General features: G+C 35.3%; 9 protein-coding genes across 9 annotated transcripts in view; 6 read left to right on the top strand and 3 right to left on the bottom strand.

Moving 5' to 3' along the window:
• The first annotated feature begins 5,123 nt into the window (after positions 1–5,123).
• LOC123659049 (probable tRNA (guanine(26)-N(2))-dimethyltransferase) lies at positions 5,124–22,063 on the top strand. Its single transcript, XM_045594321.1, has 10 exons — positions 5,124–5,315; positions 5,400–5,657; positions 6,217–6,404; positions 6,784–7,012; positions 8,543–8,691; positions 9,270–9,438; positions 10,446–10,666; positions 13,931–14,068; positions 15,332–15,499; positions 21,841–22,063. Exons 1-10 carry the CDS (start codon positions 5,280–5,282, stop codon positions 21,983–21,985), a joined length of 1,701 nt encoding a protein of 566 aa, XP_045450277.1. The 5' UTR covers positions 5,124–5,279; the 3' UTR covers positions 21,986–22,063.
• A 1,144-nt stretch (positions 22,064–23,207) lies between these two features.
• LOC123659050 (glycosylated lysosomal membrane protein B-like) lies at positions 23,208–33,368 on the top strand. The gene is made up of 7 exons (XM_045594322.1): positions 23,208–23,531; positions 23,892–24,137; positions 27,565–27,750; positions 29,966–30,196; positions 31,246–31,379; positions 32,198–32,332; positions 32,810–33,368. Exons 1-7 carry the CDS (start codon positions 23,469–23,471, stop codon positions 32,985–32,987), a joined length of 1,173 nt encoding a protein of 390 aa, XP_045450278.1. The 5' UTR covers positions 23,208–23,468; the 3' UTR covers positions 32,988–33,368.
• A 5,091-nt stretch (positions 33,369–38,459) lies between these two features.
• On the bottom strand, positions 38,460–42,624 carry LOC123659316 (m7GpppN-mRNA hydrolase). Its single transcript, XM_045594562.1, has 4 exons — positions 42,538–42,624; positions 41,527–41,692; positions 39,720–39,938; positions 38,460–39,235 (listed from the first exon to the last, which is right to left on the bottom strand). Exons 1-4 carry the CDS (start codon positions 42,606–42,608, stop codon positions 38,564–38,566), a joined length of 1,128 nt encoding a protein of 375 aa, XP_045450518.1. The 5' UTR covers positions 42,609–42,624; the 3' UTR covers positions 38,460–38,563.
• A 4,148-nt stretch (positions 42,625–46,772) lies between these two features.
• LOC123658848 (syntaxin-18) lies at positions 46,773–48,263 on the top strand. Its single transcript, XM_045594141.1, has 2 exons — positions 46,773–47,639; positions 47,726–48,263. The coding sequence occupies exons 1-2, from the start codon at positions 46,854–46,856 to the stop codon at positions 47,912–47,914; spliced, it is 975 nt and encodes a 324-aa protein (XP_045450097.1). The 5' UTR covers positions 46,773–46,853; the 3' UTR covers positions 47,915–48,263.
• A 1,997-nt stretch (positions 48,264–50,260) lies between these two features.
• On the top strand, positions 50,261–50,773 carry LOC123658935 (uncharacterized protein K02A2.6-like). The gene has a single exon (XM_045594226.1). The coding sequence runs from the start codon at positions 50,261–50,263 to the stop codon at positions 50,771–50,773; it is 513 nt and encodes a 170-aa protein (XP_045450182.1).
• A 1,253-nt stretch (positions 50,774–52,026) lies between these two features.
• Positions 52,027–57,192, top strand: LOC123659068 (FAM172 family protein homolog CG10038). The gene is made up of 5 exons (XM_045594337.1): positions 52,027–52,238; positions 52,920–53,220; positions 53,473–53,824; positions 56,289–56,373; positions 56,950–57,192. Exons 1-5 carry the CDS (start codon positions 52,103–52,105, stop codon positions 57,036–57,038), a joined length of 963 nt encoding a protein of 320 aa, XP_045450293.1. The 5' UTR covers positions 52,027–52,102; the 3' UTR covers positions 57,039–57,192.
• LOC123659067 (RNA-binding protein NOB1) lies at positions 57,078–58,635 on the bottom strand. The gene has a single exon (XM_045594336.1). The coding sequence runs from the start codon at positions 58,507–58,509 to the stop codon at positions 57,205–57,207; it is 1,305 nt and encodes a 434-aa protein (XP_045450292.1). The 5' UTR covers positions 58,510–58,635; the 3' UTR covers positions 57,078–57,204.
• A 5,440-nt stretch (positions 58,636–64,075) lies between these two features.
• Positions 64,076–83,235, top strand: LOC123658847 (3'-5' RNA helicase YTHDC2-like). Its single transcript, XM_045594140.1, has 12 exons — positions 64,076–64,319; positions 64,766–64,992; positions 71,493–71,594; positions 72,239–72,385; positions 73,283–73,430; positions 74,358–74,505; positions 75,424–75,599; positions 76,652–76,764; positions 77,931–78,072; positions 79,026–81,283; positions 81,836–81,963; positions 82,861–83,235. The coding sequence occupies exons 1-12, from the start codon at positions 64,106–64,108 to the stop codon at positions 83,129–83,131; spliced, it is 4,074 nt and encodes a 1,357-aa protein (XP_045450096.1). The 5' UTR covers positions 64,076–64,105; the 3' UTR covers positions 83,132–83,235.
• Positions 83,236–119,018: 35,783 nt separating this feature from the next.
• Positions 119,019–130,957, bottom strand: part of LOC123659010 (general transcription and DNA repair factor IIH helicase subunit XPD) — a 17,840-nt gene continuing 5,901 nt past the window's right edge. The window contains exons 9-19 of the mRNA XM_045594292.1: positions 129,921–130,037; positions 128,567–128,661; positions 125,768–125,913; positions 125,260–125,327; positions 124,827–124,930; positions 124,585–124,683; positions 123,931–124,018; positions 123,722–123,813; positions 120,656–120,903; positions 120,163–120,301; positions 119,019–119,330 (exon numbers count right to left, since the gene is read on the bottom strand). Of these exons, the coding sequence (XP_045450248.1) occupies positions 119,193–119,330; positions 120,163–120,301; positions 120,656–120,903; positions 123,722–123,813; positions 123,931–124,018; positions 124,585–124,683; positions 124,827–124,930; positions 125,260–125,327; positions 125,768–125,913; positions 128,567–128,661; positions 129,921–130,037 (1,334 nt within the window). The 3' untranslated portion in view covers positions 119,019–119,192. The remainder of the gene's footprint in view (positions 119,331–120,162; positions 120,302–120,655; positions 120,904–123,721; positions 123,814–123,930; positions 124,019–124,584; positions 124,684–124,826; positions 124,931–125,259; positions 125,328–125,767; positions 125,914–128,566; positions 128,662–129,920; positions 130,038–130,957) is intronic.

Raw genomic sequence — 130,957 nt, 5'->3', positions numbered from 1 at the left:
ACGTACACCCATCTTTCTCTGAAGGTCCTAAAAAATACTCAGGTGATGATAAAGGCCCCTTCATCGTTCAGGTGTCGCGGGAAGTAACTGAGCCCTCCTCAGGTACTACTCTCCGTGCGATACAGTTTGGGCAATTTTTACATAAACATAAAATCAGCTCCGTCGTAAAAGACGGAGTGAAAAATCTAGGCAGAAATAAAATCTCTGTTCAATTTGATTCCGCTGATGCAGCTAATTCATTTTTAAATAACCCCATTCTAAGCCTCTGCAAATATAATGCCTTTATCCCGACATATAATATATCTCGAATGGGTTTAGTTAAAGGAGTTCCCGTGGACTGGTCGATGGAGGAATTCGTCGACTCATTAGAACTTCCGGCTGGATGCGGTGAAGTTGTGAAAGCGAGACGTATGAATCGCAAAGTTCTCAATGAGGGTGTCATCACCTGGGTTCCTACCCAATCCATAGTTTTGACCTTTAGGGGACAAATATTGCCCACTAAAATTTTCTCCTATCACACTGCACTTCCTGTAGAAACCTACAACCTTCCTACTATCATGTGTCTCAGTTGTTGCCGCTACGGGCATGTTAAAAATCAATGCAGATCGAAACCGAGGTGCTACAAATGTTCACAGCAACATGGTGGAGATTCATGTGATGTCACTAAGGACAATGCTTCTTGTGTTCATTGCTCAGGAACGCATTTCGCTACAGACAAAGGTTGCCCTGAGTATTCGCGACAACACTCGATTAAATTAGAAATGGCCGCTAGTAATAGTTCATATTTCGAAGCATCCACTAAATTTCCTCCTGTTCGTAGATCCTACGCGGAGATTACTAAAGAAGTATCCTCCCCGTCCTTACATATTTCTCTAAGCCCCCACAATGCCAGCCCTTCCTCAAACAATTCCATCTCCTCCTACCGCAAAACCGTAGTCCGTTCTGCTCGCCCCTCTTCCGCTCTTGGGAAAGGGTACGATAGACAAGCCCACCAAGCCATTATTGGCAGCTGTCTTTCCACCACTGCTAACGGTTGCGCTATTAATGAAAACAATAAGACTCCTTCCTTTAGAAACTCCTCAAACCTTTTAGAAATGCTTACTGAACTCATCCTTAGTATGGTTGTTTCATGCAGTGATGTTCCCCTACCGTCCAACGTTGCCCTTAACCTTTCCAAACTAGCTAATCTTGCTAATAATGTTTCCGACCAGCTTCCTTCAGTGGAACTGCCAGAGCATTCGTCCTAAAAAACATGAACTCATTTCCCTCATCAATCAGCATAGTCCGTCCATTATTGCCATCTCTGAAACATGGTTAGTTCCTGGTTCTCGGTTTCGGGTCCCAGGTTTCTCCTGTTTGAGGGATGACAGAAGTGATGGATATGCAGGTTGTGCCCTTTTTATCCGCCATTTTATCCCATTTTCTCAAATCCCCCTCCCTCCCAGCCAGCACTTTAGTGCTGTTGCCGTGAGATCCTTAAACATTTCTATCCTTTCTATATATATACCTCATCCTTCTTCTTCCCTTTTTCCAGATCTTCACTCTGTCTTTTCTATACTACCTCCTCCTGTCCTTATAATGGGTGACTTTAACGCTCATCACACTGCATGGGGCTGTCATTCCTGTGATAGATATGCTCACTTATTGGTGGACATTGTTGATAATGTCAATCTTTGCATCCTTAATGATGGTTCGCCTACTCGTAGGGTTTTCCCTTCGCAAAACCCCGGGTCTGCAGTAGATTTGTCCTTATCGTCTCCCTCTCTTGCTTCACAACTTTCATGGAATATCCTTTCTTCCACTTTTGGCAGTGACCACTTTCCTATCGTCTTATCTCTTAATCAAAGTTCCACTTCTTCTATTATCTCAAATCCTAATCCCCTATTAAAATATTCTCTCAAAAATGTAAATTGGTCTGACTTTGCCAGTTCTGTTGATGACATATTGGACGCTATCCCGGGTTTTATAGATGGTGAAAATATCATTCTCTGTTACGAATCATTTGTCAATGCTCTTACAACTGCCGCCGATTTTCATTTTCCTAAAAAATATTTTCCCAAAAAACAGGTGCTTTCCACTCCCTGGTGGGATGAGGAATGCACTCGTGTATCTAAACAAAGAACAGAGGCAGAGTCTATGTATTCTGTGTCTATGTCCCCTTCTAATTTTTTACATTATAAACGGTTAGACGCTAAATTGAAAAGATTAGTATCGAAAAAGAAAAAATGCTGCTGGGTTGATTTTTGTGAATCACTTTCTCCGCGATCTCCTTCTTCAGTAGTTTGGACAAAACTTAAAAAATTTCGTCGTTCCCTCATTTCAAGTAATAATTCTTCTAATGATCCATCAGAATGGCTTAACAATTTTGCTGACAAACTTGCTCCTCCCTTTGTTCCTCACCAGAACAACTTTCTTCCTTCTCTTCCAAAACCTATCTCAGACGAAATGGATGCTCCATTTTCCTTCTCTGAGCTCCAGTGTGCTTTGTCTGGGCTTACAGACTCCTCTCCTGGAGAAGATGGCATTCCCTACTCTTTTATAAAAAACTTAAATCATAAATCTCAAGTTATATTTTTAAACATAATTAATGGATTTTATACAACAGGCGTTCTTCCAGACTCTTGGAAAACACAAATAGTTTTACCAATTTTAAAACCAGGCAAAAATCCGTCAGATTCAAATTCCTACAGACCCATCGCCCTTTCATCTACTTTAGCGAAAATTACAGAGCATCTGTTGAAGAACCGTTTGGAATGGGTAATGGAAAGTAGAAATATTCTCTCTCCCTCTCAATTTGGCTTTCGAAAGGGAATGAGCACAATGGATAGTCTCAGCATTCTCACCACAGATATTCGAATAGCCTTTGCAAAAGAAGAGTACCTTGTGGGTGTATTCCTAGACATAAATTCTGCATATGACAATGTTCTTCTCGCGGTACTCAGGCAAAAACTACATCAGCTGGGTATCCCACCGAGGATGATACATTTCATATGTAATTTACTTTTCTGCAGATCAATATCTGTAAGATTCCAAAACGTCTCTCTTCCCCCCAGACTTGTCTGGAAAGGTCTCCCTCAAGGCTCCGTCCTTAGTCCTTTACTTTATAGCATCTACACCTCTGATCTCGAATTATCTGTCAATAATTTTTGCAACATTTTACAATACGCTGATGACATTGCCATATATTATCGATCAAATTCAGTCGATGATATCACATTTAGGGTTAACTCTGCTTTGCATTATCTAGGCCAGTGGCTGTCTGACCATGGCTTATCTTTATCGATAACCAAAAGCCAGGCAGTTGCTTTCTCTAGAAAAAGAATCGTCCCTGTCTTCGATTTTCATTATGGAGGTCAGCGCATTGACCTCGTAGATAAGGCTAAATTTCTGGGAGTTATTCTCGATAACCGACTTAATGGACTTTCTCATACAGAGCACATTCTTAAAAAATGTGAAAAAGGTATCAATGCCCTTCGGGCAGTTTCAGGCGTTTGGTGGGGAGCTCACCCATATTCTCAAAAACTCCTCTACAATGCCATAGTTCGTAGCCATATGGACTATGGTTTATTCGTTTTAGACCCTATTATTAAATCAGCTTCAGAAAAACTAAATAAAATACAATACAAATGCCTTAGAATCATTCTGGGTGCTATGAAATCTACACCCACGAATGCTCTGCAGGTTGAATGCGTTGACCCTCCGTTGCAAATAAGGAGACAATTCCTTTGTGATCGGTTTGTCAGCAAAATGTTACAGCTATCTTCACATCCTCTTTGGAGTCGTTTAAGCGAACTATCACAAATTCACAATCCCAACAAACCCGAATCATGTCTTTTGAATAGCTTCCTGTACTTTACTAAACTTCCAAATCCATATATTCAACTGCCTATAAATCCTCTTTTTTCTATTCCCTATAAAGCCCTTGTATATCGTCCTGTCATTGTTACAAACCTTGGTCTTATCAAAGGTTCCCCGAACACTAAGTCTCTCTTTAAATATGTAGTTCATCAAAATTGGTCCGATCATCTACTTATTTATACCGATGCGTCTAAACTGTCAGCAGATAGCTGCGTTGGCGCAGCTTGCTGGATCCCAAAATTCAAAATTATTTTACAGTTTAAGTGCCCGCCTGAATCATCGGTCTTCACCGGTGAAGCCGTCGCTATTTTGGAAGCTATTTTATATGCCCACTCCCACGATTTAAGACAAACCGTAATTTTGACTGACTCCTTAAGTTGCCTATTAGCAATTAAGGAAAACCCGTTTCGTAGCAGAAAAAGATTTGTCATTATTTTAAAAATCAGGGAAGTTTTGTTTTTATGTCATCAGAAAGGTTTGCAGATCACTCTTGTTTGGATTCCCAGTCACTCTGATATTCCCGGCAACGAGACTGCGGATTCATGTGCCAAATCTGCCATCCAAATCGGCTCCCATGCTCACTATAAAAATTTCTGTTATGATCTTGGTGTTGCAGCGAATACTCGGTTGGCCAATTCGTGGACATCATCTTGGATATCATCCAAAATGGTAAAAGGTAAATACTATGCGAGCCTGCAACCAGAAATCCCTAGACGACCATGGTTTTTCCGTTTTAGACACGCCGATCGCTGGGTCACTTCGACCATTTGCAGGTTGCGTTTAGGTCACGCGTGCACACCTAGACATCTCGCAAAAATTAGAGTACGGGACCATTCACTCTGTGAATGCGGTTTAGATGAAGGATCCCCATCCCATATCCTGTTTAATTGCCCCAAACTCCTTCATCCGTTGTATGACGTACTCCCTCCTGAAGTTCCCCGCCCTATAAATGTTGAATCTTTATTAATGTTTGTGTTTAGTCCTCTGTGTTCCTTTTTATGTAAATATATTAAATATAATAAAATTAAATTGTAAATATTACAATGTATATATATATATATATATATATATATATATATATATATATATATATATATATATATATATATATATATATATATTTAGTACAATGTTATATACTTATAAATATTTTTATATTTTTGTACATTTTGAGAGTATTGTGAATAAATACATACTATTTTCGTGTATTTTCAAAATTTAACTAAATTGTATTCTCAAATCCACCGAAATAATAACAATCTCCGTCGTGTGTTCTCCATCCCATGTGACACTGGCGAAATGATATGTGTCAAACTGACACAACTAAAAGCCATTAAGCAAAGAACTGAACTGTGTTTGTTTTGTATTTCTTAATTTTTATATATGTAAAATAATAAAATAAAATAAGTCTCTCAATATTTATGAAGTATTTGCCCATATTCAGAAGATACTTTTTGGTTAATATAAATAAACCTTGACGTAATGTTTTAAATTTAATACAGTAATTTTAATGTTTAACATATAACCTTTATTATTGTTAGAAAATTATGAAAATGGAAGCTTCAACAGTGGATGTGAGTACAAAAAGTATAAAAGAAGGACAAGCTGAAATACGTCTGACAACAGAAAAGGTTTTCTATAACCCTGTTCAAGAATTTAACAGAGATTTGAGTATAGCGGTACTGAGTGTGTTCACTCAAGATTATAAGGCTGAAAAGATTACCAGGTTACAAAAAAACATTAAAAATTTAAACGAACAGATTACTGGAGACTCAGCTAAAACTGAAGATAATTTAGAGGTTCGTTTTCTGTATGCTTTGTACACTTTTTAATTATTATGCTTAATATTATAAAAGTGTTTCTCAAAAAATGTTTTTTTTTTTCTAATATGTATGTACTAAAATGTACAAATATTTTTTTAATATTATATACCTATGCTATAAATAAAATTAACTAAATTTATGTCAAAACCAGGGGTGGATACCATCCAACATATAAATTTGATTTTTTTTACCACTCATTTTAGGTATGGAAATAACTATTTGAGGAAGTTGGACCTGATTTAGGCTTGTGGGTAGACCCAGGCCATTTTGATTTGCCGCTCCTTTAATAAGAGAAAATGGGATGAAATTTTATATGATAATTTCAGCTAACTTTTTTTTGAAAAATAATGAGAAAATATTTTGACTGAAGGTTGTGGACATGCACACAATGATGGTTCTGCCCTTAGTTAAAATGTTATAAGAATATTTATTTAAGATAGGAAATGTTGGTTATAAAAAATAAATATTTCTTAATAAATAATCTAATAATTTAAAAATCTTAAAAATTATTTAGCCTATTTTTTCTTGCTTTTAGGTACCAGTTACAATCCTAGAAGCCTTATCAGCAACAGGGCTAAGAAGTATACGCTATGCAAAAGAGATCCCTAATGTCACTAAAATTGTAGCTAATGATCTGTCAGAGCAGGCCGTGGAGACGATAAAGGAAAATGTGGTACACAACGGTGTGGAATCTTTGATAGATACTAGCCATGATGACGCCTGGTATGCTTATGTAGTACCTACTTTAAATTAAAAAATTATATACAAAATAAAATTTATAAAAGTAATGTTCATGTGTAATATTTATTTAAAAAAATTTAGTTAATTTATTGAGTAATTTCTTTTCTATTTTTTTGTTGTTTTTGGTCCATAAGTAACACCAACAAACAAAAAAAAAATATTGGCATGTGTCTCACTTAGAGCCTGTAATTGTGATATTCTTTGTTACACTATAAACATAATTAATATAGTAGGCCAATAAATAAAATTTGAGATATTCAAGAAAAAATCACATTAAAAAAAAGTCAAAATGCAAATATTGAATTAATTGCTTAACAAAATATTTATTCTTATAATTAATAATTTTCAATTAATTTTTCAGTATGCTCATGTACAAACACAAACATCCGACAAAAAGGTTTGCAGCCATTGATTTAGATCCATACGGCTGTCCGTCTATATTCCTTGACTCTGCTGTACAAAGTGTTCAAGATGGCGGTCTTTTATTAGTGACAGCAACAGACATGGCCGTTTTAGCGGGAAACTCGCCTGAGACATGTTATAGCAAATATGGTGCTATTAGTCTTAAAACGAAATGTTGTCATGAAATGGTATGATATATAGTTACACATATTAAAAATGTTTAATTATCCACATGGGCATACAAACGGTGAGGAATGACTCGAAACTAATTGATATTTTATACGAGGCAATCACAGGACTGTCGATCTGTAGTTTTTATCAATTAATCATCTGTAAATTTAAATGACAAAAAATAATATTCCAGAGAATGGTAGACTTAGCTAAAACTTACGCAAGCTTTAATTTAAATAATGTAGGTAGTGCAAGTAAATGAATTCTCCTTATTGAGTTTAACATATTTTTTTTATGCCCCTCCCTTACGAAAATATGGTTATACATATTAATAAAGTGGGTGTGTCAGTTCCAACACGTGACCAGAGTTTACTCCTTAAAAACGTGATAATTAAGAATATATTTATCTCTTTCACACAACGATGTGCGTGGTAAAAAGACACACACAGGGCAGGTTGTGTCACTGTTTCACATGATTTCACCATATTTCTTAATATTATGAGCCTTATATAGTTTCTAAAGAATGAAACTGAATATTTTTGATCGTACTTGATATTAGTCTAGAAAACACTCATCTATTTATTAATATGTGAAACAAAAATTTAGTACCCCTTTTTCAAAAAAATGCGCAGACGGAGGCACGCAGACTTATAGTTTATTTATTTATTAAACTTTATTGCATACACGAAAAAAAATAGTTTTAAAGTTTATATTAAGGAGGAGTGCAGAACGCTAATATTTTTTAAATTATTTTACTAGTATTTACTTACATTAAATCAATAAAAAAAACATTACACACACTACCATATATTTGAAATATTATATACTCTTTTGTTTATTATTATAGAATAGAAGTATTGTCTTTGACAATAGAACCTTAATAATGTTCAAACTTATAATTTTGATTCAATTATGGTCGAATTTCGACCACTTGGCGAAAATTAGTTTTTTTTTAAATTATCTACCTACTTGTTAGCAGTTCTCATATTGGGCAGAAGTATCCATTATCTCTTGTATAAAGAAAAGGATCAGATTTAAAACAATCCCTAATCTCTATCTCTTTCTCTCTATTGACTTGAAATAAAACTGCAGTCACACATTCTCTATACACTAGACCATATAAATAGAATAAAGTGATTTATCATCAAATCTCATATTTTTAAGTACTTGCTTTTTGGACTTTTTTTCTCTTGTTTCTCATACTAATTATTATTATTTTTAATATACTAGTTCTACATCCAATCTTCTATATATATATATATAAAAATTTCGCGTCATGATGTATGTTAGCGATAAACTCCGAAACTACTGAACCAATTTTTATAAAATTTTGTAACCATCTGTAATTTGGTCCAACTTGGGACATAGGGTAGTTTTCATCTCAATTGGACCCGGTATGTAAACTATCTTTGGTAGCTGTTTTCCGGGCAGGACAACGTCTGCCGGGTCCGCTAGTAAATATAAAAGAAATTTATATTTTCATTCTACTAAAAAAAAATGCCCAAATAAAAATTATTTTTCATAAAGTTTTTTTAACTTTTTTACAGGCATTAAGGATACTGCTCCAGTGTATAGAGTCACACGCAAACCGATACAGCCGTTACATAGTACCGCTGCTGAGTATATCCGCAGACTTCTACATTCGCGTATTTGTCAAGATTTACTCAGGGGCTATACATTGCAAGACAACTACTAGGTAATAAGGGTTAATACTAAATTTTTATCTATAATAGCCTGCGGTCACCAACTCACCTGCCCAGCGTGGTGACTATGGGCAAAATACGTAAGTTCACGCCATTTTTGGCGCGAACTTGTGGAGGCTATGTCCAGCAGTAGACTGCGATAGGCTAAAGTGTGAAGTGAGCCTGGGGCAATTACTAAAAAACTGTCTTCATGTTCAATTTTTAGCTATAATAGCCAAAAGCAATTACTGGGTAAGTGTCTTCATATAAAATTTATATTATTTAGATTGGGGTTTGGGAAGTCCCTACATTCTCTAAGTTCCTGGTCACAACACAAGTAAAGATTAGAGTATCGAATTATGAGACTATGTTAAAGTTGTGGAGTGAATAAATTTTTTAACTGTGTTACACTCACCCTGTAGCAGTGTTTAAATACCATCCATCAAAGCTTCCTATCAGGTGAGCCGTACGCTTGTTTCTCGACATAATTTTCAAAAAAAAACAAATGAGAACTTGATTTCATTATGTTTTTCAAAATCTAGTATTACCCTGTATATTATGAGTTTCTTATACTTAAACCTTTAATCTCCAGCAAACTGTCTATGGTGTACCATTGCGTGGGATGCGACAATATAGCCTTACAGCAACTTGGAGGATTCAAACCGAATCCCACTGAGAAAAATCCAGAACAAATGAAAGCCTTCCTACCAGCGGTCCCTCCTGTTGGGGAGTATTGTGAACATTGTAACCAACGGCATCATGTAAGAAAATAGTTTTAATTGTAGTCTAATAGAAATTATCTGCTATATTTTTGCCATGAATAAATACTTTTGATGGCCCAAGTCTTATCTCTGAAATATTTTCGCTGTCATTTACTAAGCTTGCTATATTATTTTATTATTTAAATATTTATACATTATAATAATACATTTAAGTTAAATACTATACACTCCTAAAAACTTAACCATGTTTATTTTAAGAGTGTAACACTCAAGACACAAAATGGCTGTGTATGTAAAGAATACTCCACATCCAATTATTTTGATGTGTTTGTTTTCTTTAATTATTAAAAAAAAAAACAGTTTCCAACGATTTATTAATATGAAATAAAGTACGAGGCATCAATTAAATTAAAATACATAAATATAAATTATTCCTACAGATCAAACTTTAAACAGAGATAAAGAGTGATAGAAATGGCAAATTTAGAAATGTTTCAACAAAAAATAATCTTGTAATATTTTGAATAAATTAAATTCTTTAATTTATTCCTTAACGTGGATTTTGGATGCTATTTATAACATTGAGTATCATGAATTCAAATATTCTTTTGCCATAATAGTTTTTTTACACACGACTTCACGCCATTTTTAGCGCGAACTTGTGGAGGTTCGTGTCCAGCAGTGGACTGCGATAGGCCGAAGTGATGAAGATGATGATGATGATAGTTTTTTAAGTAAAAATAAAAATTAAAAAGATAGATTTATTCGAAGGAGAGAACAGAATACTTAGAGCAAAATCGGTAACATCCCGACTAAGGAAGTTGATTTTTCAACCATAATGATCTTATGGTTGCAAACCAATACATTAAGGTTGGCAGAACTCGTGTGAGTGTTTTGAAAGCGAGAGTAGGGTTCTAATTTCGCAAACGTCCACAGACTATCGTAACTGCTAACCATCATCCAGACTGTACGCTTATTTCCCACATTTATATAAAAAAATGGATCTAGATCCTTGAAATAAATAAAACGAATACTTTTTTTTCTAGTTAGGAGGTCCAATCTGGTCAGCACCGATCCACGATGAAGCATTCGTCACCCGAGTCCTCACTCATGTTGAAGATAAGCCACACTTATTTGCAACCGCTAAGAGAATACAGGGCGTTCTCTCCATGGTCAGGGAGGAACTACAGGATGTTCCTTTGTACTATACATTGGATAAATTGTTCGGAAGAGTGCACTTGGAGACTATGCCCATGCTGGTCATGAGGTTAGTAGTAGCTTATATAGTGTAGGACACTTTTATTTAGGTAATTCACAGCAGGATGTGTCCTGGTCGATACCTAGAGTAGTTCGACTGCGGAAGTGCCTCGACCTTACAGAAGATGCTGATATTACTCTAGTGTTGTGGTCCTGTGGCAAGTAAGATGGTCTGAGCTCCTGAGTAGGGCCGAGAGGGGTGTTGCAGGCGTCTATAGATTATGGTAACCACTTACGGTTAAATGTACTTAAGGTTTGCTGTGCACTTCTTGGCCTAGTCGTAAAAAATACCTATATGAAAACAAAAATATATTGACAATGTTATTATAGACATCAGTAAAGATATATTTGTGTTCGTAAATGAATTATCTGTTAAATTACAATATAATTAACCTAATAATGTGTGCAAACCCTTTGTTTGGTGTGCAATTATGTTTATTTTGGTTATCTGTGACACACATAGTTATGAACAAAAATGTATTGCTGTTAGATTATAGATGTAAACAAAGCATTCCAAATTTAAAAGATAACATTGTTCTAGGATATTATCAAAGACACAAAAATGACCATTGTTACAAAACTGTAGTAATATCAAACACCTGTACATATCACACTGATAGGGAGCAATCTCAAATAGATTTGTTTGCAAGAAGGATTGTGTTTTATTTGTTTTACTAAATATAGTTTTTAATTAGAATAAATGGGGTTAGGCTGTAGATTAAGAACCGTCAAATTATCTAAGCTCAAAATTTGACAGTTTATCGGCATAATTTCGTTACAAAAAAAAAACATAATAATAACCCTAACCTATCTAATTTCCAAATTAGACGTTTATCGACATAATTTCGTTACAAAAAAAACGCTAACATATCTAACTTCAAAATGACGGTTCTTAATCTAAAGCCTAGCCATAAATGGTATCTACTGGTAATAAGATTAAATAACTAAGTATTGAGGTGGGGCATAGCAGTAGTCAGTATACAAGTTGTCCCAGAACTTAACGTCAATCCGAAACGGGGTGACAGGATTGATTGTAACCACCGTGAGAAAAATAAAAAAAAACCTATCCCATGCAGTTTGAAAATTATGGGTATTTAAGAAAAACCTAGGAATTTGATCAAACTGTAATCATTTTTCGGTTATTATGGTTAATTTTTATTATTTTTGTTCATTTAAACTTTGAAACCGTAATCTTGAATAACATTTCTAGAACCACAGTTAAAAATAATGACACAATTGCCCCAAGTTTTCTAGAATTAAGACTATTTGTTGAACTATGAATTTAAAGTTTTAAAAATTTGTCGACTTTGAAAGGCCCAAAATCCTTTAAAAAAAATGTACTAAAGTGCTTTGGCGAGTGCCATTAAAAGTTTGCGCATTTAATCTGCATTGTAAAATGGTACAATACTTGTTAGTTTCGTACAAAAAAAAAAACAACGAGTAAAAAATAAAAACCTCAACTAACCCGATTTTTGCTAACCCATTTTACTCAGTTCAAATGTTTTTTATTCGCACAAGCTCTTGGTAGGTTCTTAATTTTACGGCAAAATGATGAGAGAGATGGATAGTGGACATGTATAGTGGACATGTTTGCTATGAGCGAGCGAGACAGATAGTGAGGCCACGCAGTGAGACGGAGATGCGTCGTTTACACGCGTGCAAATGAAACAGATACAGTCGCTATACCAAGCAAATGAGTCTGCTACAAGTCTGACACCAGTTAGTACGTTTCGCTCATTCGTCTACTGCGCACCTTTCCGTATTCGCTTGTGTTGATTTAGTTCTGATAACTTTGGCTTCTCTTTTTGGACTTGGATTTTTGTGTTTATATATTATTTTCAAAAGAGTAACTGCGGAGTTTCTTGCCGATTCTTCTCTGCAGAATCTACATTCCGAATCGGTGGTAGCTTCACTTTTACAAAAATAATAATTAATTTCTAAAGTTTTAATTTGTAAAATGACGATTCGAAAGTGCTCTTGGAGCCTATTTGAATAAAGCTATTTTTGATTTTGATTTGATTTTGATTTTGTGAATTGGGCTTGTTGATTAAATACCGGCAACTTGGGCTTCTCTCTTTTGGAATTGGACTTTTGTATTTGCATCCTTGTTATTTACCATGCCTACGCGCTACACTTCACAAGAATATGCGAACAAGCACCTCATTTATGGGGAATGCAGCTGCAATGCAAGTGCCGTCGCTATACTTTATCGTGAAAGATATCCAAATTTAGAGCGCTATCCGGATCACGGCGTGTTTGTTAATGTGCACCGTTCACTCACGGAGGGTGGCCATTTCCCGAATCAAATAGAGCTTGCTTTCCTTACGAGGAAGAAGTGTTGCAAGAGGTCGCAGATGACCCAAGTATTTCCGTTCGTGGAATTGAAGATAGAAAACTTGGGGCAATTATGTCATTATTTTTAACTGTGTTTAGAAATGTTATTTAAGGTTACGGTTCCAAAGTTTAAATGAACAAAAATAATAAAAATTAACCACAATAACCGAAAAATTGTTACAGTTTGACCAAATTTCTAAGTTTTTCTTAAATGCCCATAATTTTAAACTGCTGGGTAGATTTTTCTTTTGATTTTTCTTATGATGGTTACAATCAATCCTGTCACTCGTTTCGGCTTGACGTCGAGTTCTGGGACACTCTGTATATCCTGTTCAAAATCTGGAGTAGCCGGACTGGGGAAGCACCTTGACCTTACAGAAGATCACAGCTAAATAATATTGCTCTCAAGTACTTTTTTTTATCACTAGGTCGGCAAACAAGCGTACGGCTCACCTGATAGTAAGAGATTACCGTAGCTTATAGACGCCTGCAACATCAGAAGCATCACAAGCGCGTTGCGGACCTAATCCCCGATCCCCCCCCCCGAACTCTGGTTACCTTACCCACCAACAGGAACACAATACTGCTGGAACACAATACTGCTAGAAAACAGTACTGCTGTGTTCCTGTTGTGAGTAAGATAGAGAGCTCTTGGGGAGGGTCATCGGAAGGGTCGGTAACGTACTTGCGCTGCTTCTGGTGTTGTAGGTATAGTCTACGGTAATCGGTCACTATCACGGTACTCTTGTTTGCTGATCTACTTTAGACCACACGACTGAAGTAAAACTTCTTTAGCTCTATCTAACTTATATCTCCCTCTGAACTTGTGCCTCGCCCGATCGCACTTATCGTAACGCTCTCGTCGCGCATTCATCGGTTCACTCCTCAAGTCGAACGTGCATAAAGAAGTTCAAGAGTGTTCACTACCGTGGCCCCCCAGGTCGGCGCTGCTGCACGCGGGCCACCGTGTGTCGTACTCGCACGCGTGCCGCCTGTCGCTGAAGACGAGCGCGCCGGCGCGCGCCGTGTGGGACGTGGTGCGCGCCTGGCACGCCGCGCGCCCCGCCCGCCCCCACAAGTGAGCTTGTTGTTCGGTACCATGTCCCGCCACCGCGTGTCGTACTCGCACGCGTGCCGCCTGTCGCTGAAGACGAGCGCGCCGGCGCGCGCCGTGTGGGACGTGGTGCGCGCCTGGCACGCCGCGCGCCCCGCCCGCCCCCACAAGTGAGCTTGTTGTTCGGTACCATGTCCCGCCACCGCGTGTCGTACTCGCACGCGTGCCGCCTGTCGCTGAAGACGAGCGCGCCGGCGCGCGCCGTGTGGGACGTGGTGCGCGCCTGGCACGCCGCGCGCCCCGCCCGCCCCCACAAGTGAGCTTGTTGTTCGGTACCATGTCCCGCCACCGCGTGTCGTACTCGCACGCGTGCCGCCTGTCGCTGAAGACGAGCGCGCCGGCGCGCGCCGTGTGGGACGTGGTGCGCGCCTGGCACGCCGCGCGCCCCGCCCGCCCCCACAAGTGAGCTTGTTGTTCGGTACCATGTCCCGCCACCGCGTGTCGTACTCGCACGCGTGCCGCCTGTCGCTGAAGACGAGCGCGCCGGCGCGCGCCGTGTGGGACGTGGTGCGCGCCTGGCACGCCGCGCGCCCCGCCCGCCCCCACAAGTGAGCTTGTTGTTCGGTACCATGTCCCGCCACCGCGTGTCGTACTCGCACGCGTGCCGCCTGTCGCTGAAGACGAGCGCGCCGGCGCGCGCCGTGTGGGACGTGGTGCGCGCCTGGCACGCCGCGCGCCCCGCCCGCCCCCACAAGTGAGCTTGTTGTTCGGTACCATGTCCCGCCACCGCGTGTCGTACTCGCACGCGTGCCGCCTGTCGCTGAAGACGAGCGCGCCGGCGCGCGCCGTGTGGGACGTGGTGCGCGCCTGGCACGCCGCGCGCCCCGCCCGCCCCCACAAGTGAGCTTGTTGTTCGGTACCATGTCCCGCCACCGCGTGTCGTACTCGCACGCGTGCCGCCTGTCGCTGAAGACGAGCGCGCCGCGCGCCCCGCCCGCCCCGCCCGCCCCCACAAGTGAGCTTGTTGATTTTTTTTTCAGAGTGCTGTGGGCCTTATCGACCTTGACAGCGTCACCGCTTGGGCTGGCCCGGTACTGAGAAGAAACTACGTTGTAAATGCCATAATCCTTATTTTTAATGATTTTCACAAATATCTTCTTGTCATCTCGACCGCTTCTGTGCATACACACAGTGCTTCCAACCTCAAGACGCCATGCCTAACTTCCATTATTGTTCTGAATTAATGACTGTCTCCGACATATGTATTTTTCATTTGTTCCTTAACAGATTACAGTCTGACCCAGTAGCCGCATATATCCTGAAGCAGCCAGTGTCTAACACAGTGGATCTAAGTCCCCGCCCGGACGCGAACCCCATCAGTCGACGTGATGGCCGCCTTCGCTTCCAGTTCAACCCCACGCCCCACTGGGGACCCGGCTCTCGCGCCGCTGTCAAGTATGATAGACACACACCTTAATCTACTGCTTTTGTAAAATTTAAATTTCATTATATTTATTTTGCGATTGCAATCATGCGTCATTTTCATAATCATCAATATATATTTTATGAAACCTTTTTTTTTTAATTCTAAAAAAAAATTGGAGGTTTTGTCACACAGCGACCACATCACCTCCATCGTTTTTTTTTTTTTTTTTTTTTTAATCTTTATTTTAAAGAGCTTGGTCACAAAAAGCGACTATGACACTCTATACGTCTTCTTAAACTAGAAACTGGTCTTGAGAGAAGATGATCGCTCATCTCACTCTCAAACCCAATCTAACCAGTTTATACAGAGCCCTGGCCTCCTTGGATAAAGGGAATGCCAAGACGCAGTTTATTCCACCGACTTCTCTTATAATATTATGAGACATAAATATTTCATTTCGTAATGGTTCATTCCGGATACATTCCATAACAATATGATAAACGTCTTCAATTTTTTCACATTCCTCACAATTCGGAGTATTAGTTTTATTCATCAAATAAGCAAACTTGTTCAATGGGATGTGTCCGGAGCGCATTCTTAAGGCTATTACTATATCTAATCTGCTTAAACTATTGCTGATCCAAGGAGAACTCATCGGTTCAGGCTGTATGGTTTTGTACCAAATACCCTTTTTGGTAGACCTTTCATCAAAATATTCCTTCCACAATTCCAAACAACGATTTTTAGAGGTAAATAAACACTCGCTATAAAAAGGTTTAGTATTGACTACAACGCCTTCTGTACATGCTTGTTTTGCAAGCTCATCAACAATTTCATTTTCAACAATACCACAATGCGAAGGGATCCATTGAAGATATACAGATTTAGTGGAGGTGTTTAGTTCCGAAATTAATTTTATTATATCGTAAGCTACAGGGATTCCTCGAAAAGTCGAGGTACACCGAGCTAAGTGTTGCAATGCGCTTTTAGCATCTGTAAATATGACGAAATTATTCCCATTGATAGATTTGATATAAGACAAGGCCTCTGCTATAGCTATTAATTCTATGTGCATTATAGACAGATCATGGGTAATTTGGAATTTGGCTTTAAAATTAATTTGAGAATCGTAAAACGCCGCCCCACCTCCGTAACTATCTTTGGACCCATCCGTAAAAACCTTATAGAACCCATTGTAACTCTCTGAAGACATCTTACGGTAAAATGAATTTAATTGTAAATTAGAGAAAGTACGTTTAGGATTATGTATATCTTTAATATTTGATTTTATAAAATTCTGTAAATTAATTCCGGTTATCCATATGTTTAAAGAAAACATTTCCAACTGTGAACTGATATTAATAGAGGTATTTTTGAGATAATTATGGATGGAGACCAGTAAGGGTTTTTTCTTCCTGTTCCAACGAATAGATGCCATTGAATCGTTTAAATGACTTAGTAATGTAACAATTGAATTTATTTTAAAAGATTTATTTTTAAGATAAAACTTATGGCCCAAATACTCTCTACGGAGACATAATGGCTGTAATGAAAGCTCACTTTCCATGACATGGATAGGAGTGCTTTTGATAAATCCACCTATTATACGCATAGCTTGATTTTGAATGCAGTCAAGTTTTCTTACGTGTAACTGGGCACTATCATTATATAAAAAGCTAGCATAATCCATACGACTGCGGATGATTGAAATATATATTCTACGAAGGTGCTTAGGATGTATTCCCCAACCTGAACCAGCCAAAACTTTACATATATTTAAAAATTTTATGCATTTATCTTTAGTCTCGCTCACATGTTTACCCCATCTAAGAGAACGGTCAAGCCACAACCCTAAATACTTAACGCTCTCCACTGTATCTAGAATTATATTGCTTACTTTAAGTTCAACCGTACCCCTAAATGGTCGTTTTTTAAAAATACAAACCTTGCTCTTGGATGGAGACAGATTCAAACCGATATCGGACAAAAGAATACATAATAAGTCCAAGTCAGACTGTAAGTTGGTCGAAGCTTGTAAAATATCGTTTCCTGAGCTAAATAAAACAAAGTCATCCGCGTATTGCATAATCATTGCTGACTTGATTCGTTTGCATATATCAATAGTGGCTATATTAAACAAAAGCGGTGACAGTGGGTCGCCTTGTGCAAGGCCACGACTGCAAGTCCTAACAAAGTTTGTATTATCAGCAATAATCTGAATACGTCTTTCAATGAGAAAGTTCCAAATGTACAAACATATTTGTGTACCGATCTGAAGACGATCCATTGTATCCACCAAAAACAAGAGGTCAACATTATTGTAGGCATTGTCTATATCCACAAAACATCCTATAGTCGAATAACCTGTTGCAAACCCAATTTGAATTATAGAGACTAAACGGACCAGACTATCCAAGCATGACCTAGACTTTCTGAATCCAAAAGTATTGTCTGAAAGTAAATGATTTTTTTCTAAAAACCACTCAATTCTATTCTTTAATAAAATATGAAATATTTTGCAAATACATGATATTAATGAAATTGGACGAAAAGCCGAGTCGGATTGGGGATCACGTCCCGGTTTTGAGATTGGAATAACACGTATTTGTCTCCATTGAGAAGGTACAATACCAGAATCTAAGATGCTATTGAATAATTTTAACATGAATAATTTTGCATTTTCAGGAAGATGTTTTAACATAGAAAATGAAATTTCGTCTTCTCCGGGAGCTGTATCTTTTGATTTCATGCAATTGCTTAATTCAAAAATCGTAATGGGAATTTCTAAAGAAGGATTAGTAGACCGGAAGACAGGTTTCGACGGAGAAACAAAATCAGGACATAGCTTGCATAGGAGACTATTGGCTTTGACTTTATCAATGGTTAGGGAAGATTGTTTCCGCCCTTTCATCCACTTCATCTTACTCCACATCTGATTAGCAGAAGTATTTTCACTAACCGAATTGCAGAAGCTTGACCATCCGTTCCTCTCTGCGTGCCTTATGAGTCTTTGTGATTCCCTAACAGCGTCTAAGAACTTATTTAGGTTATCTGGAGTGGGATTACGCCTGAAAATACTAAGATAAAGTCTACGAATAGCAACAGCTTTAGATAATTTTGCATTCCAGTAAGGTTTTGGAGTAAACTTGCTTTCAGGTTTTTGACAAATTTTTATAAAAGGAATAAACAAATCTGCTGCTTCATTGATTAAATTAATAAAAACATCGTAAGCAGTCTGAATATCATTTGGTAAAATGAGGTCAGTGAATGCTTTTTCTAAATATAAAGAATAGAACTGCCAATTTGCTGATTTAAAGTTTCTTTTTTTACGATGATTAGTAATTACAAATATACTAGTAGTAATTTTAATAAATAAATGGTCACTTCCTAGTGATTCACTTAAAACCTGCCAGTCAAAGTGTAGCGAAATATCCGAAGACACGAAAGTTATGTCTGGAGACGACTCTCTTAAAATACCTTCAACCAGTTGAAACCTTGTGGGAGAACCATCATTTAAAACAACGAAATTAGAATCTAAAAATGAATTAACGATTTGAAGACCACGATTGTCAGTCCTGTGAGACCAAGTTGTATGATGACCGTTGAAGTCGCCTAAAATAATTGTTTTCGTTGTTGAAAGATTGAATAAGAAATCCCAGTCAGCCTGCGCCGTACTGATTTCATGGGGACAATAAATTCCTATAATATTTTCCAACTGGTCGCAATTAGACACTTTAATCCAAATAATTTCCATGCCTATATGGTTATTTTGAAAATTAACAATTTGTGAAGAGATAGATTTATGTACTATTAGAGCCACACCTCCGTATGCAACATTTCTATCTAGTCTATATATATTATAATCCCTAATATTAAATCTGTATTCTGAGTCCAACCATGTCTCTGTAACAGCTGCAATATGAATCCTCTCTTGGATCAGCAAATTCTTAAAAGACAGTAACTTAGGTCTAATACTACGTGCATTCCACTGAAACATATTTAAATTTAATTGTTTTACAGAACTACTATCCATTTATAAATAAAGATATATTTTTGAAAAAGTCTGATAAATTTGACACACTTTTTGAAACAAATGTCATAACCCAGTCCACTATAACTTGTAAAGACTTTTTAATTTTAGAAAAAACACTCAATTTCTTTAAAATAAAAATCTTACGAATTTTCTGGATGAGCTCAACCAAAGACACTGGGCGCTCTTCAGTTTCAGGTTCGTGATGAGTTTCTTCGTCTGATTCTGAAGAGTGAGAACCTTCTACCTCTTCTTCTGTGTTCGTATCCTGAGAAACTTCCATAAGCGTGACTTCTTCTATTAAATCTTGTCCAGTATGCTTCTTAGTATTTATTTTTGCCGCCCTTTTTTTGGGAATCTCTTTTTTTTTTCGTAAGAGGGCCCGATATCACTGCTTCAGCAAAAGTAGGTCGCGAAGAAATCGAAGGTTCACTTACATTAACTATTTCTAAATTAGCACTAGGGTTATCATTCGTTGAGATTCGTTGAGGAGTAGGAGGCACATATAGTAACAACGCCTTTCTATACGTAACATTAAATTCAGACATGAGCTCTCTGATTCTTTTTTCTTTTTTATATTTTTGACACGATTTTGACAGGGCCAAATGATTCTCACCACAGTTGACGCATTTGAATGTAGTAACTTCGCAATTTTCATGGTGGCCACTGCACTTTGGGCATATAGTTTTATTAGATGGGCATAAGGTTTTTGTATGTCCATATCTCCAACAGTTGGAGCATTGAGTGACCGGAAATATGAAAGGTTCAACTTTAATTCTCAAATCCAATATAAATATGTGTGAAGGTAAAGAAGAGCCTTTAAACCCAACCCTGATAGATTCACTGGGCGTCCACTCGTTACCACTTCTACGACTAAGCCTCTTAACTGATACAATTTCGATATCACTTCGTAAATATTCCATCAGATGTTCCTCCGATAAATCTAAGTCGATGTCTTTAACTATCCCATAAGACGTCCCCACCTCCCATGTTTTTTGACTCTTCCAACCCATACTTCTAAGTCCGTCGCAATTCAAAAACTTATTTGCTGAATCTTCCGAGTTAAAAGTTACTAGAATTTTATATGCGTTGATATATTTAATTTTCATAATGCCAGAAATACTTTGCGCTTTTAATAGTTTGGCCAAAGCAAATTGTTTCGGTAACTTGTCTTTGCATGTAACACTTAATTGTATATCTTCGATCAATCTTCTTTTCGCCCTACTATTTGAAACTTGTATCCATTCTTCATCATTATTTTCCATCTCCTCTAATCGTACACGTTTATTCGTATTACTTTCAATATTACTATTTAAATTCACCCGTTGTGTATATTCTTCATTTATTGCTAATACGTCTACATTCTCAACTTCGTCAACATAGTCACATAGTTGCATTACACTGCTATCCGAAAATGAGTTATCCTCCATTGAACATAAGCTTCATAATGTAAATAGCAACTCCCGGACTCGACACACAGGTGTTGTTTACTTTTAAATAACCGGTATTATGTTATTTAATTATTATTTTCTATTCAACGACACGCTCACTCACTATGCAGCTTGCGATGCGACTGTTGACCTCCATCGTTCTTAACTAAATCAACAATGTCTCTTTAAATATATTAGGACTAATTTATACACACTTCTAGCCTCTTCAGAAGTTGGAGAAGCCAAGATACTGTTGAATTTATGAAACCTTTATTTAGTTCAATTTCTTAAAAATTCTTAAAATTTTAGTAGTTTTTACCCCCCTCCTGTCCCTTGTCAGCGAAAGTCAGAAAAACTATCCCCCCCCCCCCCCTCCAATGATTATGTAAATCTTTGGTGTATATATTTTTTTAATCTATTCAGAAATAATAAATAAATATTGCTGACGGAACCATCATCGAGACCCGCCCATGTCATCAAAAATAAGCAAAATATAGACACCCACCCCCCTTCGGTGTTTAAGTAATACTTGAATTTCCCCTCATACTATCTTTTACCTAAACATGGCAGTATAGGTTTAGGATGTTGTCTATAGTACAAGACTTTAAAAGAAAATAAAATATAACAATAATTTTAATCCATGTTCATTAATAAAAAATGGGGGTTAGGATTAGTAAAACTTCTTTGAGTTATGTTCATATCTTTGCATCACAGTAATGTTAAGTTGCCATATAAAAAATTTAAATGCGAAAAGTAACATTGTGTTTTTACATGTGCTGACAAAATTATGTGTAAAATTGTATAGATATCTTTTTTTATTATTAAAAAAAAGTTGTAATAACGAATGTCCCTTTTGAATAATTTTAAACTCTGATTATATAATTATAACTAATAAATTGTCTATTTTCAGTGTCGGCGAAGAAAAAATATCAAAAGCAATAAGAAATCAAAATAAACACAGTAAAGAGAAAGGCAATGAAAAACGAGGTCACTCGCCCGACGACAAAGAACCGCGAAAGAAATCAAACTTCGAAGATCTTGATACGTCTGTTTAATTTTAAATATAATGTTAATATTATATATCTATACATATTATGTATAATTATATATTAAATGTTTGACTTATAAAATAAAAAAAAACTCTTTGTTTGTTTATTTTTTTACTTGGTTATTTATATAAACATGAGAGAAAGGGCAAATTTTATTTCCTTTTAATCTCTATTCTGAATTACCTTCACCCTATTACAAAATGAACATATAATAATTCTAAGTTTGAAGTAATTGCTATATTATCTTGACATAAGGCTTAATATCTTTAAAATGTAACATTTATTTTCTGAAGCAATACCCTTTTTTTGTTCTTTCATTGAAAACGTTTCATACTATAGCTTGATCCGTATGAAAGAAAATTTTCCAGTCGAAGTAAGTGCTTCAGACAATTTATTTTTTTCGACTGTAGTTTTTTTTTAATAAATAAATTTTAATTTGAAAATAAATAAACAAATTACTCGCATCTAATATCAATTACTTTCGTCGGCTTCTAAAAATCTCACGATGAACCTCACGTGATAACATTTTAAATAAGAATTACTAGTTGACCCCGGAAACGTTGTTTTGTTATATATGTTATTAGTCCCCCTCTTATAATTTCGGGGTATGAAAATAGATGTTGGCCGATTCTTAGACCTATCCGATATTCACACAAAATTTCATAAAAATCGGTCCAGCCGTTTCGGAGGAGTATGATAACTAACATTGTGACATGAGAATTTTATATTTAAGAATTAGAAGCATAAATTTAAATTATAATAGTATTTATATAGTGTGTAACTACCCCGCAAAACAGATAACAAAGATCCATCTTTATACTGTTCCGGTACTAAGCGAATAAACAATAAGAGTGATACTGACACAAAATCCAATATTTTAATAATTTTCAGAATTAAAAATTTAAATGATTACACTACAACGTACGATATTATTGTTAAGGGCATGTTCTACCAGTAATCGATCAGACTTTGACAGCGGGAGGTAAAAATAGACTAATTACCACAAATCCACAATACCACAACTTTAAATTTTAATTTATGTGAATAGAAATATCTTATATATACAGTAGAATTCGATGGTAAAAAGAATAATTAATTAAAATCTTTTAACTGACGGATACTGTCATTCATCATATAACATTATCCACATCTGGTGAAACAGGCCCTAAATCATCAGCAGTATCTTTCAGCTATATGACGCAATTGTCAAATGTCACTTACGCACACACAGGAAGATTGGTGAGGTGAGGTGTATAGGTACCGAGTTTGTATATTTGAATAATATGCAGATTGCAGAAGACGAACTAATTATAGTATAGATATTTCTTGGTAGGCCGTAGGCGTTATCGTATACATGTATATTCACTCGATGCGTTCGCACGTGCTGAGGTGTTTATCGTGTAATTTGTAATGTTTATTGTCGCGTGAACTCGACCCCTATAATCGAAGTGTTTTTTTTAATAATTTTAAATATCCTATATCGATAAATATGAATATCCAGACAGTATTAATTTTTATTGGACTCTCGTTTGCATATGGACAAGATAGGAAGGTGAGTGTTTGTAAATAGTGTTTGATAACACCCCCTAATTTTGTCAATGTCTTTGTTCGTTGTAAAAACAAACGTTACCGATCGATGTAGTAATTTTTTTTTTTACGTAATATATTTGCGAATTATTTTTCATGTTTTGTTATAATTATTTTTTTATTTGAAATAAATTTGTTGAACATGCATATTGCTAATTTCGTTATAGATTAGTAATGTTGCCTTTCTATATTGTTTGATGTTGAAATAGTTATAATAACAAAGTGTTGAATTGGTAATTTTTATAAATTTGATTTGAAATCTTCCATTCGTGGTGCAAAGTTTTATCAATCTACTAATTACTAGTATATTTTATGCATTTTTTAGATAACGGCAAAACTAAATCCAGGATACAATACACTTTCATCAGACGTAACGTTAGTATATGTCAAATGTGAGGGGGTCTCGGACACGATACACCAGATATGGGACTTTACACGACATATGCCTACTGTGATATTTGCAGTAACGAGTGTTAACTCCACTTTAAATGTTACATGGACGGATAATGTACCGAAAAACTTAATTTTGTCAGAGGAACCAACGTACAGTTTTGCTACAGCAATTGACAAGGTAAGGACTGAATATATTCAATATTTTTTGAATTTGGACAAATTCTGTTCATAAAATTCTTTTATAAATTAATACCTCACACTCAGCGGGACCCACTAGGTATTTGTCTCTGTCCAGATGCACATACTAAATTCAACCACAAATGCCCATGAAGAACGATGATAAGCGTCTGTATGACTTATACAATTTTTATGTGTTTGTCATGAACGAGGATTGTTGCTAGATTCTCAATCCAGAGCAATCATCAAACTAATAATGATAGAAGAAATTTATAAACTTATTTCCTTCTCAACATATTTTAATGATGATTTCTCGTTTGCACGCATAGTAATTAAAATTAGGATATTTAACTGTTCATTTTTCCTTAAACTTAAAAAAATTAATAAAAATATAAGTTTTATTTTAAATAGAGACTAAATCTTAATAATTAAAATTCTTAATAATACATATTTAATCTACATCATATGTAATTTATAAAACAAAATTTACAAGAGAGTAAGAGGCGACTAAAGGATAACACAGCTCCACAACCACCTTGGATAAGTTTCAAGGCCTATGTCCAGCAGTGGACTGCGATAGGGTGAAGTGATGAAAACAACAAAAAGAATAGTTTCCTGTATATAACCTTTCGATTATTTCTACGAAATTAAAATAAAGAACTTTAATTGAAAAGTAGGAAGTAACATATTATATCCATATTATTATGACTCACATATCTGCCCCAGATTGTTCACTAAACATAAACTGATCTCTCATGATGCATATTCATAGAACAAACGGAATTATGCATTCATGAAAGAGTGATCTGTGATGTCACAATGATTGTAATTCTATTCAAATTAAAATTAGGTATTTGTACGTACTTCCATCTGGGTTTAATTAAAAAATTAGTATATAATTTTATGTTGTTACCACAATACTTATCTACTTTAAATATTTTAATTGTTTTTATTTGAATTTACAAGTAAAACCTTAATATATAAAACAGAAAATTTAATAATCGGTTTTTAAAGTGAAAGTTTCATTTATGAAATCACTGTGTCTGTGTTATGTTTTGTTTTATAATCAAGTTTGTTTTTATGTTTGACATAGAAACACAGTCAACTTAATGCCTTTGTTTTAGTTATGAGATGACTAATATACAAATTTAGAATTCTTAAATAAATATATTATAAAATAAAATTCTCGTGTCGCGGTGTTTGTAGTTAAACTCCCCCGAAACAGCTGGACCGATTCTCATGAAATTTTGTGTGCATATTGAGTAGGTCTGAGAATCGAACAACATCTATTTTTCATCCCCGTAAATGTTAAGGGTAGCCCACACCAATTTTTTTTTTTTAATTTTTGGATAAGTTATTTATTATTTATTTTATTATGATTTGGCGTTGAAAAATACATACAATCCTAAATTTTCACCCTTCTACCACCAACCCCTATTTTTTAGCGTTTAGCGGCAAGACAACGTTTGCTGAGTCAGCTAGTATATTATAAAATAAATAAATAACGCCTCACACTCAACGGCTCGCACTAGGACTTACTCCTGTGTGGAAGCTGCCAAAAAACACACAATACAGAAGCACAAATTCCCAGACCACAGCAAACATCTGTATGGTCAATACAAATGAATGTCATGTGCGGGGATCGAATTCGCAAGAGTAACAGCCACTACTCAGTGCTGTGAACGCTGTGCTAATGCGTTGTCAAATAACCATGCTACGTACATGAGAAACTATTATTAATATATAGGGTGTCCCAAAAGTCGACGTCAAGCCGGGATCGGGTAACAGGCTAAGTCATAATAGTTGTCAGAAAAATATAAAAAAAAATCTAATCTTCTTCTTCTTCTTCTTCTTCTTCTTATTTATTGTTTTTTAAAAGAATACCTCTCAGAAGGCAAAATGAATATATCCAATGACAAAATAGTTTAAAAAAATGTGTTAGTGTAAGGTTAAAAAAATAGTTTAAAAAATTGTGTTAGTGGTGTCTATTCCAGTAAGCTATGTTTATTTTTGAAGAGTGTTTAGTTTACTGAACATTCTATGGATTTAATAAAAACAGAAATTACATGTGGAAAGCTATAAAATATTTATTATATTATATTATTATGATTTACTCTTTTTTTTGTTAGTGTTTATTTATATAGACATTTGTATCGGCAGCGGACGATGTAATAATAACGTTAAACGTTGTTGTTTTAAAAATATATGTATTGACTTTAATTTATTTTGTTTTTCTCCCGGCCACAGACCCAATATCCCGAAAAATTGTTTTTTTCTCCCGATAATAGGGTCTTTCGATCTGGCAACCTTAGTCCTGCCCGTCGTTGTGGCGGGCGTGATGTCAACTATCGTTTCAAGGCCACGCACCGACACTAATTGAGTGAATACATAAATATCGGTATCCGTATCCGCGGATCTTGACACTAAATGTCCGTATCCGTATCCGCGGATATTTATTTCTGACGATCCGGCACATCACTAATTTTTCTTCAACGTACTTTTTAAAGAGTGCATTTAAGTTTTAATTAAATAGTATAATCTCAAGTGTAAGTTAACTGTATCAGTCCTCTGTTACCTAAAACACGGGTATTAAGTTGCCTACCTGAGGAATAAAAGACCGTGTGTGTATTTTAACCCTCCAGTGCGCGCGCAACTTTTTGTGACAACTTATTGTTATGTAAAAACTTTAAATTTATTGCTCTATTTAAGGTAATGTAGATTACTTTTTATAAAACTAAAGTTTTTTTTTACTATTACTGTAACAAAAAAAAAGTTTCTCTATGATAATTGTTAGTACATGTTAAAACTCATGTATTTTTCCGAAATATTTCAACTTTTGTAAAAAATGTTGAAATTATTTATATGAGAAATAAAGATTTATATCTCAACATTGTATTATTACATTCTTTATTTGTTAATAAAAAAAAGAAACGAAAAGTCCTTTAATACATAGTAAAAAATATTTTGGAAGTATGGGTCTTTTTGACCCACGCGCGCCAACTCGCGGGTTAATCATTTTTATCTATACTAATATTAGCTGACCCCGCAATCGTTGTTTTGCCATATATGTTACTAACCCCCTTAACTTAGGGGTATGAAAAATAGATGTTGGCCGATTCTCAGGCCTACCCGATATGCACATAAAATTTCATAAAAAAGCAATCTGTCCAGCCGTTTCGTAGGAGTATGGTAAATGATATTGTGACACGAGAATTTTATATATAAGAGATTATAGAGCTGAAAAGTTTGTTTGTTTGAACGAATTACTGGTTCCAATTGAAAAATCGTTTTTATTTTTTATTTTATTGAATAGTCTATTTACCGAGTAAGGCTATGGGGCTATTTACTATTTTAGTACGTTTTTTTTTTCAGATGAAACCGGGAGGCACAGCTAGTTTTATAATATATTTATAAATATTTTGTTGCAGGTCTATGAATACGATGACTTAGACGATAATGGTCACATCGACCCAAAGTTCCCCCAGAAGCCGTACCCGCTCGACAGAATTGTATGGAATCTCAATGAGAGTCTCCTGACCGATAAAGAAGCCATGGTGCACGTCTATGGTACGTTGAATGACAGACACGGGCGTCAGGAAACTATTCACATAAAGGTTTGTAACATAAGGTTTTTTGTACGTCACATAAATACGCGCGCACACACACACACACACACAGACACACACACACACACACACACACACACACACACACACACACACACACACACACACACACACACACACACACACACACACACACACACACACACGCACACACACACACACACAACGCACTGTCCTTGAATGTTTCAGTTTACTGGAGTTACGCGTTTACGCGAAATTTCTTGAACTTTTTCAATTGACTACTCAATGACGTCAATATAATAAAATAAAATTAAAAAAAAAACGAAACACCGGCAATAGACAAAAACACAAATTGCTCTAAATATTCTTATAATGGACGATAATACATAATATATTCATGCATACACAAATATTTTGATCATATATGATGCAAAAACATGATTTTAAATGGGAAGTAGGAAAAAACCAACTCGGAACAAAAGTGAAAGTTTAATTAACTACATACAGCAGTATAAAATTTTTATATAATACTTATTAGTAATGCTTAACTAAGTACATGTTAATTCTCCATTATATGGATAATGTAATTTACATTGAGATAATAAAACAGTACAAAATTAAACTTGTGTACTCAATTTTGATTATATAATTTATTGTATTATAAATAACTCGCTGACCTGGCAAACTTCGTAGGGCTTTATTTTTTTTTCTTAAATATAATAATTACATATATAAAATAAAATATATCCTATCTTTCAATTTGGATCAAACTGCACACGGTGTGCAATTTTGGTTAAAATCGATTAAATAGTTTAGGAGTCCATCGCGGACAAACAACGTGACGCGTAATTTATATAATATATTAAGATAATAAAACTTTCAATATTATGGTGTCCTAATTTATTGTGTTACATTTATAATACTTGATGGCGAGTAGAAGCCGATATACAGCTTGGCGTTTAGACGTGAAATTTTAAAATATTCCTTTTTTTTGCGTATTTACTTGAAAATTTTTTCGTCTGCCTATGTTGTTGTATATGTCAATGTAATAGACGTCAGTTTTTTTTTTTCGGTTCCTAGCAATCACAATTATCGTTTTAGAATAAAAATTATTAGATTTAGTAATAATAATTAATTAAATTAAATTGTGTTCTATATTCTTAACAATAAACCTTATTTGAGATTAATTTCTAATATTCGTCGTTGTTTTAATTATGTAATAATATTTTTTGTGTCAAAGTGAGGTAATTATGATAAATGAAATGCAACGACTCTTGTTAAAATAGGTCTGTTGATGAGTCATACTTTTATGCTAATGCGATTACATTTACATTATGTAATAAAGTTTATTTTAATTATTCTATATACTCCTATTTTCATTACATGTACTACTGAATGTATCCAAAGGTAGATAGGTATGTAAGTATAAGGGTAGGTAGGAAGGTATATTTTTTTTTTTTTTTTTTTTATAACAATATATATCCACGGGCTTATAATGCCCGTGCTCTTGTTATTCCAATTATTTGTTTATTACTCTCGATACCTTGGCACCTACATATGCAACTTAGAGACTAATTAAACTAAGCTTAGTACCACTAATCCTACGTGAGTCCACCGACCAAAATTTAAAGTTATGCTAACTTAATTTACTTATATATAAAATTACTACTATTTATTATTACTTTTTCCTTTTCTTCACTTTTATCTTACAATTGTTCATTTTTGTATTTATACTGTTATTTTTATAACAGGTAGGAAGGTATATTTATAGAAGAAGGTATATATCGCCCCGGCGCCCCAGGGCCGGGGCGATATATACCTGGGCGGAGTGTGATAACCTGAGTCGGCAAAAGCCAGGGTGGCCACGGCCCTTTATTCCGGAGGACCGCGACCTCGGCGCTTTTCGACATTTTATTATTTAACGAAACTACTCAAGTCCACTTTTTCACGACAAATTTGAAAGTCTATAATAGACTATTTTTTTTGTTTTTTTAAAACAGATTTTACATTATTTTAGACTTGGTTTCAAAGGAATTAAATAAGTTTGAATTCTTATTTCTAACATTTTTTTTTAATTTACATTATCTAGGACCACTTTTAAACATAACCTCCTTATTTAATCTTCTCTACTATACGTCAAATTCCGCGTCAAAAACAACCTTAACAGTGTTGCCATTAAAAACAAACCAAAACGGATTTTTTATCTCAACTATTTTCACTAAAAACACTAAATTACTTTCAGCTGGACCTAATCCCGTTCAAAGACTACGCAGTGGATCTCCCCCATCTCATCCACACAGCTAACTCGACGCTGTTTGATATCAGCCTAGTCAACTTGACCACCAGTAAAGAGTACAACGCGTCTCGTTATGCGATACACTTGCTCCTGGTCAGCACTGACCCTGAGACTGATACCATGCACTATACCATGAGGAAAAGCTTGGATGATGAGCATACGCCTGGAGTTTTTGAGGTGAGTTATTTTATTTGAATAACATACAGCTTATAATTTTTATTTATTTATTTACTCTTTATTGTACACCACAATATGCAAATACAAAATAATAATAATAATAATACAGACAACTTAAGAATGCGTAGTACAAAAGGCGGTGTTATGGCTAGTTAGCCATTTCTTCCAGACAACCCGAAATAGGATTGAGTATTATTTATTTGAGAGATAGATAGACTAGGATATAATAACTAAACAGTGTTACTTATTAGATAGTAAATAGCAAACTAAAAAACTAATAGCTACCACATATGTTTTGTGTTATATTACAGTGTGAAACAAAATATGACTTTCTATGTAAAAAAAACATTGATTGTTAAAAAAGTAGTATTTTTGCTTTTTATGTTAAAAAGAATATTAAATTTAAGTAATTTTTATATTTTTAACAATTTTTGTAAGTTTAAGTAATTATATTTTCAACAATTTGTGTAAGTTACCTGATGTCATAGGAAATCTGTATTGTATTTATATTTAATAAAATCTGAATGAAAAAATGAAAAAAGATTTGCTCAGATGAAGATAGAGAAAAATATTGAAATATTATATCAGTAATGTTCAGTATATTATAGTATTATATATAAGTACATATAAATATTATAAATATTTGAATTATAGGACTTATTATCTGTTCTCATATCGTTTAAGTACACTTAATGACCCTGTGTCCCATTTTGTTTAACTGAGCATGCAATATTATCCTAATTTCAAAAATATGGATATTATTCAAGATAATTTGAAGCTTAAAAAAATCTATAGGTATTAAATATTTCGCCTCGACGTAGTTAGCGAAATAAAATACGATTTCGTTTTTGTTTACGAACCGATAATTTTTTTAACGAGTTCAATGTACATATATGATAAATTATAATGTAATGATGATAGTAAAAATAAAAAACTATGGTAGGGATGGACAAAACGTGTTATAAATTGTGCAAACGAACGTGCAAAACGAACCGTTTCTTTCTAAACATAGGGAATGGCCAATAAGCGAAGTTTCGTTCGGTCACTAGATAATAGAGATCAAGAGCCCTTCGCTGTTCGAGGAGGGCGAGGGGGGCTACCTTCAGTTCCGCCCCGTCGCCTACCTCCAAAGCACGCGCGGCGTTGCCAGCTCGGCTATCGCTCGAGTGTCTGCCTTCAACAGGTGAGTGCTTATATGTACATGATTTCACCCGTTGTAAAGAGTTGGGCAGGATAATAAAAAAAGGCCGAGATACCATTCAATCCACTTTACTTTTGTCGCAGTCCACTGCTGGACATTGGCCTCCCAAAGCTCGCGCCAGACGTCCCGATTTTCCGCAATCCTCAGGCCACCACTGGCAATCTTACGTAGATCGTCGGTCCAGTGGGCTGAACGGCGACCCACACTGCGTTTGTTGAGATATCATTATTTATTTTGAAAACTTTAGAAATTACATGAATGAAAAATACATATTGAATATGTGGTCTTATTTCCGATTGTGAATTCTTACAGACAACCCTGTCCATAATTAAGGAAATATTGGTAACATAACACGATAGGCACTCGTGGCAAGTAGCTTCAGAATGTTAACCTTATACTATTAGGTATATAAACAAGTTTTTAGGATAATTATGATTTTTGTGTATAAACAACAATCTTAACGTTTTCTCAATTATCCTATCATAAATATGCATTTAACTGATCGGATCAGAAGGGACACTCTTTATCTTCCGGATCTGGAGTTCTATTATAACACAAAATAAAATATTATTCATACACCCGCAGTAATTTAAAACGACATGCGCCACAATATAACAATGAAACCTATAACAAATTACGATTTTTTGACACTATGAGCCGCTAAGTGGCAAATCTATTGTTGTTCTTTATTACCTATAATAATAATAATAATAATAAGCGTTTATTTCAGACGTGTACATCCATAGTACCTACCTATGAGATCCTTCAAGTAACAAAAACCAAACAATCTTTATTTCTAGAACGTACTTACCTAGACACAGTACGCTGAAGCTGTTCTACTCCAGACTGAACACCGACCTGCTGGTTCAGGATATGTTCGTGTCGTTCGGAGAGGCCGGCGATGGGTACTACAAGCAACATAACTACACTGCTTGGTGAGTTTCTTTATACATCTAAATTGGCAAACATGTGTACGGCTCATTTGATGGGAATCGGTTACCATATCTTATAGACGCCTGCAACATTAGAAGCATCGCAAACACATTGCTGACTTTATCCCCAATCCCCCCAGGAGCTCTAGTCAGGAACACAACACTGCTTGAAAGCAGTATTATTTAGCTGTGATCTTCTATAAGATCAAGGTAACTAACCCAGTCGGGCTTCTCTAGATTTTGAGCAGGGTATTTTCTGCTGTGCCGTACTTCAGTGAAATGTTAATATAAACATTAAACCCGGGCATAGCCAATATGAAGCCAGTACGTTGATAATAGAATAAATGAAAATTTTGTTCATAATTTAATTTAAGGTACTTAAGGTTAATTTGACACCATAAATAATCCTTGCATAACCATTCATTAGTTTGTTATTCTTTTTTAGAAAATTAAAACTATTACAATCAAATAATTTTCCAGGTCCTTCACAATCGGCTACGGAACACCTCCAGTAGAGAGTTTCTCGTTCTTCGTCATCATGATTATATCTATAGGTCTCGGAGTGCCTGTAGTATTAGCTCTATCTGGCATTACCTATGTGCTACTAAGGCGATACAGGCAACGTAACAATAGGACTAGGTTCACTAATGAGGACTAAATATTTTCGACATATTTTTGCAACCAATCAAAACCGGGTTCCTATATTTAGAAACGATTCGTTTTGTTAACGGACGGTCATGCTTAAAACGTGTCGTGGACGAAATTTAATGGTTCGTAAACAAAATGAATCTTTGATTTTTATGGACCTGGTATTTAGTAAATTGTTTTTAAATCGATATTTCTGTGAGATCCCTAGAGCGGGATACACTTGTATAAATACAGGTAAGTATAATAAATAAATAAATGTATTATTTATTTAATATTATGTGAATTCGACTTTAGGTTGCTGGCTATGGAATGTCCCAAATAGATCTGTCAGAGTTACCAGTAAAATAAACGTTGATCAGTAAAAGTAAAAAAAAATGTATTGTTCATTTAATTCAATGTTTTTAAACTTATTGTTGTTACTGGCGATTTAAGAGCCATTTCACAAAAATCGGTAACAATCCGCGAAATTGTAATATTTTGACATCGTTAATCTCAGTGTTGGATGCAATAATGTAATTTATATTCTTGAAATATAATAGAGCAACCTTTGTTGTAGTCCATAGTCATATCAGAATTTTGATTTATATTATGTGTATAAAATTATTAACCTTTTCATCAGCCTCCTCCCTGGGTAAACGGTCGCAATGTATACTTTGAAGTCCTACTTTTCAATAACCTCTACGTTGAAACCATTTTAAAAAAATATCATAATATGTGGAATATAATTTTGTTGTCCACTATCATAGATTTTTATTCCACTTGTAACTCTATTAAACGATAAAAAAAATTTAAAGTTACGAATATTTTCCAAATAAGTACAATTTTAAAAGCGATATTTCTCTTAGAAAACTAAGAAATTTTAACGAACTATCTTCATCAAAGTAAACTTACATCATTAAGGAATACAAAAAAAATAATTAAAAGATGTAATTATTTTTAATACATTTTATATTAAATAATAAAAAGATAGTATATATTGCCACGCATCAAGCCCGGTAAATCAGTCGAGCGCTAGCGCTCTTAGAGGTAAGGTCCACGCCAAATTCTGCGCAGCCGTCTCTTTCGCTCACACGCGCCAAGCGCCTGTTGTTATAGCGGATAAAACGCATTTGATACTTTCATAATAAAATATAAATAAAATAAACATATTACGAAAATGACTGTAAAATAATATAATGATAATTTTTGTAAACAAATGTATAATTTAATTTTCTTTTCTCACACTATCAATACAAATAGGCATTTCAATCTGTTTGTCTTGTTATTTGTTAATTAATATGTTTGTCGGTGTCGATGTCATTAAATTCTTTTTTATTCATATCGTAAATATTAGATTCATTCGTAAACTGAAAAAACTAAATATATTTAAAAAAATTGTTTCATAAAATTGATTTTTTTAATTTTATTTTAAATTTATTGACTGTTGTTATATAACATACTTGAAATTTTTAACAAATTAATTATGTAAAAAACATTTTATACCATAGTTATAATTTTTATTATACATCAGAAAATGATCACGATGGTCTTTTGGTTGTCACACTATACGTACTAGCACAAAAATCGCGCGGCTCGTACGACTCGCGCGATGCGACCAAATTTACCTAAACTTGCAGAGCGTAAAATTGTGAAATGGCTCTTAAGTAATAAAAAGGCAAAAAAAAAAATATCTATTTTGACTTGTGATTTTTAAACATTTTTGTCAATGTATAAATGTAGGTTTTTTTTTGACAATCAATAATGATAATTTTTATTTTATTTTAATAGACGAAAACATTCAAGAAGTAGACCACTTTTATGTCGGGTTCCTATATTAAAGAACTATTCGTTTTGCTGTACATGTCGTGTTCAAATAAATCTCTCGATGGTTTTAAAAATTAAACAATGCGGAAAACGAATCGTTGTTTATTTTCAATATAGGCATCTCGGTTTAAACTGCACGTTCAATGTTTGTGTACGTAGCCAATGACATTAGAGTAGGTACGCATATTTTTCATACAGTTATGTTCTTAAAAGCATTAAATATGTGTACTAAATAAAATTTAAAAAAAGAATCAAATCTGAAAAATAATTTCTTTTATGGTAAATGTAGTTCATATTTTTGTTGCTTATATTATTTTACTTTTCAATTGTCAAGATGGGTGACATTTGACTTAAAAATTATGGCGCGAATTGCGCTGTAAATTTTTATTAGTTTTCACTAAAGCCTTTAATTTTAAATCTAGATTAATTTGTAAAAAAAAATGTTTTGTAAATATTTTTTAATGTTATTTAACAATAACCGTTAAATCTGATGAATTATTATTCCTTCTCCTTAGTTCCTTTATTCGTATCCAAATTATGTGATATTTTCTTAAATTAATGTCCTGAAGTGAATTAAATCTTGGTTCTCACTCTGTTTAAATTCATTATTGTACTGTTTTACTAAACTTGACGTTTGATATTATTTGAGTGCATGTTTTTAGTATAATGAAAATAGCGTAAATGTGACATTACACATTGTGATATTTGGATTTTTTAAGATAAAAAGACAGTATTGTGAAGATGCTATTTATGAAAGATATGAATTTAAGTTTTTGGCGCCGTTTTTCATGACGTAAATAATCGCAAAATCTTAAAAAGTCTTGCTGGGCTCGATATTATAATTATAACATTAAAATTAAATAATGAAAAATCGTTCGTTATGAATAAATCTGTAATATTTATAGACAATTTTGTATATTTATTGTAGTAACTTGCGAACCTTGTATTTTGATGTGATATTTTGTTAACCTGTCTGTATAGATGTAAAATAAAAATTGGTATTATTAATTTGTTCTTATTATTTTGTGATTCATTATTTTAAACAAAATTCCGCCAGAGGGCTCATTTCATTCGCTCAACACATGATTCATTTGATGAGACCTTGGTAATCCCTATGGTATTTGAATTAATAATATTTGTACAGTTTAGAGCGAAGGACTTGTATCCAGCTTTCAATAAATTTAAAAAATGAATTAATAATAATATCTTTATTCATAATTGTATTTGAGTGTATGCCTTCAACAGGTGAGTGCTTATATGTACATGATTTCACCCGTTGTAAAGAGTTGGGCAGGATAATAAAAAAAGGCCGAGATACCATTCAATCCACTTCACTTTTGTCGTAGTCCACTGCTGGACATAGGCCTCCCAAAGCTCGCGCCAGACATCCCGATTTTCCGCAATCCTTATCAGGCCACCACTGGCAATCTTACGTAGATCGTCGGCCCAGTGGGCTGGACGGCGACCCACACTGCGTTTGTTGAGATACCATTATTTATTTAGTAGTCCGTTGAAAACTTTAGAAATACATGAAAGAATAATTGTGTTTGCAGGCAAACAAAGAAAAACCGACTTCAATTACATCGACAAGTAATACAACGTAGATCGACGAAAAAATAGTCAAGTAACTACGCGTTATCAAAGATTACTCAAAAAGTAGTTATCAGATCTCGATAAAATTTAAATGTGACCACATGACAAACATCAGCTTTCGATTTAATTAAAAATTATCAAAATCGGTACACCCAGTAAAAAGTTATGCAGATTTTCGAGTTTCACTCAATTTCTCTGGGATCCCATCATCAAAACCTGGTTGCCTTATCATGGTACCAAACTAGGGATATCTCCTTTCCAACAAAAAAAGACAAAATCGGCAGTAAAAAGTTATGTGGTATAAATACAACGTAGGTTGACGAAAAAAGCGTCAAGTAAAAATGCATTATTAGATATAACTCGAAAAGTAGTTGTTAGATCTCAAATAAATTTAAATGGGACCAATTGACACACACCACCTTTCGATTTAAAAAAAAGTCGAAATCGGTCCACCCAGTCAAAAGTTCTGAAATCACATACATAAAAAAAATACAGTCGAATTGAGAATCTCCTCCTTTTTTGGAAGTCGATTAGAAATAAACTGAAGAACAAAGGAGATTGGAAATTTTTGTGATTGAGATAACAATTTCAATATAATTTTTAAAACATGGTCAGACTTATCATTACACATCTATAATGCTATTTAATAGCTATAGATTTTAGACACTGAATGTATATATAAACATTAAATCTCTATTAAGAGATTTGGATATTAGAGATTGTTAAAAGGTCGCACAATTCTCAAATAAATCTACAACTTCGATATAAGTAGGTATGCAATAATTTCATAGTATATTTTATCATAACTATCAAGGCAATTGCGCAGTGGTACACAATAATAATAATTAACCTCGTGAACCTAGATAGCTTGAATGATGAACGCGTCTGCGCTTTAAGCTTTGCTCTACAACCATAAATTAATTAAAGTGTTGTTAATGCGCATTTATTGTAAGAAATTTACGTTACGTTGGCTTTAAAATACTGAGGGCCTGTTTCACCTATTGCCGTGCTTTCTGTATCGCCGGTTGCGGGTTCGATTCCCGCCGAGTCTACGTGTAATATTTGTATTTATATATGTATTATTTCCATGTTCTTTTATCAAAAAATATTTAGCTATATGAGCAGGCTGTCACCTATAACAAGCATTAAATTGCTTACAATAAAGATTATAATTGATAAAAGTGTTTCTAATTGTTCATTTTTACCATCAAATTCGACTATATTTATGAGATACAGACAGTTCTCGACTTACGTCGTTTCGAGTTACGTCGAATAATGTTTTGACATAATTCCTCAAGCATACATCATTTGTTTCGATTTCCGGTATAGGAAAATTCACTTGTTAACAGAGAAGTTTTAATGTTAATACATTGTTAATAACAAAATTTGTGCAGCCTTCTATCTATCTACCTATTGTGTTACCAATACATGTATGATAGCAAGAAGAAAGAAGCGAAGTAATCTAGAATTGATAGTTTCTTTAAGCCCAAAAGTTTATTTATTATTTCTCATTACATATTTTGATTATTAAAGTTTTATCATTATTATTAAAATTAATAACACACAAATACCGAAAAAACTAGCAATTTCATAAATACATATTTTTATAATTATTTTAAGAACTTACTTTCGATAATAAAGTATGTATATCCTTTGTTATAAATGTAGTTTTTTTATTTATTTTGAGTCTGTGTGGATCCTAGCCCTTGAGTTTTACATGTAAACGTATGAAAAAATTTGTCTCGACTTTCGTCGTTTCGATTTACGTCGCGTATTTCGAGAATCTAACATGCTGTAAGTACGAGAACTGCCTGTATTTGCCAATTCAAAAATATGAATCTAAAAGTTGTAGTTTATTAATTGATGAAAAACAGATCCAAATGGCCTATTCCTATCTTCTACTATTAATGTCTATCAGTAATTTATTTGCTAGATAAACTTTATTTACAACCGGTGAAACCGGCTCTATTATGTATATTACTTATTACAGTTATAATTACTTATTACAGTTTTAAGCCTGTGTTGCATCGCGTTCCATCGCGTAGCTTTAAGAGATTTAAATTAGGAACAATAATACACTATTATATATACGTCAAAAAATTATATTTTCAATAATGTTAAGATTAAGTTTATAAAAGAATCAACAGGGCGTTAGAAAAAATGAGATCAGCCCGTGTTGATATTTAATTTTCAAGTCATAGAATCAAAGATGGCGCGTCTATCAAATTTGAAATTAGCCCAAGATGGCGCCACAAAGTTCAAATACGAACTCTCTTCCACCTCTTGAGGCGGAGTGTTCTCTTTTTGGACGGGAGAAAAATCATTAGTATGAGTATTTTGTGGCGTAAACAATTGACGTTTAGACGTTTTTCCGCCTTTTCTATTACTATTTCCGTTGTTAATTGCCTTCGGGTTCGAATGGTTGCCGTGATTATTTTTATACTTGTGCCCGGTCGTCTGAAACTCCTGTATCTCGTTTTGTAATCCTTGGGAAATTGTCTTGTTCTTTCTGCATGAATCGATGTCACCTAGAGATTTGTGCCTGGTTCTTCGAAATACTTTGTGATTCCTCTCTGCGACCCACCGTCTCAGCCTCTTAACAAATGGCTGCACCATGAAAAAGGAGTTAGGGCTGACACCCATTTTGAGTTTGGGAGTCATGTCTTTTCTACTAGCTGGTAGATCAGATATAGGGAACCATTCGCAAGCCTTTATTTCGCATCTAGTTTGCGGCTGAAACTTTGTGTCGCGCGGTATGTTACAGATAATATACAAACGTGCGGTCTGATCATGGAACGTAACTTCAATATACTCTTGTTTGTTGATAAGATTGGTTATGTCGAATCCGGTTTCCTCTAGTACCTAAAACAAAAAATATTTCTTGTTTATTCATTATAATTATAATTGAGTTTGCAGACAAATGAAGAAAAACCGACTTTACTTAGATCGACAAGTAATACAACGTAGGTAGACGAAAACATAGTCAAGTAAATACGCATTATCAAAGATTACTACAAAAGTTGTAATCAGATCTCGATGTATTTAAATGTGACCACACAATAAACATCGGCTTTTGATTAAATTAAAAATCAACAAAATCGGTACACCCAGTAAAAAGTTATGCAGATTTTCGAGAGATTCCCTCGATTTCTCTAGGATCCCATCATCAGATCCAGGTTTCCTTATCATGGTACCAAACTAGGGATATCTCCTTTCCAAAAAAAAAAGAATTATTAAAATTGGTTCATAAAAGATGGAGTTTAGCTCGAACATACATAAAAAAATATATACATATATATGGTCAAATATCTCTTACAAAACATTGTGCATCAGCCTAGTCACAAACCTCTCTAGCAGCACACTTCCAGGGCTCCTCATCTTCATTGACCTTGCCTTTAGGGAAGCCCCAGGAGGCCTTAGCCCAGTAGGACTGCACTAACAGTACATGAGACAACTCGGTGTCAAGGAGTATAGCTCCGTAGGTCGGTACCATTAGTTTGTACTCACGCCAGTTGTCAAGGACCTCATCGAGGTTGCTTATGTGTTCTCGTAGTTGTGGGACATGCTGGAATTATAAAATAAACAATACATCAATAAAGCACATATAAGAAAAATATTTATATCAAAAACTAGCTGCTGCCCGCGACGTCGTCTGAGTGAACGCTATACAGCACCAAAAATACCTACGATTATACTTTTTAAAATAACATTCATTTACCTGTTCTTCTTTATACATATCATATCTACAGAAAGTCCAGTTATATGGTAAAAAATTATAACACATTTAAGTTATAGACTTTACACGATTTTAACATAAAATAAATGGCTGTATGTGAGTAAAAAAAAACCAAGCTAGTTCCACATCTCACTTAAGTTTATATGAGACATGAAAATATATAAAATAAGAAGCAATAATAAAACCAATAAATACCGAACAAAAATATTAACAGTCAATGTATATTTTGTACTAACTCTATTACTATTTATTCTGTACTGTAAAAAAATATAAGCATGTCTTATCTTTATGATATATATGTATAGCATGCTTAATTTTCCTCTTTCTTCGATATGTAGCTCAAATTGCTTACAGCAATAGCGTGCTGTTTTCGAGTTTAAATTTTGTTATAAATTTATGCAGTTCTTTTTGAGTTCTGTTTGTTATTCTTATTAGATACAGACAAACTCAATGAATTTTTTAAGACATAGATGAAGCAGCTTAAAACTTATATAGGTATACACATTTTTTTTAAATTGTGTTGTTCATCTCTGAAACGAATTAATGATACAATTTTAAGAAGAAAATGCACATCTTCATCTATGACTTTTAAAAACAACAAATAATTTAAATCAAATTTAAATTATTTATATCCAAAAAGGGATTGATGAATAGCCCGTGAAGAACGAAAAGGATTGATGATGATGTTTTTGTAATCTCATAGATGGCGCTGCTTTAAAATTGACTTGATACTACTTATATTCATTTAATTATGTTTATCGGCCTAAGTTACATATATTGCGTGATATTTATAGTGTGAAGGTAGCTTATAGTATGGTTATTATTAACATAATAACAACAACATTCAAATATGTGTCGTTAGATTACGTGTTGTTACAGAATACGTTGAAAAAATAAAGGTTCACTGCTCGTTCCCCGTAGGTTATAGCGTGATAATATGTAGCCTATATGTTGACCCGACTTCTTAATAAATTTCGTGCCATATTTGAAGTAAATCCATGCAGTACTTTTTGAGTTTATCCCGGACATACATACAGACAAACAGATAAACAAACAAACAGACAAAAATTCTAAAAACCATATTTTTGGCTTCGGTATCCATAGTAGATCACACCCCAAGTATTCTTTAAAAAAAATATTCAATGTACAGTTTTGACTTTCCTACCATTTTATTATATGTATAGACTATATAACTGAAATAAACTACAGTTCATCACTCATCATCACTTCAGCCTATCGCAGTCCACTACTGGACATAGGCCTCAACAAGTTCGTGCCAAAAATGGCGTGAACTCATGTGTTATTGACCATAGTCAACACGCCGGGCAGGCAGGTTGGTGACCGCAGTGCTGGCTTTGTCGCACCAAAGACGCTGCTGCTTGCTTATTATTATTCACATTTTAAATGTCCAATTTACCTGAAAAATATGTGCTGCAAATTCCCGTATACCACATGGATTCAGTCTTGTGCTCTCATCCGTACCACAATAGTAATCCAAATAGAACCAGTGCGCAAGCTCTATTTGAAAGCATATTCGAACCAGGTTACTTCTATCTTCTGGAGGCAGGTTGATAATAAATCGGCTGTGAATAGATTTCAACTTATTATTACGGTAGGTACTTTATGATAGACAAGGTTAGCTAATAATGTTAAGGATAATTATGTGAAATTGTTTTGGTTTTTCTTGTGTCGTTGAAACATGTTACTTAAATTTTACAATTTTTGGCTATGATGTACAATATAGGTAGATTTTTTTATCGGAGGTTAAAATTTTGTTATTTCTGACTCTACCTTAATTCCGGTGCTGCGGTAAGTGTACTCATGCTCTGTACTGCGACTATCACGCGCTATTTTCGAACAAATTTACGTAAAAACGATCTTTACTGCAAGATCAAAATACGATACGAACTGACCTTTAACGACTGACAAATAGACACTTTTAAACAAAATAATGCGTCATTCATAATATTCTAATAAAAGTAGTAACATTGCGTGCTAGAATATAGGTTTAGAAATTCGAAAAATATCCAAAACCGAATCGGAGCACCCCACTGTCCACGTGGTCTTGGTCTGCCCTACCCCTAGTGTTTTTTTTTAAGCCGGAGCCAAGCGTTCCTCTAACCTTAAAGGTGGTAGGTTAATTTTAACCTCAAAACTTCAACCACGATATCTCTGTAACAGCGGGGTTTACACGAAAATAGTTGTCCGGGGGGATGAAAAGCCCACACTCCCTACCACTATTTAAAAAAGTGATGTTATTTTAATATTTAGAAGTGTATCTTTTAAGCAATTTCTTTAGTTTGACATTACCTAAAAATTCTACGCATTTTGTTTCGTACTTTTGAAACAAGTTCAATGAAATAATCATACTCCTTTTCCAGCACATGTCGTTAGTATTTGTGTTAATTCTTATAATTTATTTATTTACCTGCATAGGTCATCCAATATATCAATGGGAATTGAGTGTTTACTTTGACGACAATTATCTGCTGCAGCCATTTTAATCTCTTTTATTATTTATCAATAATAATAGAACTTTACACAATGTAATTTACAAATTCAAAACTTAGCCCAAAAAAGTAACGGCTAATAGAAATTCTTATTTTATAGATATACCAACAATATTTTTACAATTATACTCTTCGTACAATATATCAACAATATAGGTAATAATAATGCGCTTCATTGCTATCAAAGAGTATATAAGTAATTGCTATTTGCTTTGTTTGTCAAATGTCAATTTTTTTTTTTTTTTTAATTTATTGAGAGCTAGCAGGCTGTGCTGCCAACCCCAAGAAACTAAAGAACAGCAGCTCACCAATTAAAAAAAAAAAAAACAGTAGGTAAAGTAAAAAGGGCAGATTTGTAGCAATCAGTTATTTCGGATTTTTTTTTACAAGTGATATACATCCACGGGCTTATGAACCCATGTCCTTTTTTATTCTAAAAACATGCAATTTTTATTTTTATTTTTATTTTTTATTTCAAGGTAGGCGTTACTGTTATTTCGGATTTAACCGATTGCTACTCATTGGAAGATTTAATGAGGAAAGTCGATATTTTTCTATTCTATTTCTGTTCTATTTCTATTCTATTTCCATTCTATTTCTATTTCAATGCTATTTCTATTCTATTTCTATTCTATTTCTATTCTATTCTATTTCTATTCTATTTCTATTCTATTCTATTTCTATTCTATTCTATTTCGATTCTATTTCTATCTTATTTCTATTTTATTCTGGCGTACAAGATGCCTCGATCGATGGAGAAGCGGCAACGATTGTTCAGACAAACCGCGGTTTTAAAATATCCGAAAAATATGTTTTGGAGAATTTTTACGTGGTTTCTCTCTCTCTTGTCGGTCTCTCATGTCTGAGGATCGTGGTCAGCATCAGGGTTACATCTGGAGCGGATGATTTGCCTCCACCGGTCTCTGTCCATGGCGTCTCTTACGACCGTGTATAACTTAGTGGCAGATGAGTTTTTTACATGGTTAATTTTGTACAAATTTTGTATATGATTTCTCCGTGTATAAAATATGAATGTCAATCATATAAGACTGTTCGCAGAATTTCCTCCGAATCCCAACAAGAGTAGATCCTGCCATCTAGTATCATTGCGTATTATTATTTAGTGATCATTAAAACATATCGATACCTCGGGGCTCAAAGGGCGTAAGCACCAAAACTCGATTTTACAGGAGAGCCAAAAAACTAAAAAAAAAAAAAATATTTTCGACATAACTTTTTCGATTATTGTCCTAAATAAACCATTCTAGGACCAAAAGTTTTTTTTTTTTTTTGATGCAGTTCTTTGTATAATTATATTTCAAATAAATTTAAAAGTAACAAAAATAGCTTGTCTATACGCCTCGGAAAATCGAATGATTGGGGCGTTTACGCCCGAAAAATCAATGGATATGTGATTAGTGATGGTTGTAACCGTATATAATCCTGCAAGCCCTACAGAGCGACACTATGACATCGGGGCTAATATACGAGTGCCATCGAGCTCTGACGAAGGTAAGTGAAACAAACACCATTATCCTCCAATGGATAAAGGGCCACAGTGGATCGCGAGGCAACGACGCGGCTGACCGACTAGCGAGGAATGGATCGGAGATGAGGGTCCACGGACCCGAACCCATTCTACCTCTGCCTTTCGGGTGGCTGCGCAGCCAGCTGCGACACAACACCAAGGTAATGCACCAAGAATATTGGACAAACCTAACCACCTGCAGACAGACCAAGGAAGCTCTTCCGACGATCAACCCAGGATTGTCCCGCAAACTTCGCGGCTATGGGAGAGCCCAGCTCCGACTACTGGTCAGGGCTTTTACCGGACATGCCTTGCTCAACAAACACTTACACAACTTAGGTGTTACAGACAGCCCCCTATGCAGAGCGTGCATGGAGGCAGAAGAAACGGCCACACACATCCTTCTGGAATGCGGTAGTGTGGCGAACTACAGGGCGATACACCTCGGGACACCGAGGTCACTCCGGGAAGTCGTCGGCAACGCAAGGGGTCTGCTAGGCTTCCTCAAGGAGCTAGGCTGGCATGAATGAAGCCCCCAGCCTACCACGCAAAATAGGCGCACTAAGTCGTCGAGTTGCGGAGAATAGCCCGTGGAAAATCAAAATCAACCGTATATAAGTGTATAATCTATGGTTGTAACGGTCAATTTTCTCACTATTTCTATCAGTTTGTAGACAGCTGCTTTGTTTTCTTCATTTAGGTAATCGATTTAAGTGCAATTTTTATAAACTTTATTAACTTTTGTATATAATTATGTACTTTATTAACCTTTTTATAGATTTTATTACCTATTTATCGACTCAGATAACTAATTAATTATACAAATACCTAATTATTGATTTTATCTATACTTAATAGCCTAACCTATCTAAAACCTATTCCAAAACTCATTTATTATAAAAAAAAAATGATAAATAAAATTCACTTGTTATTGAAAATATTGTTTATTAAACAAACTAAGAAAAAGACTCTTATTTTTATATAATTTCAGTTGTAACGAAACATCTTATTAACGTAAAGCAGAATGAACGATTAAAACTAAATTGTACTGAAATGGCAAGTACTTATGTATCGCTACAAAATTTTGCGCTAATGTCTAATCTTCTGTTTAAAACGTATAGAAAATGCAAGGAACTTGAGATCAATTATATATTATTTATGAAGTCTTTTGGTAAAAGTTATTAGGTAATCTTAAGTATTCCTACCTACTAAAACAGCAGTCTCATTAAAATTTGACCATCCTTGAATAACGAATGTTTGACAAACATATTTATTATAAACAAATAATCTGTGAGGCTAATAAAACAACTGCTACTATTAAAAATCTATCTTACAATGAGAAAAATAAGTGCATAAACAAAATAAATTTCTGAATAGGATTCAGGGACAATGATAAATTCAATAATTTTTGCGTCACCTGCGTTACATATTATTTAAACAATTTTAGTCAATAATAGACTGTGGAACTATTAACATTACACATACATTTAATAAAATGACAAAAACTTAGGTACTTGCACTTACAAAACTAGAAATATTAAATTTGGTTAAAAATATTATCACACTATAACGTTTAACTTAAACATTAATGACCCTTAATCAAGAAATCACAATCACAAGCAAAGCTCTCGCAATCAAATAATATATATGTAGATATGGTTGACCAATTAAGGGATAATTGTTAGACGTATGTGTCATTTTATTTTAGAGTACATAAATGTTTAAGGGTGTATCTGGTAAGTTGATTCTTTAGAAATGGTTATGTTCGGGCTTAAGCACCACGTAAGAATATTCGTATCATCTACGGTGTCGTTTACTCCCATCACGTTTATGATTATTAACAAAGATTGCTGTTACGACACAAAAACTAAAAAAATATGTTTTATTTTCTACAAAAAATAGGGTCGTAAACGTCACTTTTTGGCAAATAGGAAGACTTTAAATATACAGATTGATAGAGGAGAAAAAAATAAGTAAGGCTGCATTAAAAAGTCAATTTCGCCAAAATGGCGGTTACGCCCTTTGAGCCCCGAGGTATCGATATTACATAGCTGAACGCTAATTGAAAAACAGTAAAAATTAGAATGAAACAGAAAAAAGGACTCACTATAGACGCCGCCACGGTCGCTTAGACCGAATATCAAAAATCATTATATCAAAAATTTCGATCTAGCGGTTACATCGTTCCATAGCTTAATTGGCTAAAGCACCGACACGGTAAGTCGGTGATGCAGATTCGATACCCGCTGGAACGGTTGATTTTTGATATGATATTAAAAAAAATTTATAATTTCCTAATGTGTGGGTAACACAAAAATAAATCATACAAAGAAAAAAGGGTCATCAATGTAAAAGCAACAAATCTACTGTTAAAACAGTAGGGTTGGTAGCATTGATAGCAAGATTTAAGTAGAGTTGCCACAAGTAGTACTGCTACATATTTGTCGCTAAGTGTCCTAGCAATTTATTAGTAGCAAACTTATCGATAATCTGAAATATAAAATCTGGCTTTGGATTATGTTTTAGAAACACGTGAAGTTATTTTTACTCTTATAGTTGCAGCTAATAGAAAATTGGTTCCTATTATTTTTTCGACACAAAAATTGTTGCACTTGTAATATTGTCTAGTGTCAGTGTCAAATGTTAAACAACGTCACTTGAGAAATACGAATTGTTAAACAAATCGCAAATTTTTTTTTATTCAAAATGGATATAACACCATTATTCAAAGCATGTATAAAAACAGTAAAAACTCGAAACAAATTCGGAATTCAAAGCCCAACAAGCGATGACAGGCAGCGTATACTTAGAAGTAGACCGAAAACGGGTTTCATGATATCAGCGAAAGATATTACAATGCAAATAACAATACTCAGAGATTTCCTGCTGGAGCACAGAGAGAGGTACTTAAGTTTCTTTAACAGTGTAACGGGAGATACAATGTCTGAAGAAGAACGAGATCAGATTGACACAGGGGCGCAGAGAATAATCAATACTTGCTCACATCTGCTCAAAGAGTTTAGAAATGATAATCGTAGGCTCCCAGTTTCACAACAGAGACGGGAATATATGGAAGCGGTAGCAGATCTAATAGATTCATACCTTAAATCTGTTTGTAAAATATATAGTGAATTAAAAGCTCTTAGAGTAAAGAGAGCCCTAGATATTCGAAAGTTATCAAGATTGGAAATGCCACAAACAAAGTCTAACATACTGAATCCGTTTGTAGAAAGTAATAAAATTATAGAAAAAGAAAAGAAAAATATTAGTGAAACGGAAGAGACTGACAGTCCTAAGACTAAAATGGATTTGTCTGAAAATGAAATAGCGGTTATATCCGATGAGGGTAAACTCAGTGAAGAGGAACTACAGATGTTTGAATCTGAGAATATTCAGCTTTTAAATGAATTAAATAGTATGACAGAGGAAGTAAGGCAAATCGAAAGCAAAGTACTTCATATTGCAGAGTTACAGGAAATATTTACAGAAAAGGCAAGTCCAGACACAATGTCCGCTAACTTATTATTTGTAATTTCTCAAAAAAATATTTTCATTTTATGTTACTTTTTATTGTTTAGGTGTTGCAACAAGAACAAGATATCGACAGAATAGCAAACACGGTTGTCGGAACTACAGAAACTATGAAAGACGCAAATGAACAAATAAAGCAAGCTATTCAAAGGAATGCTGGTCTTAGAGTTTACATATTGTTCTTTTTACTTGTAATGTCATTCACACTTCTGTTCCTTGACTGGTATAATGACTAATTAATAATATGTGTAGAGGTAAATTAATTGTGCTTGAAATCATTTTTGCAACCTCTTTTTTTATTTAGTGTATATTTTATGAATAAATGATGTTTGTGAAAAAAAATCTGTTTATTAAAAAAATAAATCATTTTTTCTACAGTATTAAAAACTATTAATATCACATTTTATCAATGTATAACCATTTCTTAAAATGATAAGGATAAAGAATGAAGCTGATCGAAACAGCAAATGACATAAAAAATTATTCAAAGAGTGTATGTTGAGTGTTTCAAATTTTTGATGTATATCATCCATTGCTAATACGGACCATCACTATAAATTATTAAATAAATAATTTTTGTTTTAATGATTTTTTAGTACCAATTAGGTATTCCTATTTCCTAACAATAATAAATCTACAAAAAGTTGTTATCGATAATATCGATTATTTTTGCATTGCTTAAAGTTTAAAGTCAATAATATCAATAGCATCATTATTAAATTTTATACGATTACTGTATATCGATTGTCATGGATGATCGATTGTACTGCTACTGATAGCATATTTGTGTATCGATAGTTATTTATATTATTGTTGTGTATTAATATTATAGTGTTGGGACCTACTGAATGATACTATCGATTATAGTTTCCCCGTTTTATTCATAGTTTTATCACAGCTCACGCCCATTATGTTTCGTACCTTGGTTTTGTATTGTTAAAGTTAAAATCTGTTAAAATATTAAATTACTTATTGGTGCGTTCCACCTACGGCCCAACGCCATCTATCACGACCGCTGAAATTGCCGTTCTACTAACGTAAAAACGCCGCGAGCGTTGTGGCCTTGTTGGGGAATTTTATAAGTGGAACGCATATTTGGACGCTGTCAAGTACCAAGTGTCAGCTCTCAGTTGTGTGCTTGTAATATGGCATGGCGGCATGGCGGAAACATGCAGCTGTGGGGGTTGTGAGTGAATACATATTTCACACGGATTGGAGTAAGACTTAATCCAACATGGATTCCCGTGAATTTATCGTTGCGTTTTTGCAGAATCGAATGGGATATAACATTCTCAATTCGACAATGACAGTTGTTTTTTCTTTAATTTCCGCTTCGGTTTGATGAAAGCCAACTATATTTCTAGACCCACCTATATTTTGTGGGCGATATGGTCGTGAAAAGTGACGTCATCTATGACTTCAAACGACCGCTCGCAACGACCACGAGCCTTAGGTGGAACGATAGAATGGGTGCCACTAGCGTTGCGGACGCTTAGTGGAACACGGCCTATATCATTAATAATCTCATACAAATAATATTGTACATAATGGACGCCTGGACGGGTACCGCCCCCTACAGGGACTACACTTAAACAGAAAGAAATGTCAGTTTTTCCAGAAATCAGTTACCTAGGACATACAATAAATGAAAAAGGTCTACAGCCTACAATATACTATATGAAGAATAGTTCACGTCCAACAGATGTTTCTTCACTACGTACATTTTTGGGAATGATAAATTACTATCAACAATTTATAACCAATCTAGCATCAAAACTAAATTCCTTATACAAATTATTACAAAAAGATACAAAATTTATTTGGTCAACATCATGTGAACAAGCATTTCAGAACTGAAAAAGGAAATCTGCGGAGAGAAAGTACTTATACCATTTCATGAAAACTTACCTGTCACATTAGCCACGGATGCATCATCAACTGGATACGGAGCTGTGTTGTCACATATGCCGGATAAATCAGAACGTCCAATAGCTTTCGCTTCAAGATCTCTGACAAGGGCAGAGAAAGATTACAGCCAGTGAGATAAAGAAGCCGCAACGTTAGTTTGGGGACTAAAGAAATTCTTTCAGTATTGTTATGGCAGAAAAATAATTCTCATAGTAGACAACCAACCATTAACTAGAATTTTACACCCAGAAAAGGCTACACCTGTTACAACAGGCATACGACTTTTACAGTATGCTAACTTTTTAGCTGGATTTGATTATCAGATAAAACTAAGGAAGACTGCAGAACATGCTAATGCCGACTATTTTTCAAGACTACAACATACAAATAAAAATGAAAAGAATGATACACTTACAGATGATGAAACTTTCTACTTAAATCAGATTTCAGAAATATCAGTTTCATTTCAAGAGATAAGGGTAGCTACAGCTACTGACACGGAACTACAAAAGTTATATATTGATATACAATCAGGACGAGAAAATAAAACTAGACTACATGAAGTTTCATTGCAGAATGATTGTATATTTTATGGCATATGAATCGTCACACCTAGGAAACTATAACCTAAAATATTAATAGAATTACATACAGTGCACACGGGTATAGTTAAGATGAAGGCTTTAGCAAGAAGCTATGTGTGGTGGAAGAACATTGACATAGATATTGAAAATATGGTGAAACAATACAAGAGATGCTGTTTGATGCGTAAAAACCTGACTAAGGTACCTGTACACAGCTGGGGATATCCAAAGGAACCGTGGAGTCGTATTCATATTGACTATTCCGGACCATTCATGAACCAATATTTCCTTATGATGGTAGATGCCTATACTAAATGGTTAGAAGTTATACCTACTAATTCTATGTCAGCTGCAACAACTATAAATATTCTAAAGAAGTTATACACTACATTCGGGTTACCAATAACGCAAGTCTCTGATAATGGAAGACAATTTAGATCAGAAGAAATGCAAACATTCTTAAAAGAATATGGAATTCAAGCTAAATTTACAGCACCATTTCATCCTTCTACCAATGGTCAAGTAGAAAGATACGTTCAATCTGTTAAAAATAAGCTTAAAGCAATGATCAATGACGAGGGATCTATACAAGAAAAATTATAAAGATTTTTAATAATGTATAGAAAAACACCTAAGAGTACTAGATGCTTAAAAGAATATACAGAACAAGAATCGACTTAGTAAAAAGAACACAGGAATTAAGAAACAACAGTAATGAAGAATAACAGTAACCAAGGGATTTCAAAGAGGAGAGAAAGTTCAAATTCGAATGTATGACAGTAACAAATGGAAATTTGGTAACATAGTAAATAGAAAAGGAAAATTACATTATGAAGTGAAAGTAGATGGAAGAATACACCAAAGACGTGTAGATCAAATCATAAAGACATCATGCTTAGATAATAACTTTAGGATACTAGATACTTACCGGATTAAACCAAGAGAATCGGTGGCAAATTTATATACACTAAATTACCTGAAAAAGACCTATTTCCTGGAAAGAATATACTACCTGGAAAATACTCACTACCTGAAAAAGACTTTACAACTACTCATGCTAACGCTACAAGAAGAGAATATATACCTCACACTGAAACCTCGGAAGTGGACAAGTCAGAAACATTACAAGCAACGCCAGGTATACCTCCTACTACACAGGCTAAAATTAAACACCGTCGTAGTACCCGGATTCGAAGACCATCAAACCTGTTGAACTTTTAATTTAATAACAAGGGAGAGTGTTAGTAGACATCACTATTCGGTGTGACGTTCCGAGTTTGAAAAGCGGAAATAAACTAACTTACTTTATGTCAAATAATTTAATATGTCGGTTGATCTTGTTCATGTTCTGTGTCAATTCCTGTTGCCTTACAAAATTATATTAAATATTAGTACATTATTTACATGTTAGATACATAACAGTGACATTTCATTTGATTATTTATGTACATAAGTGCTAATCATTAATATTACTGAAAACTCCCCATCGGATGAATTTACCATAAATGATGATATAATGACGACTCGTGTTAATAGAAGGAATTAACCTATTTTAGCTGTTTTATTTGTATGCCTTATACTAAGCAGAAAGTAAAACGTCAAAATCTGTTTAAGCAAGTTATTTTACTCTTTGGTCAAAATTCTGTTATCTTCCTGATTAAATAATATATTACACCTTATTTTATTATCATTTATTTCTACCGATTATTTGTAATGTGTGGCACAATCACTAAGTACTAATCGTCATGTGTGGCACATCACTAAGCGGGCGGTACCCGTCCATGAAGTACATTATTATTTATAAACAATACCAATCTTCATGGGTGTGAGCTGTCAAAAAACTATGAATAAAATGGACAATAACTATAACTAAAACAAGTGATAAACACGATAAACACTTGATTATTAGGGGCTTTTTATATATTAAAACTCATGAACAAATTACGTGAAGGACTTAGGTCACTTTTATTGGTTAAAAGAAAGTTTACAAACGGCACAAAGAATAGTTTATCTACAGTAATGATGTCTTCTAAAAGTGTAGAAGACTTGGGTTATGGATTTAATGCCAGTACGAACTTTCTTTTTAATTTTTCCGCTTTATTATTTATTTATTATTTATTTATTTTATACTTTATTGTACACCACAAATATATTACAAACAAAGCATAAAGATAGTTACAGACAGTGAAGTACAATGGACGGACTTATGGCTAATTAGCCATTTCTTCCAGACAACCGCAGACTTTATTATTAAAGATGTAAACTTATATAATACTTTAAATGATCTTAATTGCATGCAATTATTTTTTAATTTTCTAAAGGTAACATTCTGAACATTGATTTTATTATTTTTCCTACTTGGGTTTTAAAAACTTAAAATTTTTTGGTTAATACGACATTGCGTCTATATGTTTCAAAATATAGCTTTATTAAATTTAGAGATTTTTATTAATTTATGCTGCCTGCTGTATGGTTACGGTAGTAAAGAATATAGCCACCCCCGCTCTTCCCATGGGTGTCGTAAGAGGCGATTAAGGGATAACACTGTTCAACTATCATCTTGGAACTTATAAAGTTGACCAATGGCGGGATAACCATCTAACTGCTGGGTTCGAAATACATAGGCTGAGACAAAGCCAACCCTGCGGTCATCAACCCGCTTGCCCAGCATGGTTACTGTGGAGGCCTATGTCCAGCAGTGGACTATGATAGGCTGAAGTGATGTGAATTAATTTATACTCTGTCATAGATGGACAACTAAGAAAAATCAATGAGAATGGCCAGCCAGGTGATGAACCCTTTCAGTTTAACATAAGTGATGATCATCAAGAGTGTCAAGCTCATTATGAAATAATCGGTGCAGCCATCACTGATCACATATACCATCTGCTTCAAACACAGGAGAACTTAGTAAAGCTGCCAGTACCAAAAGGAAGTACAGGCGATAATGGTACATTTATTTTTGTATCAAAGGATTATGACAAGAAAGACATTTTAATGGTATTAATACATGGGTCAGGTGCAGTCAGGGCAGGGCAATGGGCTCGATCGTAAGTATTTATTGACAAAAATTCATTTTATATTAAAAAAATTTATGTTTACAATAATTTAATTTAAATTGGGATATTTTTTCAGACAAGTATATCTTATCAAAACTAACAATTCAGTTTTTGGAGACATTTTTAAAAACGTTTCTTTTGAGACATTTTTTATATTCTTCACCATACTGCTAATTGATTTTAAAATGATATTCTTTTTTAATTAAAATACATAATATTATATAGAAAAACATGATGTTACAGATTAATTATCAATGATTGTTTAGACACTGGCACTCAATTTCAATACATCAGACAGGGACTGGCCAGAGGGTATGGTATAATGGTTCTTAATTCAAATGACAACTACAGGCGAGACAAAAAGATACCACACAGTGGTAGCTCAGAAGAACATGCTAAATATGTATGGGAGGAATACATACAAAATACAAAAGCCACCTCTATTTTGATAGTGGCACATAGTTATGGCGGTATTTTAACTGTTATGTTATCAGAAAAACAGAAAAAGCAGTTTGAAAAAAGGGTGAAAGCTGTGGCGTTCACTGATTCTGTCCACAGTTTTTCGGGTGTTAAAGTATCTGAACATTTGAAAAAAGTAAGTTATAGATTTAATTTTTACACTAGCAACCCCCCCAGGCTTCTTAAGGTTGCAAAACTATTACTATTCTTCTACTATATTATGCATGTAAACCTTCCTCTGGAATTACTCTTTGTACTTAAAATAAACTACATCAAAATCCATTGCATACTTTTAAAGATGTAACCATACACACAGCAGGAAGTGACTTTGTTTTATACTATGTAATGATCATAATAAGTTGCAACCATCATATAAAATTTACACCAAATATAAGCACAAAAATGGTCTTGTATCTTATATATAAAAGTCTCATGTCACAAAGTTAGTTAAAAGACTCCTCCGAAACAGCTGGACCGATTTTTATGAAATTTTGTGTCCATATCAGGTAGATCTGAGAATCATTCAACAACTAATTTTCATGCCCCTAAGATATAAGGGGGGGATTAAGGGGGTTACTAACATATATGACAAAACAACATTTGCGGAGTCAGCTAGTTACTATATAAAGATAAACGCTTCAGATTCAATGCCAAAAGTAGGATTTTCTCCTATGTTGCTGTCCGGATACACATACAGTATACAAGCACAAACGCCCCGACAACAACAAACATGTATATGGCCAATATAAATGTTAATCATGTTCAGGGATCGAACAATCAATGGTCTGACAATCTGAATTTAAATAATAAATAAATCAATATCTTATAACACACACACACACAGTCGTCTGTTCCTATGATTATTAGCAACTTAATGCTTGTTTTACAGAACTATTTTTTTATGTATAAATATACATAGAAATACATAATACATATGTAATATTTAAATACAAATATTACACCCAGACTCAGGCGGGAATCGAAACCGCTACCCGCGGAACAGAAAGCAGGCCACTACAAACTGCGCCAACGGGCTAGTCAAATTATAACATATTTAAATTATAAATTTTCTTTAAAATGATTTTTTCAAGTTTTTTGTAAAATTGATGGTGAAAACATATATTTAGCGATTTTTCACATTAGTTTCGTAATTATTTCAATTTCCATTTAAATTATTTTTCAATGACATTAACATTAATCAAACAGTAACGAAAGTTTATGAAACATTATAAAAACAAAAGTATTCTAACACTAATATAGTGAGTGTCAATTCATCAACAAAACAAACTTTTATTATTTTATTGCAATGATAAATAATTATTTGCATAAGCTATAAGCAAAAATTAAACAAAAAATTATGTGGTGTCATGGGACACCAGGTAGGAACGAAGTTTCTTCAGATAGTATAGAAGCAAAAGAATTTGAAAAAAAAACTTGCATTTTGTATATATTTTCTAGTTCTTGATTTTTTTTAAATTTTGTTGATTGGTTTTTAATTAAGTACATAAAAATATTTAGGAAATTTAGTATTTTAGAAAACAACAAATACCGTAAAATAAAATAAATCAAACAAAATAATAATAATAATTCAAACTATTGTCTGTCGACATTATAAAATTACAAATAATTAAACAAAGTTTACTAGTAATATTTTAGTTTTACTAACGTCATATCGACACCAGCAATTTATACTAAGCTAACTCTTAAAAGTGAACTTTACAATAGAGGCTTATAAAAGGGAAAAACGTGATACCTTTTATATTAATTAAGAAACCTTTTTGAAATTTGGTAACTTTAATAGTTAATTTATTCATAGCAATTTCACTTTTTTTTTATTACATATAAAAACACATTTTATTAAGTTCGCATTAAAAAAACAAACTTATCGAAAAATCGAATTGGCGTAGTATAAATTGTTGGTGTCGATATAATACAGTCGTATGACTGATATTACGTCACTTCCGTTATATATTTTTCTTACGGTTTTAGTATCACATTTTTTCAGTTCGCTCGCCCAGCCAAATGTCAAGCCTGCCCTAAGGAACTTTGTTCCAAAAAAAAAATGATTTCAGGGTTTTCCAACATTTTTAAGATACCTATTAGTTCAACACCTGTTTGAATGAAAATTTCTAAAATAAATAAAAAAACTTATGTGATGGTGACGTGTTTCTGTGGCTCAGTAATTATAATTTATTAAAATATATGTAAATTATATATTCAAACGTGCCACCTATAAATTTGCTACTGTTACAATGTACTATGTGCCTATAATCTAGAAACAGAAATACAGCGCCACCTACCGGATATCTGTGCAATTTAGATGCCAAACCGCCATCTATTAGGATTCTATAGAACTAACCAATAAATACACACTATAGTCGTATAATAAACATTTAATTTGCACTAACAAATATTGAAATCAATAATTGAGATAAAAACTACCTTATCTCCCAAGTTGTACCAAATTACAGATGTTTCCAAATTTTATAAAAATTGGTTCAGTACTTTCGAAGTTTATCGCTACCATACATCATGACACGAAATTTTTAGTAATAATAATATTAGAAGATAGATATTAATAATTCATGTAAATGTTTCAGGTGACAAAGAACTGGGTATCGAGTTCAGCTCCCCTAGATAGTCCTGTGAAAACACCTGACTCCGATGTTTGTAGAGTTTCAGCAGGTATTAAACTTAAAGGCTTCTTATTTTTGAAATTTGTATATTTTAAACTGACTTCAAAAAAGAGCAGGTTGTCAATTTGAGTAATTTTTATTTATGTGTTCCCTTGTATCTTTTAACTGAGTGCACTAATTTGGATAATCCTTTTTTTATGAAAATCTGGTGCTTGTCATATGGTTCCAACTAAATTTCATTTGGATCTGATAAGTACTTTTTGAGTTATTCCTAATAATGGGTATTTAATTGCCTTTTTTTTCAACTACCTACATTGTATTTCTTGTCAATGTATAATGAAGTCTGTTTATTTTCATTTGTGAGCAAACTTAATTACTCTTTACAAAAGACTGAATCATTCAATTCATACAAAATAGAACTATTTGTTGCATTTTTTTCTAGTGTTTTAATTCTTTATAAATTTTATATATAGAAGAGGTTTTGATCTAGTGTAGCTGTTACTGTTTTTTTTATTGCTTTTAAGTTCTTTTTATCACTTAAATTGCATTCATAATAATTAGAACTTTGCAATAGAATTATCAATCCCATATTTTTTGTTGTTATAATTTATTCTTTCAATTTCAGGTCATCCAAAACATGAAATGACTTCTTCCTCGTGTATTGACTCAGTTTTTAAATTTTTTGATGAAAAGTTAAAAGAAGAATGCAAATGAAATCATAAATATTAATAACTAAAATAATAAGTGCGCTTATAATAATTATAAATTTAATTTAAAGCACAAAAGTTGGTATTTATACAGTGCCATTTTATTCTTTGTGAGACAAATGTTACTACTTATGTGATAATATATATTTTACAAATTTTAATACAAAAGTATATCATTTTTTCTTTCCCTTAGAATAATGTTTCATCATGTACTTGATATCTTGTCTATTGGCCCGAACACCTAAAACTGCAGATTTTGAGTTGACATCTCTCATAACAAAAGGTGAAAATCCCGCTGTGTAATCCGGATCAAGAGCATTTGTTTTATTTCTACCTATTTTTGTAGCAAATCTCTTGTGTATGTGTTGGTCTTCGGTTTGTATAGGATATTGGAAATGCTGTCCTCCTCTTGGAGTGGGTAAACTGAATCTTTTACCTCTTGCTGTCAGAGGTTTTCTGCCGTTAATGTGAATATGTTGGTTGCCCTCGTCATCTACACTTACTGCTACCTTTTTAAGCGTCGCATGTCCACATTTGGGGCAAAACAGTTTGGTCATGACACTAGTAGTTTTGAAACAAGTAGTGCAACGGAAAATAAACGTCCTGATTTGTTTAATAACTCTGCCATCACTCGATGTTACGTTTAAACCAATTTGTTTCAGTACATTTTGCATAGCAAAGTCTGATGTTATGCAAGCTACTTCAACATTTTTATCCTCAAACACACCTTGCTCTATCTCTTTTTGCTTCTCTTTATAATTACTAGGTGTGATCCATTCTCCTCCGTCACTGTCATCAGACTCTGTCTCACTTTCTTCACTGTCAGACTCTTCGTCAGATACTTTTACAATACACTCGTCCGCTTCTTTGTCATCTCTTAAGTCCATGTTCTTTATTTGTTCTGCAATTTCCTCATCTAGTACGTTATTGATGTCATTTTCATTGTCTTCCACATGTGGTTTTTCGTTGATATTGTTATCATTAGATTCCTCTGTATTAGATGCTGTTTCATCTGTGTTGTCTCTGATATTTTCTCTGTTTTCTACCTTACAATCGGTAGTAGGGTTTGTGGGATTTTCTTTTTGAACTGTGTCATTTGTTGTGTTAGTGTTAGAGTCGCGTACGCCATATACTTTGACGGTCTTCTGCATTGTAGGATCCGTTTTCAGGTGCTCTGATCCGATAATTTCTTTCTCCAATTGATATGTCAACGCTATCACTTTAATATCAGTGGCCGAAAGACTCGTATAATCACCAGTTTTCTTCGAAAAATCCGTGACAAACTTAATGTTTTCCGTGAAAACATCTTTAACTTTCAAATCGTAAGGTAACACCACGAGTTTTCGCCGCTGCCTATCATTAGTAATTTCATCGACAACTTCTTGAATTGTGTATATAGATTCCGCGATATCCTGTAAATTAGCCGCTTTGATAAAAGCGTTCGTATCCACAACTAAATGTTTTATTTTCTTCGACATCGTTGTAAGTTTATTTTATCACATGAAAATTAAATTTAAACTATTTGAGTTTCTCAGTCCACGTGCAACTGAAAGACGAAAGCATGGAGCATAGAGAAATGCTCCATGGACGAAAGCAAATTGACAGATAATGTCAATAACATTTGACAAAAAAGATTAAGTAAACAGTTATAGTGTTTCCATTATTATATTTCTTGATTTTCTTGTCTATCACTATATAGTATATACCTAGTATAAAATAAATCGCTTTCCGCTGTCTGTATGCTTAGTTCTGTAAAACTACGCAACGGATTTGATGCGGTTTTCTTTAGTAAATAGAAATTGGGTTATCTGCAAGAAATGGCTAAATAGCCATAAGTCCGCCCATTGTACTTCACAGTCTGTAAATGTTTTTAAATCTGTTTAATGTTTAAAATGTAATTGTGTTGTACAATAAAGTATAAATACATAAATAAATAAATAGTGATTCCAGAGGAAGGTTTATATGTATAATACATCGATAATATAGTAGAGAAACACTGATAGTTTTAGAGGTTTCTAATGTGATGTCGTAAATAAACATATTTTTTTGCGTATATTTTATATTAATTTTATTTAATATTTTAGGTTTAGTATCGGCATTGCATTAGTGCGAAGCCAGGGTATGTCGCTAGTTCTGTAAATACAAATGAATTAAATTTGAACACTATGGAAAATCCATTTGTCGTGAACAACTTATTTTTATTATAATATTATATTTAGATGATGTAATAAAAAATTTGCCTCGTACTGTTGCCGCTCTTATCAATCCCTCACGTTACGTAAAGTGGTGCGGATTCCCGCGCGTTGAGTTTAATAATTTTTCTTGGACAGGCAATGTCGAAGTGATGAGTGATGTGATACCTCTTGTCTCTCTCTCTCGGTAAAAATATCGTTATTTAGTGAGGTCAGAGGCAACGTTATCGTTATAATTATAATTCTATTAATCGGTAAAACTTAACGTTAATAAATGTAAACGATATAAAATGTATTGAAAAAAATTTACACAATATAAGGAAATTGGTAACGTTATCAACTCCTGGCTTGGAGACATAAGCGCTGGCAATACTTCTAGTAGCCGCATATTACCGCATATCATATAGGGATATAGGTTATCTGTGTAACTGATTTGTGTCACATCTCTATTCTTATTATTTATTCTCAATTTTAGCGGATTAACCTTTTGACCGCCGTAGTCACCTATACTTGACAAGGGCTCGCGAGTCCTGTGCGCCAGCGACGTCTATAGGTGACAAAAAACCCGGACCACAAAAATATTAAATAAAATTATTAAAAAAATGTTTCTAGTATTTTAATTCAACATTTATGAAAATAGAATATCCCCGCAACATTTGAGTATAAAAAACAAGTATTTTAGAGCTACACGTACTGAGAAACATTGAAATAAAAACATGCATTCTTATTCCACGTAAATGATATGTCCCGAACGCCGAAGTCGTCTATAGTTGACCGCTAGGGATGTGACGCAAGAGGTATAAATAAATAATAAATAAATAAATATTTACAACATACACACACGGTCATCTGTTCCTAAAGTAAGCAACTTAATGCTTGTGTTATAGGTAACAGCTGACTGGTATAGCTATATTTTTTTTTTTTTGATAAGCATACATATAAATAATACACATATAAATAAATATATATTATACCCAGACTCGGGGTGGGAATCAAACACATAACCTCCGGAGCAGAAAGCACCTGCTGACCTGTAGTCACTACAAACTGCACCAACGGGCTAGTCAAAATGGTATAGATGATTTATATATTCTTTATTGCACTTTAAAAAATATCATAATTACTAGTCATTTTTGCAATTAGCTATTCAAAATTCAACTCAAACTTGTTACATTTTCTATAAATAATTTGATATTTGAATAAAACAAAAGGTAAAAAACATAAAACTATCATCAGCTAACACATAAATAGCAAATGAATAAAAAATCAAATAAACTAAAATCAATCAAATCGCCATAATAAATCTGATATCTCAAATCTGGCGCATCTCTAGCGCGTAGTCATTAATCCGTTCTCTACACGCCGTTGTCAAGTATAGACGACACGCTGATGACGTCATAAGCGAATAGCGAGAAAACTAGTGAAGTGCAAAACGAGCGATACCTTAGAACATCGTCGCATTTTGGAAGGCGTGGATGATTTTAATAATATACAATTACCAATAAAAAAATTTTTTTATTTTTTTCATTTTTTTTATCTAAGGTTAAGAGCAAAATTACGATTTTCTTTCTCATTCTCAAAATCATCTGGCAGCATCAATATCATCTCTAACCCCCACTCTCATAAAAGCTTTTTTTCTGAGACCCATGTCGTGTCGTGTGTCGTGAAATATTTGATTTGTAATATTGCTACTTACTCAGTACTGTTTTAGTACTATTTGCTACCTAAGCAAAAAAATATTTAACGCATGTAAATATTTCTTTTAAACTAAGGCTGGCATCCGATTATATTAATTTGCTTCATCGGATCAACTATTGAGTTGGGGAACAAGGAACACGGGACACTATGAAACAGTGTCGATAAAAATTTGAATTCTACACTAATTCGTGTGGTCATGCTTCGATCAATTACAGCGCGTCCTGCGTCAAACGAGGACGTAGTGAAATATGGCGGCGTGACAACGATGGAACTGTGAATAGAAAAATATTCCATTTTTAACCGACTTCCAAAAAAGGAGGACGTTCTCAATTCGACTGCATTTTTTTATGTATGTTACTTCAGAACTTTTGACCGTGCGGACCGATTTCGACAATTTTTTTTTAATCGAAAGCTGGTGTGTGTCATTTGGTCCCATTTAAATTTATTTGGTGTAGTGTGGTTAAATTTATTGTGGTGACTATGGGCAAAACACATGAGTTCACGTTATTTTTGGCGTAAACTTGTGGAGGCCTATGTCCAGCAGCCCGAGTAGAAAAAAGGTCAGGCTCAACCAGATCATGTATCTGGACCGGATCAGGATAGAATAAGGCATGCCTGATCCGGCAAGCTCTATTAGGACCAGGTCCGGTCCAGACAAGGATAGCCTGATATAAAATATAATCAAGTATGGTAAGGCATAGTGGATCAGGACCAGGTCCGGTCCAGACAAGGATAGCCTGATGTAAAATATAATCAAGTATGGTAAGGCATACTGGATCAGGACCAGGTCCGGTCCAGACAAGGCTAGCCTGATGTAAAATATTAACAAGTATGGTAAGGCATACTGGATCAGGACCTGGTCCGGTCCAGATCAGGATGGCCTGAAAGAAATGACGCGAACTGAGCCTGAATCGCGCTATTAATGTTTTTAAGCGCACTTAGTATATATACAGTTATCAGGACAATCTAGCAGGGAGTCCATTTCTACACAGTGGAGCAGTCGTAAGTAATAGGAAATAGTAGTTAGTAGTTAATCATTAGAAGTTAATACATAAAATTTAATTAATAATAATAATTAATTAATAACATAAAAATAAATAAAAATAATTAATATTTAAAGTAAAAACATATATAAATAATACATTGGAAAAAATAAACGGAAATAAATATTATAATATTTATGTTAATACATATTTATATCAATTCGCTTTTTTTTTGTTAAACATTTTTTTCAAAAATATAGGTACATTCGTGTTTTTTAAAAGGACCGAACCGAACCCGCTGATCAGGATGAGATGAGATTTCCTGATCAGGTCCAGATCAGGAAATCTCATCTCATCCTGATCAGGTCCAGACCAATCATCTGCGTTACATGCCTTCTCTAGTCCTGATCAGGCATGCCTGGTCCGGTCCTTCTAAGGAAGACGAAAAAATTTCTACTCGGGAGTGGACTGTATAGGCTGTAATGATGAAATTTATTTGAGATCTAACAACTACTTTTTGAGTTATATCTAATAATGCGTTTTTACTTGACGCTTTTTTCGTCGACCTACGTTGTATTATACCGCATGACTTTCTACTGGATGTACCGATTTTGATAATTCTTTTTTTGTTGGAGAAGAAGATATCCCTAGTTTGGTACCATGATAAGGAAATCAGGATCTGATGATGGGATCCCAGAGAAACCGAGGGACTCTTGAAAATCCGTAATAACTTTTTACTGGGTGTACCGATTTTGATAATTTTTAATTTTATCGAAAGCTGATATTTATCATTTGGTCACATATAAATTTCATTGAGATCTGATATCTACTTTTTGAGTAATCTTTGATAACGTGTAGTTACTTGACTATTTTTTCGTCGATCTACGTTGTATTACTCGTCGATGTAATTGAAGTCGGTTTTTTTTCGTTTGCGAGCAAACACAATAATTCTTGTTCAAAAGTTAAGATTTCTTTTCAAAGTACTTTCTTTTTAATAAAAAAGTTTAAAGAATAGGTAAATGATATTTTTTTTTCATTAATCTTAATCATTTTGTCTATTTGAGACAATTGTGTGGAAAGTTCAAAAACTAACCTAACTTTTTATAAAACTCGTTTGAAACGTTGGCCTTATGGGGCACTATGGAACGGGGCACAGTGAATACTGTTCTAATGAATCTTAGATAATAAACTGTTATCTAATAAGTGTGTTAATATAATTGTGTTTGCAGGCAAACGAAAAAAACTAACTTCAATTATATCGACAAGTAATACAACGTAGGTAGACGTAAAAATAGTCAAGTAAATACGCATTATCAAAGATCAATCAAAAAGTTGTAATCGGGTTTGAATGAAATTTAAATGTGACTACATGATAAACATCGGCTTTCGATTAAATTAAAAAACATCAAAATCGATGCACCCAGTAAAAGTTATGCAGATTTTCGAGATCTCATTATCAAATCCTGGTTTCCTTAGCATGGTACTACACCGGGGTTATCTTCTTTCCAACAAAAAAAGAATTATCAAAATCGGTTCATAAACGAAAAAGTTATCCCCGAACATAAATAAAAAAATATAAAATATATATCGAATCAGTCGAATTGAGTAACCTCCTCATTTTTCGAAGTCGGTTAAAAAATTACAAATTTGAATTCGGTTAATTTTTTTCTAAATTACTTTTCATGTATATATCGATTCGATTCGAAATCGATATATAGCCTGCAGCTTCCTTGCGTGCGACACAGCACGTCTCTAAAGAGAGTTTCAAAACCGTAGGCCAGCTGCGCCGTAGTCGTCCAGTCGTGACAATGACGTCATGGCGATAGAAAAGAGTGTTGTGCTTTACTACGATTATTTTTGTAATGTTTGTTTTTTATTTATGTTGTTGTAAGTATATATAACGAGTGCAAGATAACACAAGAAAAATATTAAAAAATAAACCTTCCTAGATTATATAAGTAGTCATTTATTGCATAAAAACCAGCAAAAACAAGTCACTGTGTGGTACTCGATAACGACTCTTGGCAGCACTATTTTTTTCGTAGGTATTTTTGTTTATTTTATGCCTTGGCGTACAGGGCACGGGAATGGTTTTGAGGCGTGGCGGTCAAAAGGTTAATAACTAGTAAACAAAATAAAATATACTAATAGTCACTAATGGTGATATTTTCTTTGTGTTCTATTAACCAGACTAGTATAAAATGAGTTCGAAGAAGGGTAAGCGTAATTTAGGTAATAAGCACTTTCCAATAGCTGAGTCTGTGAGTATTGCTCTAAAGATACAGCTGGATAAATTCTTAAGTGATGAAAATGAAACGGAACTTAAATTTCCAACGTTTCTGTCGGCTCAAGAACGCGGGTTTATTCACGAAACTGTCGCCAAATTGGGTCTGAAGTCCAAATCGCGCGGGAAAGGTAAAAATTTAAATTTTATATTATTTTACCTAATTTTACACCATAATTATGAAACTAGAGCTTCTTCGTTGTCGTCTATCCTTAAATCAGTCGAAATAAGTATTAAAATAATGTTTTGTAATCTTGAAATAAAATATTTCTATCATACTTGAATTATAATCAAAGTATAATTTTCATATGTATATTTAACAAATGAGTTCACGCTATTTTTGGCGTAAACTCATGGAGGCCTATGTCCAGCAGTGGACTGTGATAGGCTGTAATGATAATAATATAATTTTCATACTGTCTAAATTTAGGTTTATCCTATTAGTGTTGTCATGAGTAACTTAATTTCTTCTTAATAAGGTAAGAATATTTGCACAATATATGAAATACTAAGTAATATATCGAATAATTCCTTAACTCTTAAACTTTCAATTCATTAATATCAAATTATATTTTAGGAGTAAACCGATACTTGACAATATACAAGAGAGTTGGTTCGACCATTATACAGAATGATGCTAAGCTCATACTGGACTCAAACATGCGTTGTAGTATCACAGAATTATTTAATGCATTTCCAATTACGAGCAAAGAAAAGGATGACTTAAGCTGCTGCCCTGAAAAGGAGCGTAGTCCGCAATTAGCGAATAAAACTCTAGGGCAGCTTAATAATGGCGTGGCACAGGTAAAAAAGTGTGTGTCAGATACCATACGCGACTGGAGTTTACTCCTTAGGTATAATTACTGTGACATTGAAATATAGACAATAACATTGAAATATTTTAATTTGCCATATTTTACTTATACCTCGAAAATAACTTTTGTCGGTGTGCATAAGTATTGGGCCACTGTAATTCACATGTTCGCTACACTTCTTTGGATGAAATTTTGGACATTTTCTTTCTTGTTTCGAATTCGCATTCCATGGATTCACCATAAGGGTGCCGGGTCCAACGTGTGGCAGGGGGAGAAGCTCGGAGCAGTTCCCAAGACGTGACCTAGGTGTAGGTTTAAGAAGGCCCCCTTTGAGATGTGCATCAACGCTCACTTTCACTGCTCGAGTTTTCCGCCTTGTCTAGCCAAATTTGGTCGGAACCTGTTAGTGGAGCCTTAGACAGTTGTTCTAAAATAGAACTTACTGCAGGTCTCGACAGGCCAAGGTCTTTCAGAAGATTATAAAGAAATTTTGCTGGTATACCTCTCGCTCCTAATTCTACCACGTATAAATTAACCACATAGTCATTTTAGTTCATTTGTTAGACCGTAATATTTAATTTTATTGTATGGTCCTAAGGAACATCCTCTGGGATTTTATAGTGCTTGTCATACGTGTCCATTAAAATACTCCAATCAGGTGCTGTACCCATGATTGAGAAAGGCTTGCTTTTAGAGTTATCAGTTAAGCCATCCGTTAAGTTAATTTGTTGTTTATTTCTGCCAAATCAAAAAATCTTATTTCTGCCAAAGTGCCGAAACACGAACATTCATGTCCATGAAACAGTGCCTAATCTATCTTCAGTAATATTATAAATGCGACCGCAATTCTGTCTTGAGTTTTTTTTTTAAACAAAACAAAGGTGTCTTGGTAAAGATGTTCAATTGAAATTCGAATATAAGACGACAGACTTTTCGCCTCCGACGAAGGTTAAATACAAGACACGAGCTTGTTTGGGATCAGTTTTTTTGCTGCAAAATTCAATCACAAAGTAATTTTTTTATTGGAAATACTAGAATATGGTCTAGCAGAATATTCTTATACATCTTAACGTCTATATTGCCAATAACTTCTAAAAGAGGTTCAACTCTGACTGCAGAAAACGCTCCCTAAGCTTTGTTATTTGAGCCAATGAGCTTAATAGTAGAAGTTTAATTCCTTATGTTGTGCCTCGGAGGAGGCACCTCGGAGGAACCTCAGGAGGAACCTCGGAGTGCACCAAGCGTGACCGAAACACCCCGGCTACATGTGCATTATGCCATGGACCCCATCCCGCAAACTATAAAGGGTGTGAGGTATACAGGGAAATCCTCGCAAGAAGAACAGCAAAATCGCGCCCTTCAAAGAGAAATGCCGCTCAAATACCAACGGATTCCGATTTTCCTACTCTTGGAACTGACAAACCAACGTCGTCATCAAATTTCAACACTGATAAAGAGGGAAATAATAAATCAGACACCGTAAAATTCAGCAGATCAAGATGGCCAACTACAAAAGAAACCTCTAGAAAAGAAGTTCCTCTAGCAGAGCTCCAAGAGAATAGTGCACTAGAAAAACTGCTCATAAAACAAAACGAAAAGTTCGAGCTAATCCTACAACACATGAGTACACTTATGCAACTCATAACATCACTGCTTGATAAAATTAAATAATGGCAGTATTTCGTATGGCCACTTGGAACCCGAATGGTCTGGCTCCGAACAAAGATGACGTAGGTCTCTTATTAAAGGAACATAAACTCGATGTTATGCTCATCTCAGAAGCTCACTGCACCGCTTCATCCAGTGTAAAGTTTCGAGGATACAGGACATATATGACAAACCATCCGGACGGAAAAGGACATGCCGGCACAGCAATCATAGTACGCGATACTATCAAACACGATATCTTACCGGAGTTTAAGACCGAGTATATTCAAGCAACTACAATTGCGGTTAGGGATAGTTGTGGGTACTTCAACATTTCGGCTGTGTACTGTCCGCCCAAACACATTATATCGGAAAATATGTTTAGCAATTACTTTAAAACTTTGGGGGGCAGATTTATATCTGGCGGTGACTGGAATGCAAAACACACATCTTGGGGCTCCAGGTTAACCACAACTAGGGGCAGGCAGTTGCAGGCTAGTGTGACAGCAATGAACCTGCGCACGATATCGGCGGGCGAACCCACATATTGGCCTGCAGATACGAACAAGATTCCCGACCTCTTGGACTTTTTCATCTCTAAGGGTTTATCTAGTTCGTATCTCCGAGCCGAGTCCTGCCTGGATGGCTCCTCAGACCACACACCCGTATTGCTTAGTGTTAGCGCTATGGTAATTGAAGCTGAAAGACCACCTACACTATGTAATAATCACACCGATTGGGAGTCATTCCGTGAATACCTAGAGGATAATATAAATTTGAAAATAGCTCTTAAGTGTCCCGAAGATATTGAAGAGGCAACAAAAAATATAACTACGCTCATACAAGACGCTTGCTGGAAAACTACGCCATCACTAATACATAAACACGGTACTATTACAAATTGGCCACTAGATATTAGAAACCGAATTCTTGAAAAACGGCGACTTCGACGTGTTTGGCAAGTTAGTAGAAATGCGGAAGATAAACGAGCACTTAGTAAAGCTATACGAGAGCTAAGGATATTCCTCAATGAATGGCGCGATACTACACTCGAAGCTAAACTAGCGTTTCTCACGCCTACAGCATCCAGTAACTATTCCTTATGGAAATTCACAAAGTTCTACAACAAACCTCAGGTAGCCAAACCACCCATAAGGAAGAGCAATGATAGCTGGGCTAAAACCGCTCAGGAAAAGGCTAAGGTGTTTGCCAATCATCTAGCTGCTGTTTTCTCACCCAACGAAACAGTCGATCTGGACTCACAAAGAGATGTGAAACGCTTTTTGAATCAGCCGTATCAGATGGCATTACCACCGCATCCAGTAAAGGTAATTGAAGTGTGGCGAACGATAAATGGCCTCAAAGACCGAAAGGCTCCAGGATACGACCTGATAACAAAAGAAATACTACAACAGCTACCGAAAAAGGCAGTAGTTTATTTGACCATCTTATATAACGGAATTTTGAGAGTGCAATACTTCCCTGCCCTGTGGAAAGTCTCAAAAATAAAAATGATCCACAAAGTTAGTAAACCACCAAATGAAGTCGAATCCTATCGTCCGATCAGTCTCCTACCAATTCTGTCCAAGGTCTTCGAAAAAATGGTATTGCAAAGACTACTGCCTCTACTTACCGAAGATAAAATACTACCTGACCATCAATTTGGGTTTCGACAATCCCACTCAACAGTCGAACAAGTCCATAGGGTGACCTATACAATTAGAGAATCCCTAGAAAATAAAGAGTATTGTTCTTCGGCATTTCTTGATATACAGCAGGCATTCGACAAAGTATGGCATGAAGGACTTCTTTATAAGATCAAGAAATATCTTCCGCATAGCTACTGCATCTTGATGCAATCATATATATCGGACAGGATTTTCCAAGTTCAGGAATCAGGAGAAACGTCAGACTTCCGTGATATCAAAGCGGGTGTCCCGCAGGGATCAGTGTTGGGCCCAGTGTTGTACACAATCTTTACGGCAGATCTGCCAGTAGTAACGGGAGTCACCACAGCTACCTTCGCTGATGATACTGCACTATTAGCTAGCAGTAAAGATCCGGCTATTGCATCTCACACGCTTCAGAAAGGGCTAGACGAAATAAATAAGTGGCTGAATAAATGGAAAATTAAAGCAAGTGCATCCAAATCAACTCACATAACGTTCACTCTGAAAAAAGGAGATTGTCCTCCAGTACACCTTGGAGGTAACATACTTCCCCAGTCGGACAGAGTTAAATACCTTGGCCTCCATTTGGACCGCAGACTAACCTGGAAATATCATGTTAAATCCAAAAGAGATGAGTTGAACATAAAATATAAAACAATGCTCTGGCTGCTAGGACGAAACAGCAAATTGTCAACGGACAATAAACTCTTAATATACAAAATGCTCCTGAAACCAGTGTGGACGTATGGGATACAGCTCTGGGGAAGTGCCAGTAACTCAAATATTGCTATGATACAAAGATCACAAAATATCATCTTGCGCACCATTTCCAATGTTCCTTGGTTCATCACAAACCGTGAAATCCATGCCACATTGCAAATGAACACAGTGAAGGAGGAAATTAGAACTGCCTCAAAAATATACCAACAACGGCTTGCACTACACCCTAATCAATTGGCAACCCAGCTGCAAAGCCAAAAACATCTTAGGCGCCTAAAGCGGCATGATGTACTACAGCTGCACGAGAGGGTTTAGCACCCTCATAATCCGAGAAGTGCTCTCGATGGAGGGCTCACTCATCACGCCAAATATCGCACCAGCTATCCGCTTATAGTCCAAGGACTGATTGCAGATGAAAACAGAACAAAAAAAAAAAAAAATGTGCCTGATACTTGAATGCTGTCTTATACACTTCGGACTATCACTTTCAAACAGCTAACGCTTGAATTTATCAGTAAATAGAACTTTGCAAAAATCTGATGCTGTCCAATGCTGATATTCTTTCGCTTTATATGAGCCATCTTAATTTTTTTTTCTGATTAATAGCTACTTGTCATCAATAAGTCCAATTAGTTCCACTGCCTTTGGATGCAGCAACACTGTGCTCCTACTAATTTCTGCTAAATTTTCTCTTCCTTGTAAAATGTCGGGTGTGATATTATGGGTATCTACAATTAACTTTCTTTTTATAATTTAACTAGCTGACCCGGCGAACTTCGTATCGCCTAACACAAACTTTATCGTATGGTATTATCACAAATATTTTGTATGGGAGTATAGAAAAGTGTTGTTTTTAGACTTTTTCAGGAAATTTAATTTTTTTTTTTTTAGAATTTTTCTCTCCGTAAGAACCGTCCTCGTACTTCAAGGAATATTTTAAAAAAAGAATTAGCGAAATCGGTCGGCTTAGCAACACATTCAGCGACTCATTTTTATATTATAGATTTATACAGTTCAAAATTGCCTTTCGTTTAAAAATTATACGATTGCAATACTATTCATTAACGATATTGTCAACTTTTTTTCTCAAGAAAGTTTAAGCTCGTTTTTCCGAACGTGAATGTTCGTTTATATTAGCATTGATAGAAATAAGAGTAAATAATGAGACATTTGAGGAAATGTGAAAAAAATTCATCGTAAAGGTGCAGCGAACGCGTGAAATGTAGTGGCCCAATACTTTTGCATACCGCAGAAAGTTATTTCCCGAGATATAAGTAAAATACGGCAAACGAAAATATTTTAAACGATGTTATTGTCTATATTTCATGCTACGTATATTTCATTTTTGGCTGTGTTGTTACGGCAGTACAGAATATAGCCACCCCCTCTCTTCCCTTGGGTGTCGTAAGAGGCGACTAAGGGATACCACAGTCCCATTATCATCTTTGAACTTAAAAAATCGACCGATGGCGAAATAACCATCCAACTGCTGGCTTTGAAATACACAGCCGAAGACCGAAGCCGAAAACCCGCCTGCCTAGCGTGCTGACTATAGGCGACACACATGAGTTCACACCATTTTTTTCCGCGAACTTGTGGAGGCCTATGTCCAGCAGTGGACTACGATAGGCTGAAGTGTCTATATTTTAGCCATCTCAAATGACTTAAACAAAGAACGGGGGTAAAAATAAAATATTTAATGTTTGATTGACTGATTCAGCCTGAAACATCCCACTGCTGGGCATAGAGGCCTCTTCCTCCATTTAGGAGGAGGATTGGAGCTTAATCCACCACGCTGCTCCTGCTGCTGTGGGTTGGTGGATATATTCCCTACTATGAGTAATGATCGCTATTAGGTGTTTATGATAACAACTGGGACCGACGGCTTAACGTGGCTCGAGGCATGGTGGGGAGACCCATAAAGACAGACGTCCTAACCGGAAAGAAATATTCGTACAGTTACAAATATCCATCCCGAGCGGGAATCGAACCCACAAACCGTCGTTGTTTTAGGCGACTACTCGCATCAGAGCGGTTGTTATTTAATGAATTGCATTGAAAAAACGGGGTAGCCCAAAACTTTTGCACACCACTTTATATGAACATGGTTGATAGTTATATAGTTACTTGATGTGCCTGCGGCTTTACCCGCGTTAATTTGAGGAAAAAATGTGCTAAAATATTATAAAGTCTGTAGGGTTCCTCGGTAAATGGACTGTCCAACAATAAAAGAATTTTTCATTTTCAAATCAGTTGTTTCTTTATAATATTAGTATATATTCTTTAGTAGTTAGTAATGATTAGTACTAGTGTACTAGTTATTTAGGTTTTATTTCAGTAACACTTGGATCTCTTGTTATCCAATTGTTAAACACATTTATTATTTTTTATCTTATTTTAATAATTAAAGTTAATAAATACAGAATTTAATGTTGTTTTCCATTTGTTTCAGGTTCCTAACACGACATATAATCCTGACTTGCTCAAGTTCAGGGAAAAGTTACCAGTTTATGAGCAACGGCAAGATTTAATAAATGCCATAACACACAATCAGGTGAATTTAAAATAAAATTTAATAAGCATTAAAGTTTATGATAATTTTAGCGGTTACAAACTTTCTTTATAATTTCATTTATTTTAAATTGAATTCCTAGTTATATTTTTTTAATATAAATGCAAAGGCCTCTTTCCCCTTGTAGGAGAAGGATCGGAGCTTAATTGGGACCAATGCGGGTTGGCAGATATTCATGTTTCATTCAATGAAATTTGACATGATTTGCATCCATAATGCCCCCTTCCTCTTCCCGTGGGTGTCGTAAGAGGCGACTAAAGGATAACAAAGTTCCACTTACCACCTTGGAACTTAAAAGCCGACCGCCGGCAGGATAACCACTTAACTGCTGGCTTTGAAATACACAGGCCGAAGATGGGCAGCAGCGTCTTCGGTGCGACAAAGCCAGCCCTGCAGTCACCAACCCGCCTGTCCAGTGTGGTGATTATGGGCAACATACATGAGTTCACGCCATTTTTGGCACGAACTTGTGGAGGCCTTTGTCCAGCAGTGGACTGCAATAGGCTGAATAGTGTGTTTGTGTGTGTGTGTGTGTGTGCGTAAATAATGTGAACTAGGATAAAAATGTATATAGTATATAAAATAGGGAATTAAATTATATATGGCTTTTTTATATATATTTGCAGGTGATAATAGTGGCAGGTGCAACAGGGTGCGGTAAAACGACCCAGTTGCCTCAGCTCATACTAGACTATTGCCAGGAGAACAAGCAACCTGCTCGGATATACTGCACCCAGCCCCGGAGGATCTCAGCCGTTTCTGTTGCTGAAAGGGTAAGAGAGATACAAGATTTAGATTGAAACGTCCCACAGCTGGGCATAGGCTTTTTCCCCATGTAGGAGAAGGATCAGAGCTTAATCCACCACGCTACTCCAATGCGGGTTGGCTGCAGGAAATGGGTCGGAGCTTAATACACCTCTGCTCACTACGTATTGATGGATATATTCCCTGGCTAGACTTTAGATTAAGAGCCGTCATTTTGAAGTACGATAGGTTAGGGTTATTTTTTTTTTTGTTGTAACGAAATTATGTCGATAAACAATCTTATTTTGAAGTTTTTTTTTTTTTTTTTTTGTAACGAAATTATGTCGATAAACGGTCTAATTTTGAAGTTAGATAATCGACGGCTCTTAATGGACTTACCATATTCCCTACTTTGGGTAACATTTTAACGTGGTGCCCGAGGTACGGTGGAGAGTTCCACAAGGACAGAAATGTTTGTGTAAATACAAATATCCATCCCGATTTATAGATATATAAGGATAAAGCTTAACCAGCGTATTTCATACTACCAATTTCTTTTTTAGTATCACATATATTTTAAATTTTATTACATACAATCCTGTGCTTAAAGTAAGTTGCGCAAAAAAAAGTTATCGTATTTGATGCTGTCTTTTGGAAGCTATGTGTGTTCGTATTGTGCATTTCGGCGAAATATTTATATTTATTTAAGGGATAAGATATAAAAGGTTGCCAAACAAGCAGATAGCACCACTGATGTTAAACGGGTACTACTGCCCAATCCCATGAAATATTAGGGAAATTATGGGCTTACATATTTTTCGGGGGGGTTAAAATGGGGCAGAAAGTTTGTACAGGAAATTGTTCACTTTATGGTGTTAGCCTTCTGTTTAGTTGATAAATGCTCATTGCATAAATTTTATTTTCAGGTAGCTTATGAAAGAATGGAAAAAATAGGTCAATCTGTCGGCTATCAAATCAGATTGGAATCACGAGTGAGTCCCCGCACCGTACTCACTTACTGCACAAATGGTGTGTTGCTTAGAACTCTTATGGGCGGAGATACTGCACTCACTGGTAAGCATTGGTTGAAATCATTTAGTGCTTTGTGTTTCAAAGAAATATGGTCTAATTTTAACAGGTAGATTTTTTTTAATTTAGGGTGATGTGAAAGACTTATGTAACATATATATCTATATAATTCTTCTGTACGTGTGGTTGTCACCTAAATGATCCTAAATGGTTGGACCGTTTTGGTTAATATTTCGTGTGTACATTTTAGTGAGCTGACGACGTGGTTTTTCCCGACAGACGCGAGACTCTTTCTAGGTACAGGTCTAAAGGATGACCTCCTTAGCCGAGCTTCCTTGACCGGGGCGCGTTGCCTCCAGGGTCACATTTTCTTCCCAATGGGCTAGGGTACTATGACCTTAGGTTTCTCTGGTTTGGCTGTTGTCATCATTTCGCTAGGTTTTTCCTTTTACGACGGCGTCATCGGGACGTACCCGATAGATTAGTCGTCGGTTCTGACCTAACTTGGAGGTCCTACAATCAAGCGCAGGCATCGGTTCTGCTGGACTTGCAATCTTCTGGCCTGGTACTCTGAGCAGTGCGCGTACCAGGCTAGGGCTGCATACGACAAGCGTGAGCGGACGAACACCTTCACTTTGGTTCTGAGGGCACCGTAGACCTTCAGTTTGGTTTTGAGGGCAGTCTCGACGTAAACACGGAGTAGAGCTACGTCTGGGGCCCCGCTTTGTGATTCGCCGTTTGATTCACGTTTAGAACCATGCGCAGTCTCCGGTTGAAGTGGCACCCCAGATACCTCACTGAGGTCTTACATTCTACGTCCTGACGTCATAAAAAATTAAATAGAAATAAATGAATAACAATAAAACTTAATACGGTGAAAACAAAATTGTATTTTACTGACATACCATCTTACATGATCAAGGAGGACTCACTTCGAGTAGCCCGTGACCATATCACCCCCCCCCCCTACAGGTGTGACCCACGTGCTGGTGGATGAGGTTCACGAGCGAGACAAGTTCAGCGATTTCCTACTGGTGGCGCTGAGGGACGCCCTGGCGCGCCTCAAGGACCTCAAGGTGTTGCTCATGTCCGCTACCATGGACACGCAGATCTTCTCCAGGTGAGCTAAATGATAAGTGAAAATTACGGCGTAGTGTTAACTTAACGAAGTAATGTTGTTCGAGACCAATGTACATTAAATACGTTCATGTACTAGTACAATATATGTTTTTCACATGATTAGAACACCCCTTTAATATTATTTCTATTCCAGTCAAAAACAACCTGCAACCTTTTTGTCTAGACATTTTTGTTATAGTCCTTAATATCAGAATAAAATTAGATTATACTTTATACATGTATTTAAAGATAATATTCTAAAAATTTTAAGATTCTAACTAGTACTAAAAATTGACGTGTTTTTGGCTGGCCAGGGGGTAAGTCTTATAACTCACCACGTATCACCAAGGTGAAGGGAACCACGTGATTAATGGACGGCCGAACGTAATGTAACGTGAGGAGTACTGGTGTCGCTGTGGGACTGTACTGTGTTGAAGTACTGCCTTTTAATCATGGTGGTTCGTGAGCTTCATGGGAAGTTAACTGGTACAGAAGAGTAGTACTGCCATTTATTGAGCTTTGTCATAAGTAAGCTGATAGGGAATTAGCACCAATCAATCCAGTATTGGGATTAATTTTTTCAACATTTAGAAAATATTTATGCTTAAGGTATATTATTAATAGAAGATGTCTTTGGACCAAGAGAAACAAGAGGTGTAGGTCATTATATGTCTTGAGGTTTCCATCACCCAATGCTTTGGCAATATGAAGGACCACAAACATTCTACTCACTTTAAAGGATTATAATATAACATTTGACTCACTGTAAAGGATATTAAGAGTGAGTGGAGTACAGTGAGTAGAATGTTATATTATGATATCTTTGATTTTTATGTTCATTGATCAAAAACCAAAGGGACAGTGTCGCAATGCAAATCTAAAGTAACTCATACCCCAACAAGTGTATTCTTTAAACCAGATACTTCAACAACTGCCCTGTAATAACCATCCCCGGACGTCTGCATGAGGTCCAGCGGTACTACCTCGAAGATATCCTCAAGATAACCAAATACAGCACCAAGAGGATGTTGCAAGTGGAACGGGAGCTGAAGGCCAAGCTCAAAAGCGGACAGAGCTACTGGTCTCATCTTGAGGGTGAGGAAAAGTTATTGATATCTTTGTCTATTTAGAAAAGTGGTTTTTACCAGTGGTCCTTGAATGCATCTGAAATGTTCCGTGAAAGCGGGACTTGTTTTGTTTCTTGGTTTTGTTTACTTATTTTTTATGGTAAAGTTCTTATCTCAATAGCAGAAGCAGATATCATCACTTCGGATCGTACACCAACAAAATTCTTTATAGCTACACTAAAGAACCAAGACCTCCAGATATTACCCCCATACAGTTAATCGTTTTTAGCAAAACAAACATTTTGTCACATGGTCTTTCATAACTAATAGGTTACGAACCTCTGATTTAGAACTTACCAAAGTGAGAAAAATTCCCCTGTATTATATTCGTATCTATTTTGAAAATAACAAAATATATATCTACAAAATCTAGTGGATTGGAGTAATCCGTACTTGGACTATTTGTACTAATACTATCTGAATGACTTACTTCAAGTGATCAATTTTAACACGACATTCTAATGAGGATTTAATTAACAAGGGTTGTTGCGAAACTAAATGAAAGCGATGACTCGCTATTTTATTAACGCCAATAGACTGTATTTTTGCATATTATTAATCCAAAAATTAAAGAGTAAAAAACTTCTTAAGCGTCCAGACGATCATAATTAACCATGATAAACAATTGAATTAAAGTTAGTTTTTTTTTATGTCACTAGGTCGGCAAACAAGCGTACGGCTCACCTGATGGTAAGCGATTACCGTAGCTTATAGACGCCTACAACACCAGAAGCATCGCAAGCGCGCTGCCGACCCAATTCCCCCCCCCCCCCCCAGAAGCTCTGGTCACCTTACTCACCAACAGGAACACAATACTGCTTGAAAACAGTATTATTTTGCTGTGATCTTCTGTAAGGTCGAGGTACTACCCCAGTCGGGCTGCTCCATATTTTGAGCAGGAAATTCCTGCTGTGCCCTACCTCAGTTAAAACTCTGAGTAAGATGGTTTTGCTTTCATGAGGAAAGAAAATTGGCTAGTTAAAAATATGAGATTCATTTTTGTAATTTCTCACTTGTTAGGGCAAAAGCAAAACTTGGAAGAAGTTAATAAGGATGAAAAAGAGCAATTAGATCCGGCTCTACAAGCTGATATGGATGAGTTCTTGGATGAGTGCTTCAACGAGGGTAGTTTGGTAAGTTTTAAACATATGTGTGTGGTATACTGAAGAAAATGAAAGTTTTTTCTGTTGAACAAATTTTAAGGAAATCCCCCAACTGTTCCCACGAGCTCTGGCTACCTTACTCTCTATAAGAACACGACATTACTTGAGCAGTTATAATTGGCTCTGATCTTCTGTAAGGTAGAGGTACTTCCTCAGTCATCCAGATTATTGATAGGTACATGGCGCACTCTGTATTTTGCGTCGCGTTGATATTATTGATACGTAATGTTTGTATCCCTTGGACACATACGAAAATAAAAAAAAAGTGTGACAATTCACACACATCAAAAGGGAAATTTCTGAAAAGTTGCAGGAACGTAGGCCGTTGCGCTTTGTTCTCTCGACGACAATTACGGTTTCGTCAAAAAGGTCTTAAGCGTTCTGCAAAATGCGTCGCTAACGCTTTTCAGAAACTTTGAATCGACAAAAAAATGTGAAGTTACTCTTTAAAAAAACCTGTATTTTAATTTAAAAATAGGTGCATGAGATTTTTTTATTATCATTCCTGGTTGCATCTATCGTTTATACCTTTATACCGTTTACCCCTGTGTGTTATAAACCATTTTTTATTTCTTATGTACGAGGTCTGGTAAGCGATTACCGTAACTTATAGACGCCGGTAACACCCGAAGCATCGCAAGCGCGTTGACGACGCTATCTTATAGATAGACCAACAGGAACACAATACTGCTTGAAAATAGTATTATTTAGCTGTGGTGTTCTGTAAGATCGAGGTACTACCTCAGTCGGGTTGCTCCATATTTTGAGCAGGAAATTTCCTGTTCTGCTAGGGCAGAACAGGAAATTTCCTGCTCAAAATTAGCAGCAGGTGTTTAAGCATTAACTGGGGTAGGCCCCAGTTGATGCTTAAACACCTGCTGTTCCCTACCTTACTAAAAGTGTATTGTCCAGTAAAGTACCAACGACTCTTTCGTCCTGCTTTGACCGACCTTAATACGTACTAGTAAAAGTAGTAAAAACATGTTTGGACTCTCAGTCGATTGCTGTACATGCTCGTGTCGGGTGGCGTCCGCTTTTGACCTGTTTAATCCTGGGTGTTATCCACTTGCCGTTGCCTACCTCACTAAAAGTGTATCGTACAGCAAAGCACTAAGGCCTCGTCCGCCGCCCCCTAGGACTCGTTCAGCCAGTTGCTGTACATGTTCGTGTCGGAGGGCGTGCCGGCCTCGTGCGCGCACTCGCGCTGCGGCCGCGGGGCGCTCGCCGCCGCCGCCGCGCGCGGGCTTTCGGACGTCGCGCGGCAGCTGCTGCGGATCGGTACGTGCGCGCTCTAGACTCTACACTGTACACTCTACACTGTACACGTTACACTGTACTCTCTACACTGTACACTCTACACTACACTGTACACGCTACACTGTACACTACACTGTACACTCCACACTGTACACTCCACACTGTACACTCTACATTGTAACTCTACGCTGTTCACTACACTCTACATTCTACGCTGTACACTCTACACTACACTGTACATTCTACCATGTACACTCTATGCTGTACATTACACTGTACACTCAACGCTGTACACTCTACACTGTACACTCTACACTACACTGTACACTACATTGTACACTCTACGCGTTACACTGTACACGTTACACTGTACACTCTACACCGTACACTACACTGTACACGCTACACTGTACACTACACACTGTACACTCTACATTGTAACTCTACGCTGTTCACTACACTCTACTTTCTACGCTGTACACTCTACACTACACTGTACACTCTACCCTGTACACTCTACGCTATACACTACACTGTACACTCAACGCTGTACACTCTACACTGTACAATCTACACTACACTGTACACTCTACGCTGTACACTCTACACTGTACACTCTACGCTGTACACTACACTGTACACTCAACACTGTACACTACACTACACTGTACACTCAACGCTGTACACTACACTACACTGTACACACTACATTGTTCACTCTACCGCTGCGGCCGCGGAGCGCTCGCTGCCGCCGCCGTGCGAGAGCTCGCGGGCGTTGTGCAACAACTGTTGGTGCGTGTGCACTCTACACTACACTGTACATATCGGTTCCATACATTATCTCGCTGCATCTAAAGATCCTTATGTAAAAGTACCTTCGTTTGTCGTACTCGTGAAATGTACCATTTATGTCATAGACACAATCGTAAAATGAAGTGTTTTTACCATAATGATGATGATGAAATTTTTTTCAGGTGCCGACCCAAACTTGAAAGATAAAAGTGGAAAAACTCCATACGACTACGCAGTCGAAAATGGTCACACAGAATGCGCTAAACTTTTAGCGACATTTACGCACACGGAGGAAGCCAAGAATGGCCAAGAGGAGGACACTTCCGCAGACGACTTCCTCCTAGACGTTTATAATCACGCTTTTTCTGAAGAGTTAATTGACCACGACCTCATGCTAGCCCTCGTGAGACATATACATATAACCATGCCCAAAGGCAGCATCCTAATTTTCCTGCCGGGCTATGACGACATCGTAACTTTAAGAGATCTGATCCAGAGTTGTTCGGATATGAACGTAATGAAATACCAGATATTTACGCTACATAGCAACATGCAGACGTTGGACCAGAAGAAAGTGTTCAACCCCTTACCTAACGCGAGAAAAATTATTATATCGACGAACATCGCAGAGACATCTATAACGATCGATGACGTGGTGTACGTTGTGGACTCGTGCAAAGTTAAGGAGAAGTATTATGAGTCGAACGGTGGTGTGTGCTCACTTCAGTGTGTGTGGACGTCAAGGGCTTGCTGTCAGCAAAGGGCGGGCCGCGCCGGTAGGACCAAACCCGGACACTGCTTCCACATGTGTTCCAAGCGAAGATTCAAAACTCTACCTCTAACCTCCGTACCAGAAATATTGAGAGTTCCTCTACAAGAATTATGCCTTCACACTAAGCTGCTAGCACCAGGTAATACTCCCATAGCAGATTTTCTATCAAAAGCTCTGGAACCGCCCTCGTTCTTGGCGGTACGGAACGCGGTCACTTTACTCAAGACGATTGGGGCGTTAACACCCATGGAAGATTTGACAGAGATCGGTCAACATCTACTGGATCTCACCGTCGAACCAAAATTGGGAAAAATGTTGCTTTACGCGTGTGTCATGAAGTGCCTTGATCCGATTTTAACTATTGTATGCAGTTTAGCGAATAAAGAACCGTTCCAGATATCAATGAACCCGGAAAACAGGAAGAAGGGTGGAATGGCCAGGAAAGAGTTTGCCGCAGATAGCTACTCGGATCATATGGCCTTGCTTCGGGCCTTTCAAGCTTGGCAGACCGCCAGAGCGAACGGTACAGAGAAAGCATTTTGTGCGAAAAATTTAATCTGTGGTGCCACAATGGAAATGATTGTTGGCTATAGATCTCAATTATTGGCCCAACTTAGGGCTTTATGTCTCGTTAAAGCCAGAGGTTCCGGCGACATAAAGGACGTGAATTTGAACTCCGAAAAGTGGCACGTAGTTAAAGCCGTTTTAGTCAGTGGACTCTATCCTTCTATAGCGAGGGTAGACAGAGATTCGTGTACTCTAAGAACATCTAAAGAAGTAAAAGTTGCCTTCCATCCGAGCTCTACGCTACACCGTGGCGGCGGCGTCTCGGGGTCACAAAAATCGGTACAAAACTTGCCGACCGATTGGGTCGTATTTGAAGAAATATCGCGCGTGGGACGGTTCTGTTTCATCCGATGCAATACCCTAGTAACTCCACTAACGGTGGCTCTGTTCGGAGGACCTTTAAGACTTCCAGCGGGGGCTTTAACTCAGAGAGCTAACCCCCCAGGATTGTCGAGCGATTCGGACAGCGAAGCCGATGAAAATAACTCGTCACCAGACACGGCCGTCTTAACACTTGACGATTGGATGGCGTTTACCGCCGATGCGTCTGACGCTATAAGCGTTTACTATTTAAGACAAAAGCTCTGCGCCCTCGTTATTCGTCGGATGTCGAATCCAGCGAAATCGATGACTCCCCTCGACGAGCAGATATTGACCACAGTGGTACACATACTTGGTTCAGAAGAGAAAAACGTAGGTCTGAACCAACCAAGTGGTATCGGACAGAGGCCGAAACCCCTCACCCTCGACTCGCCCAACTGGCGAATGCGAGTAGATGAAGAGCAATATCGCCACGAAAACAATAAACACTACCCGCAGTACGGACAGACTGATTACGGGAATGGATACTACCAGAATAGCTACGGTTATAGAAACGGTCAGAGGCCGGGATGGCGGAGTCCACTGTCGCCGCTGGCCGGTGCGGTGGCCGGTCCGGCGGCCGGGCCGGGAGCCGGACCGGGTGTGGACCGGGCTATGGATGATGGTATTCGTTACTTCGTAGTAAAGGCGGATGACGTTCACGCCGTAGAGGCAGCGCAAGCCGGCGCTGGCTTCCCTTTCTCCCCCGCAACGGCCAAGAAGCTACAGAAGGCTAAACAGGTTTGTGAACGTATTTAGCAACTCATGCTTATAATATTAATTTTTTCTTTTTGATTTTCTTACATAAATTATTTTATTTTATACTCGGTCTGTCGTTAATAATGGATGATCCGGTAAGGTAAGGTAGTCCAAATGCCATTAACATTTCAAATATTTTTTTCCTTGTTTAAGAGTAAGATGCGACAAAAATTACACAAAAATACCAAATTTTGTTGAAATGGCACCCGATTGAATCGCCAAAGGAACAAAATTAAAAAAAAAATTAAGAGGACACCATTTTTACACTGTTGGTAAAAATGACATAAAACAATGATTTTATTGCAGCCTGGCATTTCTGGACTACCTCCACTTACCGGATCACCCATTATTAATGACAGGCCCTGTATGTATAGTATTATATGTGGCAAGCAATGGCAAGCATGGTATTTTTGGGTGTTAGTATAAATCCTTACCACATATCACCAGGGGGGGGGGAGTAGGGGGTTAAATATTGCTAAAAAACATCACATGATTAACGGACGACCCCTTTGAGTAAAGTTCCCTCTATCGCAGGAGGGTTACCGCGTGGTGGTGTTTTTCTCTGTGGCGAGTGCGTCTAAATTTGTGGGCGCTGCGGCTGTGGGAGACATGGCTTCGCTCGAGTGGATCAGTGGACAACACGCCCCCTACCACACAGTGAGGTTAGTACTGAGCCGTCGTTTACGAGGCGGCTCATGATCTGTAGACTGGTTCATGAGCGATAGATTGGCTGATGATCGATATACTGGCTCATGAGCGGATAGACTGGCTCATGAGCGATATACTGGCTCATTAGCGATAGATTGGCTCATGACTGTTAGACTGGAACTGATTGATAGACTGGCCATGATCGACAGACTGGCTCATGCTTAATAGACCGGCTTACAATTAACAGACTGTACAAGTTATATTGGCTCACAATTGTTATATTGGCTTATGATTGTTAGATTGGCTTGTAACTGATAGAGTGGCTCATGATTAATAAACTGATTCGCTTATTATAATTAGTTCATTATTATTTTAACATTATCTTGAAGTAGGTTATAAGTTTAATAAAATACGCGATGTAATACGCTATCTCGGTCTAGTTTAGCCAGTATATATTAGCTAGTGAACGTTTAAAAAGGTCTTTATTGAATCAAATTTATTTACATGAGAAATGTAATGTTAGCTAATATATATATATATATATATATATATATATATATATATATATATATATATATATATATATATATATATATATATATATATATAGACCGTTCCAGATAGATTTATTTTTTATTTTTTTCTGGGTTGGCCCTGTCCCCATAAGTACCTGCGGGGTTATTCATTAATTACCGGACACCCTGTATATATATGTAAATGAATGTTTGACGGTATGTCCTTTATAGAATCGTAAACTATGCTTTTGATCATGTTTAATCTTCAGTAAGGTGTTGTGCATGAGCCCACCAAGGTTTTTGAGCAAAAAATAATAATAACAATAAAAGCGTAGCAACGCGCTCAGGTTATTATAGCTAGTGTAAAATAAAATGAAAATTTTATCTCTATTTCAGGCACATAGTGAATTCGCTGACAGGTGGTAGCCGAGTGGCTGGTGCCCGCGATGGCACGGAGTTATGTGCCGGGGCGGGTCGGGCTCTAATAACAGCGCTGGCCCCACGTCGTCGCCATCCACACCAACAACACCAACAACACCAACAACACCCACAACACCAACAGCACTCCCAGCACTCCCAGCACTCCCAGCACTCCCAACACTCTCAACACTCTCAACACTCCCACCATCAACCGAGACCCATTCAAAAGCACTCCGGCGACCTGTAGTGTTACTGACGTCTATTAACTTATCACACACGCGCATATTTGTAACATAATCGTTTCGTCCCGTTTCTCTATGACTATTAAAAGTTTTTCTCTTGTTTACAGTATTTAATCCATTTTTTTCTTGCCATTTAATGTTTTTTATGATTTTTTTAAGTACAGTTCCTATATTCAATAACGATTCGTTTTGCTCAGGAACAGTTCAATTTCGAACGTTTTGTATACTTTATTTATTAAGGCAAAACGAATCGTTACCAATTCCTATGAAAAACGTGTCATTAACGATTCGTAGGGTAAACGAATCGTTGTTTGAATATAGGTACCGGACTTATGTGTTCCACGACTATTGACATTAGACCTCAATAATGACGTACGTAAGTAAAGGTACTTTGTAAAAAAAAAATCTATGTCGTCAAAGAGGTTATATGGAGTTGGTTGTAAGATCTAGTCGCAATTGAAAATAATGAGAAAGATGGAACGAAAATATATGTGGAGGTGCTCGCGATAGTCTTATGTAGGAATAGTGTCATTTGAAATAATTAGGGCAGCTTTTGCCTAAATTTTAAAAGGGAAATTTTTTTAATCCCTAACTTTGTGTAGTAAAAATACAAATTAATTGCAATTATTTCTACAAACATAAGTAGCTTTAAAAATGGCAGCCATACTGCTGGACTAATAGACTCTTTTTTGCAATAAAGTAGCCTAAATTTTCTATTGTACTCCAATGGTTTAGTGTGGGTTTGTCGGAGGGACCATAGCCCCGGGCGGCGATATGTAAAGGGTAAGGTAAATTGCGTCGGCAATGTAACATAGAAACTACAATTGAGAATCTCCTCCTTTTGCAGTCGCTTATTGAATATAATAAAAAATAATTTGGTAAAATAAATTAAATTGGTAGGGTTGGAAATTAACGGTTGGCCCCGAGCGGAAAAAACCACGCTACGCCACTGCTGTACCCTTTAAAATGCTATGTCTATTATAAGTAGCGATGATGTTGTGATATCGGAAAGCGATATTAAAATTTTTCAGTCAAAAGTATTCGATTGTTATAATGAATCAACTTTTTCGGATTTTATAGCGGTAGTGTTCGGTTGTGACTGATTTAAAAACTTTTTTGTGTATATACTTTATTTTAATTATGATCTATGTGTAAAACGAGATATCATGTTTGTTGTCGGTCATGATGACAGTCATATTTCAGTAGCGGCAGAGAGAGAGAAAGCGAGTGAGAGAGAATTATTGCTAGTCCCATCTGTTGTTCACATCTGGAACTACAAATGACCGACAGCAAATTCCTAGAAAATATCCCGTTTTAAATATGAATAATAATTAGTATATCTTGTTTTTTTGGAATTGTCCTAATTGGTAAACAAACCGCTGTCAATCGTAATTCACGTTTTTTCCGCATTTATCACTCACTTTCACAAAATATTAGCTTACGGACATTTGTAAAACTCCATTTACTATTTATTTCACTAAAAACAAATATCAATTTATCATTTTAAACACATAAAAACTACAAAATACGAATTCCGAGAGTACAGATAACTAATATTTTCGAATATGACATTTCAATATCTTTTTTTATAAGGCAAATAGGGATGTGGTCATAATATTTTTAGAAGTGAATGAGTATAAGTGAATGAACAGCATGAGCGATAAAATAGTTCTTTAACTATATTTTAAAATTTCACGAATTATAACTTGTTAAATAATATTACAGTAAAGCGATTTGTTATTTATTTGTATTTTGTTATTAATTGTTTTTTTTTCTTCTTTTTTTTATGTTGAGCGCACAAAAAAAAAGCTTACAAAATATTGCAAATGTCAATCATTTATGGTACAGTGTTCATTGTAAAGGTTTTATTTTATATTATGAATATTTCTGAATATCAATTTCATCCTGAACATTTTTAATGCTATCCCATATAATATTAAAGTATACCACATAGCAACGGCATAAACGTTTACTGTAGTTCACAGGAAAAAATTTTGAGACTTTAGGATGAGACTTAAGATTACCAAATGAGAGCATCGTGGAGTACAATGTTATTAGTCCTTTTTTTAGATGTTAGAGAGAGTGTGCCGCCGGCGCAAGGTTTTTTATTCATAGTAAATACAAATAATGTGACATTAATATTAATAGGGTCGACTTTTTTTAGACACAGGCGGCAAATAATTTCATGACATGGCCACAACAACCTACTACTGTCCGTCGACCAACCATGCAGTTGCAATAATATTTTTTTATGGCTTCTCTGCCTGACCTTTATTGTTTACATATAAAATAAATACAAAATATATTTTCCTACTTATGAATATGCCTACTGTGTATTTTACGTCGCAGTAGTGATGAATTCTCGGTTGACGGAAAACCTTACAGTAGGTTGCTATATCACCATGAAAGCAACATCGAAGTCAAATGAATGTATGAAGCAAAAGTCTGTAGTTTAGGGTTGCCATAATAAATAATATTTTCAATAAACAAATAAATCGATTAAATCGATAATCGAATTTAATATAATTAATTGCTTGCTTTTTATTTAGTCAATAACAATGTTTCTAAAATAGTTTATTTTTCACCAAAGTTAAATGTTTTTTTACTAAATACACTTTTATAGACTTTTTTTAGACTTTTTTCTTATTAATTCGATTTAACAATACTTTTAATCGATTTTAACAAATAATTGATTTAAAAATATTTTAAAATCGATTGTTCGTTAATAATAGTTGTTTTTTTAAGACTGGCAACGTGTTGTAATCAAATCACCAACCGAAAATAAACTAGAAGTATATAATTAATGAATTAAAATACTTATTAAATAAACTTTTTATCAGTTTATATTGATAAAACTGCAATTCACGAATAAACATGATTTAATTTATGAAAATTATTGGTATATTTGTTTTTTTGTATGAATTCTGTTCACCTTGGGCCAAAATGGACAGTTCCCTTTGTTGCCTTTTATGCTCGATGCTCGATTAACCCATTCCCTGCGGCGATAAAAATTACGCATATTAGCCAGGTGCGGGAAGGTTTTCGTCGCGAACGCCGATGGGCGTCCTCCGCACCTCATTAGGATAATATGGGACGCCGATCGGCGTTTTCAGCATTGTACAATAAAAATGATTATTTTAGCGCTAAAATCTTAGAAAAAACTACAAATACGCCAAACGTGTGGTACGTTCACGATCGTGTTTGGTGTAAAAAGTAAATTAACATTAATTAGGATTTTTTTTTGTGAAGTTTTTGTTCTTTAATAGTTGGATTGTGAAATTTTGGAGAATATGGCGATAAATGATAAGTAAATTATTTTAATTATATAATTATACTTCACTTTTAAACTACAGTCTCATATATTTTAGTTTCAACTGATAACAATGGCTAAATTATCATTATAAATTAATATCAGAGGTTGCAAACCTTTTGATTACTTTTATAATTTTATTATTATTTATTTACAGACCTTTTTTATAGACATCTTCGTTAACCTGAAAATTACTAAATTAGTATCAAAATGAACTTTTGTTGAGATAATTGATCCAATTCGTCGACATTATATAGAACGGACAAGTTTCAACTCGTTAAAATTTTAACTTCGTAAATATTTATCTAATAATTTATATAAAAATGAGTAGATGAATTCATACATGTTTATTTGTTTCAAACACGTTAAATTTTGATGACTACTGTTGTCAAAGGATAACTAATTAAGTGATTGATACAATAGACTGAGTAATTTATTCTCATTAAAACAGGAATGATTCTATAATTGATCTAATTTACCCTTTATATTGTAGAATAAGCTTTAACTTATCTAAATATGTGTAAGTTAAATTAATAAAGTTCATAATTAGTTAAGTTAATAAATAAAACTTCCAAGGATTTCGGCTTATAGTAAAATCGCGAATAAAGTAAGACTCACGGTCTTCACGAACGTTCGAAGTTTCGAACTGAGACTAAAATCATTTTTATCATTATTACTTCTTTTGCCAGGTCTCTTTTAATTTCGTTAAAGAATGTCACAATATGAATAACCGTACGCGTTTGGGCGCGTAAGCGGCGGAGGAGAAGCAGTACTATAACTACCTCTATTATAGAAAAAATAATATGAACTAAATACATTTAGGAAATATTGCAAAAAAAACATAACAGGTATTTATTTAGAATCAAAGGTGGTTAACTCCTGGAAGACGCCGTTAGGCGTCTTTCGCACCTAGGATGGAATACGCATTTTTCAAAAAGTTATTTTTCAAACAAATATTCAGAAACGGCGAGCAGTATCCTGTTGTATTTTTAAAAAAATGTACCTATATTGCAAGTATAATTTTTTGTGACTTGTTTTCGCCAAGATAAAAGGAATTGAAAAAAAGCGCCGATGGGCGTCCTTCGCACCTCAGTGTTAAATCAAAAAACGCCGATAGGCGTCCGCCGCAGCGAATGGGTTAATATTTTTTTTCGTAATTCTGTACCTCTACTAATTCTTAGCAAAAATATTCAATATATTATTAGGTTTTGAAATAATTTTAGCAATATGGTATCATTAAATATTTCGATGTAAAATTAATTTTACTTTGTCTATGGCTTATTGATATTGTTCATTCATTTGCTCTTTGTTTCACTTCACTAAGCTACACTATACTCTAATTGTCTGTGGTCATAAGTACGCCATATTTGTTTACCAATTAGGACAATTCCAAAAAAACAGACCTTAGCCGAAACGTAACGAAAGAATAAAAGAATATTTTCATTGTTAAAACTTTAGCCACAATTCAATTGTTAGAGTCAAAGAAAAAAAAATCAATGAACATGTAACATAAATATGACTAAATTTACTCTAGCTGAATTGATATTTACTTTCGATATTTTGATTTTGCTTGAATATTTATACGATTAGTAGTAAAATGATCCCTATATCATTTCAGTAAGGGTCATTTTTATTCTACAACGTTGCGTGGATTTTGAATGAACGAATTCGAATCCATCGTTACACAAAGAAGTGTTAAGTTTTATATAGATTCAAATATTTGTGAAATTTATTTACAAATAGCGTTTTATATATAACTTGATCTCTGTTAATTCATTTCGTTTATAAAAGTATAGCTAATGAATCTAGGCACGAAACTATCTAATTAAATTTCATAAAACATGTTTTAGCAATATCATTCTGACTTATCACCGTGTCTTGTGCAATATAAAAAAAAACATCCTCATAACGTTTGGTAAATAACTGTAACTAGCGATTAAGGCCTGGTTGCTTTATTAAACGGTTCGTTTTGCTTCCGTTGTATATGACTTGTTCGTAAACAAAACGAACTGTTTTATAAATATAACAACCGGATTTTAAACTTTTAAAATCTAATCGTTTTCTTTAGTTCATTCGCGTAACACTAGTGTAAATAAATTATTTTCTGGTCCCATATCATAGTAATTCGTTACATGTTGTTTTACTTGACCGACACGACACATAGACACGTAACGACGCGAAGCGATACGGTCGCATTAGAGTCAGTTTCCCATATTGAAAAAAACGATTTATTTTACTCATTGGTTCTTTACATTAGTTTTGAGGATAACAAATCGTTTATGAATATAGGAACCGGTTTTAAATTGGTTATCTTAAGTACATCTTCGTTGTTACGATAATTCACATTGTTTAAAGTATTTTATTTATAAAAATAAAAAAAAATATTTATTTATTTATTAGCTACTAGCTGTCCGGATAGACTTCGTTCTGTCAAAAAGTAATAGTAAAAATTGTTTCTTTTTTTTAGTATTAAAACCTTCAATTGACCTTAACAAAAATACAAAAAAATAAATTATCCGAACTGTTCGAGCCATTCTCGAGTTATGCGCTTACAACATTCATTTTTCAGTTTGCCTATTATCAATCTACCTCCAATATGAGGGTTGGAGTATTTACTTATGACGCTTTAATATACAGTAATAGGGAGCCATTCGTAAATTACGTCACGTGTGGTGTCGAAGAAGTGTGCAACTGTGCGACAAGGGGTGGGGTCCAAAATTTTGTGACATCACATTTCAAAATATAAATTGTTAGTTAATTTGAAATAAAAATAATGACTAAAATAATTTATAGAAGTAAAATTGTAAATTATTTGACGTCGCACTGGGTAGGGGTACTCGTGACCATCTGTGACAAGCCGGGGAAAGGGGTAAAAAATCGTGAAATTCGCGTGTCGTAATTTATGTATGGCTCGTAGCAATGAAAGTGACTATTTTGCCTGTTTTCAAATTTAAATTGAGACTGTTATCTCAACCACGCCGATCAATCCGTGTATTCTCCATTCTACGTGATATTATTATTTATATAATATGAAAGTTGTTGTTTCTGAATTGAGGTGAAACAGGTCCTAACGGCCTATTTTACATCCTGCTGCATTTACCCTGCTTAAGCTTATTCCTAACTTATTTGCAGGATAAACTTATCCATACCTGGTGAAACTGGCCATAAGTGCTGTTCGCGCTAAGTGGCATCGTTTTGTGTCGTTTACATAGACAGAGATAGATGTTAGAGTAGACCGTTGTTCTTATAATATATAACTAGAATTTGTGGTTATAAATATACTGATTGAATATATAGTACATGCTTTTAATATAAGTATTATAAAAGAAATTTGTTTCTAAATGAATTGTTACTTGTTTTGATTTTACGTAATTTATTTACAGGATTTCGCTGGATTTGCTCACTCATTAGGATACAAATGTTCAGCTTTATATTAAAATTTGTTTTGTATAATGTGTTTAATGTAACAAGCTGACCAACGATAGGTGTAACTATATCAAAATTTAGAGCTAATCTGTCAGTAGTTAACAGTAACTAGTACTAATTTTTAAAATCGAATTCAGTTTTATACGAGGTTCCTATATTCAAAACCGATACGTTTTCATCATAAAGGAAGAAGAAAACGATTGGTATAAATATTGGAACCGGGCGTTCGTAACTTACATCAGTCCTCGTTAACTGTTATATTGTGTGCTTTCTACTCAAGAAGAAACGCACATGTTTTATCTTTATATGTTGATGTGCTCTCATTTTCAAACAGTGTGAAAGTAAAATAATAAAAATATTTATTAAACAATGTATTTTATTTTTACTTCAAAAATATTTATTTATGTAAATAAGTATTTAAACAAAGTTACGGCTTCCTGTATACTATAGAATGAAGAATTTTCCATTTTTTTTTTGTGAATACATTATAAAAATTTAAGTAAAATATAACAAACATGAAACACGTGAAAGAATCGATAAAATATCTTAAGAAATTAGAAAGTTATGGGACGTAATTTAAAGTTGCGCTTCCAAGCATACGCATGACTATGGGTTGGCGCAACGGTCACAGCACACTGGTTTGTGGCTGTTGCGCTGGCGGTTGCGGGTTCGATCCCTGCACATGACAAACATTCGTATTGGCCATACAGGTGTTTGCCGTGGTCTGAGTGTTTGTACAGTCCATGTGGGTCTCCCCACCGTGCCTCGGAGAGCACGTTAAGCCGTCGGTCCCGGTTGTTATCATGTGCACCTGATAGCGATCTTTACTCATAGTAGGGAATATATCTGCCAACCTGCATTGGAGCAGCGTGGTGGATTAAGCTCTGATCCTTCTCCTACGCGAGGAAAGAGACCTAGCAGTGAGATATCACAGGCTGAAGTGCTGCATGTTACAAGCGGCGCTCCAGCCTGTGACGTTATTGGACCTAGACGAAGCAGAATGTATTCGCCGAGTACGTACGAATGCATTGTTCTGTAGTTTCTTACGCTGTTCGATTTGTATTTTTACCACGCTTTTATTACCTTGGGTTGTATGTATGTATGTGTGTGTGTGTGTATGTGTTGATTAAATTTCTAAAATGCATACCCGCAAATAATTAATTGAAAAATCTAACAAAAAAAAATTATAGTTTAAAAAAAAAACTAAAAAACCACGCTTTTATAGCTAATCAATCTAAAAAGTAAAAAAAAATTACAAAGAGTTTATATTACAGTAGTAGAAGATCGAACAATCAATTAGAATTAATTACTTCAAAATAAAATTGTAATAAAATTTAAGTTATTGAAAGAATTAAAAATTCAATTCAGAGTAAAAAGCGTGGGGTGCTTGATATATGAAATGTACCATCTACTATATATGTCATATTTTTATATGTCAAATATGTGTATATATTTATGTATGTATGTGTGTATTATTGGTTTTTATTTGGTTTTTTCCTGTTTTCTTTCATTTTAATTCTGTACATCCTTTCCGCTTTTTTTACATTATCTCCTCCAAGCTGGTTGTCTGGAAGAGATCGCTGATTAGCGATAGGACCGCCTGTTGTACATTTCTTTTTGTAATTTTTTTTTTTCAAAAATTGTAGACTTTTTTATATGTGTACAATAAAGTGTAAATTAAATTAAATTACTTAAGTCCTTGAGCCTTAGCAATCTCAACATACACTTCACATATCAGTCAGTCAGTCAGTCAGCTCAGCCTACTGCACTCCACGGCTAGACATAGGCCTCCCCAAGTTCGCGCCAGACATCTCGGTTTTCCGCAATCCTCATCCAGCCTACACCAGCAATCTTACGTAGATCGTCGGTCCAACGGGCTGGGGGACGTCCCACACTGCGTTTGCCAAGACGCGGTCTCCACTCCCCGTCCCGTCTACTCCAACGGCCATCGGTCCTGCGACACAAATGACCAGCCCACTGCCACTTCAACTTGCTAATTCTGTGGGCTATTCGGTTACTTTCGTTCTTTCGCGGATAGTCTCATTTTTAATCCTATCTTTGACAGAAACCCCAAGCATAGCCCGTTCCTTTGCACGTTGAGCGAATCTAAACTTGTGGACCAGCCGCTTCATCAGTGTCCACGTCTCGGCTCCATATGTTAACACAGGCAGGACGCATTACTCGAAGACTTTTGTCTTCAAGCATTGCGGAATCTTCGAAGTGAAGACTCGACGAAGTCTGCCAAACGCCGCCCATCCCAACCGTATCCTCCTGTCGGCCTCCTTCTCGAAGTTGCGGCCTAGTTGGATAGTGTGGCCTAGGTAAATATAATCCTGAACGACTTCGAGAAGGGTACCATCGACCGATACCGTTCTCGGTATGACTTGGTTGTTAAACATAACTTTCGTTTTGTCCAAGTTCATACAGAGACCAACACGCTGCGAGGACCTGTTTAGGCCGGACGGCATCTGGCCTAACTCATACAACGTCTCCGCAAAGATGACAATATCGTCGGCGAAACGAAGGTGAGAGATGAATTCACCGTTGACGTTAATGCCTCGTTCCCCCCAATCTAAGGTCTTAAAGACATCCTCCAGCGCAGTGATAAACAGTTTCGGTGATATTACATCTCTCTGTCTTACCCCACGCCGGAGGGAAATAGGTCTTGTTCTCTGGTCCTGGACATTAACGGTCATCGTCGCCGCGTCGTACATAGATTTCAGTACCTCGATATATCGCCAGATGATATTTGATGACATCTCTGCAGAGAGTCCAGGACAGCCCAGGTCTCGACAGAGTCGAAGGCTTTCTCGTAGTCCACAAATGCCATCCATACACAGCGGTTGATAATATTCTTCTGTCTTTTGAATAATCTGCCGAACAGTACGGATGTGGTCTTCGGCCTGTGTTTCAAAGCCAGCGGTTAGATGGTTATTTCGCCATCGGTCGGCTTCTTAAGTTCCAAGGTGGTAGTGGAACCTTGTTATCCCTTAGTCGCCTCTTACAACACCCACGGGAAGAGAGGGGGTGGCTATATTCTTTGGTGCCGTAGCCACACAGCAGTAGCGGAGGAAAACAATTGTCAGCAGGTAAACTAATAAAGTTGTAAAAGTTGCCTTTGTGTCATATCTTTTGTTTAGATAAATTCTTCAAATTCCTCTCATTTACAATGAGCTCATAGAACCCACAGCGTCCTTAGCGCACAATTCAGCACAGTTTAGTTCCAATCGCCAAGGAAGACAGACGTCATGCTCCGTGCTTAAGTGCCAGTGCACACAAACAAATTGCACATAAAGCATATGCAAGTAATTTAAAACCAGATGAATAAAGATTCCAGGTTTTGTTACAAGTTTTAGTCAATTTCCAGCAAAAGATGAAGAATATATTTCTATGTGAAGCTGAGATTGGTGTTGAAGTTGTTTATATGTGTACTCTAACTAAGAATTAAACAGTTTAAATTCACCGAAGAAAAAAAAATCACATTTTCGGTACGCCGATAAGCGTACACGTGTACCGCGTTCTTGTCTACGAGTGTATTTGTGTGCGCCGCATGACGAGTACGCAACCGAGTAAATTATTTTACAACTACCTCCATTGTTTCTGACCACAGGAACGATGGCATCTAAACCAAGTTATTCGACGATAACCCAAACTGTTTCGTTTCCCACTAAAGATCAAGCTGTTGTAATAGACGCAGTCGACGACACACAAATTAAAGACTATGCTTTCGCCTTCGGAAAACTTATCGATCCTACTCAAATTCGATTCCTCAGTCGTATGTCCAATAACAGAGTGTGTGTGTTTGTTTCTACAAAAGAAATTGTGGATGATTTAGTAGAGAAACATCAATGTTTAATGCTAAATAACAAAAAAAAATCCTATACGACCTCTCATTACAAGGAACAAACGAATAATTTTCTCAAATGTATGCCCGATCATTCCCCACAATGTTATCGAAAAGAAACTGATCGAGTTGAATATCAAATTGGCATCGTCTATCTCGTTTATAAGGGCCGGAATCGGCGAGCCTGGCTTTAGTCACATTTTCAGTTTTCGTGGTCAGGCTTACATATCACCAGAAGACCTTAAACACCTACCTGATCGTATAAAAATTGAACACGACAACACCCCCTATTGGATATATACCTCTACGAACACCTTGACCTGCTTCATATGTAAAAAAGAAGGACATGTAGCCAAAAAGTGTCCTGATGAATCTAATTCTATCTTCAAACCGCAGACAACGAATATGGACCTAACCTCTGATGTAACTGAATTCCAACCCATTGGCTCTTTCAAAAGACCACACCCACCTTCAACTGAATCTTATGAAAGTAATACATTAAAGAAAATTCCAGACAGTAAGGAAACATTATTGAGTGACTCAGAGTTAAGTGAAACTTCGACAGAATGTTCTGATATTATGGTAGATAAAAATATTTCGAAAAAAAACCAAAAAAAAATAATACCAATGCTTAATATACAATCTACAGAATTGGACGCGATAAAAAATATCCTAAAATCCAGTGATCATCCATTGTCAATTGACGAATTCAAAAATTACCTTGACGAAACTTTCGGAAAAGAAAATATCCTTCAGATAACTCTTAACTATACTGAAGATATTGATAGTCTTAGAAAAATGCTGAAGGAAATAATATCAAAATTATCGTCCAGAAGAATCGGAAAAGCCGCATCATTAAAAAACTCGAATTTTCTTCGCAAGTGTGAAATTATTAGAAATACATCTCTTTTATTTAATCAATATAATGAGTCTTAATGTGATACACATACATATTTTACTGAGGTAGGGCACAGCAGGAATTTCCTGCTCAAAATATGGAGCAGCCCGACTGGGGTAGTACCTCGACCTTACAGAAGATCACAGCAAAATAATACTGTTTTCAAGCAATATTGTGTTCCTGTTGGTGAGTAAAGTGACCAGAGCTCCTAGGGGATTGGGGATTGGGTCGGCAACGCGCTTGCGATGCTTCTGGTGTTGCAGCTGTCTATAAGCTATGGTAATCGCTTACCATCAGGTGAGCCGTACGCTTGTTTGCTGACCTAGTGACATAAAAAAAAAAAAATACAGTGGAACTGTCGTAGGCTACTTCCGAAAATTACTGATTTGGAGTGTTATTTATATAAGGAAAATATTCACATATGTATATGTTCGGAGTCCTGGTTGTCTGAGGATAAGCATGTATGTATATCTGGATTTAATTGTTTTCGAAAGGACAGAAGTGATGGTTTCGGAGTCGGAATTTAGTCGGAATTTTACAATTCCACTTAGGACGATTTGCCTACCAACTATACCTTCTTTTACTAGTTCAAAAAAGAATTTTCCTTCACAAAAAATTGTCGAAACTCACCACAAAACAACGTATCCGGACTATGTTCACCGACAGATCGATAACTAATGACGCAAAAAGTTGTTCCTTTTTTGATTCAAAAAACAATTTTCAAGCCAAATTTACTGTTCCAAATTCACATATTCCAATAATTAGTCTGGAACTTATAGCAATTCGAGAGGCTCTGTCATATATAGAAAGCTCAGAATACAAGAATGTACTTATAGTTTCAGATTCCCAAAGTAGTTTGTACAATTTGATTTCCTGTGCCGAGGATGGATTAGGAAGAAATGAGGCTTCCAGTGATGTTAAAATTAATACGTAATGGGGTAAATGTCCGACTTCAGTGGGTGCTATCTCACGTCGGTATTCGTGGCAATGAGATGGCCGACGTCTTGGCAAAAACAGCATCATATGATGGGATTCCAATCGACGTGACTTCCCACTATACTGATTTCCTGGGTCTAATCAAGAAAAGAGCCTACTCAGCATGGGACTTATATTTTCAAGATAAGTCTGGGGTTAAAGGCTTGTGGTACCGTACTTTGTCAGATAAACCGCCAAATGTTCCGTGGTTCTGTAAAATTAAACTTAACCAACGAGACCTTTCACTTGCTTTCAGAGTTCGATCCTACCACCTTCCACTTAATTGTTTTCTTTATCTTATGCAAAAAGCTAATAGTCCTAACTGTACCGTCTGTGACTCCCATGAGGATATTTACCATGTACTCATGGAATGTACCAGAAATGAACCCTTGAGACAGGAACTCTTAACAGAAATCGGTTGTGGCAGGGAAAACCTCTTTTTCTTTTTCCATAACGTTTTTAGCTCTAAATTTACAACTACTTTCAGTGATAGAACCCTCAGCTTCATATTCACTCTATGTTCCTCAGACAATCAGACTCAGACGACCAAACTATGTAAATATTTGTATACAGATCTAGCATTTAAGACTTATGAGCCGACTTAGCCTTTAAGGCTGTATGGCTATAATAAATAATAAAAAAAACAAAGTAGTGCTGAAAATAGTTTGGGTTATAAGTAAGAGTTACTTATGAAAAGGTGTTTTCTATAAGAACCACGAACATATTAAATTCGACGTAAAAGAACAAAGAATGTATCATCAATGGCCGATTTAAAAACCATATGTAGGTAATCATTCCTATTATCATAGTTAGAGGTGTTCGTAACGGCTATATTTTAACCACCTTACAAAAATTAATATAAATTGGTTTTATAAACCATAAATAATGTAAAAAAAAATGCTGAAAAAAATATTTACACTAAGGCTTTCAGGGAATCAGCCGTCCTAAATATAGGACAGTAGGATAATATGGGGAAAATAAAAAAATAAAAAATCATATGAGTAAATAACATGTAATCGTAAAAAAATCAAAAATGCTCATCATTCAATCTTGGAAAGCTCCTTGGACCTCAGGCCAATTCACTGGATTTTTTTCCAAGTCTTGTTTTCTCCATGCGAAGGTTCGCCTACGTTTTGTTCGACGTTTAGAATCAGAAGCTTCTTCTTCTGTGTCACTCACCGAAACCTATCCCTGACTTCTGCCGGTTGAAGCAGTATATTTCGTGGCAAGTTGTTCAGCATCACATTAAATTCTTCCCCCGAATCTTCATCAGTGGGGCAGTCGGGATCAACAGGAGGTAGAATCCATATCACTCTATCCCTATTATCTGCACCACCAAAAATGTTTTCCAAAGCGACCAAAATTTCATGTGCAGCTAACAGCCTGTAAAAGATAGTTGTATTATCCTACTGTCCTATATGTAGTACACCAGTATTTATAACGTATTATAGCGAATTTTTAATTTGTTATTACTATAATATTTTGTTAGTACTAAAGTTGAGGTTATCAACCACTTGTCAACACCAAAAAAAAAAAAAATATCTTACTTTTAAAATACAACTATTTATACATACCTGTAATTCGACATGTCTGCAACTCACTTTTATTACACGTTTTACACTTAACTATTATATAAAACTGTTAAAATAACTGAATTTTTTTATTTTTCTATAAAAGCACATACGTTCGTCACTACTAATCACATGAGTAAATATTGTTAGGTTAAGAGGGTAATTTGAAATATATTTTTATTTTCACTGTCCTACATATAGGACAGTAGGCTTATCTGGGTTTTAATGATACGTTATAACGATATCCTACTTTTAAAATGCCTATTATTATACGACGTTTTTTGATTCTCGCTGTTAAACGTTACATATTATAAATTATTTAATACTAGCGGCCCGCTCTCCCTTCGCTTCGGGTAACTCAAGTTTTATCAATAAAAATTTTATGATTTTGATAATATTCCTTTCTTTCTATTTTGTAATTAATGTTACAATATATCGATTATATTAATTGATTGATTTTTCAAATTCGATATAGTATTTTTTGATGAAAGTATCTTTTTACAATATTTACATTCCGCTTTCTTAGCGATTTCATTCACAACAATAAAATAATTCCACGTTTGTCCTTTTCGTGGCGTTTTAATTAATTATACAAAAATACTATAACTAAATTTACTAAACAAATAACTTATATTTACAGTTTCTCAAAACGTAACACCGCAATCGTAAAAAATAACTAACTCACGAAAACAACGAACATCATACGAAAACAAACGCGCTGTCCATACTTATTATTTAACGAAACGAAATAAATAATATAATCTAACGCGTAATATACGAACAAAAATATTCTTAAATATTAGTTTTCCAAATATAACAGTTCTGGATATTGAAAAGAAAATAGTTCTTATTCGGTTACAATAGAATACGATTTGACATGGGGCTTCAAGGTGTTATACGGCAAGGTGAGATTTTCTGGACATTGAAAGGAATTTTGTTCTTATTCCGTTGCACTAGAGTACAATTTGGCTCTGTACATTTGAGTTGTTAAGTAAAAAATATTCTTTCAACTAAATAACGCTTGCCAGGTAAAATTAAAAATATGCTGATTATTATTTAAAAATATTAGGTTATTTGATCCGCTATCTAATATAAAGAACACCTTTAATCATAGTTATGTTGCTCGAAATTTTATTTGCAATTTTTTGTGTGCTGTTCGACCTTTCAGTCAGTAAAAAAATAACACACAAGTGAACGTCATTTTTAAATCATCGCTATTTGCCCATGTTAAGCCACCAAATCGTGTTTTCTAATCAATAATCAAAAAGTAAGTTCGTAGCAATATCTACTAATCGAGAATGCGTTTAATTTGTTTAAGACGTTTTATATTATATAAACTATTAGTCAATTATTTTCAAAGAATATTGATTTTATTCCAACAGTTCTCACAATATTCTAGAATTTATATTATTCTTTAAATACAGTAATCTCTATGACAGTAACACTGTATCACCCTACCGGCTGGAAGAAAACAATGGTCAGCAGGTAAACTAATAAAGTTGTGAAAGTTGCCTTTTTTTGTGTCATATCCTTTGTTTAGATAAATTCTTCAAATTCCTCTCATCTACAATGAGCTCATAGAACCCATAGCGTCTTTAGCACACAATTCAGCAGAGTTTAGTTCCAATCGCCAAGCAAGAAAGACGTCATGCTCCGTGCACAAGTGCCAGTGCACACAAACAAATTGCACATAGTGCAATTTAAAACCAGATGAATAAAGATTTTGAGTTTTGTTACTAGTTTTAGTCAATTTTCAGCAAAAGATGAAGAATATATTTTTATGTGAAGCTGAGATTGGTGTCGTCGTTGTTTATATGTGTTCTCTAACTATAATTAAAGAATTTAAATTCACCTAAGAAATAAAATCACGTTTGACAAAGTAGTGCTGAAAATAAGTTGGATTGTAAGTAAGAGTTAGTTGTGAAAAAGTGTTTTCTATAAGAATTACGAACATAATTATTCACTTCGACATAAAAGAACAAGGAATGGCCGATTTAAAAAACGTAAGTAGGTACTCATTCCTATTATCATAGTTAGAGGTGTTCGCAACGGCTACATTTTAATGATGCGTTATAACGATACGCTACTTTTAAAATTCCTATTATTTTTTACGTTTTTAATACATTAGTACAATATTATAACGACGTGTTTTAATTCTTGGTGTTAAACGTATTATAAATTATTTAATACAAGCGGCCCGCTCTCGCTTCGCTTTGGGTAACTCAAGTTTTATCACTAAAAAATTTATGGTTTTGATAATATTCTTTCTTTCTATTATTCAGGTAATTGATGTTACAATATATCGATGATATTGATTGATTCATTTTTCAAATTCAAATAATTAAATGAAAATACTATAACTAAATTCACTTAACAACTAAAATATATTTACAGTTTCTGAAAACGTAACACCGCAATCGTAAAAAACAACTAACTCGCGAAAATAAAGAACATCATACGAAAACAAATGCGTTCGTTGTCCATACTGATTATTTAATTAAACGAAATAAATAATCTGATCGGTCATTCTCCAATTCGGCGTTCTTTGCCTAATTACCGTGACGTTTTTTTTTTTTTTTCACTGATTTGACTTAAAAACATTAAAATATGAAACAAATCAAAAATACGAATTCAATAATTATTTTGGCATGTAACAGTTAATTGTGGTTTTCTAGATAATGAGACTTAAAAAATTTATGGGAATGGTAATTAGAAAATTTTTATATTTAATGTAACGGTAATTAGAAAATATGCTGTGTGGTTACGGCAGTAAGAATATAGCCACTCCCTCTCTTCCCGTGAGTATCGTAAGAGGCGACTAAGGGATTACACAGTTCCACTACCACCCTGGAACTTGAAAGTGCCGACCGATGGTGGGATAATCATCCAACTACTGGTTTTGAAATATACAGGCCGAAGACGGGTAGCAGCGTCTTAGGTGCAACAAAGCCAGTCCTGCGGTCTCCAACCCGCCTGCCCAGCGTGGTGACTATGGGCAAGACAAGACAAGACACATGAGTTCACGCCACGTTTTTCTTGAAATATATTCTCTCTTGCCAGGACAAATGCGACAGATCTCATCTTGCTCAACAAAAATTTGAACGTCTTATTTGGTTTTCTCTACAGTAGTCCCTATATTATTACTATGTAAATACTTTGGTTCTATTTCTTTATCATGACTTTGTTTTGGTTTTGGATGTGGCGTGTTTTATATTTCAGTCTTAATGCTTGCTTCCTGTACTTTTCTTTTGCTCTTCTTAGCTCTACTGTTTGTTCTCAAATATGACATTTCTTTATGTGTTTTCTATACATGCCTTCTAAATAACAATAAGAGTGAGATTTTTTTACGTATCGGTTTCTCGACAGTTATCTTTGAAGATGGTGAAGTTGGTGAAGTTGGTGTTGAACACAAGGAAGACGCTCGTTCCGTAATATTCACACTTGTATCTTTATTTTCAGTCAAATGCTCATTATTGATTAATAATAAAATAACATACTTTCAGTAGAAGATGATGACAGAGCACTAGATGGACGCGGCGTTGATGTGGTTAAAGAAGGTTTAAAATTTGATGCCTTTTACAAGGGAACTAATTCTTTTTCAAAAGAAGTCGACTGCAGAAAAATTTGGTCTTGCTGATTATCTTCTTTTTTTGATTTGGGATTTTCGGGACAATTTTGTACTCTTTTAGTGTACTTTTTAGCGCAGCGAGTATGATAAATCATTGAGATGTGGTGTGACAAAGTTTCAAGAGGATCTGTTATATTGTTATCAAGCACCTCTATATCTAAGGTCACTTCTTCCTCGATTGTTTTCAATTTTCCCTTTTCCTTTTGTCTTTTATAGTAAGCTCTGAAATTTTCTCTACTTCTTTTTTGAGTTTTCTTCCGGCTTTTGGTGACATTTCGCAGATTGGCAGTATTTTTTTTATTGTACCCTTCTTTCTCCTTTATTTTTTTTTATTGCTAATACAAAAAGGGGCATTTTTAACTCTATTTTCTTTAACTTCCTCTTTGGTCTTTTTAGGTTTATCTTATAAATTAAATAATTTGATGAATGGTCAGCATATAATATAGACATATTTACGGACAATAATAATAATAATCTACGAAAACCGCGGTAAACAAGTATTACTTTTTCATACAACGGTAATTATAAACATATGGTAATTAGTATACGGTAATTAGAAAACGATAAATTTTCAAAAAAATGTTTAAAACCGACACAGTATACAAATTCTAGCTTATTATAACGTACGGAGGCCAAAGTACTGTCTTCATTTACATGATCAACTTGGGTCTATCTTAAAAATCTAGTATTAAAATAAGAACAACGGTAATTAGAAAAGTTTTTAACCAAGGCTACGGTAATTATATACTTACGTGCTTCATTGGCGGTACACTAACATGAGAGTCATACAACTGCTGATGGACCTCGGTACATACTGAGGAGACGCGATGCGTACGGTAGTGATGTGCCAAATACTTTTATTTAGGGATGTGCACTCGAGAACAGCAGATGTTACGGTAATTAGAAGTTTCCATTGGACATACGATTACTTCATAATAATTATTTGTAGACTGGTTCTATTGAGTTGATATTTTGTTATGCGATAGACGCTGCTTAATATCGTTTAAAACGTTTAATGGATCAAAGTAAATCTATACGCTATAAAAATTACAAGCAAGTTTTAAGATTAAGTTGGTGTGCGGACACGTCACGGTAATTAGAGAACAGAGGTTTTTTGAACATAAGTTAAATTAATTTAGTCTTAATTACTTAAAACAGAAGCCAATATTTTTTTTACAGCTAGGTACGGATGCTATCTTTAATATATAAAAAAGTGCATGATTGAATAGGATGATATTACGGTTTAAACAAGCCCGGACACGAAAAATTTGCTAATCGGAGAATGGCCGTGATCTAACGTGATGAATAATAATAATAGTATATAAATAGTAAAATAAGTAATATGTTGTATTATTATTTAAAAATATTAGGTTATTTTATCCGCTATCTAATATAACGAACACCTTTAATCACAGTTATGTTGCTCGAAATTTTATTTGATATTTTTCCTGTGCTGTTCGACGTGTCGGTCAGTAACATAATAACGCACAAGTGAACATCACTTTTAAATCATCGCTATTTGCCTTTGTTACGCCGCCAAATCGTGTTTTCTAATCAATAATCGAAAAGTCAGTTCGTAGCAATATCTCCTAATCGAGAATGCGTTTAGTTTGTTTAAGACACTTCATATTATATAAACTAACAGTTAATGATTTTCAAATAATACTGATTTTATTCCAACGATTCTTACAATATTCTTGAAGTTGTATTATTCTTTAAATACAGTAATATCTATGACAGTAACACACTGTACCCTACCGGCTGGAAGAAAACAATGGTCAGCAGGTAAACTAATAAAGATGTGAAATTTGCCTTTGTGTTACATCTTTTGTTTAGATAAATTCTTCAAATTCCTCTCATTTACAATGAGCTCATAGAACCCACAGCGTCTTTAGCGCACAATTCAGCACAGTTTAGTTTCAATCGCCAAGGAAGACAGACTTCATGCTCCGTGCACAAGTGCCAGTGCACACAAACAAATTGCACATAGTGCAATTTAAAAGCAGATGAATAAAGATTTTGAGTTTTGTTACTAGTTTTAGTCAATTTTCAGCAAAAGATGAAGAATATATTTTTATGTGAAGCTGAGATTAGTGTCGTCGTTGTTTATATGTGTACTAAGAATTAAACAATTCAAATTCACCGAAGAAAAAAAATCACATTTAACAAAGAAGTGCTTTAAATAGTTTGGGATATAAGTAACAGTTAGTTGTGAAAAGGTATTTTCGGTAAGAATCACGAACATATTAACTTCGACGTAAAAGAACAAGGAATGTGTCACCAATGGCCGATTTAAAAAACGTAAGTAGGTACTCATTCCTATTATCATAGTTAGAGGTGTTCGCATCGGCTATATTTTAATGATGCGTTATAACGATAAGCTACTTTTAAAATGCCTTTTATTATAACGACGAATAACGATTCCAATTTGTTATTTTCATAAAGTTGACATAGAACGATACGTCAAGCGTTGTAAGACATGTCAAAAATATTCAAATGCTCCTGGTATAGAACCTATGATATATATTTCAAATCTCTTTCAAATCTCAAATCATGGAATAAAGTGGGTTTTGATATTTTAGAGGTAAAGATTGTTAGTTTGAGATAAAGAACCAAATTATATTATGATCAGCGTTTCAAAGGGCTTGAAAATTGGAAAAGGGTAAATCCGTCATATGTATAGACGAAAAGGTTCAACATAGGGGGAAAGTTGGCGGACACGCTAATACTCTACGCTGTTACACTGTACAAAACAGAATAGGTAACAGATTTAGACGTAATCGTCGTCATCCAATAAAATGTGAAAGTGACTGAGATCGTAATGAACGAAGCGACAATAGTATTGAAATGTAAATATACTAATTATATAAGCTTTGCAGAAAATGTCAATGAACTAACGTGTACTCAATGAGATGAACAAATTTCTGGAAATTTTACATCACCTAGACTTTCAAGGAAAGCAAAAGCATTTGCTAAGCAGCGTTTAGCTCATTTAATTAACCAGTTTTATAGTTAAATGTTTAAAATGCGGAGTTATGATTACTACGTATGATATGTTTAAAAAAAACGATCGTGAAAGATAAGTAGAAGTCATGACTACCGGATTGAGGTCCGAGATGTTCGTGTACATTGATATCCAGTGTAGATAAATTACCTTAAACAGAATATTCGAAGATCAGTAAAAATTAAAATAAGAATTATTTATACCTACTATATAGAAATGTCAGTTCTTCTACAGATTTATCCGAGTTTGACCAACAGAAATAAATATCTAAATAAAAACAATTCACAAAAATGACAATATATTTAAAAAAAAATCTTTTAGACGAACATACAAATTTTTAAGTTTTTTTAAAAATACTTTATATGATATATAAATACGATTTCGATTGTTTCTACAATATTTCTTCCTACTTCATTTGTTTTGCGTAGTGTACAGGTCTATCTGTATAACTATAATATCGACTATCAAATCATGTCGTATCAATAGTTAATGTTGTTATGTGTTACCCCATGTGATCACGTTCCCCGTGAAAAATATAATAATAATGTTGCTTTATTATATACCTACGAAACTACTCTTTTCTAACTAATCGATATATCGGTAATAGTAACCGCAATTTCGTGTTTTGTTATCACCATTTTGAATTCTCTAATTTTAAGGTCCGGTAACCGAAATGTCTGAAGGTTTCACATCAAGATTTTTTTAGACGTTTCAACAACGGTCTTATTGCACTTAAAGTAAAAGTTAATGATTTTCAAATAATATTGATTTTATTTCAAGGATTCTTACAATATTCTGGAATTTTTACTATTCTTTAAATACAATAATCTTTATGACAGTAACATTGTCTCACCCTACCGGCCGGAAGAAACAATGGTCAGCAGGTAAACTAATAAAGTTGTGAAAGTTGCCTTTGTGTCATATCTTTTGTTTAGATAAATTCTTCAAATTCCTCTCATCTACAATGAGCTCATAGAACCCATAGCGTCTTTAGCACACAATTCAGCACAGTTTAGTTCCAATCGCCAAGCAAGAAAGACGTCATGCTACGTGCACAAGTGCCAGTGCATACGTACAAATTGCACATGGCGCAATTTAAAACCAGATGAATAAAGATTTTGAGTTTTGTTACTAGTTTTAGTCAATTTCCAGCAAAAGATGAAGAATATATTTCTATGTGAAGCTGAGATTGGTGTCGTCGTTGTTTATATGTCTACTCTAACTAAGAATTAAATAATTTAAATTTACCTAAGAAATAAAATCACATTTGACAAAGTAGTGTTGAAAATAAGTTGGATTTTAAGTAAGAGTTCTTTGTGAAAAGAAGTTTTCTATAAGAATTACGAACATAATTATTCACTTCGACGTAAAAGAACAATGAATGTGTCATCGATGCCCAATTTAAAAACGTAAGTAGGTACTCATTAATATTTTCATAGTAGGTATTCGCAACGGCTATATTTTAATGATACGTTAAAACGATATACTACTTTTAAAATGCCTATTATTTTTTACGTTTTTAATATATTAGTACAATATTATAACGACGTGTTTTAATTCTTGTTGTTAAACGTATTATAAATTATTTAATACAAGCGGCCCGCTCTCGCTTCGCTTCGGGTAACTCAAGTTTTATCACTAAAAAATTTATGGTTTTAATAATATTCTTTCTTTCTATTATTCAGGTAATTGATGTTACAATGTATCGATGATATTGATTGATTCATTTTTCAAATTCAAATAATTAAATGAAAATACTATAACTAAATTCACTTAACACCTAAAATATATTTACAGTTTCTCAAAACGTAACACCGCAATCGTAAAAAACAACTAACTCGCGAAAATAAAGAACATCATACGAAAACAAATGCGTTCGTTGTCCATACTGATTATTTAATTAAATGAAATAAATAATCTGATCTAACGTGATGAATAATACGAACAAAAATATTCTTAAATATTAGTTTTCCAAATATATCAGTTTTAGATATTTAAAAGAAAATAGTTCTTATTCAGTTACAATAGAATACGATTTGACATGGGACTGCAAGGTGCTATACGGAAAGATGAGATTTTCTGGACATAGAAAGGAGTTTTGTTACTATCCCGTTACACTAGAGTACAATTTGGCTCTGTACATTTGAGTTGTAAAGTAATAAAAATATTCTTTCAACATAAATAACGCTTGCCAGGTAAAATAAGTAGTATGTTGTATTATTATTTAAAAATATTGGGTTATTTTATCCGCTATCTAATATAACGAACACTTCTAAACATATTTTTGTCGCTCGAAATTTTATTTGCGATTTTTTTTGGTCCGAGATGTTCATCTACATAGATATCCAGTGTAGATAAAGTACCTTAAACTGAATATTCGTAGATCAGTAAAAATTAAAATTAGAACTATTTATACCTACTATATAGCAATGTCAGTTCTTCTACAGATTTATCCGAGTTTGACCAACAGAAATAAATATCTAAATAAAAACAATTCACAAAAATGACAATATTAAAAAAAATCTTTTAGACGAACACACAAATTTTTAAGTTTTTTTAAAAATACTTTATCTATAATCAATATAAAAGCGAAAGGTCATTCATCACGAAATCTCCGAAACTATAACACCTAAAAACTTGAATTTTGGCAGGTAGGCTCCTTATAAGATGTAGGCATCCGCTAAGAACGGATTTTACGAAATTCGACCCCTAAGGGGGTAAAACGGGGGTTAGAAGTTTGTATGTAAGTCCTATGTTTTTGAAGTAAGAGACTTGAAATTTAAAATTTATGTTCTATAGATAGTGAGAAGGTGTTCAAATAATGTATCTTTAGAAATCAACTTCCTTTTGGGGTTAAAACAGGGTATGGTAGGTTGACTCACTCATCATTAAATCTCCGAAACTATAACACCTAAAAACTTGAAATTTGCCAGGTAGGCTCCTTATAGGTCGTATACATTCGCTAAGAACGAATTTTACGAAAATCGACCCCTAAGGAGATAAAACGGGGGTTGGAAGTTTGTATGAAAGTCCTATATTTTTGAAGTAAGAGACTTGAAATTTAAAATGTATACTCTATAAAATGTAATCTATTTATATAAAAGAGAAAAGTCACTGACTCACTCATCACGAGAACTCAAAAACCGCTGGATGGTCCATCCACCCAAGATGGACAAAGATGAAATTTGGCGAGGAGGTAGATTATAGTTAGCAGACGTCTACTAAGAACGGATTTTGCGATATTCCACGGCTAAGGGGGTTTAATTGGGGTTGATAGTTTGTATGAAACATATATACAGCAGCTATAAGTTTGCCTGATAGGTTATTTATATTGTAGTCTGAAAATAAAACTAAGAATATGGTGTATAGAGAGGTTTTGTAAAAATAACTATTAAATTATACTAAATTGTGCCATTTAAAAAGTTGCTCACTGTGATAAGCCTTTCAAGTGACTGAAATAAAAAAAAAAATTGCGTTAAACATCTTAATAGTAACGCATATCTTCATAACCACGCGGACGTACTCGCGGGCAACAGTTAGAGTATTATAAAACAAAGTCTCCAAAAGGGTATGTGATCAATTCCCTCAAAATCTACTGAATGGATTTTCATGCGGTTCAAGAGGAAGGTTTACGGAACGGCTAAGCCGGTTTTGATGAGAGTTTCATAGGAAGTTTACCGGGAAAACTTTGTGACAAACTGATTTCAACGCGGGCGAAGCCGCGGGCACAGCTAGTATGATATATAAATACGATTGCGATTGTTTCTACAATATTTCTTCCTACTTCATTTGTTTTGCGTAGTGTACAGGTTTATCTGTATAACTATAATATCGACTATCAAATCATGTCGTATCTATAGTTAATGTTGTTATGTGTTACCCCATGTGATCACGTTCCCCGTGAAAAGAATAATAATAATGTTGCTTTATTATATACCTACGAAACTACTCTTTTCTAACTAATCGATATATCGGTAATAGTAACCGCAATTTCGTGTTTTGTTATCACCATTTTGAATTCTCTAATTTTAAGGTCCGGTAACCGAAATGTCTGAAGGTTTCACATCAAGATTTTCTTTAGACGTTTAAACAACGGTCTTATTGCATTTAAAGTAAAAGTTAATGATTTTCAAATAATATTGATTTTATTTCAAGGATTCTTACAATATTCTGGAATTTTTACTATTCTTTAAATACAATAATCTTTATGACAGCAACATTGTCTCACCCTACCGGCCGGAAGAAACAATGGTCAGCAGGTAAACTAATAAAGTTGTGAAAGTTGCCTTTGTGTCATATCTTTTGTTTAGATAAATTCTTCAAATTCCTCTCATTTACAATGAGCTCATAGAACCCATAGCGTCTTTAGCGCACAATTCAGCACAGTTTAGTTTCAATCGCCAAGGAAGACAGACGTCATGCTCCGTGCACAAGTGCCAGTGCACACAAATAAATTGCACATGGCGCAATTTAAAACCAGATGAATAAAGATGTCAGGCTTTGTTACTAGTTTTAGTCAATTTTCAGCAAAAGATGAAGAATTTATTTCTATGTGAAGCTGAGATTGGTGTCGTCGTTGTTTATATGTGTACTCTAACTAAGAATTAAACAATTTAAATTCACCTAAGAAATAAAATCACATTTGACAAAGTAGTGCTGAAAATAGCTTGGGTTATAAGTAAGATTTAGTTGTGAAAAAGTGTTTTCTATAAGAATTACGAACATAATTATTCACTTCGACGTAAAAGAACAAGGAATGTATCATCAATGGCCGATGTATAAAACGTAAGTAGGTACTCATTCCTATTTTCATTGTAGGTATTCGCAACGGCCATATTTTAATGATGCGTTATAACGATACGCTATTTTTAAAATGCCTATTATTTTTTACATTTTTAATATATTAGTACAATATTATAAGGACGTGTTTTGATTCTTGGTATTAAACGTATTATAAATTATTTAATACTAGCGGCTCGCTCTCGCTTCGCTTCGGGTAACTCAAGTTTTATCAATTAAAATTTTATGGTTTTGATAACATTGCTTTCTTTCTATTATTTAGGTAATTAATGTTAATATAATATCGATTATATTGATTGATTGATGTTTCAAATTCGATATAGTATTTTTAAATGAAAGTAACTTTTTACAATATTTACATCTCGCTTTCTCAGCGATTTCATTCACCACAGTAAAATAATTCCACGTTTATCATTTTTGTGGCATTTTAATTAATTATACAAAAGTACTATAACTAAATTTACTAAACAAATAACTCATATTTACAGTTTCTCAAAACGTAACACCGCAATCGTAAAAAATAACTAACTTACGAAAATAACGAACATCATACGAAAACAAACGCGCTGTCCATACTTATTATTTAACGAAACGAAATAAATAATATAATCTAACGCGTAATGTACGAACAAAAATATTCTTAAATATTAGTTTTCCAAATATATCAGTTCTGGATATTGAAAAGAAAATAGTTATTTTTCAATTACAATAAAATAAAATTTGACATGGGCCTGCAAGGTGTTATATGGCAAGGTGAGATTTTCTGGACATTGAAAGGAATTTTGTTCTTATTCCGTGACACTAGAGTACAATTTGGCTCTGTACATTTGAGTTGTAAAGTAATAAAAAAAATTCTTTCAACATAAATAACGCTTGCCAGGTAAAATTAATAGTATGTTGTATTATTATTTAAAAATATTAGGTTATTTTATCCGCTATTAAATATAACGAACACCTTTAATCATAGTTTTGTTGCCCGAAATTTAATTTGCTATTTTTCCTGTACTGTTTGACGTGTCGGTCACTAACAAAATAACAGACAAGTGAACATCACTTTTAAATCGTCGCTATTTGCCCATGTTAAGCCGCCAAATCGTGTTTTCTAATCAATAATCGAAAAGTCAGTTCATAGCAGTATCTACTAATCGAGAATGCGTTTAGTTTGTTTAAGACACTTCATATTATATAAACTAACAGTTGATGATTTTCAAAGAATATTGATTTTATTCCAACAGTTCTCACAATATTCTAGAATTTGTATTATTCTTTAAATACAGTAATCTCTATGACAGTAACACTGTATCACCCTACCGGCTGGAAGAAAACAATGGTCAGCAGGTAAACTAATAAAGTTGTGAAAGTTGCCTTTGTGTCATATCCTTTATTTAGATAAATTCTTCAAATTCCTCTCATTTACAATGAGTTTATAGAACCCATAGCGTCTTTAGTACACAATTCAGCACAGTTTAGTTCCAATCGCCAGGCAAGAGAGACGTCATGCTCCGTGCACAAGTGCCAGTGCATACGTACAAATTGCACATGGCGCAATTTAAAACCAGATGAATAAAGATTTTGAGTTTTGTTACTAGTTTTAGTAAATTTACAGCAAAAGATGAAGAATATACTTCTATGTGAAACTGAGATTGGTGTCGTCGTTGTTTATATGTGTACTCTAACTAAGAATTAAACAATTTAAATTCACCTAAGAAATAAAATCACAATTGACAAAGTAGTGCTGAAAATAAGTTGGATTGTAAGTAAGAGTTAGTTGTGAAAAAGTGTTTTCTATAAGAATTAGGAACATAATTATTCTCTTCGACGTAAAAGAACAAGGAATGTATCATCAGTGGCCGATTTAAAAAACGTAAGTAGGCACTCATTCCTATTATCACAGTTAGAGGTGTTCGCAACGGCTACATTTTAATGATGCGTTATAACGATACGCTACTTTTAAACTTCCTTTTATTATAACGACGAATAACGAATCCAATTTGTTATTTTCATAAAGCTATCGACGTGTATTTATAAAACTATTTATATATAAAATTGACAAATAATTGTATTTCTTTTTTAAAAATCTACATCAATTTGTCTTATTATATAATCTAGTTTTTGATATATATATATATTTCATATCTACTGTTTGATATTGCACGATTTGATTACCTTTAAAAAGAAATACAATTAAACTTCCTTAATCAATTATGTAAAATAATTCTTTTTGCTTTATTGTTGTAATTTCTTTTGGTAATCCTAATAAATAAATAAATAAAATAAATAAACGACGTTTTTTGACTCTCGCTGTTAAACGTTACATATTATAAACTATTTAATAGGTACTAGCGGCCCGCTCTCGTCTCGCTTCGGGTAACTTAAGTTTTGTCAATAAAAAAAATTATGATTTTGATAATATTCCTTTCTTTCTATTTTGTAATTAATATTACAATATATCGCTTATATTGATTGTTTGATTTTTCTAATTCAATATAGTACTTTGAAATGAAAGTATCTTTTTACAATATTTACATTCCGCTTTCTTAGCGATTTTATTCACCACAGTAAAATAATTCCACGTTTGTCCTCTTCGTGGCATTTTAATTAATTATACAAAAATACTATAACTAAATTTACTAAACAAATAACTCATATTTACAGTTTCTCAAAACGTAACACCGCAATCGTAAAAAATAACTAACTTACGAAAATAACGAACATCATACGAAAACAAACGCGCTGTCCATACTTATTATTTAACGAAACGAAATAAATAATATAATCTAACGCGTAATGTACGAACAAAAATATTCTTAAATATTAGTTTTCCAAATATATCAGTTCTGGATATTGAAAAGAAAATAGTTCTTATTCGGTTACAATAGAATACGATTTGACATGGGACTGCAAGGTGTTATATGGCAAGGTGAGATTTTCTGGACATTGAAAGGAATTTTGTTCTTATTCCGTGACACTAGAGTACAATTTGGCTCTGTACATTTGAGTTGTAAAGTAATAAAAATATTCTTTCAACATAAATAACGCTTGCCAGGTAAAAGAAGTAGTATGTTGTATTATTATTTAAAAGTATTAGGTTATTTTATCCGCTTTCTTATATAACGAAGACCTCTAAACATAGTTTTGTTGCTCGAAATTTTATTTGCTATTTTTCCCGTGCTATTCGACGTGTCGGTCAGTAACAAAATAACACACAAGTGAACATCGTTTTTAAATCGTCGCTATTTGCCCCATGTTAAGCCACCAAATCGTGTTTTCTAATCAATAATCAAAAAGTCAGTTCGTAGCAATATCTACTAATCGAGAATGCGTTTAATTTGTTTAAGATACTTCAACATCTCTCTCTTGACTCGAACCCTCGTATCTGAGGATCCTGTCAGAATAAAGGTTGCATGTGGTGCTGATGATCTTCCTCCACCGATTCCTGTCTAGCGCGTCTTTTACGACTAAGTCTTTTATAACATCGGTCTACGTCTCTATCACATACAGGAAGATGGAGAACATCCAAACTCATATCAATCTAATCTTAGTTTTATACCAGTTCCTCTCTTCTTGCAGACGTTGTTTAAGCGGGTCAATGCATCTTTGCCATCCCGATTCGCCTTTTGTTCTAATGAACACATCTGCCGTCAGATCCTTTGCCTAGGTGCATTCAGCACTTCAGATTGTTGACATTAATACCACGTACATTGCAGGTGACCTTTCTAGGCTTGCTGGTTCGATCCGTTGTCATTTTTTTATTGTTTTCGCAATGTTCAGTGCGAGTTTAATGTTGCCACTTTCTAATCCTAGTCACCGTAAGAGCTCTCTTATATGCCTATCGGCAAATCAATTCAATCTATCAAAACTATATATATATATTTAGATGAATAAAGATTTTGAGTGTTGTTACTAGTTTTAGTCAATTTTCACCAAAAGATGCAAAACAGAAGTCATACCATGTGCACAAGTACCAGTGCACACAAAAAAATTGCACATGGTGCAATTCAAAGCCAGATGACTAAGATTTCAGGTTCTGTTACAAGTTTTAGTCAATTTCCAGCAAAAGATGAAGAATATATTTCTATGTGAAGCTGAGATTGGTGTTGAAGTTGTTTATATGTGTACTCTAACTAAGAATTAAACAATTTAAATTCACCGAGGAAAAAAAAATCACATTTAACAAAGTAGTGCTTAAAATAGTTTGGGTTATAAGTGAAAGTTAGTTGTGGAAAGGTATTTTCTATAAGAATCACGAACATATTAACTTCGACGTAAAAGAACAAGGAATGTATCATCAATGGCCGATTTAAAAAACGTAAGAGGGTACTCATTTCTATTTTCATAGTAGGTATTCGCAACGGCTATATTTTAATGATACGTTATAACGATAAGCTACTTTTGAAATGCCTGTTATTATAACGACGTGTTTTGATTCTCGCTGTTAAACGTTACATATTATAAATTATTTAACACTAGCGGCCCTCTCTCGCTTCGCTTCGGGTAACCCAAGTTTTATCAATAAAAACTTATGATTTTGATAATATTCCATTCTTCTTATGTAATTAATGTTATAATATGTCGATTATATTGATTGATTGATTTTTCAAATTCGATATAGTGTTTTTAAAAGAAAGTATCTTTTTACAATATTTACGTTCCGCTTTCTTAGCGATTTCATTCACCACAGTAAAATAATTCCACATTTGTCCTCTTCGTGGCATTTGAATTAATTATACTAAAACACTATGACTAAGCTCACTAAACAACTAAACTATATTTACAGTTTCTCAAAACGCAACACCGCAATCGTAAGAAATAACTAACTCACGAAAATAACGAATATCATACGAAAACAAACGCGTTGTCCATACTGATTATTTAACGAGACGAAATAAATAATCTAATCTAACTTGCGTAATAATACGAACAAAAATATTCTTAAATATTAGTTTTCCAAATATATCAGTTCTGGATATTGAAAAGAAAATAGTTATTTTTTCAATTACAACAAAATAAAATTTGACATGGGCCTGCAAGGTGTTATATGGCAAGGTGAGATTTTCTGGACATTGAAAGGAATTTTGTTCTTATTCCGTGACACTAGAGTACAATTTGGCTCTGTACATTTGAGTTGTAAAGTAATAAAAAAATTCTTTCAACATAAATAACGCTTGCCAGGTAAAATTAATAGTATTTTGTATTATTATTTAAAAATATTAGGTTATTTTATCCGCTATCTAATATAACGAACACCTTTAATCACAGTTATGTTGCTCGAAATTTTATTTGATATTTTTCCTGTGCTGTTCGACGTGTCGGTCAGTAACATAATAACGCACAAGTGAACATCACTTTTAAATCATCGCTATTTGCCTTTGTTACGCCGCCAAATCGTGTTTTCTAATCAATAATCGAAAAGTCAGTTCGTAGCAGTATCTACTAATCGAGAATGCGTTTAATTTGTTTAAGACACTTCATATTATATAAACTAACAGTTAATGATTTTCAAATAATACTGATTTTATTTCAACGATTCTTACAATATTCTTGAAGTTGTATTATTCTTTAAATACAGTAATCTCTATGGCGGTAAGGTGACGGTAACACACTGTACCCTACCGGCTGGAAGAAAACAATGGTCAGCAGGTAAACTAATAAAGATGTGAAATTTGCCTTTGTGTCACATCTTTTGTTTAGATAAATTCTTCAAATTCCTCTCATTTACAATGAGATTTCTAGATTCAGATAGCTGAACTACAATAGTTAGGCATAAAATAGTTAGTCCGCCATATTGGATTTAGACTGACGTCACTTTATTCGAATTGTTCATACATACATTGCAAGTTAAATAAAAGCTTGTAATAATTGATGTCTCGTTGCGATTGTATCCATTTATTTTGAATTTATATTTTTAAATAAAACTTGCATTCTTTAATTTGCGAATAATTATGCTTTCGTTGTATCCAAAATTATTTGTCTCGTTGCGTTTGTATCTAAATATTTTGAATTTTAATTTTTAAACAAATGTCGCGTTCTTTGCTTTGCGAATAGTGATGCCTTCTGTGTTTTCCTATAATTAATTGTGCTATTTTGTTGTTAACTTACCTTTTGTGTTATATTATTAATTACTCTTATAGGATACGGTACTGTATGGCTACGGCACTGAGGAATATAGCCACCCCCTCTCATCCCGTGGGTGTCGTAAGAGGCGACTAAGGGATAACACAGTTCCACTACCACTTTGGAACTTAAAAAGCCGACCGATGGTAGGATATTCATCTAACTGCTGGCTTTGAAATACACAGGACGAAGACGGGCAGCAGCGTCTTCGGTGCGACAAAGCCAGCCCTGCGGTCACCAACCCACCTGCCCAGCGTGGTGACTATGGGCAAAACACATGAGTTCACGCTATTTCTGGCGCGAACTTGTGGAGGCCTACGTCCAGTGGTTGACTGCAGTAGACTGAAGTGATGAAGATGATGATAGGATGCGGTTTAAAAATAATGTAGAGTAGTATAAAAAACAGTGAAATAAAAGATGCAGAATGGCGCATGATATGATGCAATGCTAAATTCTTCGTAGTGCAGTACACAGTGTAGTAAAAAATACAGTGCCATAATGGATGCCGTGCAGTAATGGATGCAGTGAAAATATGGATGCAGTGAAATAAAGGATGCAGTGAAAAATTGGATGCAGTGTTGTTAAGGATGCAGTGAAGTGTTGGATACAGTGTAGTGCGGAGCATAGTGTTCAAGGAATTAATTCAAGAAATTAAGGGTATGTATTATTTCTTAAGCTTCGACTCGTTTTAATCTGATTAGATTTTCATTATCATTTAAATTTAACTTTCTTTTACGATTCAATACTTAGTGATGTTTAATTTTATTTTTCAAAACTAATTTTGTGTACTTGCTCTGCGAATGATGCTTATTTTGTTTTCTATTCTACAAATATTTGCGATGTTTATTCTTAAACAGTACACTGTATACTGACTAAATTTAGTTTGCCATTCTATTGTTTGACCAAAAGCTCTTATTATAGTTGAACTACAATAGTTAGGCATAAAATAGTTAGTCCGCCATATTGGATTTAGACTGACGTCACTTTATTCGAATTATTCTTACATACATTGCAAGTTAAATAAAAGCTTGTAATTATTGATGTCTCGTTGCGATTGTATCCATTTATTTTGAATTTATATTTTTAAATAAAAGTTGCGTTATTTAATTTGTGAATAATTATGCATTCATTGTATCCAAAATTATTTGTCTCGTTGCGATTGTATCTATTTATGTTGAATTTTAATTTTTAAATAAATGTTCGTTCGCGTTCTTTGCTTTGCGAATAGTGATACCTTCTGTGTTTTCCTATAATTAATTGTGCTATTTTGTTGTTAACTTACATTTTGTGTTATATTATTACCCTTATAGGATACGGTGCTGTGTGGCTATGGCACTAAGGAATATAGCCACCCCCTCTCTTCCCGTGGGTGTCGTAAGAGGCGACTAAGGGATAACACAGTTCCACTACCACTTTGGAACTTAAAAAGCTGACCGATGGCAGGATATTCATCCAACTGGTGGCTTTGAAATACACAGGACGAAGACGGGCAGCAGCGTCTTCGGTGCGACAAGGCCAGCCCTTCCCAGCGTGGTGACTATGGGCAAAACACATGAGTTCACGCTATTTTTGTCGCGAACTTGTGGAGGCTTACGTCCAGTAGTTGACTGCAATAGGCTGAAGTGATGAAAATGATGATAGGATGCGGTTTAAAAATAATGTAGAGTAGTATAAAAAACAGTGAAATAAAAGATGCAGTGTGGCGCATGATATGATGCAATGCTGAATTCTTCGTAGTGCAGTACACAGTGTAATAAAAAATACAGTGCGATAATGAATGCGGTGCAGTAATGGATGCAGTGAAATAAAGGATGCAGTGAAAAATTGGATGCAGTGTTGTTAAGGATGCAGTGAAGTGTTGGATACAGTGTAGTGCGGAGCATAGTGTTCAAGGAATTATTCGAAGAAATTAAGGGTATGTATTATTTCTTAAGCTTCGACTCGTTTTAATCTGATTAGTTTTTTATTATCATTTAAATTTAACTTTCTTTTACGATTCTATACTGAGTAATGTTTCATTTTATTTTTCAACACTAATTTTGTGTACTTGCTCTGCGAATGATGCTTATTTTGTTTTCTATTCTACAAATGTTTGCGATGTTTATTCTTAAGCAGTACACTGTAACTAACTAAATTTAGTTTGCCATTCTATTGATTGACCCAAAAGCTCTTATTATAGCTGAACTACAATAGTTAGGCACAAAATAGTTAGTCCGCCATATTGGATTTAGACTGACGACACTTTATTCGAATTATTCTTACATACATTGCAAGTTAAATAAAAGCTTGTAATTATTGATGTCTCGTTGCGATTGTATCCATTTATTTTGAATTTATATTTTTATAATTAATTGTGCTATTTTGTTGTTAACTTACATTTTGTGTTATATTATTACTCTTATAGGATACGGTGCTGTGTGGCTATGGCACTAAGGAATATAGCCACCCCTTCTCTTCCCGTGGGTGTCGTAAGAGGCGACTAAGGGATAACACAGTTCCACTACCACTTTGGAACTTAAGAAGCCGACCGATGGCGGGATATTCATCCAACTGGTGGCTTTGAAATACACAGGACGAAGACGGGCAGCAGCGTCTTCGGTGCGACAAGGCCAGCCCTGCGGTCACCAACCCGCCTTCCCAGCGTGGTGACTATGGGCAAAACACATGAGTTCACGCTATTTTTGTCAAGAACTTGTGGAGGCCTACGTCCAGTAGTTGACTGCAATAGGCTGAAGTGATGAAAATGATGATAGGATTCGGTTTAAAAATAATGTAGAGTAGTATAAAACACAGTGAAATAGAAGATGCAGGGTGGCGCATGATATGATGCAATGCTGAATTCTTCGTAGTGCAGTACACAGTGTAATAAAAAATACAGTGCAATAATGGATGCGGTGCAGTAATGGATGCAGTGAAATAAAGGATGCAGTGAAAAATTGGATGCAGTGTTGTTAAGGATGCAGTGAAGTGTTGGATACAGTGTAGTGCGAAGCATAGTGTTAAAGGAATTATTCGAAGAAATTAAGGGTATGTATTATTTCTTAAGCTTCGACTCGTTTTAATCTGATTAGTTTTTTATTATCATTTAAATTTAACTTTCTTTTACGATTCTATACTTAGTAATGTTTCATTTCATTTTTTAACACTATTTTTGTATAGTTGGTCTGCGAATAATGCGTATTTTGTTGTCTATTCTACAAATATTTGCGATGTTTATTCTTAAACAGTACACTGTATACTGACTAAATTTAGTTTGCCATTCTATTGTTTGACCAAAAGCTCTTATTATAGCTGAACTACAATAGTTAGGAATAAAATAGTTAGTCCGCCATATTGGATTTAGACTGACGTCACTTTATTCGAATTGTTCATACATACATTGCAAGTTAAATAAAAGCTTGTAATAATTGATGTCTCGTTGCGATTGTATCCATTTATTTTGAATTTATATTTTTATAATTAATTGTGCTATTTTGTTGTTGACTTACATTTTGTGTTATATTATTAATTACTCTTATAGGATACGGTGCTGTGTGGCTACGGCACTAAGGAATATAGCCACCCCCTCTCTTCCCGTGAGTGTCGTAAGAGGCGGCTAAGGGATAACACAGTTCCACTACCACCTTGGAACTTAAAAAGCCGACCGATGGCAGGATATTCATCCATCAACACTATCAACATCATTCGGTCAACACACATGAGTTCACGCCATTTTTGGTGCGAGCTTGTGGAGGCCTATGTCCAGCAGTAGACGGCGATAGGATGAAGTGAAGTGATAAAAAAGGTAAAAAGAGAATTACAAACAAGAAATTGTTACAAAAAAGAACGAAAAAGGAAACTTTCGTAAGCAGAGATAAGTAAAAAAGTAATAAAATAACACAAGATGAGCAAAAAAAGTCTTTGTAAAAAAATGTGCACAGTATGTAAAACGAGCAAACAAGTGCAGAAACATAAATAAATATTGAAACAAAAGAAGGGGTGTGTACTTAAGCTATACTTCATAGGCCAGCTAATCTTCTTCTTTGTTGAGTAGCTAACTACAGGGTGTCGATTTTTTTGTGTCGGTGTGCGCGCGCATCCTAATAATTTACTTCTATAATTTTTCTCTAACGCCCCAAAAGAAGTATAATTTCAAAAACCGAAATGTCTATAAGCAACGCAATGTCAATATTTGCAAAAATTATTAATTTAATATTTTCAGTATGTAAAAAGAAAAGTAAAAAATATAGTGCAAAAAAAATATTACAAACGAATAGAACAAAAAAAAAAAAAAAACTGAAGTAAGCAGAGATGTGTATCATCGCAAAACAAAAAACTCTTTGTGAAAATTAAAAACAAGTTTTATTCGGCGACAGAAAGTTCAAGGCCGTAAATTTTTCGACGATGCTGATCCACTTGTGTGTAATCCCGATGCCTTCATCTAGCCATCTCGGTTTTTCGCTTCCATAGGACCTGACCCTCCTTTTCTCCGGGAAAACTCTCCAGTAGTTTTCGATTTACTTCTGCAAGACTTGCTTCTCGATTTTTTCCTGCTGTTCTTGTGACTGTAACTGCTGCAGTGTTAGTAATGACACGCCCAACTGATCTTCTCGAGTAAAGGGCTGTGCCATTTGACGGAGCCAACGTTTGCAGATCTGTGGGAAATTGACCGGAGTAATGATAAATTAATAAACGCCTGCCACAAAACGGCCCCCACTAATACCATTCCTGTCAGAGGTCCGGAAACACATACACAACACAAGCACAAACGCCTTGTGTATGCTATATGCGGGGATCGGACCCACAACCACCAGAGCTACATCTATAAGCCTGTGCCATAATTGAGCAGTGTCGGATGTTTATTTATTTATTTATATTAAGGGCAACCAATGCTATACAAACAGCAATAAGTTAACAGCTTAGAACAAATAAATCCAATTACATTTATCACGGTTAGTTATTGGTTTAATAAATAGAGTTTTTAAGAGCAGTGACACTAGCATTAAGTACGTAATATTAATTTCTTAAGGTTTACAATAGAAATAAATATAATAAAGAAGCTTTACTATATAAATTCAATCCATGAAAAAAACTATCGCTCAGCTGCTTTCTGACCATCGACAGGCTTACACAATATGGATCAAATGAGTTTACAAACATCGTTAAAATCTCTAATTGATCGCACCATGTATGAATTCTGTTTATAAATAGAAGATGCACTTGGAATATATAATGAGGGATTATACCTAATACTCTTAGTAGGGACATTAAATTTTAGAATATTCATTTTTTTAAATATATTCATAATTATCTTTATTAAAAAATTAACATCTGAAATTCTGCGGCGGTTAGCAAATGGTAAGATATGAAGCTGTTTACACATATTTAGGTAGTTTTCCGAGTGATAAGGTAATTTTAACTTATAACGCGTTTACGAACGTGACTTTTATATGCACTCATATGTATGGGATGTGGTGTATTTTTTACCTGAACGGCCTCCTCGGTACTGAGGTTACAGAGCGAGTCCCTCAAGTGCTCCTGGATCCAACGAGGCAATTTACTTCGCTTATCGGCGCGGCTAAATCTCTTGTCCGCGAATATCATTATGCCGTAGTCGGTTTTACCTCTAAAAGTACGTTACAAATTTGAATTGCTTTTAGATAATATCGTACAAAACGACAACATATTACTTTGTGTTAGAAACTTATGAATGCCATTATTTACTTTGAACTTGAAATTTAATTCACTAGCTGCAGCAAACCTTTTGAATATTATATATTTGTCATTATGACTCTATAAAAGTTAAAAAAAAAGCTATTAGCATGTACATCAACAAACGACGAATGCATAAGAAAATAGATACCGCATAAATTGACCAACACTCTTTTGACTCTGTTTATAAGTAACATATCTCCGCTTTTAATCACTTTGACCTCGATATTTAATTCAGTAATTATAGAAGAACTAAACCGTACTCTACCTTAGCGCCCGACCGACACACTGAGCCGCGTGTCGCATGGCATCAAAAGTCAAGAAATCGTTTTCACGGATCTGGAACTGGTCTCGGAGATACTCGAGCCGGGCCTTGAGGATGCGACTCTGCGTGAAGACGTAGGGGATGCCGAACATCAGCACGGCGCGGCCCAGGTGGTGGTCGAAGTCCACGCCCTCCGACACCTTGCCGCGCGCCACCGACAGCAGCACTGCGCCGCGCCCGCTCTCGCACGCCTGCACGCCACACGTACGTACAGTACATTATATTCATTACATTACAAGTCCACGCTCTCGCACGCCTGCACGCCACACGTACGTACAGTACATTATATTCATTACATTACAAGTCCACGCTCTCGCACGCCTGCACGCCACACGTACGTACAGTACATTATATTCATTACATTACAAGTCCACGCTCTCGCACGCCTGCACGCCACACGTACGTACAGTACATTATATTCATTACATTACAAGTCCACGCTCTCGCACGCCTGCACGCCACACGTACGTACAGTACATTATATTCATTACATTACAAGTCCACGCTCTCGCACGCCTGCACGCCACACGTACGTACAGTACATTATATTCATTACATTACAAGTCCACGCTCTCGCACGCCTGCACGCCACACGTACGTACAGTACATTATATTCATTACATTACAAGTCCACGCTCTCGCACGCCTGCACGCCACACGTACGTACAGTACATTATATTCATTACATTACAAGTCCACGCTCTCGCACGCCTGCACGCCACACGTACGTACAGTACATTATATTCATTACATTACAAGTCCACGCTCTCGCACGCCTGCACGCCACACGTACGTACAGTACATTATATTCATTACATTACAAGTCCACGCTCTCGCACGCCTGCACGCCACACGTACGTACAGTACATTATATTCATTACATTACAAGTCCACGCTCTCGCACGCCTGCACGCCACACGTACGTACAGTACATTATATTCATTACATTACAAGTCCACGCTCTCGCACGCCTGCACGCCACACGTACGTACAGTACATTATATTCATTACATTACAAGTCCACGCTCTCGCACGCCTGCACGCCACACGTACGTACAGTACATTATATTCATTACATTACAAGTCCACGCTCTCGCACGCCTGCACGCCACACGTACGTACAGTACATTATATTCATTACATTACAAGTCCACGCTCTCGCACGCCTGCACGCCACACGTACGTACAGTACATTATATTCATTACATTACAAGTCCACGCTCTCGCACGCCTGCACGCCACACGTACGTACAGTACATTATATTCATTACATTACAAGTCCACGCTCTCGCACGCCTGCACGCCACACGTACGTACAGTACATTATATTCATTACATTACAAGTCCACGCTCTCGCACGCCTGCACGCCACACGTACGTACAGTACATTATATTCATTACATTACAAGTCCACGCTCTCGCACGCCTGCACGCCACACGTACGTACAGTACATTATATTCATTACATTACAAGTCCACGCTCTCGCACGCCTGCACGCCACACGTACGTACAGTACATTATATTCATTACATTACAAGTCCACGCTCTCGCACGCCTGCACGCCACACGTACGTACAGTACATTATATTCATTACATTACAAGTCCACGCTCTCGCACGCCTGCACGCCACACGTACGTACAGTACATTATATTCATTACATTACAAGTCCACGCTCTCGCACGCCTGCACGCCACACGTACGTACAGTACATTATATTCATTACATTACAAGTCCACGCTCTCGCACGCCTGCACGCCACACGTACGTACAGTACATTATATTCATTACATTACAAGTCCACGCTCTCGCACGCCTGCACGCCACACGTACGTACAGTACATTATATTCATTACATTACAAGTCCACGCTCTCGCACGCCTGCACGCCACACGTACGTACAGTACATTATATTCATTACATTACAAGTCCACGCTCTCGCACGCCTGCACGCCACACGTACGTACAGTACATTATATTCATTACATTACAAGTCCACGCTCTCGCACGCCTGCACGCCACACGTACGTACAGTACATTATATTCATTACATTACAAGTCCACGCTCTCGCACGCCTGCACGCCACACGTACGTACATTACATTATATTCATTACATTACAATTCCACGCTCTCGCACGCCTGCACGCCACACGTACGTACATTACATTATATTCATTACATTACAAGTCCACGCTCTCGCACGCCTGCACGCCACACGTACGTACAGTACATTATATTCATTACATTACAAGTCCACGCTCTCGCACGCCTGCACGCCACACGTACGTACATTACATTCATTATATTACAAGTCCACGCTCTCGCGCGCCTGCACACCACACATGTACGTACGAGTACAAAACATTCAATCAAATAACATTGAGAGGAAGAAGCACCAACCAATAATAATTAATTATGAGATCGCCATTGCAAACTCACAACAAAGGTTCATTTTACAAAGCAAAAAAAAAAAAAAAACAATTATTTAAAACTAGAAACTATTACAAAAAGAGACAGTGTCAGCTGCGACGCACGACTGTAACGACTTGAGTTTAGTCCTTCAGATCGACTGTCTAAATAGGCACAAAAAAGGCTTACTAGTCTAAGAAAAAGATTAATACCATATCAAATGGTAAATAAATGAATCAAATAACGCCATCTATCGATCTAAGATGGCGTTATTAGAAAACTCCGATTCCAATAGATGGCGTTACGAGAAACGTAACAAAGTCATTCGTTCAGTAAATTTTACTTCTCATATTATTTCGTACCTTATATGAAAACCTATTTCTAAGGAGTAACCTTCAAAAACATTTATTTAAATAAATGAACAATCAGTTTTTTTTACGGTTACTATGAACACCCCTTTGCCAGTCGCTGGACTGATAAGTTACCCGCAAACAAAGCTCTGCAAACCCTTCGAAAAACCAGGAGTTCAAAATAATCAGATTAAACTTAGAATCAGAAGTGTTAACAAATATGGAAGTCAAATTTTATAAAACCATACCTTAATGTAATTGATTAAGGCGAAACTTGTTTCAGCAGAATCCTGTGTCTCGATGAACAGTAGCTTGTGTCGTTGCAGACTTGCCACCACCCCTAGGGAAAGCAACAAAAAGACCGAATGTTACCAATAAAAAATATAATAAAAACTATATAACCATCAAATTAGATTTTTTTTTAATTTAAATAAAGCTATCCTGTTGTAGCACTGACCTTGGTCATACCATGCTCCAACAACACTTTCGAGGTAAAGGTAGGACGTAAAGAAGCACACCACTCCGTCTGGCACGCACGACGCTATCTGAGGAGTAGGATAACTTGAAGCGACAAGAAAATTGTCACAACAATCTAAATATTCAAAAATTAAAACATTTTACACATTCAAATTAAAGAACAAAATTTTGGATCAAGTGCACTGATGATGTGCGCGCTAGAATGTGTTATTTACGTCAGCTACAAAAATATCAATAAACAGAACAAAAATGGACATCCCACAAGGATCAATTCTCGGTCCTTTTTTATTTTTAAAGTGTATAACTGATATAACGAATGCTTGTTGATGACATCGATCTTACGTATTTTAAGTTCGCTAGAAAGTTGTTGTTTAACAACTATTTTATTATGATATTACTAAACTTATATTTATTACGAAAACAAAGCAAAAATAACTTTATTCAAAGACTTTAAAAGCACCTTCGAATCTTCATCATACAAATTAAAATATTCATTAAACGTTAAAAGAGATGCTACCACCTATTTGGAAAGTAGATTCTGCAGAGAAGAATCAGAAAGAAACTCCGCAGTTACTCTTTAAATACTGATACAGATAAAAAACCGAAACCATAGATAATTCGAATAACTAAATACCTCGACCAGCAGTTGTCCGTAGTTCCTGATAACGGCCACATCTTCCCTTGTCTCGTACTTCGACGATATTGCCACCTGATCGCTTCCTTTTGATACGATCTATACCGAACATTGAGAAATGTCATCTTATGTCGCATACAAATTAGACCTAGAAACATACTTGGGGTTCCTATTATACGTCACTCTGTTAACATTTTATTATAACATGCCATTGATTTAGATTTGGAATAAGATCATCTTACCATGGGAAGAATACAGGGACGTGCCAGGGTCATGGTGAACGAGCTCATGATGACCGGATTGAAGTCCAAGATTTTCGGATACATATCCAGTGGGGACAAAGTACCTTAAACAGATTGTTCGAATATCAGGAAACGAGATTTGAATTTAATATACTAGTAGCACTGACAGCAACTGCAATCTTTTGCAATTTTAATTAACTAACTGTTGGAAGTTATTATTGGGAAGTTAGTGTAATCGTATGCTATGGTGAGTTTCATCGTATGCTAAAAGAGTCAATAGTTTTAAAGTAATTACAATGTCATTAGTATGGAATCATATCTGGAATGAATTTGGATTACGAAAAATTTCAAAATCAGTATTCAATTTAAGAAAATAATAATAGCTTTAAGGGTAGACTAATTTAAATTTCATAAAGATACTCGAAATTCTTACCTGATGTTATAATGACAGTCTGAAACCTCGCAAATACAGGGCGCATCGCTATCGACGAATCCATACATCTAAAAGATAATTTTATTTTGTATAAAAATTACGCAAGGTGTTCGACTGCGTTCCTTTAAAATGGGAGTCCTAAAGGTGCAATAGATAAAGTTCCGCGTGAAAAAAAAAGGAGTCGAACATCGTATATATCGCATTGCATATGGAAAGTGCAATGAGTAGTGTAGTGCAACAAGTAGTTAAGTGCAAGGAGGAGTGCAGTGCAAGGAGTAGTGTAGTGCAACAAGTAGTTTAGTGCAAGGGGTAGTGCAGTGAAAGGAGTAGTGCAGTGAAAGGAGTAGTGCAGTGCAAGAAATAGTGTAGTCAAAGAAGGAGTAGACAGAATGGAGAGTACAAGAAGAAATTTCTTTAAAGAAGTGTTCTAGTTAGTTAAAGTTCTAGTGTAGTTTATAAGGCAGTGGCAGTAGTCAATGTAGTGCAAGAAGTAGTGAAGAGTACTTACGAGAAGTGCAGCACAGGGTTGGAGACGGTGGGCGTGCGGTCGTCGAAGGGCTCCACTATGAGTACGAAGCCTCGCGTGTAAGTGGCGACTAGAGTGGCGAGGTGTGCCACTAGCGTCAGGGCTCCGAACTGCGCTGGGTCCGATATCTGTTTCAACGCAAGTAAGAAACTGCTTGCTTACTCTCTCTCTCTCTCTCTCTCTCTCAGTATAAAGCGGTGTGTAACGTTTGTATTTGTACAAATATTTCGTTCCGGTTTAGATGTCTATCCTTGTGGGTTTCCCCACCGTGCTTTTAGTGCGGTCAAATTAGATCAAAAAATAGGAGTGACATTACAAAAAGAAGAAGAAGAAGAAGAGCAGAAGAAAAGGAAGCAGAAGTATCAAAGAATTATGATTTCGATGGATAAATACCCCTATTTTTTTTTGTTTTTTAATTTACACCGCTTCATTTTCAACCCTTACCAATATCTTTAACTATTCAATAGTTTCAAATTAAACATAATCACAACAGATCAGTGGAACAGGCCTACCGGAGAAAACGGGGTTTTGAAAAATCCTATCAATTTATCAGCGGGAAGCTAATTTTGGAACCTCGGATGTCTAAACTGACCGGACTATTTGAAGAGCACGTTAATCTGTCGGTGCCGGTTGTTATCATATACACCTGATAGCGATCGTTACTTATAGTGAGGAATATACCCGCCAAGCCGCAGTTGAGCAGCGTGGTGGATTAAGCTTAAGAGAAGGAGGCCTATAAGTGGGATATTACAGGATGAATCGTTATTATACATATCCAGTTAATTTCGATTTTATTCAGAAACAAGATGTACCTAAAATTCTTTATCAAATAGTATTTCGTTATTACTAAGATAATCGTGTGTCATGTTTGTTATAGCATTTCATCAATATATATATGCGATAGCATCTAAGTGGTTTGTATGCTTATTGTTATTTCTACTTCTAATCATCATCATCATTACAGCTTATACAGTCCACTGCTGGACATAGGCCTCCACAAGTTTACGCCAAAAATAACGTGAACTCATGTGTTTTGCCCATAGTCACCACGCTGGGCAGGCGGGTTGGTGACCGCAGTACTGGCTTTGTCGTACCGAAGACGCTGCTGCCCGTCTTCGGCCTGTGTGTTTCAAAGCAGCAATTGGATGGTTATCCCGCCATCGGTCGGCTTCTTAAGTTCCAAGGTGGTTGTGGAACCTTGTTATCCCTTAGTCGCCTCTTACGACACCCACGGGAAGAGAGGGGGTGGCTAAATTCTTTAGTGCCGTAGCCACACAGCACTACTTCTAATAAATAAAATAAAATAACGTCAGGAACAGACGATGTGTGTGACGATGTATAATTAATATCAAACATAATTTATTTTCAATTTTAGAAATATTACAGCTAGATAAAATATATAAAAAAAAGTTATGATTTTTTTTTGGAAGGATTGTAACGTTTTTTTTTCAAATACAAGCTGAACCAATAGTCGTCCCGTAATGCGATGTCAATATTTCAAAAGCGTGAAATTCAAACAACACTTTTTTTGAATTTTTCCAATTTACTTAATTTTTCTTCGCTTCAGAACCATCTATGGAATATATCAAATCATCAAAAAAACAGAATCGATTTAGTTTTAGACGTTCTTTGGTTTTGATTTTTGCACTCAGCAAGATATTAAGCGTGTCATTTATATTTAATATAAAAATCTGGTGTCACACTGTTTATTACCGAACTCCTCCTTTACCGATTTTTATGAAAATTTTTGGTAAGTCTACTCTCTCCTATATACTCCTAGGTGATAATGGCGTCCCTATTCGTAAGGCAGAACAACGTTTGCAGCTTGTATTTATATATTTATTCGTATGTTTCAGCGATAACTACTGCAAAATAATAAATAAATATCTTTTCACATACACAATGGTCGTCTGTAATCTGTTGCTAAGCAACTTATTGCTTTTTTTTTTTGATGTCGCAGGCTAACCCATTTACGGGTGATATCCAGGACGCCCGGGTAGGCATTCCTAGACCGTATGTCGGCTTCAGCACTTGGGGGTGCACTACCAACCAAAACCCCTGCGGGAGCCTTCAGCCGCTTTAATTGGAGGGTCCCGGATCTGCAGGCAACAGGATCCCTCCAGCGACAGGCTGGCCTCGGCGAAAAGGCCAGACTTCTCCTCCATGGGGACTGTCCGGCTCACCTCTGAACAATCCCGACGACGCCATGTCTAGCAGGACCGGGTTCCCATCCCGGCCCGACATGGGCACAGGGGCGATACTGGAAACGCATTAAGTAGCGCCTCCTATGCACTCCCGTTCGTCACTTGTGGACGGAGGCCTCATCGGCGGCCTCTTCTCTCATCTGCTCGTCATTTTTCTTCTGGGACATTACTGTCTCGCAGAAGGAGACCATCGCCTTCCAGGACTCGTCGTCGCCGAACATCGCGGTGATAACGCTCGGCAGTGACAAGTCCCCTCCGAGGACTGTCGTCTAGCAACTTAATGCTTGTGTTATAGGTAACAGCCGACTGGTATAGGTAAATATATATTTATTTAGTTTTTATTTATAAATATACATAGAAATAATACCTATATAAACACAAATATTACACCCGGACTCAGGAGGGGAATCGAGCCCGCAACCCGCGGAACAGAAAGCAGGACAACTACAAACCGCGCCAACGGGCTAGTCAATCAACTAGTGAGCGTGAATGTGAGTGTGAATGTGAGTGTGAATGTGAGTGTGAATGTGAGTGTGAATGTGAGTGTGAATGTGAGTGTGAGAATGAGAGTGAATACCTGCAGGGTCCGCATTAGCGCCGAAAGCCGAGAGGCGCAGAAACGAAGAGGCTTCCGTTCGAGGCACACGCGAGTGGAGCAATCTTTCAGGAACCCTGGGAGAGAAAACGATGCTTATGGAATTTTTCTTGGGTATTTTTTGAAGTATTTTTTTTTTTACTTTGGGCGAGGCGAATGGAGCAAGAGAGGTGCGAGCACTCGTTTTTTTTCTCTTTCTTTCATAGCCAGTTACGTTTCGTATATCTAAACACAGTGCAGGCCTATTGTGCAGAAGTTTTACTTCCGTCGTGTGGTCTAAAGCACAATCGTTTTTTTTTTTAATTTTTATTGACAAACAATTAGCAAAAAAAAAGATTTTCTTTTAGGATAAAAGGCGAACTTAATTTCTAGTGGCATTCTTCTCTCGTCAACTTTTAGGTCAAATAAAAAAAAACAGATATTGCAGGGATAGGGGCGGGGGGTCCATTATTGACCAGCGTTTACAAAAAAAAAGTTGGAAAAAGTCGGACTTAATATCTAGTGTCGTTATTAACTAGTCAACCTTCACTTCAGCCTATCGTAATGTACAGCTGGAGATAGACCTCCATATCTCTATCTCTCTATATATATATTCGATCGAATTGAGTAACCTCCTCCTTTTTTTGAAGTTGATTAAAAACTAGAAGGTTTCCTTAGATTTTAACTGAGGTAGGGCACAGCAGGAATTTCCTGCTCAAAATATGGAGCAGCCCGACTGGGGTAGTACCTCAACCTTACAGAATCACAGCTAAATAACACTGCTTTCAAGCAGTGTTGTGCTCCTGTTGGTGATTAAGGTGACCAGAGCTCCTGGGGGGAGGGGGAGGGGGATTAGGGTAGGGTCGGCAACAGGCTTGCGATGCTTCTGGTGTTGCAGGCGTCTATAAGCTACGGTAATGGCTTACCATCAGATGAGCCGTACGCTTGTTTGCAAACCTAGTTATATAAAAAAAAAAACTCAAAGTGGATGCTTACCACCCATTTACGACATAACGCAATACGTTTTTCCAAATATTGCCCTTATTAATAATAAGTTTCTTAATACTGTTTAGTAAATATACTGCTATTTTGAATTAAATTAAAAAAAGGGAGTTTGCAATTCTAATGCATTATTATTATTTTTTTTCCTTATAACTTTTTACTGGTTATACCGAGTATTCTAACTTTGTTCAAGCTGGTGTTTGTCATACAGTCCCATCTAAATTGAGTTTTGACGAGTACTTTTTCGAGTTTCACCTAATAATATGTACAGTATCTTACTAGCCAATGTAAATTGAAGTCTTTCTATTTTTTGTCTAAGAACAAACACATTTATTAGAATGTTCAGCTTGTATACCTGCTGGAGACTCCTGAACGACGTGCTGTATCCGTAACCTCATCTTCAGATATTCTATGAACCGTTTCATAAAACCGAGAAAATGTTCAGCATTCCTTATATTTCCTGGGACGACCTCTGTAAAGAAAATATTTTTTTATTTATTTATCAAATAGACAATGGTGTAACTTAGTACAAATAACGCAGGTTTATGACAATGCTATTTAGTAACCAACAGACAACAAATATAAAACAATCACAGATTAACACACCCTTCTATTAGAAGTAAGCTGGGACTGAACAATCATCAAACAAAAATATGCACACAATCAAATATATCAGAACTATCAAGTCAACATTCTATCAAGAAAGTGACTTTTAAGTTTACTAATTTAAATTAATTGGCGTAATACTATCAATCAATTCCGACGGTAGATCATTTATTAAGGCGCTAAAGAAGCAGTATTTCGCTCGCCATATGTGTAATCTATACTAATATTATATAGCTGAAAAGTTTGTTTGTTTAAACGCGCTAATCTCAGGAACTACTGGTCCAATTTGAAAAATTTATTCAGTGTTAGATAGCCCATTTATCGAGGAAAGTTCTAGGCTTTATCATCACGCTAAGATCAATAGAAGCAGAACACCAATGAAGAATGTTTTTCAAAATCGGGTTTTTTTCCTTTTTGAAAGCTTCCCCAGTTAGCCCAAAGAAACTGTTCCACGCGGACGAAGTCACGGCAACAGTTAGTAAATAATTATAATTAATGCCAACACAAATTTTTACATTTATATCAAAGTTGAGATTGTATAGTAAATGAAAAAGTTAAATGCGTATATAATATTTGGTAAGTTGTGCCCGTTCTTCCATTTCTATTAGTGAATGATAACAGTACAACTGACAACAGCCACAGTTTACCTATGACCTGAACTGACCTCCTATTGAGGATAATTGAAAAGTTGATATAGACGGACATAGAATACGTGTAAACCTGCAGGGATTCTACCCTCTTGACGTTATCACTTGAAAACTCAATAAAACTCGACCCAATTTGACT

This window comes from Melitaea cinxia, chromosome 13 (assembly GCF_905220565.1).
Source record: "Melitaea cinxia chromosome 13, ilMelCinx1.1, whole genome shotgun sequence".
NCBI lineage: Eukaryota > Metazoa > Arthropoda > Insecta > Lepidoptera > Nymphalidae > Melitaea > Melitaea cinxia.
The sequence above is the reverse complement of the archived record's forward strand: the minus strand, read 5'-3'. Positions and strand labels throughout refer to the sequence as shown.

Coding starts and splice junctions, on each gene's coding strand:
- LOC123659049 (XM_045594321.1), top strand. CDS start 5,280: ATGAAGTATTTGCCCATATTCAGAAGATACTTTTTG. Junction 14,069..15,331: donor CGCCCCGCCCGCCCCCACAA/GTGAGCTTGTTG, acceptor GTTCCTTAACAG/ATTACAGTCTGACCCAGTAG. Junction 15,500..21,840: donor GGCTCTCGCGCCGCTGTCAA/GTATGATAGACA, acceptor GTCTATTTTCAG/TGTCGGCGAAGAAAAAATAT.
- LOC123659050 (XM_045594322.1), top strand. CDS start 23,469: ATGAATATCCAGACAGTATTAATTTTTATTGGACTCTCGTTTGCATAT. Junction 24,138..27,564: donor TTGCTACAGCAATTGACAAG/GTAAGGACTGAA, acceptor ATTTTGTTGCAG/GTCTATGAATACGATGACTT. Junction 30,197..31,245: donor ATACGCCTGGAGTTTTTGAG/GTGAGTTATTTT, acceptor TTCGGTCACTAG/ATAATAGAGATCAAGAGCCC.
- LOC123659316 (XM_045594562.1), bottom strand. CDS start 42,608: ATGGCTGCAGCAGATAATTGTCGTCAAAGTAAACACTCAATTCCCATT. Junction 41,693..42,537: donor ATATTGGATGACCTATGCAG/GTAAATAAATAA, acceptor ATCTATTCACAG/CCGATTTATTATCAACCTGC. Junction 39,939..41,526: donor TTGCAGCACATATTTTTCAG/GTAAATTGGACA, acceptor TTATAATTCCAG/CATGTCCCACAACTACGAGA.
- LOC123658848 (XM_045594141.1), top strand. CDS start 46,854: ATGGATATAACACCATTATTCAAAGCATGTATAAAAACAGTAAAAACT. Junction 47,640..47,725: donor AGGAAATATTTACAGAAAAG/GCAAGTCCAGAC, acceptor TTTATTGTTTAG/GTGTTGCAACAAGAACAAGA.
- LOC123658935 (XM_045594226.1), top strand. CDS start 50,261: ATGAAGGCTTTAGCAAGAAGCTATGTGTGGTGGAAGAACATTGACATA.
- LOC123659068 (XM_045594337.1), top strand. CDS start 52,103: ATGAACAAATTACGTGAAGGACTTAGGTCACTTTTATTGGTTAAAAGA. Junction 53,221..53,472: donor GCAGGGCAATGGGCTCGATC/GTAAGTATTTAT, acceptor ATGATGTTACAG/ATTAATTATCAATGATTGTT. Junction 56,374..56,949: donor TGTTTGTAGAGTTTCAGCAG/GTATTAAACTTA, acceptor TTTCAATTTCAG/GTCATCCAAAACATGAAATG.
- LOC123659067 (XM_045594336.1), bottom strand. CDS start 58,509: ATGTCGAAGAAAATAAAACATTTAGTTGTGGATACGAACGCTTTTATC.
- LOC123658847 (XM_045594140.1), top strand. CDS start 64,106: ATGAGTTCGAAGAAGGGTAAGCGTAATTTAGGTAATAAGCACTTTCCA. Junction 64,320..64,765: donor GTCCAAATCGCGCGGGAAAG/GTAAAAATTTAA, acceptor ATTATATTTTAG/GAGTAAACCGATACTTGACA. Junction 72,386..73,282: donor CCGTTTCTGTTGCTGAAAGG/GTAAGAGAGATA, acceptor TTTTATTTTCAG/GTAGCTTATGAAAGAATGGA.